This window comes from Podarcis melisellensis, assembly GCF_964234715.1.
Source record: "Podarcis melisellensis genome assembly, chromosome: 17".
Lineage (NCBI taxonomy): Eukaryota > Metazoa > Chordata > Lepidosauria > Squamata > Lacertidae > Podarcis > Podarcis melisellensis.
Genome location: NC_138534.1, coordinates 31,112,832 through 31,257,010, shown reverse-complemented (window position 1 = coordinate 31,257,010; position 144,179 = coordinate 31,112,832). Strand labels below are relative to the sequence as shown.

Here is a 144,179-nt window from a genome sequence, read left to right as displayed (position 1 = left end):
AGCAGCACACGGAAACGCCGTTTACCTTCCCACCGGAGCAGTACCTATTTATCTACTTGCACTCTGACGTGCTTTTGAACTTCTAGCTTAGCAAGAGCAGGGACCGAGCAACGGAAGCTCACCCCATTGCGGGGATTCGAACCGCCGACCTTCTGATTGGCAAGTCCTAGGCTCTGTGGTTTAACCCACAGCGCCACCCGGGTTCCATAACTAACATATATAGTAATTAATAAATAAGCAAATCATTATATGTTGTCCACCATCCTGGAATCTATTGGATGAAGGACAGCAGACATATGTTTCGAATCAACAAACAATTCAAGCATGGTCAAAAGAATAGGCTCGTATGCAGAGAATTGTCAGCTCAGAGGCCAGGTTCCGTCTGCCAGGTCTCAGGATAGCACAGTGAGTAAGACTTGGAAACACGGTTGTTTCTTTCTGCCGCAGTTGATTGTCTAGTATCTTGATCTAGCAAACTTTTGGGGAGATTTGTGTCAAATTGAGAGGAAAGATTGGTGTTGAGGTGGGGAGGCCTACAGTAAGTCCCACGGAATTAATTTCACAAAGTATTGCTCTCTCCCCTCACCACCCCCTGCAAGAACAGACTTTTCATAATTATAGCAAGAAACCTGCCAGTGCAAATGGCTTTAATTGTTTTTAAATAAGGCAGACAGCGCTGCCTCTAATTAGAAGAAAAGCTCCCTGCTTCGAAGGACCTTTATTTCCATGCTAATGTCGGCACACTGCTGCAGCTTGATGTTTGTTTTTGGAATTGGCCTTGTTTTAGGCAGAAGTTTCCAAAAGGGTCAAACGCTGGAAATTCTGTGAGCAGTTTGGATCTAGCTGAGCAAGCAAGCACCTGCAGGCTGACTCAGAAAAGCTACGATGCGAACCACAGGGAACGAAATGCTTGGAACAACAGTTGTAGGGACCCAACAGAGTATCTGACCTGGGGCGGGGACTTGGTTTTCAAAAACTCCCCTGCACATAATAATAATAATAATAATAATAATAATAATAATAATAATAATAATAACAACAACAACTAATAATAATAACAACTATAAAAACACTAATTAAAACAATACAGTATAATACAGCAAGGAAGATTAGATGACTTTCAAAGTCCAGGCTTCCCATTCAGGGCCGAGATCGCTCTGGAGAAGAAGCTGTTCTTAAGACGGCTCGTTCTTGTCTTCATCATCCTGTATCTCCGTCCCGACGGCAGGAGCTCGAAGACACAGTGACCAGGATGCAATGGATCTTTTACTATGTCCAGTGCCTTCCTATGGCACCTTGTGGCATAAATCTGCTCTAAGGTGGAGAGTGGGCAGTTTTTGTGTATTCTTTTGCATCTGAAGCAGGATGTGTCCCCCCCCCCAAAAAAAAAGAAGGAAAGAAAATTGTTTGGACATAGTAATCCAGAGGTCAGCAAACTTTTTCAGCAGGGAGCCGGTCCTCTGTCCCTCAAACCTTGTGGGGGCCCGGACTATATTTTGGGGAAGAAAAAGAAATAAAGAACGAATTCCTATGCCCCACAAATAACCCAGAGATACATTTTAAATAAAAGGACACATTCTGCTCATGTAAAAACACGCTGATTCCTGGACCGTCTGTGGCCGGATTTAGAAGGCGATTTTACCGGATCCAGCCCCCAGGCCTTAGTTTGCCTACCCATGTAGTAATCTGTGACAGATCGTGTGGAGAAATGGCAGACCTGGTTCAGAGGAAGGGTGGTACGTTGGGTACGGGCCACCCTGGGTCTCACCACTGAGGGGGTGACAAAATGCCGGGCGGCACTCACCACGGGGCCTGCAGCGCACCTGAGCCACGCGTCTCTACTGGGAGAGACACAGTGGCTTGGGCGCATGCAGGCTCCATGCTGCCCAAATAGTCCGCCCACTGCCTCCCCCCCAGCTGTAGGGCAGCTGAGTGGGAGGAGGTATGCAGACTCCAGAGGCCCCGCAGTGCACCCCGCCCCTTTGGGCAGCTTGCCCCATCCCAGGGCGTGCCACCCCAGAAGCCTGAGCGGCTTCCTCCGCTGCTGACCCGGTGTCATGAACACAGAGTCTAGTAGTGACCAAGACACTGAGTGAGAGGTTACTGGGTCACTGGCTAAGGAACCAGATCTGGTTCCTGATTCTGGTGGTGGTGATCAGGGTCCTAGTGAACCTGTGGCTGACAGGCCAGGACATTCTGAACCAGATCCCACAGCACAACTGCCATAGATCTAGAGCCAGGGCTTTTGCGGGTACCTTCCTTGTATTCAAGAAGTCAAGTGCTTCCTAAATTATCTTGCCAGCCCAAGGGTGCAAGGGAGTGCAAGAGGCGTAGGTCCTTTAAGGAATCTAGATCTCAAAAAGTGGGTGGCGCCAAGGAGATGTGGACTGGAGCCAGAGGCTGAAAAGTCCTCTGTTCACTTCCGGCCCTCTCCATGGTGCTGCAGCAACTAATGTGTCATTAACATATGAGAGTGCTGGAGGTGAAATAGTTAAACAGGTTACCCAATCAGAACCCAGGGGGTGGAGTCAGAGGGACTATAAAACCAGCTCTGGGAGGGGTGAAGGGGAAGTTTGTTGGGTGGGTGGTTGGAGTGGGAGTGAATTGGGATAGAGTCTGTGGGTAGGTTGAGTTAGTGTAGCGAAATAAGCTGAGTCAGGAACAGTTAGGAGCTAGGAAGACAAGGAAATATCTGAGAGGTGGTTTAGTGAGTGAGAGTAGGTAGCGAAAGTTATAGGTCTGGATAGGCACCCCATGATTGTAATGGACCAGTACCGTTTATGAAACCACACGCTTGTTAAACTGCAATAAATAAACAGAAGTTTATGTTCCAATTTAACCCTGACTGGACTCAGTATTGTACCAGGTAGGGCCTGGGTGGTGGCAGCGAGAAATAAAGTGGTGGCACAGGGATCAACAAACGGTGAAACGTCCAGGGACCTTGTGTGATCACTACAACTAAGAATGGAGTTTTCTGAAAATCTCAATGCCCAGCTTATCTGCATGGATTTCCGCCCCCTAATTCCCCATTCACTCCTTAATGAGAAGCAAGGTGTTTTCCCCCCATTTCAGCTAAAGATACAAACAATTGTTGCATTTCATACACATTCTTACGGTATCGTACAAATATTATTCGCTCCAGATTTCCTAAAGCAACCAGCACATTAACAGCAGCAACAAAAATGCGTGAGCAGCTGAGTGTTTGATCCAGTTGGAACTATCAAATTCTGTGTATGAATCTATTTAAAACTGATGCCTGCCTCATCCCTAATGACAGCTGACTTACTTTGCCCCGTGGGATCCTTATGAAGCCAGAAAATTTGAACACAAATGTTCTCTTGTTCCACAGTGTTCAGGAAATTAGCTAAGCCACATGTCCCAAACACCTTCTTATTGGGGTCAGAGAGTGCTTGGGGGAGGGAATTCAACTTGTGGAAGGAGGTGTTTTCCTGCCTGTCGTCCCCGTTCTTCCGTGTCTCTTGCCTCCCAAAAAGCTTTTCCCAGAGAGTTGGGACCTTCTGTATGTGGCATGAGGGACTGCAGCTTGTTGAAGGAATCGGTGGAAACTTAGAGATGCCCCTCACCTTCAGATCCAGTCTGCGTGGTGAAGATGTGTGTGCTATACCCTATCCATTTTGTTAAATTTCCCCGTCGTGGAGTATGGATGGTCACCCAATTTTCTTTTCTGATTTTTCTTTCAAACTCCAAGACTCTCTTTCCCTCCAGAGTTTGAGCTGACAAGGCCCAGAGGTACAACTCATTAACATTTCAAAAACTTGTTCTCCACAGTCTTCCTTTGATGTCTGCGGCATCTTGAGAAAGGAGTCTTTATGCCTATCCTGACATCCTTTGGCCTCTCCCGAGTTCGAATGGAAGTCCTTAGCAAACTGTTAGTAGATTGATGTGTGTGCAGCTCAGGAAATGAGGTTTGTGGACAAGCCTGAGGGTCCTGTATATCCCAACAATTGTATTTGTAGAGCTTAACTACTGAAAATTTGATCTGGCAAGTCATGTCCTGGTTTGCAACCCTAGGTGAATAGGGGTTCTCCCCTGTACCTTTCCTTGACTTTAATGTAATTAGAATTTGTTAAGTCCTGATAAATACAATCGAAAACATAAGCTCAAGGGTTTGTGTTCCTGGGTGAATAAACATTATAAGCAGAAGAGGGAAATATAATTGCTCATTATAACATACTGCCTTAGATCCAACCAACTCTCCACGGTGTGGGTTGCCACCGCCCGGGGCAGTGCAGAGCAGGGTTGAGTAGAAGGAGGGAAAGGGCTGGAGTACACATGGACATTCAACTGCCTAATGGTGTCTGTTTCACCCAGGAGACCACAGCCACAGAGATCAGAAAAGAAAAGTCATTCCGTTGTCTGTAGAGGTCACTTCGTGGTTCACACGAAATGAAAGTGCACAGCTGTATGGAGGCAACACTGGGTGTTGACATTTTGTACCCCTAACAACTGTTAGAATTCCTGCTCCATTATTGCAGTAATGGGATTGTTGTCTTTCACATGATTTGACTCCCCAGAGTGGGAAGTGACAGAGACAGGATGTTTGTGTTACTGTGTTCCATGAAGTGGGACTATTGTCCTTTTTTCCCCCTCTTTGCTGTCTGATGCTAGAGAGAGAGAGGGAGCCATGTTGCAGTGCTCCGTGTGTGTTTATATGTAAATAAAGTAGATTAGCCAAAATGCTGAGTTGCTGAGGTCTGTTACGCAAAGCTGCGAAGACTCTTCGGATCCCTAAGTGTGCTGATGTCTCTTTGCATCGGTCGCTGTGATGTTCGGGCAGAAGAAAGCTTTTGAAGCTCCCGAACGATCAACCAGGAGGGAGAGAACATGCCAGTCGGGCATGTGTCTCTGCAGGGTCCTACTTGAGTGTAGGCTGAGCTCCTGACAACAACTACCCCTCTGGCCCCTCCCAGCTACATCACTGGCTCTCCACAAATGAAAGGGCTCCTTCCTTTTGTGGAAGGAATTGGGATCTGGTGGAGGCTTCTGCTGGTATTATACAAGGAACATTTTTTCACTGATCTTCCTTCCCCCTGCGCCACCTCTTTTGCTGCCCCAGAGAGTTACCCAACCCTCTGGAACAGATTTTCGAGTAGTAAAAGGGCTGCAGGGGGAAGAGGAGATTCATTAAAATGACTCCCCATTTCAGTGGCAGCAGCATACCAGTAAGTCAAACTCCACTCATAGGATTCTCCCACCAGCAGAACCTTAATTAGGATCTGAACTTTCGTTTTCTGGGTGAGCAGTACAGCTAGAATTCTGTACATCAAGGCCAAACTAGATGTGGTACAGAATAGCTATGATAAGATTCTCCTGCTTTTCCATTTACTAATTAGAAACCCCAAGCAGGGAATTTTGGGTGGTGGATGGGGGGAGGATTCAGTTCTGCTCAAATCTTAATGCAAACCTACCCTGTTTGAGCTTCCTGAAATGATACGTGAAACGAAACACAGACATCCTTCAAGGGTGTATAATATAAATATTAGTGAACAAATAATACAAAAACACGTTATATGATGGAGGAAATGCTTATCAAATTTTGCATATTAGGAATTTTCACGAGGACTTTTTTTCTTTCTTTTTTTTAAAGGCAAACTGATGCGGATCTGATTTTGTGGGTGGCATTCAATTGAATTAAATTGTGCAAGCAAAACAATGCCTGCGTGTGCAACAGGACATCCCCCCTTCCCCCTGTGCAACATCCCTCCCCCCAAAAAAATATGTCCTAGGTATCCTCCCAACACTCTGGAGCAGGGACAGTGTGGGGTGTACACAAGGGGAGGAGACAGGGCGGGGATGTCCCATTGCACAAAGAGAAGTTGTTCTACTTGGGCAATTATTTAGCTGAATGCTATGCTGCCCTAAGATTGGAAAATTGACAGGTTCATCCAACCCTAGACTGCTTTGAAGCTTGGAACAGTGGCACTCTGGGGGAGGGAGGTCAACCCTTTCCTTCTGGAAATTTTCTAGAAACTTCTCTTTTCCAGAAACTTTTTCAGAAACTGCTGGAGGGGTCAGGGTAGAGTGGGGGTTAGGTACAGGTGTTGTACATGACAACACTGTTAATAGAGGGCACAGGGAGTGATTAACAGATGTTTCAGGGAGAGGGCAAGATGATAAGGTCCAGCTATTGTCTCTGAAAGGATCCCTTCCCCAGTTTTCAAAGCAACCCCTAGTGCTACTAATTACAAAATGAAAGAGAGCTGGTGGCGCTGTGGTCTAAACCACTGAGCCTCTTGGGCTTGCAGATCAGAAGGTCGGCGGTTCAAATCCCTGTGACGGAGTGAGCTCCCGTTGCTCTGTCCCAGCTCCTGCCAACCTAGCAGTTCAAAAGCACAGCAGTGCAAATAGATAGGTAGGTACCACAGTGGCAGGGAGGTAAATGTCGTTTCCGTGCACTCTGGTTTCCATCACAGTGTCCCGTTGTGCCAGAAGCAGTTTAGTCATGCTGGCCACATGACCTGGAAAGCTGTCTGTGGACAAAACGCCAGCTCCCTTGGCCTGAAAGTGAGATGAGCGCCACAACCCCATAGTCGCATTTGACTGGACTCAACCGTCCAGGAGTCTTTTACCTACTAAATGGAAAAACCTGAATTAGATCCTAATCTCTGAACTCCCACATCCCACCTTGTTTAGAAGAAGAAGAGTTTGGATTTGATATCCCACTTTATCTCTCCCCTTCAGGAGTCTCAAAGCGGCTAACATTCTCCTTTCCCTTCCTCCCCCACAACAAACACTCTGTGAGGTGAGTGGGGCTGAGAGACTTCAAAGAAGTGTGGCTAGCCCAAGGTCACCCAGCAGCTGCATGTGGAGGAGCAGGGAAGCCAACCCGGTTCACCAGATTACGAATCTACCGCTCTTAACCACTACACCACGCTGCCCTCAGCAAAGCAAGTATTTTAAAAGAACTGAATATGCTTGGGTTTTTTTTAACGATAGCTTGCCCTCATTGGATTATTGTGTTGAGTAATAACAGGGTGATTTGTCCACTGTTGAGTACTGAGGTGATGATTGCCTCCATAATCATTTGCATGAATGTGATGCTTCACTAACCAGTTGTCATTTTGTAAACAAAGTACATCGCAAAGGGCAGCCGCTGACTGTCTCTGAAAATGTGCAGGCTTCATTTGCATTGTGAAACCAACTCCACAGATGGCTTAAAAAAAAAAATCATGGAGGACGGGTCTATCAATTGATATTGGTTATGATATTGGTTATGATCAGTGCTTTTTCAGGGGGTACTCAAGGGTACTCAGTAACCAGACCTCTTTTTTGGTGTGACACTGAAACTACTTCAAATAGGAGTCCTGGCACCTATTTTTCTAGGGGGAAAGCACTGGTTATGACAGCTAAAATATATAACACTGATGTACACTTTAGAAGTATACTTCTAAAGGCTATTTTTTGGGGGTGGGACAACAGAAATGGCTGTCATATGCTCTACTTGAGAAGTGGACTAACTAGGTCGGGGGTGGGTGACCTTTCGTATGTGGGGCTGGGGCAACCCAGCCAGTTGGGTGGGGAATAATAATAATATTAATAATGATGATGATGATGTCAAGGGCCTCCTGGAGGCTAATCTTTCAAGGGGTGCATGCCAGAAGTGAGCAGGGCTGGAGCCAAAAATGGTTGAGAGCAGCTCTCTCTCTCTCTCTCTCTCTCTCTCTGGACTCATCTACACTCATGGTTTTTAACGCTAAAAATGACATTCTTTTAAAACGTTAATAATGCAGAGTTATCCCCGTGCTGCAGAGTGCTGGGTGCAGGGTGCTGCAGAGTTATCCCCGTCAAATAAGTAGGTAGACCTTGTAGAAAAGGAAGCAGAGAAACCAAATGCCTTTATGTTTTTCGAATGATATCAAAAATATCATTCTGAGAACGTTTAAAGAGTGAATATAGATCCAGCCTCTCTCTCTCCCTCCCTCTCCTCTCCTTACCCTGGATTTCCTTCCTACTTGCCACCCACGTGATATTACACCAAGAACTGTGGGGTGTTAGGTCTTAGGAACTGCAGACTGCCTCACCCCTGAGCTCCATGGACCTTAACTTTGATCCAGCGAGGCAGTTCTCCCTTTGTGAATGCATGTCTATAATTATGCAAGGAGGGGGGGGAGGATGGTCTCTCCTAGCTTTTAATCAATGAATCCCTGACACTTAATTATTAAGGGCTGATTCCATCAATAGCTCAGGAGAGGCAGAAGATCAGCACCACAAATTAGAATATGTGTGAAAATGAATATCATATCTTAGATGCAGGCATCGCTAATTAATGGAAGATAATGTAGATTGGTCTGCTTCCGTGAAGTGGGCATTTACAGGGCATGTGTGCCTCTGAATACCACTTGCTGGGGGAACACAAGTGAGGGAGTGCTATTGTGCCCATGTCTTGTTTTGGGATTTCCTAGAGTTTTCCAATTGGCTACTGCAAGAAGTTAGAAGACAATGCTAGACAAGATTGATGGGACTGAGGCAGCACAGCTCTTCTTAGTCTTCTGGAAGTCTATTCAAAAGCAAGTCCCATTGAGTTCAAAATGGCTTACTCCCATTAAAGTAGGTACAAAATGGCAGCCTTATTCCTCTTGCAGAACTGCCCATATCTAGTTTCAGTGGGAGACATGAAAATGTTGTGCAGTAGAAGGTCTTCTGATGGAAATAATATAATGTACAGCAGCCATGTACAACGCATCGATCGCAAGCCCCAGGTCGACCGCCGGGTTGTTTCTGGTCAATCGCAGGACCTTTCTCTGCAACCTCAGATGCAGTAGCCACTACCACCAGTCTCCACAGCAATGCAACCCTGAGCAGCGCGCAGGCGCAGGGAGACGGAGGGAGGTGCAAGGGAGCTGGGGAGAAGTCTTCGTGATGCTGCTGGAAGAGGGGAGGCGTTGCTTGGCATTGCTTTTCCGATGTGGATCAGGATCAGGAACAGCTGAATGGCCCCCTTTGATGGGGAGGGAGGGAGGGCAGGCACTATGGGAATCCACATCAGCTGTGCAGCTCCCTTTGACAGAGGAGAGGGTGGGCAGGGAATGAGAATCACGGAGCAAGGAAGGACGCAACTCGGAAGGGAAAGAGTTAAGAGAGAGAGAGATAGAAGCTGGCTCCTTACATCTGTGCAAACTAATATAAAAATATAGTTTGACTTTTCTCACTTGTTTAGTTACTTCTCAATCTAGTAAGTATTTGGATCTGTCATAACAATATCCAAACATAACTACTGTATCTGTGAAATGAAGGTTTATTTATTTATTTCATAAACTTTAATGACTTCGGAGGGTGCTAAATCACTGCCAGTTTTTGATACTTGTTGGTAGATCACAGGCAAACCTGAGGTTGGATGTGCCTGATGTACGGGAACATAATTCCCTCCCCTCCTAAGTTAAAGTTTGCATACTGCATCTAAAAAGCTATGGCCATGGAGTGGGGGGGGAGAGAGAATTACCTTTAAAGCCAAACTCCTACTGCAAGGCGAACTGATGGAGCAAGGCTAATCAATAGCATGATCAATAGTTTAAGAAACACTTTAGAAATAAGTTACATGCTTTCTGATTTCTGAGGACACAGTGGTGAGAAATCCTGCAGCTTTTCATAAATTACTTATTTCAGAGTTCGTAACAGAGTAGTTATAAGAGTAGCTGTAAACTGTTCTCGAAAGCAAAATTTTGATAATGCCCTGGGAGCTAGCATTGCCCAATCAATCCTGATTAGCAATACAGGCAACTCCCCATTTGTGCACAATCAACACATGCGCAGCCACTGACGCACATGCTGCTTTTGGCACTGCAAGGGGGTGGGGCAGAATGGGGTGGAGCAGGCTTATGCGCATCCCACAGATATGCACAGTGCCTTCGAATGTAGCCCCCTGAGTAAATATGGAGTTGCCCGTTAGATTACAGAGACACATTGTTGTTGTTGTTTAGTTGTTTAGTCGTGTCCGCCTCTTCATGACCCCATGGACCAGAGCACGCCAGACACTCCTGTCTTCCACTGCCTCCCGCAGTTTGGTCAAACTCATGTTGGTAGCTTCGAGAAAACCGTCCAACCATCTCGTCCTCTGTCGGCCCCTTCTCCTTGTGCCCTCCATCTTTCCCAACATCAGGGTCTTTTCCAGGGAGTCTTCTCTTCACATGAGGTGGCCAAAGTATTGGAGTCTCAGCTTCAGGATCTGTCCTTCCAGTGAGCACTCAGGGCTGATTTCCTTAAGAATGGATAGGTTTGATCTTCTTGCAGTCCATGGGACTCTCAAGAGTCTCTTCCAGCACCATAATTCAAAAGCATCAATTCTTCGGCAATCAGCCTTCTTTATGGTCCAGCTCTCACTTCCATACATCACTACTGGGGAAACCATAGCTTTAACTATATGAACCTTTGTTGGCAAGGTGATGTCTCTGCTTTTTAAGATGCTGTCTAGGTTTGTCATTGCTTTTCTCCCAAGAAGCAGGCGTCTTTTAATTTCATGGCTGCTGTCACCATCTGCGTTGATCATGGAGCCCAAGAAAGTAAAATCTCTCACTGCCGCCATTTCTTCCCCTTCTATTTGCCAGGAGGTGATGGGCCCAGTGGCCATGATCTTCATTTTTTTGATGTTGAGCTTCAGACCATAAAAGACACATTAGTCTGCTATAAATTTAGCATAATCCAGTAGGTTGAATGCAGACTATATCTGTTGAATGTTGGTTACATTTCTACATGGGTTAAATATTCACATCTCTAAGTGGTGCACGTAAAGACAATCCACATAAATTTACATCTATAGGACATCTATAGTCATGGTTTAACTGCAGTTCTGTTTCAGTAGGAACTAAGGTCAGGCTCCAAGGCTGTAGAAGCAGCTACAAAGGACAGGTGTTGGATGTGAATGGAAATAACCAGCAGGTTCAGAAAATCTCACATTACTACGTATCTCTTTTTTGCAGGGATGGGGCACCTGTGGCCCTGTAGCTGTGTGTGGACTCCAACTCCCATCAGCCCCAGCCAGCCCAGATAATGCATGATGGGAGTTGTAGTCCAACATCAACCAGAGGGCCACAGGTTGTCCTGCCCTGCTTGATTGCATTCCTCAGCTGGAGGTTGTACGTAGAAATGTGGAAGCGAGTGTCCCCATATAAGAACTTTAGAATGCTTTGAATAACACTCAGAACTGATGAAGGTATAATGAAGTCAAACAAGATTTAATAAGGATAAAGTTTATTGAAAATAGAGGCAAGTAATTAAGACAACAAAGAACACCCATATCAAGGAAGTCGGAAGTTGATGGAATATTTTTGCAAATTTGTGATGTACTGTATTGTTCTATTGTTTTTGTTTGTTTGTACTTCATTTTGTTTTCTTTTTTCAAGCTTTTGTTGTGTGTGTAAGTGTTGATTTTAATCCAATAAAGATTATATATATATATATATATATATATATATATATATATATATATGCAGGTTTTGGTGTCCTCGGGTGTCTTCCCGTGTAAAAGTTGGGGTGTCTAGGCGACGTTTCGACGAGGTCTCACTCGTCATCTTCAGGCTGGTGCTTTCGGCTTCTTGTTACTGGAACAGAGCAGGATCTCAGTGTTTGAGTTCCTATAAATACTGTTGAGGGGGTGTGGTGTATAGCCTCCAATGTTCTGGGCAGAGAGGAAGTTCCCAGGCTAGTGTGCCTTTTCTTCTTTTGTTCCTTAATTACTTGAGGGATATCTTGAGTGATTTCTTGAGTGATATCCTGAGTACCACTTAGGTGGGTCATTAGGTGTGGATTAGTTGCTAAAGTCTTTGTGTCTTGACCTCTTGAACTTTGTGAAGAGTTTTTCTGAGAAGATGGCTGTACTGCACTTAGTTGTGCTCTGGCTTGGCTTCGTGTATAGGGGCGAGCTGTGGTTTTGTGGCCTGTGTCAGCCAGATCTGTGTAGGGATTGCAGGGGGGTGCAGCATCCGGAGGTGCCACCATGGTTTGGCTACTGGATGGTGTCTGTAATTTATCTGTGGAGAGGGTCTGGGTTTGGGTCTGGTGTGGTTGATTGGTGATGGCGTTCTGTGTGCCTCTGGATCTGGTGTCAGTTTTTGTGGGGAGGGCTAATTTCCAGATGTCTGGCAAGCGGGATGTGTCGTCACGCTTGTTCATGTTGTGAGGGTGTTTCTCTATCTCGATGGCTTCCATGATTATTCTCTTGTGGTGATGTTCCATGTTAAAGAGCAATTTGGAATCTGCAAAATTAATTTCGTGTCCTGTTTCTTTCATGTGTTGGAAAAGAGAGGAAGTTTTTTCTTCTTTTTTGACGGCATTCTTGTGTTCTGCGATACGTGCATTTATTCGTCTGTTTGTTTGTCCAATGTACGTGGCTGGGCAGACTTTGCAGGGTATTTCATAGACCCCTTGGTTTTCCAACTGGATTTTATCCTTGGGGTTTCTGAGGATATTTCTGGATTTTATCCCCAAGGATAAAATCCAGTTGGAAAACCAAGGGGTCTATGAAATACCCTGCAAAGTCTGCCCAGCCACGTACATTGGACAAACAGACGAATAAATGCACGTATCGCAGAACACAAGAATGCCGTCAAAAAAGAAGAAAAAACTTCCTCTCTTTTCCAACACATGAAAGAAACAGGACACGAAATTAATTTTGCAGATTCCAAATTGCTCTTTAACATGGAACATCACCACAAGAGAATAATCATGGAAGCCATCGAGATAGAGAAACACCCTCACAACATGAACAAGCGTGACGACACATCCCGCTTGCCAGACATCTGGAAATTAGCCCTCCCCACAAAAACTGACACCAGATCCAGAGGCACACAGAACGCCATCACCAATCAACCACACCAGACCCAAACCCAGACCCTCTCCACAGATAAATTACAGACACCATCCAGTAGCCAAACCATGGTGGCACCTCCGGATGCTGCACCCCCCTGCAATCCCTACACAGATCTGGCTGACACAGGCCACAAAACCACAGCTCGCCCCTATACACGAAGCCAAGCCAGAGCACAACTAAGTGCAGTACAGCCATCTTCTCAGAAAAACTCTTCACAAAGTTCAAGAGGTCAAGACACAAAGACTTTAGCAACTAATCCACACCTAATGACCCACCTAAGTGGTACTCAGGATATCACTCAAGAAATCACTCAAGATATCCCTCAAGTAATTAAGGAACAAAAGAAGAAAAGGCACACTAGCCTGGGAACTTCCTCTCTGCCCAGAACATTGGAGGCTATACACCACACCCCCTCAACAGTATTTATAGGAACTCAAACACTGAGATCCTGCTCTGTTCCAGTAACAAGAAGCCGAAAGCACCAGCCTGAAGATGACGAGTGAGACCTCGTCGAAACGTCGCCTAGACACCCCAACTTTTACACGGGAAGACACCCGAGGACACCAAAACCTGCATTCCTGTACCCGTGAAAATCTACGAAAGCATATATATATATATATATACACATAAGCAGGGGAATCATGCGAAGGTAATCTAGCTCAGCTGTCAGCTCTTCTCCCCTTTGCAGAGCAGCATGCTGTATGGGGCTTAGGCAGGGCCAGATTTAGGTTTGATGTGGCCCTAAGCTACTGAAGGTAATGGGGCCCTTTATATGTCCAGCTGTCCTTTATCAACAACAAACTGTCGTTGGTTTTTTGTGTTGAACATATGCTACATGGTAATTTATTGACCTAATAGGTATCTAAAGCCATTTATCCGTCTACAAGCCCTCTTTAATATTAGATAACAGGTACAACAGCTTGACCTACATTCACCTGTGCTGCACTGCAGTCTGCAGCTACATGCTGCATGCTACATGTTGCCATGCGACCAGTCCATGCAGAATGTCGGCACCCTATACAGTGGTACCTCAGGATGCGAAAGGGCCAAAGGGTTCCACAGCCCTGTTCACATCCCGAAGCGAACGTAACCCGTGTCCGTGCATCTGCGCGTGCACAGGTCATGTTTTGGCGCTTCTGTGCATGCACGTGATGTCATTTTGACGGTCTGCGCATGCGCGCGGTGAAACCCGGAAGTAACACGCTCCCAAATTTGCCTAATTTTCATCCCGAGGTATGACTGTATACAGAAATGAACAAACCACTGATATTTTAGGGAGCAGGCTAGCAGGCAGGGCCCATTACTTACATCATAGGAGCCTACACAACACAAAACACTGTTGCTGTATTTAGGTTTTATTTTATTTGTCTTTTATCTTATATTTTGGAAATGTACATCCAGCTTTTTTCCCCTTTAATTTTTTTGAGGGGGCCCAAGAGAGTGGGGAGGGCTATAGCTTGGTTAGCTTATACAGTGGTACCTCAGGTTAAGTACTTAATTCGTTCCGGAGATCTGTTCTTAACCTGAAACTGTTAAGCACCACTTTAGCTAATGGGGCCCCCTGCTGCCGCCGCGCCGCCGGAGCACGATTTCTATTCTCATCCTGAAGCAAAGTTCTTAACCTGAAGCACTATTTCTGGGTTAGCGGTGTCTGTAACCTGAAGCGTATGTCACCTGAAGCATATGTAACTTGAGGTACCACTGTACGTAAATCTGGCACTGGTTAGGCCGTGCTTCTCTGCCGCCACTTTCTTAGCCAGATCTGGGAAATGAATCACAGAATTGTAGAGGTGGAAGGGACCCCAAATGATTTGCAGCTGAACCCCCTGTGATGCAGGAATATGAATATGTAGGCACTGTGTACACACTCTATTATTTAAAAAGTGACTTAGTCTCTTTTCTTCTGGAGGCTGTGGGAGGTCAGCGTGATATTGTTGTTCAATAAGTTTTATTTGTGAATAATATTAAATATGGAGAGAGAAGAATATTTAACCTCAAAGCCTTGGCAGCTTCCATACATCAGCATTTTAGGCCTCAGCCCAGCAAACAGCCTACTGAACAGCCTCCCTTGCTTCTTTAGATGCCTCTAATCTTCTCATCAGGGGGAAAAGAAGAGAAAGTTGGATGTTAAGAACCCACAGGCCTAATGGGATGGCATATTTGCTTGCTTGCCTCAGTCTGAATGGAAAGGTGAGTAGTATATTTTATTTATGTTTACTTATGTGGCGCTGTGGGTTAAACCACAGAGCCTAGGACTTGCTGATCAGAAGGTCGGCGGTTCGAATCCCCATGACAGGGTGAGCTCCCGTTGCTCGGTTCCTGCTCCTGCCAACTTAGCAGTTTGAAAGCACGTCAAAGTGCAAGTAGATAAATAGGTACCGTTCCGGCGGGAAGGTAAACGGCATTTTCATGCGCTGCTCTGGTTCACCAGAAGCGCCTTAGTCATGCTGGCCACATAACCCGGTAGCTGTACGCCGGCTCCCTCGGCCAATAAAAGTGAGATGAGTACCGCAACCCCAGAGTCGGCCATGACTGGACCTAATGATCAGAGGTCTCTTTACTTTTTATTATATTTATTAGATCAGCGTTTCCCAACCTTGGGCTTCCAGCTGTTTTTGGACTACAACTCCCATCATCCTTAGCTAGCAAGACCAGTGGTCAAGGATGATGGGAATTGTAGTCTAAAAGCAGCTGGAAGCCCAAGGTTGGGAGATGCCTTTTTGGGAAAAAGAGAGAGAAAAACTTGAAAACATTAAAAACAAGGATAAAACAACTTAAAACTCACAAGAAATATGAAAAGCACAGATCCAACTCCACCCCAGAAAAAGGTAAACAGAAAATTAAGGTACAAAGGCCTGGATAAATAAGGATGATTTTGCCTAGTCCCTAAAATCAGATAGTGATGGCACCAGGCATGTGCTCGTGGAAGGGCATTCCATAAACAGGGAGCCACCACCAAGAAGGCCCGTTCTCATGTTGCCACACACCGTATCAGAAAGGGACATGGAGAAAGGCTTCGTAATAAGAACGCAAGGACTATTCATGTGGGTAGAGGCAGTTCTTCAAGTACTGGTAGTCTGAGCCGAATAAGGCTTTATAGGTCAAAATCAGCACTTTGAATTGGGCCCAGGAACTAGTTGATAGCAGTGCAGTTGAGCCAGGATTGGTGCTATGTGTTCGGATTGTGTTCCATGGTGAGCAACCTCCCTGCTGAATTCTGCACCGGCTGCCATTTCCAAACAGTCTCCAAAGGCAGCCCCACATATAACATACAGTCATACCTCATCTTACGTTTGCTTCATGTTACGTTTTTTCAGGTTGCGTCCCGCGGCGACCCGGAAGTACCGGAAAGGGTTACTTCCGGGTTTAGCTGCTCACATGCTTCGTGCATGTGCACAAGTGCCAAATCGTGCTACGCACTTGCGCAAATACAGCACTTCAGGTTGCGGGCTTTTCACGTTGCGAACGGGCCTCCAGAATGGATCCTGTTCGCAACCAGAGGTACCACTGTATTGCAGTAATCTAACCTAGAGCTTACCAGAGCTTAGACAACAGTATTTAGGCTATCCATGTCCAGATAGGGGTGCAGCTGGGGCTACCAGCAAAAGCTGATGGAAGGCACTCTGCACGGCCAAAGCCATGTGAGCCTCAAGCAAAAGTACTGGAGCAACAAGTACCCCCAAGCTATGCACCTGATTCTTCAGTGTTCTCTGTATTAAGCTTCAATGAATTGGCTCTCACCCAGTCTGTTACCAAGGCTATCTATCTACATCTATCTATCTATCTATCTATCTATCTATCTATCTATCTATCTATCTATCATCATCTATCTATCATCTATCTATCATCTATCCACATACATACACACACACACACACACACACACACACACACACACACACACACCCCTATATGCAAGACCATACTTTGGTGCCTTGGCCCATACATGTTGCCATGGAAACTGCAAAGTTCTAGGTAACAGTTGATGTAACTCCTAATCCCTTTTGATGGCGGTGACTGTACAAGTCCCACACTAAGCAGAGACAGCTGCACATATCTATAGAAACCGCAGGGTGCCGGAGAAGAGTGCTAGCCAGGCCTCTCATCTTTTGTGATGGCAAGGAGGCAGTGTTAATGTACATCGTGCACCTAGCAGCGATGGCTCCATGTTTCCATGGAGACCGGAGGATTCTGTTTGCCTTTGAACAGGCCCGGATCTTTGTTCCTGGGAGGGAATTCTACAGGCTGCCAAGTCATATTGGCAATTGGAACAGAAGCCCTCCCAGGCGACGGCTGTGGGCTGCAACAATTTACTTGCACATGTTTAAGTATTCAGAACCCACCCACGGAAGTGGCAGCTCACTCCCCTTCACCTGAGCCATCAGCAAGCCAAAAATCACTGGTGTTAACACATCAATCCACGGCTTGCTGCTTCCCCAGGAATATGTTTAGTACATCCTGTTCAATGTCACTCATGCATAGATCGCATCTGTTCAGCCAATTTGCTCTTGTAAGCAACTGCAAAGTCTCCTCCGTCAGGTGTTATCAAAGTTCCCTGGGTGGGTAGCCTGCTGATTAAACACATTGGCACCTGTAAGCTGGTATAAAGGTCAGGTGATTTTATGCCAACGTGATGAGCTGAAGGAACAGACACTCCCATAAATAAGAGTGTTTACTGTTACCACTGTAGCTGCAGGTTCGGTTTGCCTTCCGATACTCGCTGTCAGCGCCATTACTGCTGTTCCTTCTGGTTTCAAGTAATTGGGAATCTGTCATGCTCAGCTAGCTTTTAGTTAAACTAATCCCTGGCCTCTGCTTGGGTCTCCTGGCGCTGCTTGCAGAAGGAAACTGGAAGGTGCTTCAGGCAGGAGAGTCAATCGTTCATTCTTAGAGATTCTTAGGGCACCATCAAGAAACTCCCATCCTTTTCCAAGCCTTTTATGAAGGCTACCTGGGCCGTGTTCAGAAAGTGGTGGTGGGGGATGAGTGTTCAGACCCCTGGGCTCTCACTTGTGGGGTGCCTCAGGGTTCTGTCCTCTCCCCCATGCTTTTCAACATTTACATGCAGCCGCTGGGAGAGATCATCAGGAGGTTTGGGCTGGGTGTTCATCAGTATGCGGATGATACCCAGCTCTACCTCTCTTTTAAATCAGAACCAGTGAAGGCGGTGAAGGTCCTTTGTGAGTGTCTGGAGGCGGTTGGAGGATGGATGGCAGCTAACAGATTGAGGTTGAATTCTGACAAGACAGAAGTACTGTTTTGGGGGGACAGGAAGCGGGCAGGTGTGGAGGATTCCCTGGTCGTGAATGGGGTAACTGTGCTCCTGAAGGACCAGGCGCGCAGCCTGGGAGTCATTTTGGACTCACAGCTGTCCATGGAGGCACAGGTCAAATCTGTGTCCAGGGCAGCTGTTTACCAGCTCCATCTGGTACGTAGGCTGAGACCCTATCTGCCTGCGGACTGTCTCGCCAGAGTGGTGCATGCTCTGGTTATCTCCCGCTTGGACTACTGCAATGCACTCTACGTGGGGCTACCTTTGAAAGTGACTCAGAAACTACAACTAATCCAGAATGCGGCAGCTAGACTGGTGACTGGGGGCGGCCGCCGAGACCATATAACACCGGTCTTGAAAGACCTACATTGGCTCCCAGTACGTTTCCGAGCACAATTCAAAGTGTTGGTGCTGACCTTTAAAGCCCTAAACGGCCTCGGTCCAGTATACCTGAAGGAGCGTCTCCACGCCCATCGTTCTGCCCAGACGCTGAGGTCCAGTGCCGAGGACCTTCTGGCGGTTCCCTCATTGCGAGAAGCAAAGCTACAGGGAACCAGGCAGAGGGCCTTCTCGGTAGTGGCGCCCGCCCTGTGGAACGCCCTTCCAGCAGATGTCAAAGCGATAAACAACTACCTGACATACAGAAGACATCTTAAGGCAGCCCTGTTCAGGGAAGTTTTTAACGTGTGATATTTTACTGTATTTTTGGTTTCTATGGAAGCCGCCCAGAGTGGCTGGGGAGACCCAGCCAGATGGGCGGGGTATAAATGATAAATTATTATTATTATTATATTATTACTGCCGTCTCACACAGGATGAAAGAGCGCTCTTTCACCATTAACTCCTCAAACACTGGTGCTAAGATTGCAGTCCTGTACTCAGGTACCTGGCGTAGGAATGGGGGAGAAGTTTTGGTTCATTTTAATGGGAACCCATTTAATTTGTTCTTCCCAAAACAACCTTTCAAAATTTGTTAGCCTTGAAATTCGTTCTTCTCTGAATTTTGCAATAGAGGTCTCTGACTAAATAATGTGTATAAAAATATGTATATTGGGGTAAAGAGTCCTCTATCTATCTGTCTATCATCTATCTATCTATCTATCTATCATCTATCTATCTATCTATCTATCTATCTATCTATCTATCTATCATCTATCTATCTATCTCTCATCTATCTATATCTATCTATCTATCATCTATCTATCTATCTATCTATCTATCATCTATCTATCTATCTATCTATCTATCATCTACCTACCTATCTGTCTATCTATCTATCTATCTATCTATCTATCATCTATCTATCTCTGGGGTGAGACCACACAAAATGCATTATATTTGGGGAAATGCCTTGCAAAAGTGAGTATATGAAGCAAAATTTCATCTTAAAATGCGTATATTAAGAGCACTAAAATGCTGGTGAATTTTCATGATTACAATTTTTTAAAATTGTAAACTGATGCAGAAATGGGGGAGAACTAAACTTAAGACTGGACCTTTGTTTTCTATACAAAATAGTTGTTTCTATAGTCAAAGGAGTATTTACTCAACAGGAATTTTTGGCATCCCCGTTATCTGTAGTTAACTGTGCACTTGAACAGATGGATAACCTAGTTTTATATAAACTACAGTCGTATCTTAGTTCTTGAACGGAATCCATTCCGGAATTCCGTTCAACTTCTGAAAATGTTCGGAAACCAAGACGTGGCTTCCGATTGGCTGCAGGAAGCTCCATTGAATGTTCAGCTTCCGAAAAAAGGTTCACAAACTGGAACACTTCTGGGTTTGTGGTGTTCGGGAGCCAAAACTTTCATGTCACACGGCGTTCAAGAACAAAGGTATGCCTGTACTTCCATTTGGTAATGCGTGCCTTGGTACTGCCATTGTTCTCTGCATGCGGCTGCCCTAGAAGGTGGTTCAGAAATGTCAGAGCCTAGTTGGAGAGGCCACTTTATTCTTTCGTGATTATATTCCAATATATCCGTTGCCTCTTTGTTTCCAGGCCTATCTGAAGAAACTGCTTTTGATCTTCAGAACATAGACTCTGCCTCCTTCAAAGAACACCACCTCCCATAAAACCCTTCTTTGGTTTCTTAGAACTGCAAGAGAAATATAGGCCTCCTGAGATCCAGGTTGGTAAACTGGGCCTTCTCCTTGGTGGTGCTGAAGGCAGCCCTGTATCAGAAAGATATAAATGTTTGAAATATTATTATGTTTTTATATTCTGCGGGAAGCTACCCAGAGTAGCTGGGGAAGCCCAGCCAGAAGGGCAGGGTGGTACAACAACAACAATGGACACCCTTCTTTTGAGAGTTTGTTGAAGAAAGGCAAACCCCTTTCCTCTGAGTGCTTTGAATAATATAAAAAATGGTTTACAATTTAAAGCATGCTGCTGTTCGATTTCATGCTTTTTTAAAGGGGTTCTATTGTTTGATTGCACAGTATTTAAAAAAACAACAACCCCAATTGAGTTTGTTTAACCTGTTTGGGCTCTTACCAATGATACGTAAGTTACGGGAATGAATAAGTGGAAATTTATTCCTGGGTAAATGTGCCTGAAAAAAATGGGGCAAAAAGTCGAATATTTCATGACCACTAAGTTTTATGGGGGGATGGTAACATTTCTTTTTGCCTGGCTGGTTATGCAAAAGCATAATTAAAGGTGAGACGTGTAGCAGCTGATTCTGTGCCCCCAAAAGGAACGCGGTGGCATGTTTGACATGGCAGACCTGTAGAACATGATGTTACAAGGCATGCCACGCTGCAACCTGCGGCTATTGAAAAGGTTTGCCACAAGGTGCCAGTTAGATTAGATCGCTCACTTTTGTAATAGCTGTCAGCTGGCGGCGGCTGTTTTTTTCCTGCGGCTGAGCTCTAAGCTTAGGAAGGTCGCCTTATGCAGAATCCCAGCTGTGCCAGGGACTATATAATAAACAGCTTCTTTATGGCACAGAATCTCATAGGTGTGATTGGCACAGGGTTTTAAAGCCCTTTCACGTAACTAGCAGTGCATGTGGGCTTAAAAATGTGCAACGTTACAAAAGGCCTCCATGTTTCTGGGAATGCAGGCATTTGACTGTCAGGGACAGATTCAAGGCTTTTCATTGTCTTGTGCATTTAGAAACAGCCTTGACAGTTTTTAACTTGATAATCCTGACACCAGCTCTATGAAGTAAGTCAACTGAGACAAACAGTTGGTTTACATATGCATATGTTCAGTATCCACTGACCGTAGCTTAAAGACATTGCGTGTGTAAATGAGTTATCACAGATGAATCTGCAAGAGATAGAGCCAGGGACAGATTTAGGTTTGATGAGGTCCTAAGCTACTGGAAGTAATGGGGCCCTTTATATGTCCAGCTGTCCTTTCTCAACAACAAATTGTCGCTGTTTTTCGTGTTGAATATATGCTGTATGGTAATTTATGGACCTAAAGCCATTTGCACATAACAAAATATGTACAGTGGTACCTCGGGTTACAGACGCTTCAGGTTACAGACTCCACTAATCCAGAAATAGCACCTCGGGTTAAGAACTTTGCTTCAGGATGAGAACAGAAGTTGTACTGCAGCAGCGGGAGGCCCCATTAGCTAAAGTGGTACTTCAGGTTAGGAACAGTTTCAGGTTAAGAACGGACCTCCAGAATGAATTAAGTTCTTAACCCGGGGTACCACTGTATTTTATCAAAGTAATTGTTGAACTGAAATACAATTAAGAAAAAGTATATTAATAGTGCTCTGGTCCATGGGGTCACGAAGAGTCGGACACGACTAAACGACTAAACAACAACAATATTAATAGTGAAATACAATTAAGAAGAAGTATATTTGGGGAGGGGGCTAGAGAGTGCACCCCTAAGCTATAGCTTATTTAGCTTATATGTAAATCCGGCATTGAATAGAGCTCTTGTACCACCCATAATCACTGAAGATGCAATAGTTTGGGGTGGGATTAATTCACATCAATTGATGGCTTGTGTGTCTGATTGAACCAAAGCTCTGTACACAATACCATTTATTCCAGTTCCAGTGTGCTGTTCTGCTCCCCCTCCCCCAATAATCTTTCACCATTTCTGAGTCTTTATGGTTTTTCTGACCATTCTTCACTTCTCGTGGTATTATTCATGTTTCTGGTTTGGTTGTGAGCTGCTTTCAGTTGCCTTGGGCAAGAAGAAGAAGAAACAGCAGCTAAGAGATTGAATAAACAAAACAAATAATGAATTTAATTAATGGCTGACAGGTCACCCATTGGTGGATCATCCCTGCTCTATATATAGACAGGAGATGCAGCTGCGAGAAGATTGCTGTTCCACCCATGTCCTGCCTCTGGGCTTCCCACAGGCATGTGGTTAGCCACTGTGAGAACAGGATGCTGGAGTCGCTGGGGCTTTGGTATGATCCAGGAGGATTTTTCCTATGAAGTTGAACCTTGTTCTCATTCACTCTCTCACACACCTGTCTAGGAGGACTGCTTTGCCCTCCGGTTCCTTTTTGCCGCCTCGTTCAGTGATTCAGCAAGGAATTAACAGCCCAGTCGAGTCCCAGTAGGGATGGTGATGAACTCTGACAGGTGACATCTGGAGCCAATAAAAAATGCAGCCTTTTATTCCGTTAAGTATTCACACCCTCCCTTCTCCCCCTTGCAGTTGTTTATCCGAACATGACAGAACAATCATCAGAGAGAAAGAGAGGGGGAGGGAGAGAAAATAAAACAAAGGCATTTAAAGTTTCCTTGTGTAAGTCCCCCTGGTAAAGCACCACATTCGTGTCTGACTTCAAAGGTGTAGTAGGGGAGGGGTAGAAGTCATTAGCAGCGCATGATGCCGCTTGGTGGAAGCGCAGCAAAGGGAAGGGAGCTCTGATTAATGTACTCCTTCTTGAAGGGTTATGGAAAGCAGATCTGGGAGACAGCTGGAAGACGGGCAGGGATGTAAGAGGGCTTAAATCTATGGCATGTGTACCCTAGAGCAAATCCCAAGTAGGGCTGGGCGATATCTGGTTTTAAGCTTTGTGGCATATCACCAGCTAAACATTGTGATATACTGACATATCACAGTGTCTGAAACAGCGATGGAGCTATGTAGCATTGGCTGTCTTTACAGTTTTCCCCACATTGTGAAGTTCCCACATTGTGGGAATGTGAATTTTGCATAGCGTGCATGCGTGTGCGCGCACACACACATGCACACATGCACACACACATCATGATTCACAATAAATTGCCAGGTCAAAAATCCTGACACCAATATCATGATATGGGCTTGAAACCAGTTTTGGGTGATATATCACCCACCCCTAACGCACACCATGATTCATGATATAGTGCCAGGTCAAAAACTATGAAACTGAAATTGGAAAAGTGAATTAGTACCAACAAAAAAGGAATGGCAGGATAAATTCTTTGAATATCTTGAACTGGCAAAAATGATGGAGAAAATCAGGAGACAGCCTAATGAAAAGTTCCAAAAGGAATGGGAAATTTATAGAGATTACTTTAAAAAAAAAACAGTGCCCCCAAATCAAAACTTGGATTTGCTTTAATTTTTGCAAAATATAATATAGAGTATAAGCATAGTATGTGGAAAACAGCAGAAATGATGAAATGATAAAAGAAGCAGTTTAACAAATAGACAAAACAGACCCACTTTGGGGAAGACTGACATCTGTCAGAGAATTTTAAAAAAATGGGGATAAAGAATATGGTGTCATAAGTCCATGTATAAGAATTTATGGATTTATGGTTGTATGTATGTTTCTTGTTTTGTTGTTGTTGTTGTCATTTTATTATTTTGGTTACTTTATTGTATGTGTTTGTTTATCAAGTAAGAAAACTAACAAAAAGCATGGGGGGGAACTATGAAACTGATATCACAATATGGACTTCAAACTGGTTTTGGACGATATAGCAATATATCGTCCAGCTCTAATCCCAAGGTCAGATTCACATAGGATGTCCACCGGTGTTCATCCCTCTGGCTTCTGATGTTTTCCATGGCAAATGCTGGACCAGTTTCTGCCTACAGCCTGCACAGCAGATGGATGTCATTGCAGTCAGTACAGCGGATACTGTCTTGCACGACTGTAGGGGTTGTACAGGATTCTTCTATGCTAGGTTGTTCCCTGTAAGCTCCTCCGAGAGCAGACTATCAGCATTCTAAATAATAAATGCTATTAAGCTGCTCTAGAGTGGCATCTACTTGCTTCTCCAAAGTCTCAAGCAGAGAATTTCATGCCCTGCCACTTGACATTCAGTTATCTGGCAAAGCTAGGGATATTTTGTTTATGCTGCTGTGTTCTCTCCAATTCTGCAACCGAGGAGATGTTACAAGAGTGCAATGCTTAAGCAGGTTTGGATTCCCTGGGAATACCAGAGGCATTATGTAATACTTGCAGTTCTTTACAAATATAGAGGTTGAGCATAATTGTGGAGATACAAAATTTAAGTACACCATTCAGCTGCCAAAGCCAACGGCTGCTTCCTCATCAGATCACCAGGAAGTTTATTAGCATGTTAAGATGCTTTCAGAGCCCAAACATCTCTCTCTCTCTCCATACTTTTCATAAGCTCTATCTCAACCTGCAGTTTGCCCTTTCTTTCCTTCGCAGATATCCAAGGTACATCCATCTTAGCTGGGGGTAGAGGAGAAAGATATGTCTTTTATCAAAATGGTTTTCACCTTCCAAAGGTGTTCCTGACCTATCAGCTGGTCATTGTTGGCCATTATTTGTATTCCTATTAGGGCAATGCTTCTATTCAACCAGGAAAAATGGCACAAAATAGTGTGCATGCTTCCAAACTCTCCAGGACTCTTAATCAGGCTGCATTATAAAAGACAACAAAGAGTGGGAAGGAAGAAAAGGCTAGGGAAGAAAGAAAAAAATTGGATGGTAATGAAGCTGTGTGTTGTCATCTAGTAAGAGTTTTAAGTAAGCGTGGGTGTTCCCGGTGTTCATGTGAGGCTCTGTTAGGTACTCTGCAGGTTTCAGTTGCACCAAGGAGAAGCACCCAGGCGTTGATATCTCATTTCTGGAAAGACAACCAAAACAAAAACAAAAACAACAAAAGCAACCTCCAGCTATCATGTCTTCATTCTTAGATGAAACACTCAGATTCCTTGGTAATTGAAAAGCAGAGATTAATTTTAGATGGTGTGCTTTTAGAAGCCAAAAGGGGTGTGTTCTTCCTGTGAGAAGTTGTAGTCAAACATAACTATGCATGTGCTAGTTAGTGCATGAATGGGTTAAGACCACAGAGTTCTGTTCCTAGACTCAGCTGCATCGACCCTCTCCTTCGTGAGGGAGGAAGTGAAACAAGGACGGACATGTCTGAACTTGCTGCAATTTCAGATAACATGTTTGAAACTGTATTTTGCACCCTGGGTTCTCTCTGATGCTGCATGGAACAATACATGAATCAGACCTTTGGATTTAGTAAGTAAAGCTTTTAAGCTTAAGAGTATGTGGTCTGTTCCTTGCTAGAGGGGTAGAGAGAAGGGGCAAGTGTTTTAAGGCAGACTAAATGGGATAGGCAAAAGACTTTAACAACCTACATACCATGCTATACTGCTGCTTAACTCGGAGACTGTGCACTATTTTGTGACACTTTTTTGGTTTGCCCCATAAAAGCAATGCAGATTTTGTTTTGTTTTTCTTATTGGCCAGCACTGCTACCTTTAACTTTTTGTACAATGTGGCATTCCCCTGTACTTCTCTAGCAAAGGAGATGCTTGCTAATTTTGCCGGGGTCCTTAATGTTGTCTCCAACCTTACCTCTTACCTTTTTTGTCCAACCCTTAATCCTAAGACATTATACAGTACATTTATCAATAGATCTAAATCTTCAGGATAAATCTTCAAACTTTCAGGATAGCTTTCACAACTTCCTAACATCCTAAATTGAACTTTGGACCTTTTTGCACAAACAAAATGCATACTCTGTCCCTGAGCTCTGGCCCTCTTAAGGTCTTCTAAGGTACAGATTCCTCTTCCCAGTAAGCCACAGTCCTGCAGGATTTGAGTTCAACCTAGTAAGAATGTGAGTCCTAAAGCAGTGAGTCACACCATTGAATAATTGAAAATCTCAAGGCCTGCCGCACATTACTCTGTCCCGCCAGCTGAGCTTTCAAAAGCAGAAGTTCCATATTAACTGTGCTCTCTGGTCCCTGGATGAGAGTCCACTCCTAGTTATCCTACTGATGTGTCACCAACCCACCCCACACACCTACCAGTAGATCAGCTTCTAGCTGCAGTGAAATTCACAACCTTGCCCAAGCTACGAGAATAATAAATTATTCCAGAACTGTGCTCGTCCATAAATATTAAATGTTTTTCAAACTGCAAGTTCTGACCTCTCTGAGAGCAGATGCCATAATGATGGCACTCTTCGCAACGTTACCTGTATTGCTCAAAAAACAGGGGATGTGAAAATACCAACTCGGGTTGACCTTGCATGATTTATGAAAGAAGTTTCCACTTGCGTTCAGTCAGGCAAGCCCATCCAGGATTAATAATGTATCTGGAGAATTTCCGTGTCTTTTCCGTGATAAACTATATGCTGGGATTTTGAAAGGGGGATGGAAGCAGTCTTGGGATAGGAGGGGTTTAGGGATCATGGGCAGGAATGTGTACATGGACTCAAGTGTGCATGGCCAGCACTCAACGCGGGTGGTGCTGTGGTCTAAACCACTGAGCTTCTTGGGCTTGCTGATCAGAAGGTTGGTGGTTCGAATCCCCATTACAGGGTGAGCTCCTGTTGCTCTGTACCAGCTCCTGCCAACCTAGTAGTTAAAAAGCACACCAGTGCAAGTAGATAAATAGGTACCACTGTGGTAGGAAGGTAAACTGTGTTTCCGTGCACCAGAAGTGGCTTAGTCATGCTGGCCACATGACCCGAAAGCTGTCTGTGGACAAACACTGGCTCCCTCGGCCTGAAAGTGAGATGAGCGTCACAACCCCATAGTCGCCTTTGACTGGACTTACCGTCCAGGGGTCCTTTAACTTTTTTACCTTATGTTCCTATACACACTGCTGAGAAGTTTAGGATATTTTGCCGGAGTGATGACATGTGCTTGTTATGTATATGTGTTGACTAAGAGATCTTATGCACACAAGAAGCTCTCACAGAGAACTAAAAAAAAAAGCTTGCTTTATTATATGAAATAGGAGCGACAGTATATATAAAAATGCTGTTTCAGACCACAAAGTTACAATCTATACAGGTAGCAAATTCTACGAAGCATACACACCTTGATTAAAGAATAAAAGGTTCCCTAACTATTTTAAGAGACTGACAGAAGTGTGGGCATGACAGTTTTGCTATAAGCCTGCCCTAGAAGTAGAGAAGGGATATAGAAGTACACCTGTTCTTAAAGCAAAGCAGAAGTGTGTTGAGTCCTGGGGAGCTCTGGGTAAGTGCTGTCCTATTGGTGCTAGAAGAGCTAGCTAACTACTAGAAAGTCTGGGGTTGAAATAATATCCTTATCTAATGTCCTCCTGGAAGGCAAGGGAGGGGCTTTGCAACAAGCAATTTCTCCCCCCCCCCCCTCCAGTGTTTCGAAGATCCAGCAGCACTGACTGCTTGGTGAGAAATAATAAGGAAAAGTGAGCATTTTAGCTATTCCCGGTCTTCTAATTGTTCTCCTGTTACCATTTTTAAACAGAGGAAAACCATCGCCTATATGTTCACAGTAGGAACACATTTATTAGGCAGCAAAACCCACAAAGACAATTGATTCTCACATTATAACGCATTATGATGCTACCCCATGTTATGTCTTGAAGGTCATGTTGGTGATTTAATTTAGGCTGCCTCCCCCCCTCCCATCCCCACTTTACATTGAAAGCTGACACCGGTCCAAGTGGGGCAGCAATTCCAGTGTGCTGCTATAATTAAGAAAGTTTAAGGCCAGGAAGGCCTCCTGAGATGGACAAGCTCCCTGAATTCTAATTAACGAAACTTTTGATACTTTGGTTACTGAAGCATATCTGTCGAAGGGTATCAGTTCCTAATCTAAAGACAGAAACTCAAGGCAAACCCACCCTCTTTCTCTCCTTTGGCAAGTCTCTTCCAATAGTTAATCATCTTCTCATTTTTAAGAGAGAGAGAGAAGAAGAAGAATGTGCCTTCTTTCTAATTTGAATCCTTTCCACTTTAAATTCCAGACATTTGTTCCAATTATGCTTTTCACTGCTAGAATAAAGAGCCCTTTAGTGCCCAATACTTTCTCCCCACGGAGGTGCTACTTTACAAACCTTAATCAAGCCACTTCTTACCCTCCTTTTCAATAAGTTAATTAAGGCTTGCTTTTCAGCCTTCAAATCAGCTTCTCTGTATGGCCCCAAATCCTGTTAAAATTGTGAAGCAGCCCCTTCCTGCAACATATTCAGACCTTGTGGTGAAGTTTGCCAGTTAGTGACTCCACTGGACGGCCCCTGTACAAAACAGGTGGGATTCTGTAAATATACACACAGGTATGTAATGATTGAGGTGGGTGAATGGCTGCAGGGTGGTGGAAGGGGGGAGGGCAAAATTAGCTGACGAAGTGACTAGACTTCCTAATAACTTTCCTGGTTTATTAAGACCTTCACTGGAAGCCTTACTTCAATTTCAAGGGAGGTCCATTTGATGGATACACAAACCAGCTCTTTTTCCATAAAAAGGTAAAAAAGGTAAAGGACCCCTGGACAGTTAAGTCCAGTCAAAGGCGACTATGGGGTTGTGGCGCTCATCTTGCTTTCTGGCCGAGGGAGCCGGCGTTTGTCCACAGACAGCTTTCCGGGTCATGTGGCCAGCATGACTAAACTGCTTCTGGAGCAATGGAACACCGTGACACGGAAACACCATTTACCTTCCTGCCACAGCGGTACCTATTTATCTACTTGCATTGGCATGCTTTCGAACTGCTAGGTTGGCAAGAACTGGGAGCTCACCCCGTTGCGGGGATTCGAACTGCCAACCTTCCGATCAGCAAGCCCAAGAGGCTCAGTGGTTTAGACCACAGCGCCACCTGTGTCTTTTTCCATAACAGCACCTAGGCTGTAGAAATTGTCCCTTGTAAAAGGAAGGAAGGAAGGAAGGAAGGAAGGAAGGAAGGAAGGAAGGAAGGAAGGAAGGAAGGAAGGAAGGAATTATCCCTTGTGGTCAACTAAGACATTTCATAAAAGCTGTTTGGGATTTGATCCGATTTTGTGCTGTATGCATATGGGATGTTAGGCGCACGCTCTTCCCATTCTGTAAGTTAATGGATGATAATGCATTTATCTGTTGTGATTTTACTGCACTGTGCTGCATTTTTAAAGGAAGGGCAACATATTATAGCTAGCAAATACTCCACCCTCTTCATTCCTACCTATGCTCCATCTTTCCTTGAAGAAAATTCCTGTGGCCCTCATTCTCTTGAGTCTCACTTCCAGTTTTCATCAGATTTTTCTGAATCGGGCTGCGTGGTCGGGGTGGGGGGATCCAAACAGTAAAAGCATTAGTAATGATCAGGGTGGACTGCAAGCAAAGTGGAAGTCCTGGCATGATTCCCCACAAGTGCAGAAAAAGGACAGAAAGTGGATACTAGGCATTGTGGGTTTTTTAAAAAAACACAGTAGGTTTGTAGCCCTCATGGTTTTAACTGTATGTTTTAAAGTGTGTGGTGAATGCCTGGTGAAATTTCACATGCCACTCCAGAAAACCTGAAATCCTACAACCTCTTCATGAAAGAAAGTCCTATTGTGGTCAATGGACTTTACTTCTATACATCTATGATTGCATACCCTCTAATATGTCTCCGATAAAAATAGGGATGCCCTATTCAATAATAATAATAATAATAATAATAATACGCTGCCCATCTGACTAGGTTGCTCCAGCCACTCTGGGCAGCTTCCAACATATATAAAAACATAATAAAACATTAAACATTTAAAAAACTTCCCTATACAGGGCTGCCTTCAGATGTCTTCTAAAAGTTGTATAGTTACTTATATCCTTGGCTCGAGGGTCGCATAACTCCAACATTTCTCTGATCAAAATAGGGACATTCTAAGGAAAAGCAGGACATTCTGGGATCAAATCAGAAACCGGGTGGCTTCTGTAAATATGGGACTGTTCCTGGACAATAGGGACACTTGGAGGGTCCGTGTTTGTGCTTTATGACTTCCAGTGGGCAGGATTTTAGTGACCCACATAGTCCTTCCTTGGCCTGCTTTGTAATTAGTAGAAACAGAGCAGATGAGTAGATTGTGCAGGAAATGAGCAGATTTCTTTAATTTGCATGGTATATTAAGGGCATAGGATCCATTTCTTCTCCTCCTTCTTTTAGTGTGTGGTCTTAATTATCTTGATACGAAATTTTAATTCTTAAGATTTCAGCAGGACTCCCATGTACATGTTAAAATGCAAGTTGGCAACTATTGCCAGTCTGCATTTACCACATTAACATCACATGTCACTAATGCTTTGCTGCAGACACACTCCCAATTTACAACACATTCTGCACTCGCTGGAAAACTCGAACTCTCTCTTCTTCCTGGAGATCATTCCATCCTTTCTCTCATTACAAGGTGTTTTCTGCTTCCTTAAAAAGATAATTATGTGCCTGATTTGACTTTTGCACTCAGATTTGACTCTTTCTGGCAAACCTGCCACTTAGTCATTCCATTTCAAGGTTCACCCCTTTGCAAGGAATTGTCTTGTCCAGCTGAGGACAAGAGAATCTGTAGCTAGAAGTCAAGAGCAGGTCTTTTCCGTTCTTAAGGAATATCATCTGACTCTGACTCTGACTCTGCCTTGCCTTGCCTTGCCTTACCTAAAGAAGGCTGCCTTCAGTTGTCTTTTAAAAGTAAAATAGTTGTTTATTGCTTTGACATCTGCTGGGAGGGTGTTCCACAGGGCAGGTGCCACTACCGAGAAGGCCCTCTGCCTGGTTCCCTGTAACCTTACTTCTTGCAATGAGAGAACCGCCAGAAGGCCCTCGGCGCTGGATCTCAGTGTCCAGGCTGAACGATGGGGGTGGAGACGCTCCTTCAGGTATACTGGACCAAGGCCGTTTAGGGCTTTAAAGGTCAGCACCAACACTTTGAATTGTGCTCGGAAACATACTGGGAGCCAATGCAGATCTCTCAGAACCAGTGTTATGTGTTCCCGGCGGCCACTCCCAGTCACCAGTCTAGCTGCCGCATTCTGGATTAATTGCAGTTTCTGGGTCACCTTCAAAGGTAGCCCCACGTAGAGCGTATTGCAGTAGTCCAAGCGGGAGATAACTAGAACATGCACCACTCTGGCAAGACAGGCTGTGGGCAGGTAGGGTCTCAGCCTACGTACCAGGTGGAGCTGGTAGACAGCTGCCCTGGACACAGAATTAACCTGTGCCTCCATGGACAGCTGTGAGTCCAAAATGACTCCCAGGCTGTGCACCTGGTCCTTCAGGGGCACAGTTACCCCATTCAGGACCAGGGAATCCCCCACACCCGCCCGCCCCCTGTCCCCCAAAAACAGTACTTCTGTCTTGTCAGGATTCAACCTCAATCTGTTAGCCAACATCCATCCATCAAGTATCAGCTGCATCCTCACTTGCCATCCTTCAGGTCATGAGTTCAAGTCTCGCTATAGGTTCAAGCTCTGCCAGGCGCCCAACAGATTTTGAGGCTGCAATTGTGAAATGCCTGTGCTCTTTCTTTTTTAAAAAAAAAAGATTTGTAAAGGAAAATCCTGAACCTGTACTACTCTAATAAGGAGAGACTTGTAAAGTTTCTCTAACGAGAGACTTGTAAAGTTTAAGTACTGGTGAGACGCAGAGTCGCAGACACAGCCAAAGGCGCAATTAAAAGAGCAGAAACCCCAAGAAAAACAGATCCTTGAAGAGATCTGAAGACGTTGCCAGGGACGCAAGTATCCTGCAAAGCAGCCATTTGCGTAAACCCCTTTTCCGAGTGACCGGACCAATTTACTTCTAAAGCAACAGCAGATGGCACTGGGCAGATGGCTTGGTTATTCCGAAGCCTCTCCTGAGAAAGAAGATAGCACTTCGCTATAAGTTTACATTATTTTGACAGCAGCCCTGGACTATGGGAGTGAACGGGATCTGAGCAAATGTGATATTTACAAGCGCTTCTGAAAAGGATGGCTAAAGACCTTTCATCCTGCTTTATTTTGTGCTGACAGCGACAGAGCTACGGTGTTACTTATTTATACTGGTAGTTGATGCTACAGCAAAGCTCAGGTCAGGAGGCAATATATTTATGGAAGGCAACCCCAACATCATTCTTGCACTTAGCAGCCACTGTGGCCTTTAAAGCATGAGAGCTCTAATATTTATACAAGTTGCTGGGGATCACAAACAGGAGGAGAGATGTTGCACTGAGGTCCTGCTTGCAGATTTCGTACAGGCATCTAGTTGGGCAGGCCCAGCTATAGCTATACTGACCCTTCCAATGCTGTTAACTCCATTGGAGGTGATGAATGGGCAGGAAGGAGCTGTGTGTTTAGCCTTGGCGATACAGTGCCCGGCCTTTAAATGTTGCAACACAGCTGTGGAATGGAAGTGCATTACTCTAGCAGGGTGTCCTACTCCAACTAATAACTGATTAAATCAGACCTGTGCAACTTCAGACTCAGAAGCCCTTATTCTGGCCTCCCCCCCCCCATTGTATTCTGGACAGCCTCCTTCTCTAGGCAAGTTTTGTAAAATTCCTGGTGGGCTCCCATTTATGGATAGGAGGCTTGGTGGACCATCTGTTGAACAGGCTTAATTCTGTCCCACTAAAAGAAGTAGGTCTGATGTTAGCAGGTGGATCATCAGGCAGATGTTGAAGAAGAAGAAGAAGAAGAAGAGGAGGAGGAGGCGGAGTTTGGATTTGCTATCCTGCTTTATCACTACCTCAAAGAGTCTCAAAGCGGCTAACAATCTCCTTTCCCTTCCTTCCCCACAACAAACACTCTGTGAGGTGAGTGGGGCTGAGAGACTTTAGAGAAGTGTGACTGGCCCAAGGTCACCCAGCAGCTGCATGTGGAGGAGCGGGGAATCGAACCTGCTTCACCAGATTACAAGTCTACTGCTCTTAACCACTACACCACACTGGCTCTCCAGTGTGTCAAGGGGCTCATCTCTTCTAACTCCTTTTCTTCCACTCCAGTCAGCTGAAGGTTTACTTGGAGGGAAATCCTGCTGAATGCAAAGGAGTTTACCCCAATGTACGTAGAGGGTTTAAGTCTTTGAGCAATGTCCCTGGCTTCTGAATTTCACCAAGCATGAGCCATACACTTTTATGCATATTGCCTTGGGGTCTACAATTTCCCGGGGTGACACTGCCAGGAAACTTTTTGGATGCATAAAGGGAATGTGTCTCTAGCAGGAGCATGGAAGTATTTTGGGATGCTTCTTCAAGGGTCTGGTGAAGCCACATCTGGAATATTGTATTTTGGTTACAGTCATTATTACCTTTCTTTAAGACTGACTCAAAGAGTGCTCAACATTCTGCACTTTTCCCAGCTATGTTCTGGCTTTGTATATTGTGCCTGTGTCTCTTCTAAATTTTTTCCCCCTGTTTCTCATTTTTGACATGTGGGTTCCGTGGTGGTAGTGTTGATAACTTTAGGTTTCTTGGACACACTTTCCCATGAGGTCCCAGGACATGTTACAACCATTTTAAAATGCAGTGTTGAATTTAGTTAGATGGGATTGTAAGCCTGTGGACAAGGTATATTGATTTTAAGAAACAGTATAGGGTGGGATGGGGGTTTGTATTGCTATAACTGCTAACAACAACCAGAAAATGAATCTAAACTGTAATGACTACTTTGCCCCTGAGAGCAAAATTCACTGCACAGTGCAGACACGGAACATCCTTCCCAGCTGACCACCACAAGAGATATTTTCCACAATACAATACTTAGCTGCTTTCATTTTCTTGAAAAGAGGTTCAGAGATCAGAGCAGGGCATCACAGTGAAAAGGGAAAGTTGGTTAGCTTTAAAAAGGCCGCCTGTGTGTACAAGCACCAACAGCTCTAAATCTGAAACAAATTTAGGTGGGAAGTCCAAATGAGGTTTTTGGCTATGAGGATCTGGAACAATCTAGAAAGAACAGCTGTAGGAGCAATGGACCTAAGTAGGTGCAATCCTGCCTGTTGCTTCTTGGTCATGCTGGAGTGCAATGAAATGTTGGGAACGGGCTAACCATTGCACGTGCTGCTTTGCTGGTATAGCAGCTATTAGGGTTGACCTTATCCTGACACAGGGAATAGGATAACACAGATGATCCCTCTAATAGCAATTTTAACGGCTCTGTTCATGATGAGCTGCCACTAACATTGGGCATGAGGATTATTTACAGCTCAATGTTAATGAAGTTTACATCCCATTGATTTCAAGTAAGTGTGTGGAGGACTGCTTCCTTTGGTAGCTTCCATCAGTCTTATCTCTGCCCAACAATATGCATTAATCCCTTGCACCCACATGCTCTCAGCTTTCTGCTGAGATATTATCCTTTTGTTGGAATACAGGCTTGTTTTACTCACCAGACTAATCGGATATCCTTTTTATTTTATTTTTTTAAAAAGCGTGATGGTGGTGGGGTTTTGCCCCATAGGCCAGGGCAACACAGGGCATATCCTCTTAGAATTTCATCACACAAATTTGATCTCGCCTGCGCCACTGGGAAATCGCTTCTTAAATGGAAAAGGCAAGCATAAATACAAGTATTTCGAGATTAGCAAGGAGCTGGTGGTCGGCGCTTAAAGGTGAACTTTCAAGTTGAAACTAAATAAATAATGGTGTTCCTCACGGATAAACGTTGCAATATATTTAATTCAATATTTTCATTAGCAGTCTAAGCAAACTGATGGGGGAAAGGCAATGATAAAAAATTTGTGCGCGACAGCATTGCAGGTAAAGGAAGGGATTAGGGGTTTATCCAGGATGAATGGAATAGTTCATGTTCCGAAATAGAAGTGGCATATAGCGTAATAGCTCAGCACATATTGCCAGACACACACACGGAAACCAAAAATAGATAGCTTTAAGACTATGTGGCCCATTCATACACATAGAGGGATGCTTCCAACTTTCAGCATTTGAATAGATGGGACTTGTTTTTGAATGGGGCTAATAAACATACAGTTGTACCTTGGATCCCAAACGCCTTGTGTGTCAAACGTTTTGGCTCCCAAATGCCACAAACCTGGAAGTGAGTGTTCCGGTTTGTGAACATTCTTTGGAACCTGAACGTCCAATGCGGCTTACACGGCTTCCGATTGGCTGCAGGAGCCAACATCAAATCCTTGATATGGATTGGTTGTGTTGCTGCATGTCTGGCGAGGGCTGTATTTGTGGGGAGTGTGCTCTTAGCCTGTGTGCACATAAACATGCACACACACACATAGACAGACACACACACACACAAACAACTTGGCTGCACCCACCGCTGGCATGTGGCCCTCATGGAGTTATCTGACCACCATTATGTTCTTGAGTTTGAAAAAGATTAGCATCCCCTTCTCTCTTGAGATTGAGCTATAGGCTGTTCTACAATTCAACTTCCCTTCGCATATGTTATGCCAACAGAGACAATATCCTAATGCCAACAGGCATAATAAACCACCCCCATGTGCTATTCTTTTTGTAGTAAAGCTCTCCAAGTCAAAACAAATTGTGCCATCTACTGGAGAAACAACAGTGGTTACACATATCACTTTAGTTTTGTGCATCAAGCACTATACTGAGCATACGCGGCAAGTTTGCCATAAGGATCAAATTAAATATTTCCATTGCATCAGAACCCTAAGAATGGGTAAGAGGGAGAACACACAGATATCCTACAAAGCAGATGTGGCAGCTGCTGAGTAGCTAAGGTCAGAAGGATAATTTTTATCAGCATCCCATGGATATTGGCCAAACCTGCCCTTCTGTTCCTCCATTGGTTTGCCAAGACAGTAGCCATTCTATTCTTTCTTATTATCACTTACGCTCCAACATGCCAGAGGTTACAGTAGGGACACTGGTGTGCTTATAACAACCCTACTCTCACATGGACTATCACTGACCAAGTGCATTGCCATTGCGTGTTGCTGACAGCGATTCTTTAGCCCCTGTGTGCAGCATTCATTTAACCTAGCCTATTTATTTAATTGCTATTCCAACCTTACTCTCAAAAGAGCCTAATGTGGCAAGAGACCACGTAGATATTTCGCTGGAGACCCAGAAGTCTGAAGAAATCTGAGGTATACGAGATGCGTGCTGTTGAGATCTAAAAATTCACCCTCAAAAATAGAGACCGCGATTTACCCTGAACACTAGAAAACAGGAAACTGCGTGGTAAATAAGGGCAACTGGACTTATTACAAACTGAAATTAGTTCTTTTTAAAAAGTGTTTTTCACGGATGCCACGAACCAGTCCGTGCTGATATTCTCGTTAAATTGGCTGGATGCTGTCCGGCTCCTTCAAGTACCTTTTCAGGGGAAGCCTTTGATAGTGATCTGTAATGTTAACAAACAGAATGCCTGGTGGCTTCATGGATTTCTAAGAGAGCCTCTTCTCCATTTCCTACAGCCTCTTCAGGTGGTTGGGCAGACTGGAAAGAGGCTAGCAGTGTGCAGACATCACTAAGATACTGTAATTGGCAAGACATTTTGAACCCCGCTCTCTCTCCCCCCACACACACTTTTTTTTTAAGCAGCAGGAACAGGCTTCTGTGCTATGAACTCCGCTCAATTGGCCTTGATCATTGCTGCTCCTGGCTATTGCTTGCAATCTGAGCTTACCCCAGCTTGAGTAACCCTACTCCCTGCCACTTTTGTTTTGAGATATCCTACCTCTCGATCTTTTGAATTATGGTGCTGGAGGAGACTCTTGAGAGTCCTATGGAATGCAAGAAGATCAAACCTCTCAATTCTTAAGGAAATCAGCCCTGAGTGCTCACTGGAAGGACAGATTCTGAAGCTGAGACTCCAATATTTTGGCCACCTCATGAGAAGAGAAGACTCCCTGGAAAAGACCCTGATGTTGGGAAAGATGGAGAGCGCAAGGAGAAGGGGACGACAGAGGATGAGATGGTTGGACAGTGTTCTCAAAGCTACTAACATGAGTTTGACCAAACTGCGGGAGGCAGTGGAAGACAGGAGTGCCTGGCGTGCTCTGGTCCATGGGGTCACGAAGAATCAGACACGACTAAACGACTAAACAACAACAACCTCTCGATCGGTCAGAGGGCTTCTTTCCAGCATTAAGTCTTTTCACTGGATTCTAGCTGCAAGCTAAACTTTCATCTCAGCTCTCTCTCTCTCTCTCCCCCCAAATCCAGCCTCTCCTTTAGAACCCTCTAGGTTTGTTTCAGTTGAGTGTCCTCTGGATTCTCATATCTTTGTATCAATAAGTGGAAGTCCTTGTGGAAAATAGTTAGGCTTTTGTGGGTTGGAGAGTGCTGTTCTTGGCTCCATCTGTTTTTCTGCACATCTGCAGAATGTGCCGTTTCATGTAAGCTCGGGATCAAAAATGTGCAAGCAGGACACAGTCCTTAAAGCCATGTCCACATATGACACGGCAAGGCAGAGATTAGGATATTGCTTGTTGTCTTTTCTGAGTCTTTAGGGAGACAGGGCATATATACTGTGTATATATATATATATATATATATATATATATATATATATATGGAACACATAGCAATATTCAAATTATTATAGGCTAAATAACAGGGCAAAAAAAATCTTTGTAATTCATTTGAAGGAAGAGAACTTGAAGCAATTACATATTTGAAATAGTTTACAGAGTAATCTCATCATGTACAGAAATCACCCTGGGGTTCCGTGAGGGATGAACGGGATAAAACAGTGATGAGTAAACAACTTTCTCAGGATATGTAAATTTTGTTGTGCATCCAGGCTGAGGCTTATCGGCCTCTCTCCACAGTATTGCCATCTGACAAGGACAATCTTCCTTGCGATGCTGTACACAAAACTATACGTTGCTTTGGATGTGCTTTGAGGAAGAAAATGGATTAACAAAACATTTTGGGTTAATGACTAGGACTATCGTTTACTGAGAGGATTGTGTTAAATTTGTGCTGTAAACTTAACAAAATTGAAAATTAAATTAGCAAAGCGTCTTATAAGAGTTCATATCTTCTTGTTCTTGGTTGTTCTTTCTCTAACCAAAGATACAACCAGCCTTTCGGGTGATTAAAAAAAAAATGCATAAGAAAAGCCTGCTGGATGAGATCAAATGTCCATTTAGTCCAGCATCCTTGTTCTCATCAGATGCCTGTCAGAAGCCAACAAGCAAGGATTGAGTGCAACATCAGTCTCTCTCCTTGTGGTTGCTAGCAGCTGGTATACAGAAACATGCTACCTCTAAGAGTGGAGGTAGAATATATAGTCATTGTGACTAGTAGACACTGATAGCCTTAACCTTTGTGAATTTGTCTAATCCCCTTTGAAAGTCATCACTAAATCTTATGGGAGTGAATACAACAACAACAACAACAACAACAACAACAACAACAACAATTTATTTGTACCCCGCCCATCTGGCTGGGTTTCCCACCACTCTGGGCGGCTTCCACAAAGACCAAAAATACACCAAGATGTCACACATTAAAAACGTCCCTGAACAGGGCTGCCTTAAGATGTCTTCTGAATGTCAGGTTTATCGCTTTGACATCTGCTGGAAGGGCGTTCCACAGGGCGGGCGCCACTACCGAGAAGGCCCTCTGCCTGGGTCCCTGTAGCTTTGCTTCTCGCAATGAGGGAACCACCAGAAGGTCCTCGGCACTGGACCTCAGCGTCCAGGCAGAACAATGGGGGTGGAGACGCTCCATAGCTTAGCTATATGCACTGCGTGGAGAAGTTCTTTCGTCTGGGCTGAATTGTCCAACATTCAGCTTCATTGGACGGCTCCAAGTTCTAGCGCTATGAGACGGAATGTCAAAACATCTTTTGTCGTCTTACCGATATTCAGTCTTCTCTCTCTGGAATCCAGTGGTCCCAAGATGTCTTTGGCCAAGCTTAAGTAGAAGGCATGATAAGAAAGGTGATTTCATTCTCACTTTAGTTACTATGCTTTGAGAAATGCTTAAAGATCTCTGTTCTCTATGATGTGGGCTTCCGCAATGGATGCCTCCTCTACTTAATTGATTCTAAAAATAATACTTGGCATTCATGAGGCAATCTTTATCATATATTAGCTTCTTAATCAAAGCAACCTTGGAGAGCACTGCAAAATGAACTTTCTCTAAGTAAGTGAGGCTCAGTGTGTCATCACAAGCAAAGCAGGGGCACAGAATTTAAATATTAGGGCTGCAGCAGTTTCTCCCCCCCCCCTTCTCTTCTTTAGAGTGAATTCACATTGCTGGTTTTTGCTTTTTGCTTTTGTTTTGCATTACTAGTAGCGTTATCTAGCAACAGCAACAACAATAAATTGACAGCATATTTTTAAATAAAAAACCCTGCAACAATAAAATAAAAAAGGGGAGTAGATAAAACATAAAACAATGATCACATTATAAGAATCAATTTTAAAAAACAGCTACATTAAAATGTGCTAAGATGAGCCATAATTTTTCTAAAAGCCAAATCTATCCAACAGCTCAAAGGCTTATCTAACTAAACAAGACATTGGGTTTTATCCAACTAAGTTTTACTTAGAGTAGAACCACTTAAATTAATGTACCTAAATTAGCCATGTTATATCATTTTAGTGGTCTGCTCCAACTGCTGTTGGATACAACCTGTTGTCTGATCAGAGAGGAGGCTAAGTAGACCTACTTAAGAATGGAGTTCCAAAGCTTGGGTGCAGCCACTGAGAAGGCCCTGTCTTGTGTCCCTGCCCACCATGGCTTAGCACATTGGTGGAACTAAAGAAGGCACTCTCCAGAAGATCTCAGGACTTGAGAAGAAAGCAGCCCTTCTGGTTGCCTGATCCCAAACTGTTTAGGGCTTTGCAGGTCATAACCACTACCGTATGCAAATCTGTGGGTGTTTATCATAAAGTGACTGAAAAAGCTGCCTTGTGAAAAGTTTGATTTGATTTTGTAAATCTATTCACACACACACACGCATCCATGAAAGCAATGAATTTTCTTCTTAACTAACTAGATAATGAATGGATTGTTGACATTTCCATTCCACCTTAAGGAACAGGCATGAGATTGTTGCGTGTCACACGTCTGTTTCCATTCCAGCACAGTGTGCTGGAAACTTCCGTTTGTGCATAGATTTTGCTTTTGCTGTTCTCTCCGAGACGACATGAGAGAGACACAATATATTTCTTTGTTCTGATTTATGTTTAATAAATCTGTAGCTGTAGCATGACTTCATACGCCTCACGCCTACTTCTGTGTGCGTAGTACACTCTGCTAATTGCGTGCCCTGGCTTCTAAAGTCTGGGTCACTGATTTACATCGGAACACGGGCCAATGGAAGGAGACGTCCAAGCTGGACTTGCCAGCTGGCCTCCCGGTCCCTCTGCATGTCGACATGGATAACAGGAGTAGATCCATTCCGCCATTGACTTAAAGAAGATGTCCACAAGCTAGATTATAGAAAGTGCATAGTACGTTTATGGGGAGGGGGGCTAATGCATTAAAAAGGTGGGCAGCTGCATAGCTGTGATTCTGTGACCTCATCCTCAACTTACAATTTATTCTTGGGGTGGGGAGACATAATGGAATACAAGAAAAGAGCATGCAAACAAAATAATGAACTAGGGCAGGCATGTCCAATAGGTAGATTGTCTGTGGTAGATCACTATTAGATCACTGGCTCCCCCAAAGATGCTCAACAAATTTGCTCCCCTAAAAAAAGCTCAACCTGAACCCCCTCCAAATGGGCGTAAAGGTAAAGGGACCCCTGACCATTAGGTCCAGTCGTGACTGACTCTGGGGTGCAGCGCTCATCTCATTTTATTGGCCGAGGGAGCCGGCGTACAGCTTCTGGGTCATGTGGCCAGCATGACTAAGCCACTTCTGGCGAACCAGAGCGGCGCGCGGAAACGTGGTTTACCTTCCCACCGGAGTGGTACTTATTTATCTACTTGCACTTAGATGTGCTTTCGAACTGCTAGGTTGGCAGGAGCAGGGACCGAGCAACGGGAGCTCACCCTGTTGCGGAGATTCGAACCGCCAACCTTCTGATCGGCAAGTCCTAGGCTCTGTGGTTTAATGGGCTTACCTCCTCCCTAAAAAAAAGCTCAACAACTTTTAACTGAACCCCCAAAAGGGGGGTAGATCACTGCCAGTTTTTAACTCTGTGAGTAGATTGCTGTCTCTTGGGAGCTGGCCACCCCTGAACTAGGGGGTGGAACTTTATTATTTCAAGGTGATATCCATCTAAATCATACTCTGAGTAGACCCTATGAAATCAATGGACTGATGCAACTTAAGGGCATTGGTTTCAGTGGGTCTGCTCTGAATGTAACTCTGGATATCACCCTGAGATCTAAAGCACTGCAGAAAATCAAAGAGAGACTTTCTTGCTCATAGTATATGGATTGCACCAGAGTTCAAGGGCTGTGTGTACCTTGTTGTAAATGGCACCAGAGATGAAACCATCCTGAATACAGTTTAAAAATGATACTGTTTTGAAAACATTGTGTTTATTGTGCAGATCATAAACTTTGACATGCAGTAATCACAATCCAGCTTTTTTTTTTAACAACATGGAAGGCCAGAGATCTATTTTTTTTACAGAAAATGACTGATTTTAATATATGTATTCCATGCCTTTCCATAATCAAAGGTTATTAGCTTTGCAGCAACATGAACTTTAGAGAACGGTGACCTGTCTCACTGCAAATAAGGCTGCTGCTGATTGTTGTAAATAATAGTAATTAGATTTACAGACTGCTCTGTGCTGTGCTCTGGCGCTAACTGATGTCCTACCGGTATGTATGAGATTATGATTTATTGAATTGGAAAGAATATTTTATGCTTATGGCATTACAGCAGCTATGATATGATCTTAAGAAATACATTGCTTACGGTGTGAGCTATACATGCAAGTTGTAGTCTGAAGTAGTTAATAGATGTGAATTGGGACACGTCAAAAGAGAATTTGGAAGCTTGCTTTGTAAAGCACCCTAGCCCTGCTTCTTAGACCATGGGGGTGCATACCAGGTACCAATGACAGCTTATAAACGCATCTGGAAAAGAATAAGAAGATGGTGTATGAAGGAGCATTGTCAATGCTTTATGCTGGCGCAGTGTGAAAGCTTCTTGATGTATGATTCCACACACGCACACACACACACACACACACACACACCCCATGTTAAGACCGCAAGAGTGGTTGGCCATTTGTCATCACATACAGTCCAAATGGAGACCAGATGCCTTTCTGAAAAGCACTCCAGAGTCCAATGCTAAGTTATTGGGTTCAATAGCATTCACCCTGACGGTAGAAGATAATGATTTCTGCCTTTCCAAGAACGGTGGGACAAAATATTCTGTCTTATACTATACAGGAAGGTGAGATGATCACAAGGCCTTGATCTACAAATGCAACAGAATAAGATGGAATAAGCAGCACCTCCTCAAACTACAGGTGCAGGATCTCATTTTTTAATGCTCCCCAACATTAAAAATTTCCTTGTGAATAGGAAATCAGCGCAGCAGGCTATCAAATATACTTTCTCCCTGGTGTGCTGCTTTTCTCTTGAAGGGAGTTTACAGAAATGTCCAATCTTTACAAAAGTGGAAAAGAGCTTATTTGATGACTCTCAAGTACTTCTCAGGAACTGCAGTCTCCAAGCTAAATTTGGAAGACTAGAGATGACTTCAAATTAAAAATGCAAACCTGAATGCTTAAGATTAGGCTCCTTAAATCTGTACCTAGGGACCTAAACTTAATATTTCATTTGAGTGATTAAAGATTAACAGACTGATCCCAAGACTTGCTGCACCAGCAAATGATATGGAAGGATCTTGTGCCTTCAACTCTGCCAGCTTGTGTTGTTGAGCTGGAATTGCAAGGACATATGCAGATGGATAATACTCGTGCAATCATTAGAATGTAGGAACTATAAACCAGGGATGAGCATTGACCACAATATTTGATTTGTATCCCTATTCAGGGCTTTGGAAAACAGCTTGTTTTGATCCATAGCTCATTTTGATCTGAGGCCAAATCCTGATCTGGCACAACGAATCTTCATTCCACCACCTTGCCACTTATTTGTGGGAAAATGTTTTAAATGGTTATAACTGTGGGTTTTATTTTGTTTTACAGAAGTGGATGGAATTTACAGGTAAAGTAGCTCCTCCAAAGTGGATAAAGTTTGCCAAATTACAGACAAATAAGTTCAGGGAAGTCGTGCTGGGAACCTTCAACATTTGTATGAGGGTGGGGGGGGTTAAGTAAAGTACCGTATTTTTTGCTCTATAAGACGCACTCCCCCCAAAAAAGTAAGGGGAAATGTGTGTGCGTCTTATGGAGCAAATGCAGGCTGCACAACTATCCCAGAAGCCAGAACAGCAAGAGGGATTGCTGCACAGTGAAAGCAGCTATCCCTCTTGTTGTTCTGGCTTCTGGGATTCAGAATATTTTTTTTCTTGTTTTCCTCCTCCAAAAACTAGGTGCATCTTATGGTCTGGTGCGTCTTATATATACGGTAACTGTCTATACCTTTTGCATTTTGGGAAAGAAACTGATTAAATTTGCAAGTAGCCGCTTCTCAGGCTCTGAATGTCAACAAATCGCAGAAGGATAGCTACAGTGGTTTTCCTGCAATGGTAGCTTTACAGTTTTTTTTGGGGGGGGGGGCGGAATTAACTTAACTGATGCTCATCCTCAGCCCCCCTAAGCTGAGGCCGTGGTTTTCAGTGTGCCCCCCTGCCAAAGAGCCCTTTTAAGGTTCCTCTGCACGACTGTTGAGCATACCCAATGCCCTTCACCTGCCAACCAAAGCTGTGACAATAAACAACAACAGCAAACAAGCAGAGCAAAGACTCATTGCTACAAGGAAGGCGAAAGCCTAACCTCAAGGATCCTAATTAGGCATTGAAACAGCAACTGAACATATCCCTAGCAAGGGTATAAAAACAAAGGAGGGAGGGTTGAAGAAGCATCCCCGGGCCAGGAATACTCCACAGAACTAGCAGGACTGCCAGGGGACAGAAAGCTACTGTTACGCCACAACAGTAATGATAATAGTAATAGTGATATTTAACACCACCTTTTTATCTTTTTACCTTTTACCTAGCCTTTTTATGAGGTATTTCCTGAGGCGTTTCTGTTTGTGCACTTTGAAATTGTGATAGGAGCAGGATAGGGAAGCTTCCTTTGACCCTTGCTTGCGCATTAACAGGAAATATATGCCGTCACAATCAGTGAGCCACACTTTTTGAGGCAGGAGGTTTTTATTTTACTTTATGAAAATAACACCAATTAGTTCTGCGCCCTGCAGGGAATACTGATGTGCTGTGAATCACATCTCTCTGTATGATTGCCTTAACCGGACGGAGAGAAAATGTTGTGTAAGGTTCTGTACTGCTAAGAAGCACGGGGGGGGGGGGGGAGGATAGAAATGGATGTGGAAACTTGCAGAAGTGTGTTTGTTTATAGTGCAAGAGAAAGCCCCGATAAAGGTGATGGAGGAGAGAGACAAGACGATAGTTGGCAGTGAAGGGTATCATGAAATATTTATTCCCCAGATCTGTAATGATATATAGAACACCAGCAGCAATAAACAACCAACAGCCCCGTTAAATCAGACCAAATGTCCATTAAGTCCAGCATCCTGTTTGCAACAGTGACCTGCTAGATGCTTCTGGGATCTCAGGAACAGGGCATGTCTGCACACCAGCCATTGATATTCAGAGCTTACACTGCTTCTACCAGCAGTTCCATTTTATTTATTTCTTTTTAAATTCATTATATCTTATTACATATATACTCCAAAACATAATACATTTTTCCTTGGGTTTATTTTTACTTCCCTTCCCGTTTTGCATGATGTCTCTTTACTCAAGGTGCACTGGACCACTGACTAGCTTTTAGGTGCACAGAGCATTGTTGAAGAAACACCACTGATTGTGCTAGACCATTTCCGGGCCCTGATCCTCTTAAGATTCATTTCCTCCTATATGAACCACCGCCCTCACACACGCATATTGGAGACCCTTTTCGGATTCCTATGTTTTTGGAAGTATTGTCAGACTTCAGGGACTCCACACACACACACACACACCCGGTTTGGCAGTAGAAAAGCAGAACAAAGCAAAAGGAGTCTCTTACCAGTTAGAAATGTTAATGATCACAGGGAGAGAACAAAGAATCCATTTCCTAGGAATGAAGGTGCTCCCAATTAAGGTTTCCACCCACTTCTTCTCTAGTCAACCTTGTCACTACCGCGTCTTGTAACCTGATCTCGCAACCACTGTTCTTTCTGTGCTGCCACCTTATCTGCTCTCCTTGACCTTGGGCTGAGCGGCTAGACGCTTTCCAGTGACACTGAGTCTATTAACTGTCTCTCTCCCAGCTCTTCTCCCCAGTTGTTCCCCACCCAGTTATTCCCAGCTTCTGCCTTCTGAACTGTGACCCTCTGCAAACCACTGTTCCAAATCTATACTACTTCCCTGCTCCTGGGAAGATTCAGGATCCTGATCAGGAGCAGGGGGAGGGGGTGGGTCCCACCATTCCTCCTCTGTGCAGACCTCCTCAGCACAGTCCCTGACAGGTGTTAGGAAGAGGGTCTTTTGTATAATGACACCTTTTCTTATGAATGCTCTCCCTAATAGTCCTCCCAGGCTACTTCTCATTCTCATTCCACTGATCGTTGGGCAGCTAGTTTAATGTATTGCTCTTTCACAGCTCATTTCAATTAATTCAACTGAACCATTTACTTTTGGTTAAATGTGTTGTTTTACCTTTTCTTAAAATCTATTTTCGTTTTTGTTTGTTAGCTTTTTGTGCCCACCCCACCGAAAAAAGGTAGATTAAGGATCTGTGAATGGGATCAAGGAATAGAATTTATTGTTACCGGTCTTGTAACACTTCACACCGTGAAGATATTTAGAGCCATCAGCTGATGAAAATGCGTATATGAACTGGCTCTAGGTGACCTGGTTCTTCTTATTACCCGTAAACTGAACAAGGCAAATAAGAGTAATGAGAGTTTTGCTTGCCAGACAACCTTCCAATAGATTCATCAAACCTTAAGTGCTTTTATGGGCCACTGTGATGTGTGAATCAGCCCCTAAGTGTTGCATAATCAAGTGAGGAGGAATCAAATGGTGTACTTGCAGGTGTAATTGTAAACCAGCCCCTCAGGTGAAGGAAATAATTTGAATTGATGGTGGAGGTGGAGGGAGGAGAATTATCAAGACAGGAATAGAACATCCCTAAAGGCCTGCCAGCAATTTCTGTTCTGCTGTGTTCAAAGAAATGGGAAGCATATGTCATATCATAGGCTCTCTGAGCTTTCGACCTTCTGACCTCCAGTTTATGCACCTTCACCCTTCATTAGCTAAAAGGAAAGGGAAGAGGCTGCCATGCTCTAGTAATACGAAGTCCGTGCATGTGCAGATCTCTGGGGAGAATTTAAAACAGGGAGCTTTCTTTAGAAAGCAACCCTTGAAATAGTCCTCTTGGGGAGTGGAATAGAACTTTTCTCTTTTGCCAAGGAGAATAGTAAACAGAAAGGATGTTCTTTCCATAAATGCTCAGAGTCATCTAGGGATAGACTTAAAAAACAACTGTTCTGTGCAAACTGCAGATCATCTGGCAAAACTGTCCTTAGGCTGTACCATTTCAGGCTTCAGAAAGAGTTGCGCGCTTGAATGTTTCCCCATTGGAGGATAAATCCTTGCCTAAAACAAAACAAAACAAAAAACACAGCATGTCAGGGAAATGGCAAGGCTACAACTATCTTCCCTGACACTGTTTTTTATGTGCAGGGAGTTTTTGTATACGACGACGTCTGAAGTGCTGCAGTCCAGAAATGATCTAACGTGTGACCAATTGCTTGTGAAAAGTAGATTTCACTCATGCCACTGTTCAGCCTTAGAAATGATTAGGAGAGAGGAGGGATTTGCTTCTGTGGCCACTTTCTCATTTGCATTGAAGCAGTTTTCAATATTGTACTTTGTTGTGGACTTTTACCATTTCTTTTAAGTCGCTTTGAGACTTTTGTGGAAAGAGACTCATAAATGGAAAGAATATTTATTTATTTATTAATAAAAACTGCTTATAGAACGCTATTTCGTAAATATATATATATATCAAAGAAGTGTACAACAAAGTACATAAAAACATACAGTAAAAACATGTTGGAAAGTTAAAAGCAGGCATGAATTAACCAGATTCATTCTTAATTGCCCGCACAGCCCTGGCGGAATAGAAGAGTTTTCAGCAGGCGTTTAAAAGCTAAAACAGTGTGTGAGACCTCCCTGACCACCTTTTTTACATTGGTATAGCATCCTCTGTAATTGCATCATGCCCCACAGGGAAAATCTGGAGATGCACCATTAGTGGTGGAGCTGCAATTACAAATCACATTTTGAGACTCTGTAGACAAAAAGAGAGGAAAATCACGTCTGAATATTTGTGGTAAGGATCCAAGGGCTGTGAGTCACATGCAAATCCTGTTAGTCAATGAAAACAAATTAGTCATTTTCCATTGACTATTCCATAGCCATGTATAAGAGAATAGTACGCCCCGCCCCAAAGGTAAAGGACTCCTGGACGGTTAAGTCCTGTCAAAGGCGGCTATGGGTTTGTGGCGCTCACCTCGCTTTCAGGCCGAGGGAGCCGGCATTTGTCCACAGACAGCTTTCCGGGTCATGTGGCCAGCATGACTAAACTGCTTCTGGTGCAACGGGACACCGTGACGGAAACCAGAGTGCACAGAAACGCCATTTACCTTCCTGCCACAGTGGTAAAGGTAAAGCGTAAAGGGACCCCTGACCATTAGGTCTTGTCGTGACCGACTCTGGGTTTGCGGCGCTCATTTCACTTCATTGGCCGAGGGAGCCAGTGTACAGCTTCCAAGTCATGTGGCCAGCATGACTAAGCTGCTTCTGGCGAACCAGAGCAGCGCACGGAAACGCCATTTACCTTCCCGCTGGAGCAGTACCTATTTATCTACTTGCACTTTGATGTGCTTTCGAACTGCTAGGTTGGCAGGAGCAGGGACCAAGCAAGGGGAGCTCACCCTATTGCAGGGATTCGAACCATCGACCTTGTGATCAACAAGCCCAAGAGGCTCAGTGGTTTAGACCACAGCACCACCTGTGTCCCTAGAATAGTATACATCAGTCTGATGGCCCTGTAATGTGGTTGCTCTTTTGTACATTGGATGCTCAGGTGGCGAATGTGATCCGTGTGGGATGCACGTTCGCAACCCGCGTCTGAGCATGCATGGGTTGCGATTCGGCACTTCTGTGCATGCCCAAAGCGCAATTTAGCGCTTCTGCACGTGCGCGACTGCCGAAACCCAGAAGTAACCCGTTCCGGTACTTCCGGGTTTTGGCAGTCCGCAACCAAAAAAACACAACGTGAAGTGGACGCAACATGAGGTATGACTGTAGTGGCTATTTGACTTGCTTCTCACCTATTGCTACTCAATGTGGGTTTGTTCACACATGCGTGTTTATCACAGGGAACCTGCACTATCAAGTAATGACTTGCATATGTGAATGGGGCCTTGACAGCTCAAACACCAATTTCAGGCCTTCTGCAGCACTTCATATCACCAGGCGCATGTGCTTTGCAGTGGGGTCTTTTGATCCATTCCACCGTCAAATGTTCAAATGAGAAATCTAGTGCTGTATTTTGGGCTCTGAACAGCTCCCCCTCATTGAAATATGAAATGGTGCCCATAACTGCCAGGAAGCCCTACCTATTGACCCCAAAGTCATTCTCTTTAACCTCGGGTATGTGTGAGCATTTGTGGCAGCTCAGCAATCAAAGACAGAGACTCTGCCTTTGCTCAAAGACATTCTGGTTTCCAGGACTGGCACTGAATAGTTTCTGAGCTATGGCTCAGATTAAGATCTTGTTGTCAACGGTCTTCTATCAACTGGAATCAGCACTTTTGAAACAGCAACCATTCCTGGTATATCTTTTTGGTTCTCAGAGTTATAGCGTTTTTCTTTTTCGAATCTGTGTTTTATACTTGCTCTCCGACTTTGAACCTAGACAAGATGCAACCTCAAACAAAAGCTTTCGCTCCGCACACAAACCGCTACCCCCATTCCTTGCTTCTACAACTCCTTAATCAATTTTCACTCAAGATAAACACACACACACACACACCAGCCTCTGCGCGGGCAGCAACAAAATCCTGCCCCCGGGACCATCACACTTCTCAGGCAATAGCGTTGCCTGGGCTTACTAAAAGAGGAATAAATTTAGTCAAACTGGACAGGCCGCTTGCTTTCTTCCAGAAACATCTGCAAATGATCAGCTTCGAAATATTGTCTGATTGCTGGACAGCTAAGAAATTCAAGTTGAAACATCTGTGTGTCAGCTATGCACCACTGCAGATCCATCTGCAAAACACATCATGTGCCAGTTGATTGACTTGGGCTAAGATGGGTAGGATATTGAGGAGAAGAAGCAAAATTCCATCGCGCAGGGAAGATTTACTCCTCCCCATACAACTGGCTTTCCTTTCAGCCCCTCTTTTCATCTCTCTGCTTTTCTTTCTTTTGTTTTCTCTTCCCCCACTCCCACCTCCCAGACATGCCACAGTTATGGTTTTGAACAGGGATAAGAAAATAAGGAGCCAATTTGGGAAAAGCCAGACATAAGAAATAAAAATGTATGGGTATCATCCTGCTCAAAACAGGAGAGGGGACAATCATTTCCCCTCCATATTTTAGACATTATTTTTCAGCTATACAGTGGTACCTCTGGATGCGAACAGGATCCGTTCTGGAGCCCCGTTCTCATCCTGAAGCGAACGTAAGACACGACTGCGCGTCTGCACGTGCGTGGGTCGCGTTTCGCCGCTTCCACGCATGCGCGAGATGTCGTTTTGAGCGTCTGCGCATGCGCGAGCAGCGAAACCCAGAAGTAACGCGCTTACTTCCGGGTCGTCGCGGAGCACAACCCAAAAATATTTAAGCTGAAGCGTATTCATCCCAAGGTATGACTGTAATTCCCAATTGAGTTACTATTGTTATAAACTAAGGCTGAGCTGAAAAGGGATGTGTATATGTGAACACTTTCTCCTGGGGCTCAGCTATACAGTGGCAAATAGAACGTTTTGAATATGTTGTAAAGTGCAATATGCAAATGTGACACTAGATGACGACAGTGAACTATGCAAAATTCAATGTATTTCTCAAAACGTTTTTTAACAAAGCATTTTCACGGTGCTTTCTATATGTGTGTAGATTCCACCTTGCTGTAAAACACACACCAGTTATTTGGCCATTTTTGACGGGGGTGGGGAGGACTGAAAGTGCTCACCATTTGAAATCACAATGCTTCATTGTCATCCCAGATGTAACATAATACTAAAACGCAATCACCCAGTGATTTGGATTAGTAGTAAGTTCAGGAAATACAAAATGAAGTTCTTCTTCACACCACATCTAATTAACCTATGGAGCTTAAGGTCACAAGATGCAGCCATGAACATTAGCATAGATTGCTTTTTAAAAGAATTAGACATCCATGAAGCTTATAACTAACTATAAGCCATGATAGTTAAACTGAACCTCCATCTTCCAGAGCAGTCTATCTCAGAATGCCAGCTGCTCTTGCTTTAGTGCGCTGTTTAGTGCATCTCGCTCTAGAGGCCGTGAACCGGCGCTGTCCGAAGACACTTCTGGGTCACGTGGCCAGCGTGACGAAGCTGCAGCTGGCGAGCCAGCACCAGCGCAGCACACAGAAACGGCGTTTACCTTCCCGCTATAAAGCGGGACCTATTTATCTACTTGCACTTAAGAGTGCTTTCGAACTGCTAGGTGGGCAGGAGCTGGGACCAAACGACGGGAGCTCACCCCGTCGCGGGGATTCGAACCGCCGACCATACGATCGGCAAGTCCTAGGCGCTGAGGTTTTACCCACAGTGCCACCCGTGCCCCGTTGGAGCTTAGCTCATGCCATATTCTTCTATATTATTCAAATACTTCTGGGGATTCCTGTCTCTTTCAGTAATAAACAATTGCCATTTGTGAAGCTGTGATCAGCACAGAACCCCAGTCCATGGCTGAATTCACGCCCATTTCCTGTTTCCCAACTGAACATAATTAGATTGTTGTCCACTTACAATGAAATTGGATAATGCAGGCCTAGTTTTGCTGCTCTAAAACACATAAGAGTGGTTCAGGGGAAAAACAAGTAAGAAGAGCAAAGGAGCCTATGAAATATTGAAAGATTAGGATAAATTATTAACTCAAATTCGAAAAAGTGACGGATCAAGTAGCTTCAAGGTGACTTTTGTTTTGCAAAAAAATATATTCAGGTGGGGCAAAAATCTGAATGACATGACAAGAGGAAGTGGATTTCTATTAGAAAGCAGGCCTATAGGTTTGCATTATTGTTGTCAAAGTATCGATTCAAAATCCTTATTCCAGAGGCTCACAATTCAGAACTTTTCTTTTTGTTCAGAATTCGTGTGTGTGTGTTTAAGAGAGAAGGGTTCCAGTTTTAGCTTTATCCTGTTCCCCTTTCTTGGGAAACACCATTGCTCTTTAAAAGGTAGCTTTGCTGCAAAAGACACTGCTGCCTGGAGCAAAGAACAAAATCTCTCCTTCCACATATAAAAACCAAGTGGAATCTTATTGCAACACAGGCTATAAGATAGCATCCTCAACTGCACCAGAGGGCAGTGAGCTGGCTTAGGGTGTGCAGGGTAGATTGGCGTGGTACACACAGCTCTGTCCATTCCACAGCCCTCAGGATTTGCCACCTATCGCTCAGTCAAGCAGCAGGATCTAGCCTGTCTCCTCTCCAAAGTCTGGATTTGCGGCAGAAAGAGACTAAAGCGCTCCCTGACAGGGAGTCCCTGTACATTCAAAACTAGCATATCAGAAAGAAGGTTCTAGGCTGGCCATTATCTAAGCTTTGGATGCATAATAATAATAATAATAATAACAACAACAACAACAACAACAACAACAACAACAACAACAACAACAATAATAATAATTTATTATTTATACCTCGCCCATCTGGCTGGGTTTCCCCAGCCACTCTGGGCAGCTTCCAACAGAATATTAAAATACAATTAAACATTAAAAGCTTTTCTAAACAGGGCTGCCTTCAGATGTCTTCTAAAAGGAGTTCAGTGGTACCTCAGTTTATGAACTTAATCTGTTCTGGAAGTCCGTTCTTAAACCGAAACCATTCTCCCCCTGCCCCCAAATTTATTATTAGATTTTCCACAATGGTAACACAAACCACAAAGCAAAATGATACACAAAAACAGAAAAAGAAGAAAGAAGAAGAAAAGGGAACAATAAACAGATAAACAATAACAACAAACTTAATTCTTCACAAATCTAACCTTTTAAACATCTTGGTTGACTTCCTCAAATCCCTCCCTTCTGAGTTTCCTTGTAATTAAAAGTAACAGCTTTCCAATATCATTATGAAACTAAAACAATTTCCAATTATAGTCCATCTTATTCACTTTTCTTAACATTCTAAATCCCATTTATTTAATTATAACTTAGTTTAATCCTAGGCCTATTTGTTTCTTTCAAGTAATTTCTAATTTTTTATATTACAATATTTATTTAAATAGTCTTTAAATTTCCTCCAGTCCTCTTGAAACTCCTCTTCTTTCTGGTTGCGGATTCTTCCAGTCAGGTCAGCTAGCTCCGAAAAGTCCATCACCTCCATCTGCCTATCTTCCACTGTTGGTAGTTCTTAAACCGAAACCATTCTTAAACTGAGGCGCGCTTTCTCTAATGAGGCCTCCCTCCGCCTTTCCACCAGTCGGCTTCCGTTCTTAGACTGAGGTAAAGTTCTCAAACCAGGACACTACTTCCGGTTTTGCGGAGTTTGAAAACCGAATCGTTCTTAAACAGGGCTGTTCGTAAACCGAGGTACCACTGTATTGTGATGGGGCAGGGTGAGGGGGTGGGGAGGATTCATATATTTGAAATGCCAACCTGGAATCTGAAACAGAGAACAGGCACAGCAGCAAACTCATCAGGCAGGCTCTTCTGCTTGTCTGTTTTAGCTCTGACTTAAACTGGTGCTCTTTGAAGGGGGCCCAGATATTCATTGTGTGGCATCGTAACGAAGCGGATCACAGCACTCCCTCCCCCCCCCCCCATGAAACCAGCCGTGCCTTTTGCTTTTGAAATTTCAGTGGGTATGGAAGCCAGATGTCAGTGTTAGTCGGCAGACCAGTGATAGGAGCAGGATCAAGGAACGTGCATTAAATAAAAACCCACCAGCATAATCAAAATCACCGGCGTTGCGAGTGGGAATATGGATGCGGGTTCTTTTCCATGTTGTAGTTTGGAGACACTTTGTTGTTGTTTAGTCATTTAGTCATGTCCGACTCTTCGTGACCCCATGGACCAGAGCACGCCAGGCACTTCTGTCTTCCACTGCCTCATGTTTGTAGCTTCGAGAACACTGTCCAACCATCTCGTCCCCTTCTCCACGTGCCCTCCATCTTTCCCAACATCAGGGTCTTCTCCAGGGAGTCTTCCCTTCTCATGAGGTGGCCAAAGTATTGGAGCCTCAGCTTCAGGATCTGTCCTTCCAGTGAGCACTCAGGGCTGATTTCCTTAAGAATGGAGAGGTTTGATCTTCTTGCAGTCCATGAGACTCTCTCTCAAGAGTCTTCTCCAGCACCATAATTCAAAAGCATCAATTCGGAGACACTAAAGTGACACTAAAGCTCCTCATTTTACAATGAACCATGCAATTGGATGGGGACTCTTGTACGATGCATCAGGATGCTCAAAACTGTAATGGTCCTAACTGCATCATTCTTTAAAGTAAAATTAATTTGGAGAGAAACTGAATAATAATTAATTCAGCAGCATTGTTTCTAGGACTGTCATCCAGTTCTTAGTTGAGTGATTAATAAAATTTTCAGAAATCCACATATAAATAAAAATAGTTCTAAAACACACACACACTTACTTGGTTTTAGATTACACCAAGGAGAACTGAAGTTGGTGTCTTGCCTCAGAGGCATATTTTGGGCAATGCAACCAGTTCTGCCACACTGGGTGCTGAGCCTAGGGGGCAGAACTGTAGGCAAGAGGCAGGGGCAGTTGAATTTTGGCCTCTCACAGGGTGCCACAATCATCATCATCATCATCATCATATTATTATTATTTATACCACGCCCATCTGGCTGGGTTTCCCCAGCCATTCTGGGTGGCTCCCAACAGAGGACTAAAAACATAATAAAACTTCAAACATTAAAAACTTCCCTAAACAGGGCCACCTTCAGTTGTCTTTTAAAAGTAAAATAGTTGTTTATTGCCTTGACATCTGCTGGGAGGGTGTTCCACAGGGCAGGTGCCACTACCGAGAAGGCCCTCTGCCTGGTTCCCTGTAACCTCACTTCTCGCAATGAGGGAACCGCCAGAAGGCCCTCGGAGCTGGACCACTGAAATTTGAAAGGCTAAAGTCCGCCCCAGATTGCCTTCACTACAACAGTGTCCCCCAAGTATAGCGCTTTGCTTTTCCCCACAGGATTTGGTGACAGGCATGCACTCACATGAGAGGAAATAAAGGAGGACACTCAGATGCCATTTGGGTGGGAGCAGCTCTCTGCCCCAGGTGACCCCAGCCATTGGGACACAGGCCTGCTCCTATAGGCATGTAGCCCCATATTAGGTTTTGCTTTGGGATAGAGTATTGGAAGAGTTGTATACGTTTGTGGTCTTGTGTATGCTGATTCAAGTCACACAAGTAAAAAGGCCCCAAAACCGTGTTGCCGTCCTTTGTTGGCCACCTGATTTCTGTACAGTGGCACCTCAGGTTACAGACGCTTCAGGTTACAGACTCCGCTAACCCAGAAATAGTACCTCAGGTTAAGAACTTTGCTTCAGGATGAGAACAGAAATCGTGCTCCGGCGGCATGGCAGCCGCAGGAGGCCCCATTAGCTAAAGTTGTGTTTCAGCTTAAGAACAGTTTCAGGTTAAGAATAGACCTCTGGAACGAATTAAGTACTTAACCCGAGGTACCACTGTATTTTATTACAAATTGCAACACAATGAATGGACCTGTCAGCAGTTGTCCATATGGCCACGAGAGGCCACTGTTGTGTCGGCCATATTGGTAGACAACAGACTTGAGGTCAGCTCATTCCCTAATGCTATTTAGACTGGACAGATGGCAAAAGATCTCCCAGTATACCCTGAGAGTAGCTTTTGATCCAGATAGATCTCCAAGGTGGGAAAATGGCAGGGGGTGGTGGTCTAGAGGGATGAATGAATTGAGGCAGAAGATTTTGTGGGGGTGCAGGAGACTTGTAGGAAGGAGATGAGGAAGATAAAGATTAACTACATAAGCTTCCTTCCATTGGTGCAACCGCTGTATACAAATCATCATATACCAAAGAAGTATCTAATGTTTCCTGAATAATGTGCTCTTTTTGCACAATAGTTCTGAACAAATCTGTCAGGCTTTTTTTCTTCCTTTCCCTCTTATATACTGTAGCTGTTAATTTTGCCATAATTGCATATTTTATTTCCATTCAACAGCCACCAGCATTTCGACTTTGCTTCCAATACTTTGTATAACAGAATATCGAAGTAACCAATGTCTACAGAGAATCACCCACATCCATGTGCTAGCTGACACATGGAAAAAAAGAACTCTAAAAAGTTAGTTAGGCACAACTTACCTTTGCAGTAGCTTTATTGATCCTTCTTCCGTAAGGCTTGTTCTTCTATATCCTTGACAATTTTACCTTTGATAATGGTTTCAATCAGTTTACCCAGAACAGACATTTCCGCACCCCATTTCCCTTTTTTTACGTCATTGTTCAGAATCACCTCCCCGCTCCTCTGACTGGCATTACACTGAGATCTCCCCTACCCCTCTCAGTTCATATTTGAAAAAAATCTAGCATCCTACTATGTTTATATTTATAAGCTGCTTTCAGGTCTATACAATAGACAGCATTCGCTGGAAATATTCCACAGAAATGTTCAGAGACTATCAACTTGGTTGCCCATTATACTGTTGTAATCTCCATTGCTACAGCAAAATGTTGGGAGATTGTTCCTGTTGCAAACCTGAACATTGTTATTCCCAGGCTGGATCTACAATGACCTGATTAACGTTATTTCCCCCCTATTGGAATGATATTAGGTCGTTCTAAAACGTCACAGGGCATACAGTACTTGTTAATTAAAATATTTTTACCTTGGGTTTTTTTTTATGTCAAATGTAAGTAATACCTGGCCACACCATTTTCCAAAACGCTGTTTCTTTTCCTGCTGGTCGCTGGTTGCTCTGTTCTGCTCTGTAGTATCAGATTTTAATCCTTCCTTCCTCCCTCCCTCCATATTCTTTGTTATCTGCCCTTCGAATACCATTGGTTGGAATGCTGTGTAAAGTAAAGTAAAGGGACCCCTGACCATTAGGTCTAGTCGCGGACAACTCTGGGGTTGAGGCGCTCATTTCGCTTTACTGGCTGAGGGAGCCGCCGTACAGCTTCCGGGTCATGTGGCCAGCATGACTAAGCCACTTCTGGTGAACCAGAGCAGCGCACGGAAACACCGTTTACCTTCCCACCGGAGCAGTACCTATTTATCTCCTTGCACTCTGACGTACTTTTGAACTGTTAGGTTGGCAGGAGCAGGGACCGAGCAATGGCAGCTTACCCCGTCGCGGGGATTTGAACCGCCAACCTTCTGATTGGCAAGTCCTAGGCTCTGTGGTTTAACCCACAGCGTGGAATAAGGCAAAACACTACATAGGGACATCTGAGCAGTGTTTCACCGATATAGCAGCATAAAACGATTAAAAATTAAGCAATAAGAAAGACAAGGTAATAGCACATCATGAACGTAAAATGTAGGACGTCATGTGTCCATCTATGTTATCAAAACCATTCCTTAATGTTAAAAACCATGGGCGTAGATCTGCCCCCAATAACCTGTGTTAGTTTTCTGAGTGCTGTTAGATCACCAACATCAGCATCTGTAATAAAAAAATTAGAGGCAGCTATGTTGGTCCACAACAAGGAAACCACCTCAAAATTCCCAGTCAGGCAATACCTTTCTTTATTAAGCAAAATGCCAAGAGCAAGCTTTTGAGTTTCCCAGAACTCTTCCTTAGGCTGGATGTTAAGCAAGGCTGTTTTGATGCTGAAGCTGCAAAGTCTGCATTGGTCACCCATCCAGAAGAATGAGGGATTAGCAATGGCTGAGCAGACCTTCCTGGAAACCCCCCAAGATATGCCAGCAAACATTTTGCGGTAACCAGAAGGAGCGGTAAGCTACAATAATCCTGTAAGCAACTTGACAAAATTTGACCGCTCCTGCCTTTATTACATTTCCCTATTTCAGCCCAGGTTTTTCGGGAAAAATTGAAATGGAATGCTCTTGACTTGAGAGAGTATCATTTGTCATTTACGGAGGTCTTCCTGTCATATCCCGTGAGGATCTGAAATAGCCTCCCTATGTTTAGGGTTACAGTAGTTCTGCCTGCAGGCCATTTTTAGAAACGTCTGGAAGTTTACTTTGTGCCAGCACAGGAAGAATGTGTCAGCATTAAACCTAAGCCAGGTCATGGTCTTCAATTCAGACAGGGTAGCTGGCCGTGATGAGTGCATTTGGAAGATTTTTTCCCATGTTCAGACTGGAGTCAGCCGCAGAAAGTTAACTCTTGTTTTTCTCTCCTGGGTGCAGAGGGAACTTTTTCTGAATCGGTTGCTCATATTCGGGACTGTGCACTCTGTGTTAAAGAAAAGATGCATCCAGGAAATTCCATTTTTGTGCCGAGAAAAAGCTCCATTCCGTGTACTCTGTAAATAAGGCAGATTTACAGAGGTGTGTGTGTTATTGTATATAATGTGCTCTGAGTTTGGTGGTAATGGAGAAAGTGAAGGAGTTCTACAGAGCACTGAAGCAATACCCCCAACGAGAGAACAGACATTTTAATTCAGCCATCTCTGGTGTCAGCTATTTTCATAGCTATGGTCCATACATTTTCAAGTCTCTCTTCAAAACCCTGAGAACTAGACATTTACTTTTTTAAATAAAAAGAAAGCTAAAAGATCTTGACCAGGGGTAGGCAACCTAAGGTCCGTGGGCCAGATCCGGCCCAATCACCTTCTAAATCTGGCCCATCAGCATGTTTTTACATGAGTAGAATCATAGAATCATAGAGTTGGAAGAGACCACAAGGGCCATCGAGTCCAACCCCCTGCCAAGCAGGAAACACCATCAGAGCACTCCTGACATATGGTTGTCAAACCTCTGCTTAAAGACCTCCAAAGAAGGAGACTCCACCACACTCCTTGGCAGCAAATTCCACTGTCGAACAGCTCTTACTGTCAGGAAGTTCTTCCTAATGTTTAGGTGGAATCTTCTTTCTTGTAGTTTGGGTCCATTGCTCCATGTCCGCTTCTCTGGAGCAGCAGAAAACAACCTTTCTCCCTCCTCTATGTGACATCCTTTTATATATTTGAACATGGCTATCATATCACCCCTTAACCTCCTCTTCTCCAGGCTAAACATGCCCAGCTCCCTTAGCCGTTCCTCATAAGGCATCGTTTCCAGGCCTTTGACCATTTTGGTTGCCCTCCTCTGGACACGTTCCAGTTTGTCAGTGTCCTTCTTGAACTGTGGTGCCCAGAACTGGACACAGTACTCCAGGTGAGGTCTGACCAGAGCAGAATACAGTGGCACTATTACTTCCCTTGATCTAGATGCTATACTCCTATTGATGCAGCCCAGAATTGCATTGGCTTTTTTAGCTGCCTTATCACACTGTTGGCTCATGTCAAGTTTGTGGTCAACCGACTCCTAGATCCTTTTCACATGTATGAATGTGTAGAATGTAGAATGTGTCCTTTTATTTAAAATGCATCTCTGGGTTATTTGTGGGGCCTGCCTGGTGTTTTTACATGAGTAGAATGTGTGCTTTTATTTAAAACGCATCTCTGGGTTTTTTGTGGGGTATAGGAATTCGTTCATATTTTTTTCCAAAATATAGTCTGGCCCTCCACATGGTCTGAGGGACGTTGGACTGGCCCATGGCTGAAAAAAGTTGCTGACCCCTGCTCTTGACCAATGCCACAGTCTTCACAGCTTTTATACACTTCCACATAGTGAATCACAATCTACACAAAGAACTGTTGATATTCCTGTTATTCATAGTTTCCCTCAGTGGCAGCAGCACCCTTAGAAATGTGGGGAATGATGGTTCAGGAGAAGGATTTCTCTCCAGCAGCCCCTAAATTGTGGACCTCTCTCCCCATGGAAGCACATGTGGAACCATCATTATTCAGCTTCCACCCTATGCTGATGTTACACCTTTTTACCCTGGCCTTTGGCAGTCAAAAGTATTTCTGAGGAACCCACCCCTTCTGTGCTGTTTTCGTTTGCGGCTGATTTAATCATTGTATAAACTATATGATTATATCTTTGTAATCCGACCTGGGAAATTATGGCGAAGTGTAGATAAGAAATCCTAAAAAATCATAAACAGAAGCTGTGAAGGAATTTCTGTCCCTCTCGTATTAGTTCTGCCATTTCATGCGCCTAGTACAATATGACTCAAAATGGTCAGTAACTAGCATGGCCAGGTACAGCTCCTGAACCTTTAAGAGTTGGTTCACACACACATTTTTAGCATCTGATTTTGTTGTTGTCGTACATCCCTCGAGTCCTCAGTGCTTGACGCTTTGCAGCAGAAATGGCTCAGTGCTTGATGTTTTGCAGAAGCGTAGAGATCTGCCTTCTGCAACCCTGGGTCACCGGATTTTGCTGGGGTACAACTTATACCTAGGCAGCTTGGCCAATGGTCAGGGGTGATGGGACTTGCAGTCCAGCAACAGTTGGGTTCCAGTAGCTAGGGAAGACTAGAATATTGATCAATCACCTGCTGCTTTTTTATATAAAAAGAACAGTTTTTATTAAAGATTTTTGTGATACAAGGCAAACAAATAAACTAGGAAAAGTACATATAGCGTCTCCACTTTCAGTTCATAGAGTCTGTTTTCACAGTTTGTTTACATTTGGTATTGAACACTCTTGTCATAGACCTGGGGGCAGGGGAAGAGAGAGGAGAGAAGGGAGGAGGGTTGAGGAGACAGTAATCTTTTCATTCCACTGCATGGTGTTTGTGTGGGGGGTTTGTGTCAGGGTCTTGAGGATAGGACCTTTGTTTGTATAGTTATTTGCTTTTATTGGCGGTGTGAGAGATTGGAGGGTCCAGGGTTTGGTTGGTTGTGTTTGTTTGGTTGGTTGGTTGGTTGCAGTATGGTTTGTTTGTATGCGGGTTTGGGGTGTGTGTGTTGTTGTTGTGTCACATTAGTCATGTTGATTTGTATGCTTTTTTTGGGGGGGATAAGGTCATTGTCCTGTTGTGCTGTGTATGTGATAAAGGAGAACCACAAAGGGATGAAGGGATTCTCCTTTGCTTGTCCCTGCGTTTGTTTAAGTTTGTTGGTTGATTTTTCTAGTGGGGGGTTTCCCATACATTTTGATACTGCTGATAAGTCCTTCCAGTGTCTAGTTACGATCTTTCTAGCTGCTGAGCATAAGTGACTTATGAGTTTCTATCGCCTATTGATGAATAGTGCATGAGAGTTTGGGACACACTTTACGTAATGCATTGGGATATGGATTCTTTTTATCATGCTTTGGAATGATACAATTCATGATGCAGTCTAACAGCCCACTGCTATGCATGGAAATGAGCCCCTCTGAGCCCAGTCTATGCAGAACTAGATGTAAGTTATTTTGCTGTAGCAGGGATGCGGGTGATGCTATGGTCTAAACCACTGAGCTTCTTGGGCTTGCTGATCAGAAAGTCGGCAGTTTGAATCCCCATGATGGAGTGAGCTTTCGTTGCTCTGTCCCAGCTCCTGCCAACCTAGCAGTTTGAAAGCACACCAGTGCAAGTAGATAAATAGGTACCGCTGTGGCGGGAAAGTAAATGGTGTTTCCTTGCGCTCTGGTTTCTGTCACAGTGTTCCATTGTGCCAGAAGCGGTTTAGTCATGCAAGCTGTCTGGGGACAAATGCCGGTTCCCTCGGCCTGAAAGCGAGATGAGCGCCGCAACCCCATAGTCGCCCTTGACTTTACTTAACCTTCCAGGGGTCCTTTACCTTTACCTTCAATTTTGCTGTGATTTATTAAAAGCAGCCACGGGACACTAATCTGGAGTCGAGGGTGGAAATCTAAGCCTTTTCCCCAACTTAAGTCACAGCTGTTTACAGGTACAATGCAGATACACCTGTACTGTGCCTCTCCCCCACCCCCCTGCCTCCAAGGCAAATAGCTTTGGTGTGTGGGGAGCAATTTCAGTATGGAGACAGCACAGAAGGGAGAACTATAGAGTGGTACCTCAGGTTAAGAACTTAATTCATTCTGGAGGTCCGTTCTTAACCTGAGGTACCACATTAGCTAATGGGGCCTCCCGCTGCTGCAATTTCTGTTCTCATCCTGAGGTAAAGTTCTTAATCTGAAGCACTATTTCTGGGTTAGCGGAGTCTGTAACCTGAAGCGTCTGTAACCCGAGGTACCACTGTACCTACTTCTGTGTTACAGCACTGATCCAAAATCCCTCTCCCTTTTCTTATTCACCAAGAAACATGGGGATGTCTAAGCAGAATTCCCAATTCACGACTAGTTTAGCCTTCAGATAACTTGAAACCACAGAGTCTAAGCAGGCCTAACTGCATAGCATCACTCTGTGGATTCAGTGATGCTTACTCCCAAGCAATCATACATAGGATTGCAGCCTAAAAGTATTACAAAAACTGGAGTGGAATATTGGCTGCATTCCTCACAGCGGTTAGTGTGCATGGTATGCAGCCAAAATTTATGTAAATCCAGTTCCACTTCTAATTAGTTCGCCTCTGCACAAAGATAATATTGCCAGGTAAGACTCTTATTAAAACTGTGGTATGGTTACTTTCAGGGATAACAAAAGCTTGTTATACAAGTATTTTTAAAGCCAGTATTTCCTTTGTTGTTTCGCATTTAGCCACTTAAAGAAAACTACAGTATTTCCTAAATCCCAGATAAGCTCTTGTTTCCTTACCTAGAATCCTATTACATGAGATGATCTTACCACAAATCTCTTAAGGCTAGTCTGCAATAAGAAAAAGGTATATTGTTTCCTTGAAGTAATTAACTCGGAGTTTAACTGTCTCATGGTAAAATTGTACTGGGTGCGAGGAGGGGGGGGGGAATGGGATATAGAGCATGGGTAGGCAAACTAAGGCTCGGAGGCTGGATCCGGCCCAATCGCCTTCTAAATCTGGCCCACGGATGGTCTGGGAATCTGCGTGTTTTTACGTGAGCAGAATGTGTGCTTTTATTTAAAATGCATCTCTGGGTTATTTGTGGGGCATAGGAATTCATTCATTCCCCCCCCCCCAAAAAAAAATATAGTCCGGCCCCCCACAAGGAAGGAGAGTAAAATGCTGCTGTTTCCAGATAAGTATTTTTTTCCCCATAATAATCATCATTAATTTGCAGAGGTACCAATGCTGTTTTCCCTTACTCTTAACCTGGGTGCAAGGCATCTCCTCATTTATGTATTTTAATGTATTTTTAATCTTTTGTTGGAAACCACCCAGAGTGGCTGGGGAAAACCAGCCAGATGGGCAGGGTATGAATAATAAATTACAGTGGTACCTCGGGTTTCACACGCTTCAGATTACATATGCTTCAGGTTACAGACTCCGCTAACCCAGAAACAGTACCTTGGGTTAAGAACTTTGCTTCAGGATGAGAATGAAAATCGTGCTCCAGCGGCATGGTGGCAGCAGGAGGCCCCTTTAGCTAAAGTGGTGCTTCAGGTTAAGAACAGTTTCAGGTTAAGAACGGACCTCCAGAATGAATTAAGTACTTAACCCGAGGTACCACTGTATTATTATTATTATTGTTGTTGTTGTTGTTGTTGTTGTTGTTGTTGTTGTTGTTGTTGTTGTTCAATTCACTCATGACCACACATTCACAATGCCCTGGAAGCCTGGAAGTGGTGGGGAAAGACCAGATAGGCCTCAGCAAAGCCTGGATGCACCTCTGGCTTGTGATCAGATCCTTACCAGAGCCCAAAGGGGACATCTTATTTGGGCTCTGGAGAGGGTCTCCTCATGAGTCAGCGATGCAGCAGGACTTTCCTGAGGTTTCTGGCTAAGAGCTGACATGTGGGGAATCAGTGGCTGCTGCGCTTTCCCACATGTCAGCTGTTATCCAGAAAGCCCCACTGATCTTGACACAGGAGAAGCACTACCCCCCCCCCATAGGTGTAAATGGCAACTATTAATTCATATTGGAAAAAGTAAAGGGAAGTACTCACAGATTCTGTTAGCCCGGGACCCAAATTTACTCCATACCCTTGGTAATAATTACCACTGATAAACTTCCTGTGCCTTAGTTGGTTTTGCCTTTTGGTTATATCTGGCAGGATACAAATGTAATAAAGATACAATAATTTTAAAAAGTTAAGTACATTTGAGTTGCTTTGATTTAGGAGAACTGAGCATGTGCTTTAGGCTACAATCCTGTACACAGCTCCTTGGGAATAAGTCCCACTAAACTGAGTAGGACATGAGTCTTGGGAAACATACACAGGCTTGTGCTGTAAAAAAATTATCTCCCTCTGTGGGGAAAAATGTTTCATTTTAGCTGGCTTGGGCCCGTGCATTTTTAAAAACTTACCTTGGGCGCCTTAATTCACGTTTGAACTAGACTCCCGGAATTCTGTGTCACTTCAAGAATAGTTTCTTATGGGGAAGGGGGGGGGAGAGATAATGTAATTCTGACTCCCTTTTTTAAATTCTAGGGCAGCATCAAAAGTGCTGTTGTCTGTAATAGAAAATGATAGCTGGCTGCCAAATCCGTAAAGTCATGAGTTTTGTATTTAACACTTTCTGTGTGCTTGAAGTTGCTAAGAATGGGCAGATACAGTTGATTGCCAGCTCCTCCCCCCACCCCCCTCCCGCTGGCTGTTACATTATCATTAAATCCTTTTATGATTTGACTGCAAAATGGTTGAAATCCAGTTCAGAATCCATGGGGGGTAAAAAGCGAAGGGTGGAAATAATCTTTGATGGGATTTAAAAGGCTATTTCAACCTAGCAGACGATTCCCTAGGCTCCTGTGTACTGCGCTGGCTGGCTAATATAAATGAATGTTAGACTGAGGAAGGAAGTGACTGGAGATCTCTCAGGTTTCTTTTCCCATCCACATGCCAATGTAATGCAAGATTTCCCCTAGTGCCAAGTCCGTTTGGTTTAATTCAACGTGGTTCTGAAAAGTTATGTTTGGTTTGCATCCACACCAAATTCTGTAATAGACATTGGACCCTCCCACTACGGAACTGCCTGGTTTTTGCCCTGTCACATATGCTCCAACCTTTATTCTTTGGTTATTCAGTACTTCTGCTTTTGGTCTAAGGATGTGAGAGGCCCCCTTCTCACCTCACTACTTGTAAGGGGTGGCCTTCTTCCTGTGCAGCATACATTACCTTTGTGACTCCTGTGCTGCTTCTTTGGACAACACGAAAAGCCCTGGACCACATGGGAGGAGCCCAAGCTGTAGAGCTTAGTCACACAAGCATCACCTCTTCCAGAAGCTTCCTAGTGTGCAGAAGAGCCATAGTAGTGTAGGATCCTCCTATATGGCCTGGGACTTCTTGTATTACCCACAGTGCCTCCAGTGTAATGTGACAACCAGTACATACTTACAACACAGAACACTGTGACAGAATAGGTAAAGGTAAAGGGACCCCTAGCCGTTAGGTCCAGTCACGGACGACTCTAGGGTTGCGGTGCTCATCTCGCTTTATTGGCCGAGGGAGCCAGCATGACTAAGCTGTTTCCGGCGAACCAGAGCAGCGCATGGAAACACCGTTTACCTTCCCGCTGGAGTGGTATCTATTTATCTACTTGCACTTTGTGCTTTCAAACTGCTGGGTTGGCGGGAGCTGGGAATGAGCAATGGGAGCTCACCCCGTTTCGGGGATTCGAACTGCCGACCTTCTGATCGGCAAGCCCTAGGCTCTGTGGTTTAACCCACAGCGCCACAGTCTCAAACATTTCTCTGATAAGAATAGGGATGTCCTATTCCATTATTATTACTCCTACTATTACTACTATGACTACTATCTGAAGAAGTGTGCATGCACACGAAAGCTTATACCAAGAACAAACTTAGTTGGTCTCTAAGGTGCTACTGGACAATTTTTTATTTTTTTATATATATTAAAATAGGGCATTCTTCATCATCATCATCATCTTCTTTTCCTCCCATCTGACTGGGTTGCCTCAGCCACTCTGGGCAGCTTCCAACATATATAAAAACATAATAAAGCAATAAACATTTTAAAACTTCCCAATGCAGGACTGCCTTCAGATGTCTTCTGAAGGCTGTATGTATAGTTATTTATCTCCTTGGCCTGGAGGTTGCATAACTCCATACCCTCCAGCATTTCTTAGAACAACAGCCCACTTACCAACCTAGTCGAGGAGGGTGTTACCTAGCAACACCCAGGTACTTAGTCTCCCTTCATCAGTCAAGGTTTCTTGGCAGTGAGTGAAGCAGTGGGTGGAAGATGTTCACCCAGAGGCGCAATGATCCGCATATCAGCTCCAAGTTCCCCTGTGGCAAGACCCTATTTTCCAGGGACAGCCCCGGATTTAAGAAGCCATCCCATTTTCTGATTTGATTCAGGAATGTCCCACTTTTCCTTAGGACGTACCTATTTTCCTCACAGAAATGTTGGAGGGGATGTCTCAATTTTCATAAGAGAAATGTTGGAGGGCATGGTAGGACATGCCTATTTTCACTGGTGAAATGTTGGAGGGTAGATATAAATCTGTGCTATTAACACGGGGCATAGAATCATTTACGCAGTAGGAGCGAGCCCACAGGATATAATAATAATAATAATAATAATAATAATAATAATAATAATAATAATAATACCTTTATTGTCAATGTACAACCTGTGTACAATGAAATTAACTGAGCCTTCCCCCCCTCAAACACTCTATCTCATTGCACACAACACACCAGCCCTGAAAGTCAGTTGCACTATATTATTTTCTGTTCAGCAGCCTAACAGCCCACGGATAGAAACTGTGTTTTAGCCTGTTGGTACGGCTGATTATACTTCTGTATCTCCTGCCCAAGGGTAGAGGATTAAAGAGGTGCTGGCCAGGGTGTGAATCGTCCCTGATAATTTTTCTCGCTCTCCTAAGGCATCAAATCCCTTGCGATGCCATCTAACGGGCTCAGGGGACAGCCCATGATATCATGTGCTGTGTTCACCACCCTCTGTAAAGACTTTCTGTCCGTGGCTGTCAAGCCAACGTACCACACTGTGGTATAATATGAGAGGACACTTTCTATTGTGGAAGGAGGTCATCAATTGTTGTTTAACATTATTCTTTTGCAAGATCCTGAGAAAATGGAGTGTCTGTTGGGCCTTCCTAACCACCTGAGTTATATTGTTTTTCCAAGTGAGGTCTTCACTAAGGTAAATTCCCAGGAATTTAAAGGAAGAGACTCTCTCTAGACAACACCCCCCCCCATATACAACGGGGATAGTTCCATTAACTCTTTTATCAAATCCTTTGAGCACTTTCCTGTGTTAATGGTTTATAGGTGAGAGGCTGTGATCCTACTTTATCCTGCTTTGATTTTGTTCACATTGCTAGTTCTGAAGAGAAGCTTTGCTTTTTGAAGAGGCTTCTGTGGGGAGTTGGGGAGGAAATGAGTTATTGAAGCTTAGCCCGACAGAACATTTAAATACACAGTTAACTTTAGCATGCAAATAATTTTGTTGACTCTAGTGATCTGTTCTGGTGAGAGGTCTAACTTATGTCTCTTCTTCCACCCATGGGAAGGAAGCCCCAACCTGACAACAGGGTAGCAGGTAACCAAGGTAGAAAAGTTAGTCATCAAAAGAGAACCCCTAGTATAGCATCGTGATAGAAGGAAAGAGATACCCCATGACTTCAGATGCTATCTCTCTTAGGGCCACATGCCATACATTTCAGCCCCGCTCCCGTGTAACCACTGAGCCTGCTGCAAAAAATAAAAAATAAATATTACTATTAAAGCACAGTGTTTGAAAAGCTTTGCTTCAGGTACAGAAATACAATTTATTTATTTTTGCATCCATCTCCCCACCTCAGTAAACAAGGTGTCAGGTGGAATGATATAATGTTTGAGCAAAGGATTATATGATATAACGTTTAAGCAAAGGATTATATCTTCAATGTGCATGCTGAGTTTCATTGTCCTACCTCTGTGCTGAAGATAACTATATAACTACCGGTACATCAGTTATCAGTTAACTATCTTGGATAACTGCGTTTTAACCCCTTTCCTGGCTCCCTTGCAAATGGGAGCAGCAGGAGATCAAATTGTAGGATGAACCTCCAGCACAGGGCTGTGTTCTGCATATACACACCCAACTTCATTGTCATTCTTCAAGGCCTATATTACATCATAACATGCATTGGATTTTCTCCCCAATTGTAAGTTCATAGCGCCTCTCCTCATATCCCACTCAGTGCGTGGACATCAGGCTCTTCCCTATGCATTTATTGGGCTATTACATTACAAACAAACACAGAACACTGAACTGTCCCTTTAGTTTCCCAGTTCTACTTTTCAAAACTTGTCTTAATTCCTTTCTCACCCATTGATGCTTCCCTCATCTTTATTGTTGTTTCCCTTAAAACCTACATGCACCAGCCGTGCTAGTCAGCGCTACTTTTTCTTTTTCTGTGAAGAAAAGTAATAGGAAATAATTTCTTTTTATCTTCTCTTTATGCACTGATGTTTGAGGCTTGGCTATGGGGTGCTGCTGTTGTTTTTGCCATTCTTGATCCAGGCAGGAGGATTAATGCAATTCAGCACTCGCTGCTCTCTGGCCATGTTCTGCCTCCGCATGCCCTTTCAGCGCCTAAGAGATTTATTTTTGTTTAGCTTTCTTTCTCCATTCACTTTGAGGTGACTATTATTAAAATGTGTTTAGAGTACACTCTTTCCTCTTTATTTTGAGCTTCTGGCTGACTACGCTTGGTAATTACATGTAACCACTTCACTTTGTAATATATTCCCCATATTTCCCTTCCAGCTGACCTAACACTTTCATACAGTAACATACTACAAAGTTCAGTCACCCCTTTTTATCTGAAGGCGTAAATGGGCCTCTGTTGCTTCTGCATCTTTGAAATCCACATCAGTCCTTCTAAGCAAACTTCTTTTCAAATGCAGATAACGTGGAGGACTCAGAACTCCCGCCCCTTGCCCCTTAGTCCAAGGGAAAGCGCTTGTCTCCACTCCTCGGCAGCGCATGTTGCTTAATATCCACTTGCCATTTAAAATAAAATTTGCAGTACCAATGTGCAAATTTGCAAGGGAACATTGTTGTACTCTAAACTGAGCTTGGTTACAGCAGGAGAAGTTTGAACTGATTTGATTACGGACCATTCCAAAGTTTGAATTCGTGGTGCATTTGAAAGTTTGTAGTTGCTCAAAGTGGAGAAAATGTCACATTTGTTTTGTAGTCCACTGCTGCTCTTAGAATAAACATGTTGGTTTGTTCTTGGGCATGCTTTGGGGGAGAAATAACAGTTCTGTACATTTTCGGCATAATGTGCTGGGTACCTATTGGCTAGCGCCTACAACATCACCAACACTATCTCTGGATTTGGGGAAGTAAAGAATTAACACACCTGTCTGGACATCTCTTTAAAAAAGAGGGACATCTATCTGGCACACATGGAACTGAAACTCAGGATTTATTTTTGCATGAATATCACAGGATATAAGCAAATCCACCTTCTGAACAGGCACAAGTTGGGGGGGAACTATTCTGCATGGCTAGGATGTGGCCGTATTATTGGAAAACAATGACCTAAGCAGGGACTGGCCAGTAGAAGTTTGTTTGGAAGAAGTTTAGGCATGGAGATTTACAGTAGTCCATAAAGACTTGCATCTGTTGATCATGCTTTCATGAGAAAGGGCTGACAATTCAGCCCTATATTTGTATGACTGGACACTTAACACCGCATACCGGTGAATGCTAATGCATATAGCAAAATTTTGTTTGGGTTGCCTACATTTTTCCAGGTTAACCTTCTACTCTACTCATAATTAGACTTACAGGAGCCATCCATCAGGCCATGGAGGACAGCTCTTCCTTGCTTTAACTAAAAGGGCACTCAGCCAAGGATGCTTGGCTTGACAGGTCAGGCAGTTCTACAGTGCTACTGCTAATGCCCAGTGAACTTGGACAGTTCCTCAAATCTGCTGTCTTGTTAAGAGGAGCGTGTCTTACAGAAATCTTCCAAGGGGTTCCGTGTATTTATGTTCACAACTTTCCAGTGGTAGAGGCCACTTCTTAACTAAAGGACAAACCAAATTGCACAGAAAGATTTGAAAGTGCTTTAACCTGGTTGCTAAACACAACGGCATATTTAATTAGATATTCACAGTTTGTGGCTGGGTTTTCATTCTTGAATACTTCGCAGACCGCTTGAATATTTTGCATCTTTTGTGGGCAAAACAAAACCAACCAACCCCCACTATGCCCTAAAGCTGGGTGGGAAGAAAGGGACATCTGTAACCGTTCACCTGGGAGCAAGTCCCCTTAGAAAATGATAGACCCTCTCCATATTCCTGCTTAAGGGAGACATCAGTTGTTTTGTGACATTAGAAGCCATTACACCAAAAGGTCTCAGACCTTTTTGCATGCCTGCAAACCAACACAGTTCATGCCTTATTGCAGCTAAAGGTTGCAGCCTTCATCATCCCTGACCCTTGGCCATGCTGGCTAGGACTGATCGTGGTTCTCCATGCATTGTTTACAGAAGTGCATACATTAGAGTGCACCAAAATGAAGGTATTGGTGAAAATAATATGCCAAAATGCATTATATTAGGGAAAACTGCTTGCAAAAATCTGTGTATTAGTCAAAACTGCATATGAAAATCTGTTTCTTAGGAGAACATGCAGATGAATTTTCATGAGGAGTTTTTTTTTTTTAATTGCAAATTGCTGCAGAACATGGAGAACTGGATTTGAGATTGGAAGTATGAGAAGCTGAGAGAACCAAAACAAGTCAGTTCCTTCCAGGTGTTTCTTGAAGGTGCAATGCGTGAACACAAGGGTTCACATGTGCATAATGTTATCATATTGGATTAGTTTGATGGTGTTGGTCTTTCCCACCAAATCAGCCACCATCCTTCCTGGTGGGATGGCAAATGTTTGTGAAAGACTTGTGCAATCATCGCTACCCACGGTTGAGTTATATACCAGCATGCCCCTATAGCTTAAAATTATACCGCATGGAAGCTGTTTCTATGCTGCTGAGAGCATGTATTATTGGGGCTTGACTCTCATAGTAATCAGTGGAGTGTACTTCTGAGTACATAAGATTAGACTTCCAGTCTCATTAATTTTGTTGGGAAAGTTAAGCAGCAGCTCAGTTTCAGTCCCAATGTACGTTTATCTGAATAGAACCAAAACGGCTCAATGAGCTTGGTTGTTTCTGATTCCAAGCTTCCATCTACAGCCTTCTAATGATTCAATTTCATAATTTCCACTTCATTTCCAATAATCTTGTTAAGCATTCATGATACACACAGTGGTTAAATTATGCTGCTTTTTCAATCCAAAAGTCCAGTTTGCCAGAACATGTTGGTGTGGGGAAAATTCATGCTTCCCCTCAATTTTGTTTGAAGAAAGCATCAATTCCTAACTTTTATGCATTCCAAAGTATTGCCTAATGGCCTGATCCCAAGACTTTCTGTACCAGCACGTAAGTGACCAGGAGAGAGCGCCTTGATTGTGGTTCCAGCTGAATGTCATAAATCATGCTAGAACATCACTGTTCCATGGAGATAAGTCTAGCATTACTTTCAGAAATGCTGACAAAAATAATATATAGGGTAGGTAATCCATGATATACACCCATCCAGATGGGCAAGGTATAATTATTATTATTATTATTATTATTATTATTATTATTATTATTATTATTATTATTATTAAATGCCTACTTTTAGAAAATAAAAGGCACATTTCTGTTAATTTTCACTAAAGTCAAAATCTTAGGGTTACAACGGGGGTGGTTCATGTCAGCTTCCTGGACTGAGAGTTGTTTCAGAAGCTGCTAACCTTCTAACTCACATTGTCCAACTCTCCAGGGGCATAGTGCAGGGGATACCAATGGGTCCATGGCCCTGAATGCAGATTTTTGAGGGGATGCGAAGCAGACGCCCATGGCAGGCACCCCCAGCCCATCTCCCACTGTCAGAGGAACCAACTCTCATGGAGAGAGACTCAGCCTTGCTTGGCTCTGGTGCGTGGGTCGCTCTGGTGGTGTCTGTGGTGAGGGCTGTGGTGCCCCGGCAGGATCCTTGACCCTCTGCACTCCAATATTCAGAAAATGGAAGCCAGTAACTCTAAAACATATATGCAACATGCATGTTTATTCATATGTAAGTTTCATTTAGTGAAGAGCACAATTCAAGAGCGCAATTTAAGAGTATGTTTCCGAGTGTGCTGGGGTAACCCATGAAATGCGGTCCAGGACTGGTCCAGAATCCGAAGGTTCCGCTGGGAGTCAGTCCGACAGGGCCGAGGCAGGACACAAGGCAGGAAACCAGGCAAGAACAGGTACAGGATCTCAGGCAGGATCTAGCAAACAGCAATGTTGCTCCCGCAACCTGGGACGGGGTCCGACACATAGCTGTCAACGTTTCCCTTTTTTTAAGGGAAATTCCCTTATTCCGAATAGGATTCCTCACAAGAAAAGGGAAAAGTTGACAGCTATGGTTCGACAGCCTTTTATCTTTGTCAGGGTAGCGCCGGTCCTGATCCCCTGGTGACTCACCTCCCTGTTTCGCCCAAAGACGAGCACTCCTCCTGCGAGTACTCAGGTCTCTCCTTTCAGACCTTAGTCTCTGCAGGTTGGGAGACATCGGTGGGTTACTAGACCCAGGGGCCACCTCAGTCTCCCCTGACCAAGCCTGTAGTGGAGCAGCTGTAAGTGATGGCCCAGCTGAAGGCAACGAGGTAATCTCCGCATCTGGAGCCAGGGCAGGCTCAGGCCCCTGACTCAGCCCAGCTGGTGTTTGTTGCAGGGGAACCTGTGCAGACTGGGACTTTTCAGGATCAGGCCCCAGACTTGGTTCATATGATGCCTGAGGCAAAGGATCTGGTGCAGACAGAGACTCCTCTGGTTCCGAGTCCGAGCCTGAGTCCCAGGCCATCACACAGAGCACAATTCAGAGTGTTGGTACTGATCTTTAAAGCTCTAAACTGCCTTGGCCCAGTATACCTGAAGGAGCGTCTCCACTCTAATCGTTCAGCCCGGACACTGAGGTCCGGCTCCGAGGGACTTCTGGAGGTTCCCTTACTGCGAGAAGTGAGGTTACAGGGAACCAGGCAGAGGGGCTTCTTGGCAGTGCCGCCCGCCCTGTGGAACGCCCTTCCACCAGATGTCCAGGAAATAAACAACCATCTTGACTTTCAGAAGACATTTGAAGGCACCCCTGTTTAGGGAAATTTTTAATGTTTTAGGTCTTATCGTGTTTTTAATATTCTGTTGAGAGCCACCCAGAGTGGTTGGGGAAACTCAGTCAAATGGGCAGGGTATAAATAAATAAATAAAAATAATTAATATTATTGGTGAAGTAAAACTGTTGCATTAGCAGCACCAAAGTGATCTCCCCAGGGCACAAGCCTGGGCAGTTGATATTGCAAAGACATTCATCAGAGCAGGGGGGGGGGACTGGAACTCCTGCCTTTGCAGAGTGTTGCTTTCTTTCTTTGCTAGAGCTGGACGCAATCATTATGCAAAATGTGCTAGAATTTGTGTGCAGCAAATGAGAGAACTAAACGGAAAGTTTCAAGGAGCTGACAACGCGATGAAGGAGGCCATTTCACTTCGAGAAGATGGAACAAGACGTGGGCTGGTATTTGGGCAGATGTGTTCGTAGAGCAAGCATTTATGAAATCTTCCAAAGCTGTGGAGGGATGACATATGGAGGAAGGATGACAAAAAGCCAAAGAGCCATGTGGATCTGGAGTCTTGTCATCTGTGCGTCAAGCGTCTTGACAGGGATTGCTAGATGTGGCAGTGAGTAAAGCGTTGATCTGTCTGAAGCAAGGCTGTCAAGAGATTTGAAAGACTTCTGCAAGATCCAAAAAAGGAGGAGAAGGTGAGTGCTGATGAAGCAGAGCCTTCTCCAGTAGTAGCATTCATCTTTGCTGACATGAGAATGGTGGTGTTAAGAACTCAATCTAGCACAGGGGTAGGCAACCTAAGGCCCATGGGTCACAAGCGGCCCACAGGGGGTCATTTAAGCAGCCCCTGAACTGAGCTGCCCACTCGGCGAGTCCCTGCATGCTGTGCTAAACCGGAAATCGCGTCTGCGCAGGCGCCGAAAATCGCAGGTGGGCGCACAGTCCACGGAGCGAGCTGCGCTAGAGTGAACCAGCCCAGGCAAGGTAAACCTTGCCAACAACTGCTAGCACTATTGTAGCTGCATTAGAGATGACAAAAAGTGCTAAGGCCACCCAGAGCTTGCATGGCTGAACTGTGGTTTGAAGCAGAGACTCCTGGCTCATATGCTTAACCATTAAGCTTTCTCCTTTCTCTGTAAATGAAAACATCAAGTTTCATCACTTTCCATCACATAAAAGCGTGCCTTTTTTCTTCCTTCCACGAACGCTTGTTGTTCTTTAGTTCTAAATCATTAAAACTATTTTTATCCTGACTCTTATTTTACGCCACATATTAACGTGTGACAAGAAGGCCTGCGATGAAGCACTTTCCTCTTTATGGCAGTGCTATTTCTTGCCATCAGGGCAGACACAATAAATCAAATTTTACAGAGCTTGCATAATGTAGTTGCAGAGGCTCGGCTGTGAACCAGGAAGCCCCGCACACCATGTGCTGCTCCTGCCTGAACTTAGGCGAGCCATTGTGTCTCGCCATCAGTCTCATACCTGCAAAATGGGAGAATTGTGGCAATCACAGCAGCAATACAATCCTAAGCAGGTGTCCTCAATATTAAGTCTCATTGTGCTCAGTGTGGCTTATTCCCTGATAGACATCTATAGGATGCCATGTTAGTCTGCCACAGCAACAATAAAACAGAAGCCCAGAGCTTATCGTCACACCCGAAAGACACATATATTATTGCATACGTTATCATGAACTGCAGCCCACTTCATTAGATGTATGGAAGCGTTGTCCTAAGTTGCAGGTAGATCTGCATGTGGTTTGCTGAGCAGGGGTGGGGTAGGTTGTAAACTGTGAGGCTGGAAGGAAATGAAATGCAGAAAGTACAAAGGTGGTGATAATTAAACAATTAGCAGTGGCAATTCACCAAATAGTTGGTGATAGCACAGGCATCCTGGCATTGGGAAGCCAATTAGCACGTGCACTGTGACAAAATTCCATTGCCCTGATGCTATCCACAAGCGCTGGCACTCATCCTCTTAACCTTTCTCCCTTCAGAAGCCCCTTTTTCCAAGCACGGCCACTTTAAGGCCAGTTACAGACAGGATGAAATGACTTTTGGATTTTGCTGTGTCTGATATGTGTGCCCATTTATTTTATTTTTTGGCAGAGGATGGCCTTATTGCCCTATGTAGAATGCAAAGAGGTCACTGCTGGTATTTGATGGCATATGTTGTATAGACGATAAGCAGGTGAATGAACCCCCGATACTGTGGATGTTATTACTTGGTCCTGAGCTGGGGTGAGGACAGAGATGCCCTCTGCGTTTGCTGCAGGATCTGATCCTGGCTATGTTGTTGCTAGTTGAGCAGCTGACTTAGGTTGAGGGAGAGGGATGTCAGTAAGCAAGTACAGTACAGACCTACCCAACAATGTCTGTGTTTTATGTTGTGTGGATGCTGCATTGTATCATTGTCTATACTGCTGATATATCTGCGTTTTATTAATGCATCACTCTTTTGCGGGAATGTTTTTTCCCCAGGAATGTTAACCAGCACCAAAGGGTGGAGCCTATGTTTTAGATATAAGTAGGTGTGTTAAACTGACCGATTCTATTCATGCTACAAACCCTACTTAATTCAAAGGACCTTCCTCTCAAAGAAGTGTGCATAGGCTTAAGCTGCGTCCCACATCCTTGGGAGCAAATCCTATTGAACTCTGTATGACTTATCTTTGGGTAAATGTGCTTAGGAAAGGACTATTGACCTTAGAGGAAATATTTTAAATACCTCCTTCTTTTAAAAAAAATCTCACTGATATTACCACACCCCCCCCTCCGTCTGCTCAGACTTGCACACCACAAAGTAGTGTCCTTTGAGATGTTGTTGGGCTGTGTACACACTGTCTCTTTAAAGCACTCTGGAAGCACATTCTTGCCCTCAAAGAATTCTGCACACTGTAGTTTACCCCTCACTGAATTCCAGTACAGTGGTACCTCAGGTTACAGACGCTTCATATACAGTAGTACTTCGGGTTACATACGCTTCAGGTTACAGACTCCGCTAACCCAGAAATAGTACCTCTGGTTAAGAACTTTGCTTCAGGATGAGAACAGAAATTGTGCTCCGGAGGCGGGGCGGCAGCGGGAGGGCCCATTAGCTAAAGTGGTACCTTAGGTTAAGAACAGTTTCATGTTAAGAACAGACCTCAGGAACGAATTAAGTTCTTAACCTGAGGTACCACTGTACCCAGCAACCTTTAACCCTTTTAAGCGGAGGGTGGATGGCCATCTGTCATGGATTGCAGGGGTGGGATTAGAATCACTAGGTGACCCCTGGAGCCCCTTCCAACTCTGATTCTGTGAACGAGGCCCCCGAAGGCCCAACGGTCAGATAATTGTTAGATCTTCAGAAACCCAGTTCAAAGGGCATCACAAAACCGCCGTTTGATAGGGGGTTCAGAAGATGTCTTCAGAAGCCCCCCCCCCCCACAACAAGCCATCTTGCCCTGTGCTCAGCTGCAAACACCCTGCCCTTACCTACCCCATACCTGATGTCAAGTGTAGGACCAGTGGCTGTAGCTTTGCCAAAGTGGCCTCGCAAGCCAAATGGGGAGGCCGACTTAGCCCATGGGCCAGAGTTCCCCTCCTGTTGGAGGCACTATACCTCTGCATGCCAGTCGTTGGACATTGACACAAGCGATGAAGGTGCTGTTGCCCACTCAGGTCCTGCTTGCGGGCTTCCTATAGGTATCTGCTTGGCCACTGTGAGAACAGGATGCTGTCCTCAAGGAGCCTTGGGCCTGATCCAGCAGGTTCTTCTCTTGTTCTTATGCTTGCATGAAGGGTGGTCTATAAATATTTATTGTCTCTAAAAAAGTTTAATAAGTATTTTAATGCAATCTTATTCCCACACACTCCCGACAGGTTGGGTTCTAAAACCACAATAACTGCATCCCATTGAGCATATCATATACAGTGGTACCTCAGGTTAAGAACTTAATTCGTTCTGGAGGTCTGTTCTTAACTTGAAACTGTTCTTAACCTGAGGTACCACTTTAGATAATGGGGCGTCCCGCTGCCGCCACGCCGCTGCTGTGCGATTTCTGTTTTCATCCTGAAGCAAAGTTCTTAACCCGAGGTACTGTTTCTGGGTTAGCAGAGTCTGGAACCTGAAGCGTCTGTAACCCGAGGTACCACTGTATTTAGTATCACTGTGTAAAAACCACATAGCAAACCACTGTTGTTTTGCCTCTGGAAGTAACGTCATTTTGTTCTGTAGCAGGCCTGCTATAGTGCAAGTTATTCCGTTTTCTCCTCCTGCATATCCTCCAACATTTTCCCAATGAAAATAGGATACCCTATTCCATTATTATTATTATTATTACCCCACCAACCTGACTGGGTTGCTTCAGCTACTCTAGGCAGCTTTCAAAATATATAAAAACATAATGAAATACTGAATATTTAAAAACTTTCCTATACACAGGGCTGCCTCCAGATGTCTTCTAAAGGTTGTGTAGTTGTGTAGTTACTTATCTCCTTGGTTTGGGGGGACGGGTCACATAACTCCATACCCTCCAACATTTCAATGTTGGAGGGGGTGGACGTGGGTGGCACTGTGGTCTAAACCACAGAGCCTCTTGGGCTTGCTGATTGGAAGGTCGGCAGTTCGAATCCCCGCAACAGGGTGAGCTCCGATTGCTCGGTCTCAGCTCCTGCCAACCTAGCAGTTCAAAAGCACGTCAGAGTGCAAGTAGGGAAGGTAAACGGCATTTCCGTGCGCTGCTCTGGTTCACCAGAAGCATCTTAATCATGCTGCCACAGGACCCAGAAAAACTGCGGACAAACACCGGCTCCCTTGGCCAGTAAAGTGAGATGAGTGCCGCAACACCAGAGTCATTTGCGACTGGACTTAACTGTCAGGGGTCCTTTACCTTTACCTTTTTAAAGGAAAAAGCAGGACAATATGGGATGGAATCAGAAACCGGGACGGCTTCTGTAAATCTGGTGCTATCCCTGGAAAATAGGGGCACTTGGAGCAGCCTTTCTCTGTGGGTCCCCAGATGTTGTTGGACTACAACTCCCATCACCCCTAGCTAGCAAGGCCAGAGCTCCAGTGGCGTAGTGTGGGTTGTCAGCACCCGGGGCAAGTAATTTGTGCCCCCTAACCCATGGATTTTAGTAGGGGCAGAGACCTGTGAGCGCGCCCCCCCAGATGTTGCGCCCGGTGCGGCCGGCCCCCCTCCACCCCCCACGCTATGCCACTGCAGAGCTCAGGAGGAATTGTAGTCCAACAACATCTGGGGACCCACAGGTTGAGAACCGCTGACTTGGAGGGTCTGCATCTGGGTGCTGCAGTTACTGGAAACCACAGAAGAGGGAGAGGACTCTTAGGCTGGGATCCCGCTTGCTTTCTCCCCTAAAGGCATCTGTTTGGCCACTGTGAGAATAGGATGCTAGGCGGGCCATTTGGTCCAGCAAGCTCTTCTGCTATTCTTTCAGTTGAAACCACTGGAGTCTCTCCCAGGCTACTTTGCACCTGGTCTGTCTCCTTTCCAGGATGGCTCTGGGTAACTGGACGTCCTACTAAGGGAATGTGCCTTACAACTTGCCAGATCAGGAGAATCCAGCAGGAGGCCGACAGGGACCCTGGCGCTTAGGTCAGAGAGGAGAGAGAAAGGGGGAGTTCGGGGTGGGGGAGCGGGGGAGAAGAGAGAGGCGGCGGCGGGAGCGAGTTTAGGGTTAGGCACCTCCTGCGGCCAATCCCGCCGAGTGCGTGCCTTCGTGCCTCCTCCATCCAGGGGCTGCCGCCGGGATTGCACAGCTCGGCGCTGAAGCAACTTTTGCAAGGAGACTTAGAGCTTCCACAAGGGAAAGAGAAAAGGACCCGTCCCTGGAGAGGGTGGGAGAGGGAATTCCTGCTTCCGCACACACCCCACCCCTCCCCTCGGCATGGCGAGCCCCCCCTCCCTCCGCCTGGCACAGGGACCCTTTAAGGGGAGGGGGCAGCGCCTGGAAGGCTTGGCTAGGGGATGACTCGGGATTGGGCCGCTGGGGCAGCCGCCTTAGGTGCACCACCGGGAGGAAAACACGGGCCGGGCTTTAAAAAACCAAAACAAACCCAACTCGGCGCAACTTCGGCGGAGGCGAGCGAGCCGATTCCCGCCGCCGTTTCCTTTTCCTCCTTGCCTGCCCGCTCCCCCCATCCGTGCTCCGGGCGTGGAGTGAACTAGGATGGTGGTGCACAGCGCCGGGGCTGGCTTGCTGCTCAACTGTCTCCTCCTCCTGCTGGCTGGAGCGAAGCAGAGCCGGGATCCCGCTGCAACCAGCTGCCAGACCCACAGGAAAGTAAGTTCACTCCCGGGGGAGGGGAGAAGTCCGGGGTGCGGGGGTTGGAGAGACTTGTCTCCTGCAAACTTGGGCAGGATGGCGCGAGGGCAGCAGAGTCGCCTCGAGACATTTTCTTTTGCTTATATTCTCCCATTTGGGGGAAGTCTCTCAAACTCGGGTGTGCAAGGCACCTTCCCTTTTCTAGGGGGCTGGAGGAGAGCAGCGCCAGAAAGTGGGGTTTGGGAGACTTAGCTGCTCCGCTGTTGTATCCACCCATCGCACTTTCGCATGCACGAGGGAAAGTTTTGCTGCTGCTGCTTTGCTGTGTGTTTTTTTCCTTTTGCAAACTTGAGTTTCACGCTGGGTGCTGGACTTGCCAGCAGGGATTTTGCAGGAGGGGAAAAGTGCTGCCGGCAAACTGGGCTGCCTCATCCCACCCCACCTTCGCTTGCAAGGCAGCCCCACCAGTGTCATGCGGCACTTTTAAATGGGTGTGTTGGGGGCATAGGCTGGGGAGGGGGCAGGAGGAGCCCAGAAGCGCCAGGAGAGCGTGTCAGAGCTACGTCCGCATGCACCCTTGCCCGGGAGTGAGGCTCACCAGTCACAGCCGGGGCTGGACTTCTGGCTCCCGGTGCATGAAATCTGCACTGCCAGTTTGCGAGCGTGTGGAAGGTGTGCTGCCAGGACTCTTTGTTGCTCCTCCTGCTTTGCAAGACACTTAACGGGGGCTCCTGCTCTGGAATCTGTTGCAGCCTCGAGAGTCATCTGCATTGAACTCAGTGGCCGGCGGGGCGGGGGGGGGGAAGACTTGCTTCTGAGTAGACCCCAACCTGCCAACGTGGGATCTCGCCTCCAGCAGCTGCGTGCGAAAGGCGGCCTCGGAGGGGGAAACGCCTTTCTTAGAAGCTGAGAGAGAGAAGTGATGTCCGCCTTGGCCGTCGTTTGGGTGGAGTGATGTCTTTAAAAAAGAAAAAAAGAAAGACATGAGGCTGGGGTGTAAATTAGCCTTTGATGGGATTTAGAGTGCCTTTAATGAGATCCAGCGGGGAGAGGAGATAAGGTTCAGTGGAGGTGCCAGCCTGCTGTTTGTTTGGGTCATCCACTCTTTGGTTTTGTTTACTTTTAACACTTCTCACTCCTTTGCCAATTCCTCCAACCCCCTCCTCCCCCCTCTCTTTCCCCATAGCATCCCCCAGGATGGAAGGCTGGCAGGCGGTTCTTGCATTCCGAATGCACCTCATCAGGGCTTCATTTGTTCTGTTTGTTTTATCTCCTGTTCCTTTTAAGGGAGACTTGTTGCTCTTGCACACCTTAAAAAAATGGGTAGGGTTTTAACTGCGCTAAAGCCTCCCACGTATATCCCACGTTTTGCAGGCTGCTGAAAAATCTTAAACTCTAGTTAAAGTAACTTTTCTTTGCCATAACTCTTAAAAACGGGTGCATTTTTCTTAGGGGGAAAACACAACCCTGTAGAAAAGAGAGAGTGCAGCCTTCACAGATTATTGGAAAAACCAACCTGTTTTGTGGATGGCCTGTATAATTCCATACCCTGGAGATGTTAATTGAGATGCAGAATATGAAGATACCTTGAGACATACTATGAAAACTCTTTGGAAAAGAAGGTTGTTCGCTCCAGTCTTTAAGCATGTTTACTCAGAGGCATCCCACTGTGGCCAGCAGAGGTTTCCCCCAAAATGTTCATGGAACTGCAGCTAAGGCTGAACTCTGTGGAATATCTTTCTGAGTAAGCTTACTCTGGCCTGACTCCTGAAGAGCTTTTAATAAGAACTGCAGGTGGAAGGAAATATTTCAGCCAACACCACAATCCCATGCATGCTTACTTGGAAGTCTGGGCCCACTGAAATGTTTACTTTTAAGTAAACATGCACAAGATCAGGCCGCCTGCCAGTTCCACAGAGTTAACATTTGTTTCTTGGAGCCCCATAGGTTAAAAATAAGTTACCTAGCTATGCACGGGATCATGGCCATTGCTGATAGGAGCAGAGGGAGAAAAGGACAGCTAAAGGAAACCAGCACAGAGAGAATTTATAGCAGAGTCCACAGAAGTATTTTGAAAATTGTTTTTGCCATTCTAATTCTAAATGCATTCAATGGAAGCAAGTTAATACTGATCTATTGCCATGCAGCCTCGACTGGGGCGTGAGACAGTTAACATGACATTAGAGCAGTGTATCATGATGCATTAGGCCCTTCCTGTGTGGGTCATCTGGAAGCACAGTTGACAATGACAGAAATAAATTGGCATTTAAAAAAACAAGCTGTAGAGACACTGGACTCAGTCCAACAAAAGTTAGTCACAAGCAGCAGCTTTATCTTATGTGCATTTATTCAGAAGTGAATCCCACTGAGTTTAGTGGGAGTTACTCTCAAGGAGGCATGCACAGGTTTGCAAAGCTGTACTGTAGTTCCCTTGAAATAAATGAGACTTGAGCTAGTCCCCAATTCCGTTCCATTGCCTTTAATAGAACTTGGTTACCATCAAATTGTGTTTTTCTTTCATCCAGTGGGTCATTATACATCCTCTAAGCATACAGATAATGGACAACCATGGTAGCAATGGATGCTACTAACATTCATGGAGTACATGCCTGATGGCTTCAGTGTGCAAATAGGTTTGCTCAGGAGGAGATTCTTCAGAAAACTTGTTCCAAAAATAATTTAAAGGCTTTAAACTGTGTCTTTAAATTGGGCCCAGAAACAAATTGGAAGCCAGTGCAACTGATAAAGCAAGGTGATCATATCCTCGGTCAGGAGCAGTTCTGCTGTTTTCTGTTTTAAATTATAGTTTCTGTACACTTCTCAAGGGCAGGCCCATATGCAGGGTGCTACAGCAGTCTAATCTGAAAGTAACCAAGGTGTGTACAACTTCTCTATAAAAGGCCATGGTTGGTGAACCAGTGGAAGCTGGGCAGAAGCAACTGTCTAGGAGCCAAGCTGAGTCCATCAGTAGTCTCAGATTGCGCACCAACTCCTTTGATGGGGAGTGCAATTCCCTCTAAAAACAGGGAATTCCTAATTTGATCTCTCATATTGCTTAAGCTCACATCCAGTCCTTCACTGGTCCCAGCCACTGATTTAGGAGCTCCCCTAGAATTGGACTGAGAGGAGAAACAGAATAGGGTATAACTAGCATCCTGATAAAAAAAATCCTTCCAGTAGCACTTTAGAGACCAACTAAGTTAGTTATTGGTAGCATCCTGATGACACTTCACCTAGAACTCTGGATGGCCTTTCCCAGTGGTTTCATGTAGATGTTGAAAAACATAGGAAAGGGGCATCCTTGCAGGACTCTTCTAGGAGGTAAGGGCATAGAGATGATGAACACAAGGCCTTCAGAACACAAGTCCTTTAGCTTTGAGACTTGCCCTTCAGGAGTTATTGGAACCAACCACAGTAAGATGGTGCCTCCAGGCTGCTGAGAAGGGTACCATGCTTAATTCTATCAAAAGCTGCTGTGAGGTTCAACATAGCCAGCAGATTTGCTTCCACTGTCTTGCTTCTAGCAAAGTTAATCTATCAGGGTGACCAGAACAGTTTCTTCCCCTGAACCAGAATGGGAATTAGACTGAAGAGAAACTAGGTAATCAGACATCCCTGGAATTGCAAGTCCAGCACATTCTGTGCCTTATTCAATAGCAGCATAGCTGAGACTGGTTGATAGCTAGTAAGTTCAGTAATATCTAGGAAATGTTTGTTTTGTACAAGCCTCACCAACACTAAAATGCTAGCTTAATACAGCAAAGGATTTGCCAACCAGTATTAACCAGCCTTCTCTAATAGCTTTTACCAACCAGAACTAATGTGGGTCTCTCCAAGAATCATGCACACATTCTCAGGGTGAACAGGATTTAAAAGTATCTGTAAAAATAACAAAGCATTGTCAACTTCTCTGTGCATTTAGATACCTGCCTCATTTTATTCAAAGACTCCCCCAGTGATTTTGAACTCAAATCTACCAAATTCTCCCCCAAACAAAACTCAATTGTGTTTGAAACATTTTTGGGAATATTTTATCCATATAGGAACAATTCATTTAAAAATGCTGTTTTTCTAAAGCAAGAGTAGCAGATTCCTATACTCCTGGTTTGCACACAAATGTGGAAGCACTTAGTTGATCAAAGGAGGTACCTGGCTACAGTCAGGGATCCTTTTTGAGTGGGGTGGGGGGAGGTTGCTGATTGTATGGTGGAAGGATTTCTAACTGACCAGAAAAGTGCCCCACCTGGCTTAAGACTCTTTAACAACACTTTCATCTGCAGAAATCAACAGGTGATGCTTTTTAGCATTATCACCTGCTAATGCCTGGGCTCAAGCTGTTGTTTAAGGGCTTAAGTTGCAATCCCTAAACCCACTAACCTGAGAGTAAGCACCACTGAATTTAATGGCACTTACTTCTGAGTAGGCAAGGGTAGGATTTAAGCCTTGGTGACATAAGCTGGTTGAAAAATTGGCAGATCTAATGTGTTTCTCAAACCCCGCTAATTCTACACTAAAGTCCTAAATTCAGTTATGGAGTGGATGAGATATCACTCAGGAACTCCGTAATACAGTGGTACCTCGGGTTACATACGCTTCAGGTTACAGACTCCGCTAACCCAGAAATAGTGCTTCAGGTTAAGAACTTTGCTTCAGGATGAGAACAGAAATTGTGCTCTGGCAGCGCTGTGGCAGCAGGAGGCCCGATTAGCTAAAGTAGTGCTTCAGGTTAAGAACAGTTTCAGGTTAAGAATGGACCTCCGGAATGAATTAAGTACTTAACCCGAGGTACCACTGTATCTTCTTGGTATTCTTCCCCTATCTGTATATCTGCCTACTTTGAACATGGATGCTTGCTCTGCAAAATCAAAGTAGCGTGAGTATCTACCTCTTTGCAGTCTTGCCTGTGATTCTTAAGGCTGCCATTTTTATTTATTGGTGTGGCTCCTCTTCCTTTAATAGAAGCTTGATTTGCAGAAATTTAAGAGGACAAGCTTTTCCTGGCATGGGCACAAGGTGTTGCAGAAAAGCTTCTTGTCTGGTTGGCATTAGGCATGGGAGCAGGACCACTGAAAACAGAAGAAATTGCCTGCTACATTGCTAATACATATTGCTCCCTTTTCAAGTATATTACATAAATGGTACTTGAGCCACTGTGTTTGAATCTGTGTGATAAGGCTTGTGGTCGCTGTTTAGCAAGACTACACTAGGGGAGGGGGAAGTACAGCTTTGGTCTTGCAGTCTAATAAATCAGAAAGTCCCAGTTTTGAATATTCCCTCTGCTACAGTCTTTCAAGATAGCCTCAGCTCCCCATCTACGATATGGAGATAATAACACTGCCCAACTTCACAGGATTGTTGTAAGGGTTACTGAGATAACGTCACCTCTGGACCAGCCGCTCTCACTTAGCCTTGGCACCTGCAACATGGAGATAAAAATACTGACCTAATTTACAGGATCGTTGTAATGATTACGGGGATGATATTACTGACTTTTGCAGGAACATTGTAACGATTATGGAATTATTATATGTCAGGTGCTTTGAACACTTGAAGGCACTATGGAATGCTAATGAGTGGAAATTAAACGCTTGCTTCATGTTTTGCATGTGGGTTTTGTTTGCGCATGCACACCCTTTGCAAACAGAGGGTGACGTTTTGGATCTGATACCTGTTTTGCTTGAAGTCTGGTAACCTGACCTCTGGACTTCCCTCTGCCATATGTAAGTCATATTTTATTACAGAAGCCGGACCTTGAAGTGAAATACTTACTATCTGAAGAGGAAAGGGTTCAGTATTCAATACCTGCGCCAACCTTTTCTACCTAAATAGATGGGACTTTAAAGTGTGCTGTACAGCAATAAAACACAGTTTCATTTGTTGAGGTTTTTACACTTTGAAAAGCAAGCTTTCCTCTTTCCTTTCATGATGATTCTCTTGGTTATTTATTGTAAGTAAATCAGGTCCATGCTTTGGTTCTGTAGTGGGGATTGGCTTCTGGCAGAGAGATTTATGTGGCTGCTTAGGTTTGCCACGGAGATAATTGTATTTTAGAAGTGCTTAACTTTGGCTGGGATTTGGCCCAGGGGTTTGGTGAGGTTCTGCATTTGTGTTCAACCTGCAGCTGTGGTTTTGAAAACTCCCCATTTAATTTCCCATAGCATAGATTAAGCAAATGCAATTGCTGTCTGAATGATAGGTGGGAGGTGAAATGTGTTCAAAGGCAGCTCATTATCTCCTGATTAAAATGTATTGCCACCTGTAGCTTTCCTTGGTGTTAAGTCGGCTTCCATGAGAATGGAAGGTAAATGCTCACATTCACTCACCTTGTGCTAAGTAGCACCAGCTTCACCTGGTTAGTTAAAAAAAGAAACCTAGACCTTAAAGGTGTATTTTACCCAGTGGTGAGCATGTTTGCTTATTTATTAAGTTTTTGTCATGCTCTTTTTCAAATGAAAGTTCCTCTCCCATTTTATGATCACATCAACTTAGTCAAGTAGGTGAGAGAGGGAGGGAGGGGCAGCCTGTCACCAGTAGGGTGGCCAGGTCAGAAAGAGAGATCCTGTGCTTTCTACACAGCTATTAAAGGTGCAGGTGTCCCACCCTGCCGTCCCGTCCCCCCATGACTGCCCTAGTTCCCAGTGAGCTTTATGGCTGAGTGCGATTTAAATTGGACTCTCTTCTTTGCCTTCTACATTTAGAAGAGTTCACTTCTTGGGGCACGGACCTAGCCTTTATGTTGCTCTGCAATGCACTGTGCACCTGCTTACTATATTTAAAGTTTAGCAGTAGCAGTGGGTGGCGCTGTGGGTAAAAGCCTCAGCGTCTAGGGCTTGCCGATCGAAAGGTCGGCGGTTCGAATCCCCGCGGCGGGGTGCGCTCCCGCTGCTCGGTCCCAGCGCCTGCCAACCTAGCAGTTCGAAAGCACCTCCAGGTGCAAGTAGATAAATAGGGACCGCTTACTAGCGGGAAGGTAAACGGCGTTTCCGTGTGCAGCTCTGGCTCGCCAGAGCAGCGATGTCACGCTGGCCACGTGACCCGGAAGTGTCTCCGGACAGCGCTGGCCCCTGGCCTCTTAAGTGAGATGGGCGCACAACCCCAGAGTCTGGCAAGACTGGCCCGTACGGGCGGGGGTACCTTTACCTTTACCTTTTAGTAGCAGCTGACCGTGCTGCTTTGCAAATATTTTAACTTATTTTAATGCAACGTTTGCATTAGTGTTCTAAGGCCAGTTTCCATAGCTCAACTAATTGTTGCAATTTGATGCGCATGAATGTAATGGTAAACCTCTAACATCACCTGTTCCCCAAAGAACAGATTCAGGTAGGCAGCTGTGTTGGTCTGAGGCAGTCGAAATATATATAATAATAATAAAAAATTGCCCAGTAGCACCTTAGAGACTAACTAAGTTTGTTCTTGGTATAAGCTTTTGTGTGCATGCACATTTCTTTAGATACACTGAAAGAGAAATCACCAGACCCTTATATATAGTGGGAGGGTGGGGTGGGGTTTTTTCAGGAGGGTAGTAGTGGTTGTCAACAGGTTTACCATAACCATTGAGTCAATCACCCATCTCCTAATACCTTCCTGACATCTGATGGGAGGGCGTTCCACAGGGCAGGCACCACTACCGAGAAGGCCCACTGCCTGATTCCCTGTATCTTTGCTTCTCGCAGCGAGGGAACCGCCAGAAGGCCCTCGCAGCTGGACCTCAGTGTCCAGGCAGAATGATAGAGGTGGGGACACTCCTTCAGGTCTGTTGGGCCGAGGTCGTACGGCTTTAAAGGTCAGCACCAACACTTTGAATTGTGCTCGGAAATGTACTGGGAGCCAATGTAGGTCTTTCAGGACCGGTGTTATATGGTCTCGGTGGCCGCTCCCAGTCACAATATTATATTGAATATTGGTCAAGTATATAAAGCCTGGTTTTGCAGAGACAGTTGTGGCAGAGGTCCCCAACAAAGGCTTGACTTAATACCCTGACATGTCTGTGGAGGTGCCTCTGCCCCACTGAAAATGCTGTGGGGCTGGTGTTGCTCCTTTCGAACTGGCCCTGTGGTTCTACCTTCAACATGATTTGCAGGTGGTGATGTTTTATGTCCATGCCCAAAAGCTCGCCCTTGCAATTCCAGCATATAATGCTGTTGTTAGAGACACAATAATAAGTCACAGGACTTCTTTTTGGCAACTCTAGGTATCAGGACCAGCCCAAGGCACTTCACTGTTTGAGTGGACCTGCACATATTTCCCATTCCACGCCCTGCCCCAGGAGAGCCCACTTTGCAGCGAAGGCAAACATTATTTAAAGTTAAAACGCAGCCAGTGACACACTCAGGCTGACTTTGTCCCTTTGTCTTGGAGGGCATCTGATGGTGTGGGGCAGAAGGATGGTGGCATCTGTGGGGGAATGAGGTTGATCTGCCAGCCTTCTTCATCCACTGTCTGAATGGGGAAGCTCACCATGAGTTGGCCCTTAAATGAATTGGACGCTTGTAGCTTGTGCTGCTGTGATAGCTGTATGGTTGCTTCCTGGTGCCTCCTGAATCTTGTGTCCTGCAGTTGCAGCGCTTGTCCAGTGGGTGAAGCTAAGCCACTTGGCTTAAGTGGAATGGAAGAGGGCAGAGCAAACTTTCTGGAAAGAATTGAGTGCCTGCTCCGAAACGAAGGGTGTGCGCAAGTGTGACCATGATTGCTGTAGGGTAGGAGCAGAAATGGGCTGCCTCTCCTACCACATTCCTAGCAAGTGACCCTCTCGTGTAGTTTTAAATAAAAAGGAGGCAATTCCTACACAAGGGACGCGGGTGGCACTGTGGGTTAAACCACAGAGCCTAGGGCTTGACGATCAGAAGGTCAGTGGTTCGAATCCCCACGACGGGGTGAGCTCCCATTGCTCGGTCCCTGCTCCTGACAACCTAGCAATTCGAAAGTACGTCAAAGTGCAAGTAGATAAATAGGTACCGTTCTGGCGGGAAGGTAAACGGCGTTTCCGTGCGCTGCTCTGGTTTGCCAGAAGCGGCTTAGTCATGCTGGCCACATGACCCGGAAGCTGTACGCCGGCTCCCTCGGCCAGTAAAGCGAGATGAGCGCCGCAACCCCAGAGCCGGCCACGACTGGACCTAATGGTCAGGGGTCCCTTTACCTTTACCTTTATGCCCTACACAAAATGTTCTTGGCTTCATAGAACTGTCAGGTAATAGGAAGTCACCAAACAGTATTTGTCGGAGTCATTTAATCAGGGTCACAACCAGAGTTGTTGGTGTGTGCTGCATTGGCGCAGACTTCTAAAGTTGGTTCGTACTAACACTATTTTGGCTAGGAATGTTCTGTTGTTGTCCTTCTTCTTCTTCTTCTTCTTCTTCTTCTTCTTCTTCTTCTTCTTCTTCTTCTTCTTCTTCATCATGGCAATATGTGTGTCCATGCTTCTACTTGGGTACTTTTTTTGAACTGAAGCTCAAAATGTAAGGTGTAAGTCTGCTATGTTTTTATGGTTTGCTGTGCTGGACAGCAGCAGTTTTCTCTCTTGCTTTGAGGTTGGAACCCAGATCCTGCCTCCTGACCAGCATCTTGCCTGCTGCGTACCTGGGACATTGCATATCATGAAGCTGGAAACAGATTCAGGGCTTCCCTTCCCTGCGGTCCATTTGGGCCTGTTATTCTGATTTGTAAAATTATCTCAAAAGGGTGTTCTGTAGCAAGAAGATGGTCCTTTCATCTGACTGAAGGGGGGAGTCACATAACCCCTCCATTCCGTTCCGTGCACGACTTGCCTTGCTCTCTGTTTGGCATCTTATACTTAAAAGTGAGCAAATCTCCATTTATATGTTTCAGTCACTTCTTTCAAATCATAACTACCTTTCTATGCCCCCTTCCCTGCAAAGATCTCAAGTACATGTCCCCCACCCCTGCTTTATCTTTGCAACAACCCTGTGAAGTAAGTCAAGCTGAAAAATAGATCACCCAGTGGGTTTCATGTGGCTGAGTAGGGATTTGAACCCTGGTCCAGCACTTTATTTATTTATTTATTTATTTATTTATTTATTTATTTATTTATTTATTTATTTATTTTGCATACGGCCCTATACCCACAGGTCTCAGGGCGGTTACAATATAAAAACACAAAATAAATGCAACAACAACAAGCAGCAACAACATAGTAATAGTAATAGTAATAGTAATAGTAATAATAAAACAAAAACAACCCTATAACCCCTTCCTCCTCAACAAATTTTCAAAGGGCGTTGGATGTCAACCAGCCAAAGGTCTGGTTAAAGAGGAACCTTTTTTCTCTGGTGCATAAAGGTGCATAATGAAGGCGCCTGGTGAACCTCACTGGGGAGAGCATTCCACAAACAGGGAGCCACTGTAGAGAAGGCCCATTCTGTTCACCACCCTACATAACACCACCATTAGAGATGAGAACCTCCTGGTTTCTGAAGAAGCTTGTAGCTAATGCTTGTTCTATTTGGAGAAGACCTATTGAAATCAATAGACCCAACTTACTTGGGTCTACTCTGAGTAAAACTTAGTTGCATACAACCCAGACTTCTCAAATAATGTGAGTTGCCTTGGACTTCTGTATTAACTTTTACCTATGGTAGCTTCCAGAGGTGTGGCTCTTCCGGCATGAGATTCAGTCCCTTGGTGACAAATTCAGGTCAAGCAAAGTCACAGTGGCTCTGGCCCTCTTCCACACCAAGCCTGCCCCATCCCCTTACCAAAAAATGGTGGAGTTTTGGGATTTTTTTTTGGTCATAGGGAGAGTGATAGGAAAATGCACTGGAAATTGTGGGGTGATACTTGCTTGGCACAACATCCTGGGTTCTCCCTGCATGCAAATCAGAATTAAGGCTCAATAAATAGCTGGTGTCTTCTGTGCAGACAAGCGAATGCTTGGTTAACAGGCCATCTGGAAGCGGCATTTTCTTTTCTGTTAAGGAAATTCCTAAATTGTCTATCCCTGGCTTTGTGGGGGCTAGTCCTTAGGTGGTAATAATAATAACAATAATAATAAATAAATAAATAAATAAATAAATAAAATTTATTTCTGCCCCGCCCATCTGGTTGGGTTTCCCCAGCCACTCTGGGCAGCTTCCAACCAAATATTAAAAACAATACAGCATCAGACATTAAAAACCTCCCTAAACAGGGCCGCCTTCATTGCCTTGACATCTGATGGGAGGGCGTTCCACAGGGCATGCGCCACTACCGAGAAGGCCCTCTGCCTGGTTCCCTGTAACCTCACTTCTCGCAGCGAGGGAACTGCCAGAAGGCCCTTGGCGCTGGACCTCAGCGTTCAGGCTGAAAGATGGGGGTGGAGACGCTCCTTCAGGTATACAGGACCAAGGCCGTTTAGGGCTCTAAATGTCAGCACCAACACCTTGAATTGTGCTCGGAAACGTAATGGGAGCCAATGAAGATCTTTCAGGACCGGTGTTATATGGTCTTGGAGGCCACTCCCAGTCACCAGTCTAGCTGCCGCATTCTGGATTAATTGTAGTTTCTGGATCACATAGCACCACGTAGAGCGCATTGCAGTAGTCCAAGCGGGAGATAACTAGAGCATGCACCACCCTGGCAAGACAGTCTGCGGGCAGGTAGGGTCTCAGCCTGCATACCAGATGGAGCTGGTAGACAGCCGCCCTGGACACAGAATTAACCTGTGCCTCCATGGACAGCTGTGAGTCCAAAATGACTCCCAGGCTGTGCACCTGGTCCCTTCAGGGGCACAGTTACCCCATTCAGGATCAGGGAGTCCTCCACACCTGCCCACCCCCTGTCCCCCAAGAACAGTATTTCTGTCTTGTCAGGATTCAACCTCAATCCGTTAGCTGCCATCCATCCTCCAGCTGCCTCCTAGAGCAATATAGCTTTCTCTCCCGCATCAGCTTCACCCTACATGACTGCCGTTTTTTCCTTTTAAAAAAAAATTCCTCTACATTTTGTGAAAAGAACCACTAATGTTTTGACTTCCCCCACTGTTGTCTTTTAGAAGAGCAGTGTGGGGAATGGCTGGCAAAGCAGCCAGCGCCCCTCCTGATACATAGGAATTTGCCCTGTGTGTTGAACCCAAGCTTTTCCAACATATTAGATAATACCGGCACGCAGTATTGCAGCTCTAATGTTTCCCACTAAACAGTTTTCAAATTATATTTGAAGGTGAAAATGATGGCAGGCTATAGGGTACTACATTCAGATATGTTCCCATTCGGATTATCAACAAGAAAAGCTTGTCGCTTCTCAAACATTCCTGTGAACCCACAACACTGAATACACTTACCAACAAATGACATGGGGAATGTTTCTTTCTAGAATGGAATGTTACTTCCTGTTTTGGACCTAGAAATGCTATTTTATCCTTTCCTTGTGGGTAGGGGGACAGCAAGAGGCGATGAACTCTTTGGATTTCCTTTTTGTAAATAGCTTGAATTAGGTTTGCATCTATTTTTAAATGCCTAAAAAATAAAACATATTAGTGAGCCAGCCAAAATAGCTTTCCCCTGAAAGGAATGAACACCTCTCGGCTGCCAAAGGCCACTCGAAGCCTGTGTACAAGCCAAAATGAATTGGGGGAAGTTATATGTAGCCCTGATTCATTTCAGTAGGACTGGTACATGAGAAGGCCAAGTAAACTATATCCACGTTTGTCCTCCAGGCTAAGGACCTGATGTAAGTAAGTAGATCCAGGCCCTTTTCACACATCAGGTTTTTAGGAGCGCACCTAAAAATATGAAATATGACTTAAGTCACTTCCAGACTGTCGCTGTTTTGCAGATGAGATTCGGCCATGCACAAGCAAATCAGAATTAAAGTGATTTTGATGTGGCACTCTTGTGCAACAATAATTTTATCCCCTAAATAGTACTTTTTTGCTGTAAGAAAGTTGCTCTAAGAGTTGTTGTGGAAATTAAAGGCTCTGGCAGCTGTCCATAGTCCATAGATGCCAATGGCTGACACTGTCTGGAGCCTGTGGGAGACCTGGCTTCTATTGGCCTCATGTTGTCCTATCTACATCCTAGTTGCTCATTGGCATGGTAAACTTGAGCCTTGGCTTCACCACTTCAATCTGCAGGTGTGTGTGTGTGGAGGGGGGTGTCACATAAAGGAAATGCCCTCCATCGAAGAAAGCAAGTTGGTCCCTACATATAGAAGAGTAACATATTGGGGAGAAAGCTAAGCTAGAACCATTCTTTCTGACATGTCAGCCTTTTATTGACTTTTTGCATGGAAGGGCACATAAGAACCCCCCACCTGTGCTCCGAAGTGGTACACGCCAGGCTTAGGCTTACCCCTGCATTGAGAAACTAGCCCCTTATCTGAGAGGGCAACTGTCCCTAGTTATTGCTAGATATCATGAGGGAAACAGCTGCCTCTTGGTTTATAAATAATCGGTGGTGAGTAAACCCGCTTACTGCAGTCTCGCAGATGTTTCTCAGGTCCCATTTTATGCCGCAGGTTGTAAGAAGGTGGTAATATTCTTGACTTTATAAAGTACAGTGGTACCTCTGGTTAAGAACTTAATTTGTTCTGGAGGTCCGTTCTTAACCTGAAACTGTTCTTAACCTGAGGTACCGCTTTAGCTAATGGGGCCTCCTGCTGCCGCTGCACGATTTCTGTTCTCATCCTGAGGTAAAGTTCTTAACCTGAGGCACTACTTCTGGGTTAGTGTAGTCTGTAACCTGAAGCGTCTGTAACCCGAGGTACCACTGTATAGAAAAGTATTTGAGGGATACCCACCTAAGCACTCTGCTTGGGTTTCGGTTTTTTTGCTCCCATTCAAACCCCTGTTTTGTTATGCAGGGTTTAGGAAAAAAAAACCCTATTATGAGGGAAGAGCAGTTCTGGTGGTGTAAGCTGACTGACCTCCCCTCCCCTCACCCCAACCACAAAATTTAGTTTTAAATTTGCAGTGCAGAGAGTCTTGACAGTCATCACCAATGCCCTGCATAGGACATTCATCTCAAACACTGGTCTTTGTCTCATCATGGGGCTTTCAATACATTAGATTTGAAAACAGAGAAGGGAGTTAATGAAATTCTGAGCGGTCCAGGGGGCAATACCTTTTCTTTTTGCGATGTCTTTTAGATAGACTTGGATCCTTATGTGTGCTCTTTGTCACATAAAGATCAGGCTTGTTTAAAACAAAGGAGTGTTGACCTTCCAACCCTCTCCAAGCCTGTGGCGGCTTTCAGGACTCTTTGTTTGCTTTTAAGTGGGTAGGTGACACTTCTCGCCTTTCTAGGTTTTCAGTTATCTTCATTCATCTTATCACCACATAAAATAGTTGTTTTGTTTTTCTTTTGTTTTTAAAAAAATCTTTGCCTTTATCTTTAGGTTAGGTTAGTCTCTTAGTATTAGATTTTTGAACTAATAAAAGCAAATATGGGATATGTGAAGCATCACAATTTTTTCATATTGGGAAATGTTGGGGACTTTAATGTTTTACAAAATCACTTGCACGTTTACTGAAATGAAACCAAAGTTCTTGCTCTTTGAAATACATTTTTTAAAAACCTTGGGGGTAGGTATTTCTGTGCTTTTACAAAAAACAAAACCAAAACCCAAACCTTTCTGTTATCAAAAGGATATATGTCTAGAGAAATGCATCGTTTTCGTATAAAATATGTGTGTATGTTGCTTTTTGCTGTGAACTTTAAATGTCCATTTTTACTTCAGCTTGCATTAGACCAGTTAGCCCATCCTTCTGCTTGCCTCAGAGATTACTTTCTCTGTTTCTGCAATCTCTTGTGTAACTGGTCATTGAGGGAATAGTTGCTGGATTCTAATATCTAGGTAAGATGCTTTTTTCTGCCACTCATTTTTTTGGGGGGGGGAAGACTAGTTTTGACACCATTTAACATTAGCACCGCACCTGCAATCACAAAGCCTAGCTCTACTGTCTCAGTGACTTTAGAGCCCAACCAAACAACTTGCCCACCAATTGAATATGACTGACCCTGATCTCCCATGTTATCTCTCCACATACTGTAGTGCCCTGTTTTCATTGTTGTGTTTCCTTCTCTTCAGCAAAGTGAGCTGAACTCCTTCCTGTGGACTATAAAAAGAGACCCGCCGTCCTACTTTTTTGGTACCATTCACGTCCCGTATACCCGGGTCTGGGATTTTATCCCTGACAACTCCAAGAGGGCCTTCCAGCAGAGCCATATTGTCTACTTTGAATTGGACCTCACCGATCCCTACACAATCTCTGCTCTTACCAGTTGCCAGCTCCTGCCACAGGGCGAAAACCTTCAGGATGTGCTCCCCAGGGACATTTACCGCCGGCTCAAGCGCCACTTGGAATACGTCAAGCTCATGATGCCTTCCTGGATGACTCCAGACCAACGAGGCAAAGGCCTGTATGCTGACTATCTCTTCAATGCTATCGCAGGGAACTGGGAGAGGAAAAGGCCGGTATGGGTCATGCTGATGGTGAATTCTCTGACTGAGGTGGACATTAAGTCACGTGGTGTACCTGTCTTGGATCTCTACCTTGCCCAGGAAGCTGAACGCCTTCGAAAGCAGACCGGGGCAGTGGAAAAAGTAGAGGAGCAATGCCACCCATTGAACGGCCTCAGTTTCTCCCAGGTAAGGGAAACCGAAGTTTTCTTCGCCTGCTGTCCTATACGTCCTACAATCTGTGCTTTGATCATTCTTAGTTGGCAATCCACATTCCCCTTTCATTGGAGGTTGGGGGGCAGAGACCACAAAGTGGGCAAAATGTCTGAATTGGCTTCTTGCATTGGAACTCTGGAATGCTCCTTAGGGAGATTCCAGAACTTTGCTTCTTGTCAAAGAAGCAAATGTCCCGGCCTTAGGAGGTCCGGACCATAGGAGCACACTCTATCTAAAGACCCTCAGCATTTGAAATTTCTGGTTGCTGAAACATGTAGATAGATGCATCTCTCCTTCAGTTGCAGAAAGCTGGGTTTTGCCTGCTTCCTCATGTTGTGTTTGACTTCCTAATTAATCATTGGCAACTGCCGCTTTCAACTTAAATAGGGTATTTGGCAAAGTGCTTAGTAACACTGATAGCAACCGGGCATGGATTTACTTAGGAAGGGCACCTTTCAGTATAGGATATCATGGAATACGTTCAAAAATGCAACATGTTGGAGTGCACATTGACTAATAGCAAACATGTTAAACCAATTAAAAATTTGTCCAGTAGCACCTTAGAGACCAACTACCGTACGTTTCTTTTGGGTATAAGCTTTGGTGTGCATGCACACTTCTTCAGATACCTGCACACAAAAGTTTATACCCAGAACAAACTTAGTTGGTATCTAAGGTGCTACTGGAGAATTGGACTGCATCAGACCAACATGGCTACCTACCTGAATGTTAAACCAGTTCAACTTGTCAAGCCTTCTTTGGGAGTTGTAGTTTTCTGTAGCCCAGTAGTGGGGAGCCTCCCACCCATATGTCTGATTAGACCCACATGTCCTCCTCTTTTGTCCCATGAGTCAGTTTCTGACAAGCTACACCCACCTGCCCTACACCCAGCTTCATATAAGACATCGAATGTGGGGCAGGTAAGGACACAGCTCCCTGCCAAAAGTGTTGTTTGTATCATTGTTGGCAGTTGGGAAGACACAGCACGACCATACTGTGCCCATTCCCTTGCTGGCTTGATTTCAAACTGTGTGGGCAAAGAAAGTGGGTCACGTCACAGGGTCGGATTAAGTCCTTTAGAGGCCCTAAGCACTTAAAAGATTTTTGTGCCCCCATATATATCGAATTCAAAATGTAAACAATGAAAAACCATAAAATAAAATTTTACTTTTCCAAATGAAACAAAACCTGCAGTAAGATGGGAAAATGGATAGTTTTCTGTATACTTCTGTTTTACATTTGAAAAAAATTTCTCCTACTTTTTCCAATTGCAAAGTCCGTGGTAAATCTGGCAATGGAAAAAGGGTAATTCTCCTTGGGTAATAATTACTCCCTTAAGAACAGAAGGAGAGTGTGCTGGATCCGACCAATGGCCTTATATCTAGTCCAGCGTCCTGTTCGCACAGTGACCAACCAGATGCCCATTATGGGAAGCAGGATTTGAGCGCAAGAGCCCTCTCCCCTCCTGTGGTTTCTGTATTCTGTATTCTGTAGCATCACCGCTTCCAACTGTGGATGCAAATCATCACCATCCTGGCCTTCAATAGCCCTCTCCTCTTCCACGAATTTGTCTAATCCTCTTTTAAAGCCATCCAAGTTGGTGGCCATTACTGTCCCCTGTGAAAAGCAAGTTCCATAGTTTTAACTATGCGCTGCGTGAAGGACTTTCTGTCATCTCTCTTTGAGTCTTGCAACATTCAGCTTTGCTGGGTGGTCCCCAAGTTCTCAGAGAGGGAGGAAAACCCTTTCTCTGTCCGCTTCCTGCACGCCGTGAGCCATTTAAAAACTGCATTCCAGGGGGTTGGACTACATGACCCTACGAGAGCCTTTCAACTCTACAATTCTGTGACTGAGAGGCTGGTGGAAAGGAAGCGCCTGGATTCCAGTGAGCCACAAACTCCTATAGGAGCAGGGGGAAAGCCACCTGTCTATGCATGAATAAGGTCCATGAATAATCATAGTTTAGAGGTCCCGGGCCCTAAGGAAGTCAGATTATCCTCCACCAGGGTCCGGGCCTTCTCAGTGATGGCTCCAACATGGTGGAATGATCTGTCCCATGAGACCAGGGCCCTGCCGGATTTAACTTCCTTCGGCAGGGTCTGTAAGACAGAGCTATTCTGCCTGGCTTTCAATTTGAACTTAGCCTGATCTTTCCCCCCCTCCTTTCCTTCCCTCCCCTTTTTATGAAGATTACTCGCTCTCGGATCCCACAGCTAATTCTCCCCTGGTCTCCTCGCTGGCCCAAACAGGACTAATTTAGCCAGCTAGCCCTGGTGATCATCCAATGTTTATTGGAAGGATTTCCCCCTTAAATTGATTTTTGAATTCTGAATTTATTGTTATTCACGTTTTATGTTGTATTTTATGCTTTTTTTGTTGTTGCATCAATTAAGTGTTTTAAATTTGTTGTTAGCCGCCCTGAGCCCAGTTTTCTGAACCGGGAAGGGCGGAGTATAAATAAAAAAATATTATTATTATTATTATCCCCCAACCGTTGGCACTCTCCTACAAATGCACACATTTTGAAAAGCCTTTCTCCCTCTTGGGTGCTTTAAGCTCATTCAACTGCCGAGCCAGACCCTGGGGCAGTGGTTACCCCTCCTCACCATTCCACCCAGGACCCCCCCCCTTGCTCCTCCTTATCACCAGCTCCTGAGCGCCACCAAGTGACGCCTTATTGGCGACAGCAACACCTCCTGGTGGAGCAGGCAGGGACAGCAAGCTCTCTAAAAGTGATTTAAAATTGTTTTAAAGGACAAGACTTGGATCCAATGGGGTTGTGTTTGTGTATGTGTTTTAAAATAATGTTTATCACATAGTCTTGTCGAAATTCAGTTTGACTCAAAGCTTGCTGCACAACTATCCTTAGAGAACCCGCCAGGGTAATGAACTATGCATGCTGCAAACCATAGAGTCTGAGTTAGTGTGTATTTCTGCACCAAGTCAAATTGTTTATGCTGATGGATTGATAAGACTTAACTAAAAATAAATAAATCCACGAACTACTGCTTTTGAAGAAACAACTGCATAGCAATCCAACCTCATTGAACCAAGTGATGAGTCATGATACAATTGAACATGGCTCATTACAGTTTTCATGCAGCATATGGATCTGTTTTGTTCAGTAAACATAAATACGCCTTTTCAATACTAGGGTTGTGTGTTTGCATGTGTTTAAACAGTACAGCATTGAAAATATTATTTTGAATAAATGAAAAGCACATTGCATTTTATATTCATGTAAACATTTCCCTTCCTGGGATAAACTAGGTCAGCAGGACTGGAGATTTGAATTATCGAGCTGGGAAAGGGGAAGAGTTCAGAAGAAATAGGGGGCATTCTTCCAGTGGCTGGTGTAGGGCACCAGCACTTTTGTTTTACTGAAAACACACACACACACACACACACACACACACACACACACACAAAACCAACAACACACACACACTCAACAATTGACACAAGGCCTTTAAAATGGGTTTGAAACCCTGCAATGCCATAATGTGTTGCACATTGTGTTGCATAACATAATGTGTTGTGTTGCATAAAATCGTTAAAAATGATCACCAAGTACTTGTAGTTATATATTAATATTTATGATGATGTTGATGATGAATTGCTTGACATTTTCAGAAGGTAAAATTAAAATTCTTTGGTTTTCCGGAACCAGTTTATGTGCTTCGTTGTCAAACGTAGACTTACCAATCACAAAAATAATAGTGGACTTATTCCTCACACCAAAAAACTTATTTTAAGACCCTTCCCTGGAGAAATTTGCATTCCCTAAAACATTTGCACTCCCTAAAATTTCACTCCCTAAAGTGACACGCCCTAGTAGCACAAGACACCTCTGAATAGAAAATCTAACAGGACATATTTGCCTCTTGGTTAGTGTCAAATCCAATTTCCCTGATCAGTTGACAGATAGTGTCACACCCTCCTGGACTCTTCCAGAGCAGTGGTTAGGCCAGTGCATAATTTTCATGACCTCTCGTGAAGATAATGTGAAATAAAAAAAAATATTGCTTTATCTGACTGCAGTTAAATTGCTGACTTTTGCCATGCTTCTTTAGAATAGATTCCACAAGTTGCTTGCGTGTGGAAAATACTATTTCTCACGAATTTGGTTTCAAACAGTGGCCTGTTATTTACTGCTTCCATGCAATTCATGATTTGGGTCATCTACTTAGTGTTTCGCTGCAGTGATTCACCACCACTACCACCACGTAATGCTTATACTTACATAGCATTATTGCCTGTAAATACTTTGTTAAGAACTGTTTGTTTGAAATAAACAACAGTTATCTTGAGTCAAGTAATACATACAATGAATGGTTTTATCGGTGGCGCAAGGTCCCAACAAAAACTAGTAAAGATTCTACAGGCCGCCGCCCCCCCCAACCCCCAAAAAGTTGTAGAGTTGGAAGGGGACCACAAGGGCCATCAGGTCTCCTGGGCCATTGAGTTGGGGGGGGTACACTTCTTATGAAAAGGATTTGTACTTCGTGAGCGTTCTCCTGCTATATTTCATTCCCTTCTCTCCCAACAATTCTACAACTACCTGTCAGCTTTTCAGCTGGTGCTGATTGCCATGTCTTGTTGAATGGGAAAACCTCCTTTAGATTTCCAGAAATGTCCTATTTACCTTTGAGCTTCCACAAAGAGGTTTATTATGAGGTCCTTACGCACTGCCTTTTTCTTGTGTTCTGTAAGTAGAGTAAGCTGGAGGTTGGATGCAAGGTTGTGATACCACTAACTGTTAAAAAGGCCCTCTTCAAAAAGTCTTAACTGTATTACATTGCCACCTTAAATGGAACAATTTGCCCAGTTACTGGATAGCGGGAGAGATTTATTCATATGATGCAACCTTGCTGAGACAATTTTTGAGATGTGGCCACATAGATTTCCATTCCACTGCACTAAATTTCACACCTGTCGGATTCCCAAGCTATCTTCAATTCTACTCCATACTCAAATTTGCTTTTGATCAATAAATTATACAGTATATGGTTGAGGCTAATCTCTTCAAACCTTTAGAGCCCTCCACACAAAGTTTCTCAAACACCACATGCATGGTAATATTGTACACAATGTATATAATATACACTATATTTCAGTTTGCAGTTGGTCTGTTTTTCGAAGACTGCAAAAAACAACAGGTATGTGGTGTACTTCAGTTGAACAATGGGGGGGAATGAAATCTATTTAGGTATTCATCAGCGGTTTGACCTAAGATATCTCTTAGGAAGCACACTTTTTGCTTTTAGTGCTTAGTTGCAGTCTCTCAGTCTTTGCACTGGATTCATTATTACATTTGCTGTGTGTGTGAAGGTCAAATGTGAACAGCCAAGTATTTGAGGAGGGGAAGAGGGGCTCGTTTCTTATAGCTGTCAATGCATTCTGAAGCTGGAGAAAATGTGATCTGCTCCGCTTCAATCCAAACCAGTCAGTGAAAGTTGAGCATGTAACAATGTTTAGGTTAGAGATGTATTGTAATCTCTACTCTGTCCTATAATGGTGTTAAGGAAGATTTATGTAACCAGCCTTGTGAATTTCTGGAAGTCGCGTTGCCCTGCTGTAACAGGATTAGCTAGATTGCTGCATGTGGCCAGATCCTGGATTATCTCTTAGCTGAAGTTGAAATACTTCAGGCTTTAGCTGTTGCAAAGTGTCTCCTAAAGGAGTTAAAAATATGCATAAATGTGCTTTTTCAAGTGCCATTTTTTGTGTGCTGCATAGTACATGGAGGTTGTTGGCATCCATCTGTCTCGAGAGACAATGGAAGAGTTGGTCTTTGGGCAGTAAAGTCAAACCTGCTGTGGCTGTAGAGACCAATACAGGAGAGACATGTTTTATTGCAGGTGGGGCAGACGAAGGCTTCTACAGGAGCACCGTGTTGTTTCTTCTCTCTGTGCTCCTTCCAGCAATCATTGCAATCTGGTACATGGAGGGATGCGTTTGTTTTTAGAGCTAACGTTGGTCACAGGGAGGTATCTAGCGAAGGAGAGTTGGAAACCAGATATCACCTAGCCCTACTTGTTGAATTGTAGGTATGTGGCACCCACAAACTCATAACAATACAAACACTACTTACATATTTCTATTAGATTATTTGGGGGACACAGTCAGTGCTTGCTCCATTGTCATAATAGTGCCATTTCTTCAAAGTGTCAAAACTGTTCCCTGTGTAGCAATCTTTTTTGTTTTCTGGCAGATCCTCTGTTTTAATCGCCGCAGCTATTCAATCCATTTGCACGACAAATTTAGAAACTGAAATTGCTGTGTTGCGTTCGGAGCTCTTAAGAGAGCCAAAGCAGAAAAAGTCTAGACAAGAGCATCATAATTATTTGAATTGGAATAGGCTGCTCTTTCAAAAAATTGGTGCTGGCTGGGCCTGACGCGTAGAGCTGCATGACATTCTAAGTGTTGTCTCAGTCCTTGCCAAATCAACCAGACCAGCATTCAAAGTACATTCTTGGTGGGCAGAGAAGGTTTACTTGCAAAATGTAGTCCTGGATTTTCTACTTTTGTGCTGCCGAATGTGGATGAGGGGAGAAGTTTATTCTTGGTTTTGAATGGACTGTGAGCCGGGGCAACTCAACGGCAGACCCATGCCGCCTCTGAAAGCGGTTTCTAATGCTGCCACGATTTCAGAACCATTAGGATCCTTTAAAGGGCTGCTTTGAGCATGTCGGGGAGGCTGTCACATTGGATTAGGAAAGACATGCCATCTGCACAGTGGCCCATAGTTCCTGCTAGCTGGAGTGTAATGTTTTCATAACTTCCAGTAATTATGAGCTTGCTTAGGGCTCCTTGATAAAGGCACTCTTGTCTCCCTCAGTTTGCCATTGGTCATGGCGTGTGATCACAAACAACTGCTCGTCAAACTTGAGGTTCTTTTCCTGATCCCTTCTCTCTCTCCCCCACCCCGTCCCGACAAATAACGTTCACAGGGATTACTTATTGTGACATCTTCAGATCTTGTGATGGCTCAAAGGGCTTGGTGATACTCTGGAACTGGGATTTCAACTCAGTACATAACAGATGCGGAGAGATGGCTTGAACAATTTTTGTCCTAAAAGGCATGGAGGTAACCGACTGATCCTATATGCTAGAAAAGCCTCTCTATTTGCTCCAAATAATTGTTTCCAAATGGCTCATTGGCTAGTTGATTCAGAAGAAAAGGAGAGTTGAATGTACTTAAATTCTGCACAGTAGAAGAGCACGGGAACTTGGTAGATATTTCCCAAACTGATGTGGTGGTCTCTTATGTTTTCATACCTAGAAGTTTCACCATTAATTATATCAGGACTTTCCCACGTTACGTTCTCATTTGTTGAGAGACCCTCCAGAAGAGGTGTAGCTATGTTAATCCATTGCATCAAGAACAATCCAGTGTCACCATAAATAGGAAAACATTCATTATAGCATACGTTTTTGGGGGCTAGAGTCCACTTCATCAGATTGCAAATAATATTTGATGCCTCTGATGCAGCAGATTCTAACCTACAAAAGCTTATGCTATAATATACTTAGCTTTTCAGCTTTTGTAACAGCAGTTCCAAAGTTTACAAAGCTGTATGGTTTTCACCACAGTTAACCACAGTTTAGGGTTCAGATGGAGTTCTAAATTATCTAAAATGAAAGTGGAACCATCCAGCCTTCTTGCTGCTTTGCTTGGAGAGGAAAGAAGAGAGAAAGCATGAAAGCACAAGGCTCACCGTGGCTCATTCTTGTAGCCCTAAACTATGGCTTAGTGTTACATGCAAACTGGATCCATGGGGCATCAGTGTATTTTTTTTCATGATTTAGTCACTCTCCTGCTGTTATTTCGGCACTTGGGATCTTCTAGCAGAACCCTCGTGTTGCTGTTGAATTTCTTTTTGTCTTGTTTGTATCATTCTTTCCACTTCAGCGTCCAAATTACAGTCTTTGTGAACTGGTTCAAATGCCAGGCTGAAACGGGGTTGTGGGCTGTGCCTACAGCTTTATATGTCCTTAGTCATAGGGAACACCTACCTAGGATCAATAAGGATACATTGGCTTTAAATTTCCTAAGTTTTAAATTTTCCCCATAACTGCAGCGTAGTTCCAAGACACTATTGAACAAATGCATAGAACCTTCTCTGGTTTTGTTTTTTAAAAAAGGTAATTTCTATTTGAAGTCCAGAGTACAAAAGTTCACGACAATATGAAGTTTACTGTATATTATTCTCCATGATAGCTGAAAATTCTATTTTGTAAGCAGTAACTGGACAAAATAAAATGGAGAAAAACTGATCAATGGTATCAGGCAGTGGTAGGTTGTGAAGATTCAACCAAGAAGAATTAAGTACCTGTTACATATTACACTCTTCTTCTGGTTTTGTTTTGGTTTTTGGATGTGCGGTGAAAGTTGGCTTGTCCATAATTATCTAGTTGGACCCTCAGAAACTTTGCAAATAAAATTATTGTTGTGAGGGGTTTTGTTTGTTTTTTGTTTGTTCTATATTGGTGCACTTTTCCTTGGCTAGTTATATTTTGAAAAACAGCTCTGAAAAAAAACGTTTAGTGCAGGTTGTAATGGTCACCAACTCCCCATCCAAAATGTCACTCTATGCTCTTTATGCTGTGAGTGCCGGAAGAGAGAGAATGTGTGCAAGCGACGTGGGTCTCCAATGCCATGGAAAAACTCCTTGACTAACTCCTTTCATGTCGTGAAATCATTGTGGGCTTGCATGTCTGACACCTCAATATCAGTTTCAAGCCACACCGGGATCTCTGCTTTCAAGCCATGTCGCTGAGTGAGCTGTTGGAGGGCTTCCAACCAAGGCCTGTGGCATCCAAATGGCAGATGAAACAAATGGCTGAATGTCAAACCCTTGCTGATTTGTTTGAGATAATTCAAACAAGAGAACAGGTCCTTTCCTGGCTTCATTTCATGTCGATCTAGATTGCAATGTGTGCTTTTCAAATAACGAATGTGTAAAGCAATTGCAAGGGAGGTGTCTAGAAATTCTGACTGGATCAAGCTGACTTCTGTGATGAATTGAATTTGGGATAGCTGCTTTTGCAAATCATTTCTTTAGATTTTCCTTCTGATTTGACACGTTTCCATTGTTTCAGTTGTCCATAAATGGATATGATAGAAAGCATAATTAGACTGAATTTGTATGCACTGTTTTATTCATAGGCAGCCTTTATGACTCAGGAATTGGTAGCTTGAGTTGAGAGTAAGTTAGGTGCACACTATATTGTCTTCTAAACAGAGAGCAGCAAGGAAGCCAACAACAGTGGACAGATAATCTTGGGGCCATTTTCCCACTCGTAGGATTTGTAGAGTTGTCATGTGAGGTCTAGTGCCATTAAGAAAAGTAAGCAACCATAGATAGCTGGAGCAACTAGGAATAACCACTTGGAAAGGTCCATACCAAGACCAGACTAGGCTGTAGCATCTGGACAATCATGGGCTAATTTTTCATATTTATTTTTGGCCCACTAAGGGAAAGGAGCTCAGGTGTTGGACAAAACTCCCAACTGCTGTCTCCTGGCTAGTAAAGCCAAGTGACTTCTCTGGAGAGCTTGGGGTGATGAAACAAGTGGGAGAAACCAGCCTGCAGACTTGATCATTAAGATGGGTACACAACTTTTTCAGAGCCACTTGTCTTGTCATCCACCAAGAGATTCAGCTGCCCTCCACCATCCTTCCTCACTCTAAAAAAGGTCCTTTGGGGTCCTTGGAGTGAGGTATATGCTAAGCAGGGTGGCCATGAAAGCGCCTGTGCTGCTGCGATAGTTTGCAGCTGATGGTACCTAAAATCCCTGGGAGCAGAGGGGTTTCAAATCAGTGTAATGTCAGCACAGGCACTTTCATGGTCACCTTGTCCAGAATGCCTTGCCCTGAGGTCCCCCATGGATCTTCCTAGAGATTGGGAGGGGAAAGCAGACATCAAGAGCCGTACGACTCGCCAGGTGGGATGGAGTGGGGATGGTCCATCAAGGAGCATCAATTTCCTCACACCTGCTGCCTAAGACAGTTGCCTTGGTTTGCCTAATGCACTGATGGCCAAACTTTGCCCTCCAGCTGTTTTGGGATTACAGTTCCCATCATCCCTGGGCACTGGTCCTGTTGGCTAGGGATGGTGGGAGTTGTAGTCCAAAAACAGCTAGAGGGTCAAGTTCCTAATGGAATGGCCAGCTGTGGACAAAAAGCACTACTGTCTTCTCTGGACTGAGTCTTGTTTATTGATCCTCATCTTGTCCATTACTACATCCAGTGCTATTTTTCTAGAAATAGAGGTGCTAGGACTTGCCATGAACGCCTCCCTTGTTCTCTTACAATGGCAATGGTGCCAACCTGAGAGGTGCCAAAACTGAGTTCCGGTGAGTTCTGGCTGAAAGTAAGCCCTGCCTACAGCCAGATGCTGATTTAGAACACCCACAACCCTACTTATACAGTGGTACCTTGGGTTACAGACGCTTCAGGTTACAGACAATTTAGGTTACAGACTCCACTAACACAGAAATAGTACCTCAGGTTAAGCACTTTGCTTTAGGATGAGAACAGAAATTTCGCGGTGGCAGCAGCGGGAGGCCTCATTAGGTAAAGTGATGCCTCAGGTTAAGAACAGTTTCAGGTTAAGAATGGACCTCCAGAACGAATTAAGTTCTTAACCCGAGGTACCACTGTATTTGATTGTGGGGGACAGATGGGTGTCGTGATAATCTGTGTATTGGTGATACTCAACCTCTCCAGATGACTTCTGGCAATGTATCTAAACGGGAAACATGTATTTTGGTTGTAGTCCTGGGATTCCTGGTGTTTTTCATGTGGGGATTTTGGTTTTAAGCAGCTTCCTCCCATTGCATGAAAGCTGCCTGAAATACTCTGTGGATAGCATGTTATGGACTGTATTCATTTATATTTTGTGATACTGTATTTTTAGGGTTTGAAGATCCATCAACTAGATTTGGTTTAATCTAGAAGGGTGAGATCTAAACCCAGGGTCTTTAGGTCCTGGTGTGTTAACTGCATGAGGGAATGGGGAGGGGAGATAAACTTTATAATTCATTTTCTATTTCAATCAGTATGTTAAAGAAAGGATCTGAAACCCCTTGCTTGCCATCTTGTTCTAGTCTTGATTGAACACAAAGGGGAGAGATACCTGACTGGGGGCCTAGAGTACCATCAATAATATTTAAAGCAAAACACAAAAGAGACACCAAATTTGCCTGCAAACACCGCCTACCAAAAAAGTAAAAAGTGCACTATTCACCCAGAGTTAAAAAGTGCAGGATTTCCATGCCTACAGTGACACCTGCAGTATATTATGGAAGCACTGCCAATCTGTAATTATGATTTCAATTGTTTTTCCCTACAGCTGTACTCCGCCGGAGACTCTCTGTCTGTAAAACATGTGTTAGTTATGCTGGGTTGAACCTAGTGGAGAATCTGTCCTGTACATAATGGTGATGGTGATATTTATGAAGTGCTTTTCCAAAGAGCTTCACATAGAAATCCTGACAGCAACCTGTAAGGTTCAGCGTTATAATTCCTATATGAGGGAGCTGCAGTGAAATGTTGCAGTACAAAATGCTCCTGTTCACTTGTAGAGTCAGCCATGCCCTTTTTTTTCTAGGAAATTCAATTCTATTCCTCTTTTCTGCACAGTTTTAATTTTTCCTGCTCCAATAGTAAGGCACCATTCCTTGACCACTGAACATATTCACTTTGGGTTCCCTCCTTCTTAAGATTGCTTTTGTTTTACCAGAATACTCTTGGGAATACCAGGGTTCTGCCATGCTTGCTGGTCCCTCCCTCTTGTCTACCATTTTGAATCCCTAACCATGGGCACTTCCATCAGAAATAGGAATTGATATTGCAGATTGAAAGAATAGTGGCATAACTACACCTGTGGGAAAGTTGAGGGTAGCAGGAGAGGATATATTGTTTATTAATATCCTTCCTAACTTGCGCTAGCAAGTTTCTTCACTTAGCAGAGTGCATCCCCCTCCTTACGCAGCAGAAAGCTGGTTGCAAACTCGTGTGAGTTTCTTAAGACAATAAGCAATTCAATCTGGCTTGTCCAGATTGAGATATGTTCTAATATTCCTGGTAAGACCCCTTTTGAATCCCTCCTAAAAGAATAAAGACACCACAGTCATATTCATAAGTAACAAAAAGTAGTTTTACTTACGATCAGGCAGAGCACAGTGTGTTCCCTGAAGGGAGGCTTAAGGCTTAAAGTTACAAACAGGCTTACCCCATATGGGAGATTACCTGGGGGACCTCTCTGGCAGCCAGCAGTTCAGTCCAGGTGATGCGGGAAGCAGACAGGATGAACAAGAAGGTCGAAAAGAGGAGAGGTGGCTGCATGACTTGGCCTTTTACCAGGTCTGGAAAGGTCACGCCCACCTACTAGTCTCATGCAAGGAAGGATGCTCCAGGCCAGGTGGAACAGGAAGTTTTGACTGGCTGGACCAAACATTCCCTTGCATGTCCACTCTAGCAAAACAAGGAATGTTGTACTTGACTGCTCCCAGTGGATTACCTCCCACATGGTCATGGTGAAAGCTGAACCGGGATGTTCCCAGCTCACATTCATGCCCTGTCCAAGCAGGTGACTTGGTGTAAAAGGATGTCAGAGAATTCTGACAAAAACAAGAGCAGAAATTGCCAATGTCTGCTTATTCCTCCTGAGAATAAAATTGTTCTTGTCTGCTGCTGTTGCTTTCAATCCATAAATGAGATGTAATTGAAACCTGAAGGTGGAACCATTGTTTTGTTTGCGCTTTGGTGTTCAGATGTCTAACTGTGCAGCATGAACCTTAAAGCAGTGTCTTTTCCACACTTCTTCCCCTGTGCTTTTGCCACTCAACCCTTCTGTGCACTGGAAGATCTAGGCACGATCTAAGGTGCACTTTTAGGACCAGGTGGTGGAGCCAACCGGACAGCGTTGCTTACCTGCACAAATCTAAATGGGTCAGTTGTAGAGAAGTGGTGGAAGTTAGCTAAGAGATGTGATGTGATCCCCTCTCCTCAACCGTTCTGGCTACTTCAGAATGCAGAATCAATGAAGGCTGAGGAAAATTGTGTTGCTTTGTTTAATAGCCATTGCTAATCTAATCTATTGGTGGTGAAATTAACAACAAAATGGCTGAACTAAAACATACAAACTCTGTTTGAACATTTTAGTGTCCTGTGTGTTAGATATTTACATGGAGTATCTGTCTACCTTTGTAAATGAACTTCTGCTGACATTATATTTCATTTTTTTTTTTTTTTGTGGGGAAGGATAATGTTTTGGAGTGCCCTTCCGAGGCTATCCGAATGGAGAAAAGTTTCATCAAAGCTGCTATTCTGTGAAGCTCTGCCTGGGGACCAGATACTGAGAGGAACCAAAGATCCTCATTTCGTCGCAATTGTTTGTTACTTTTAGGGTGGTTGCGTATGAACCACCACAAAGGAGGAAACATGTCACCAAAATACAGGGCAGATTTGCATTTGTTCATTCACATGTCTCTTTATCTGTGCTCCTTCGGTGGGAAGTGTGGGATATAAATTTAATAAATGTCAAGATGGATATTTAGAAAGAATTTAATTTAATAAAAATGCAATCTATTAATAGAGCCTGGATAGCTCAGTTGGTTAGAGTGTGGTGCTGATAATGCCAAGGTTGCAGGTTCGATCCCCATAAGGGACATCTGCATTGTCCTGTATTGCAGGGGGTTGGACTAGATGATCCTTTGGTCCCTTCCAACTCTACAATTCTTTGATTCTGTGCTTCATTATAGTGGGGAGAGGGTGACCTGTGTGCTTCATCAGTCTGCTGTCCTGGGGCTGCTAGCTGTTGACGGGCAGCTTCAAGGCCTCAGCAATCTCCTTATGGTTCTGTCTCTCTAATCTGAACTTGGACCAGAGTTTTTCATTCAGTTTAGGTATAAATTGATTATTTTAGCTTACCGTAAGCTTTCTAGGGCCAGTGGTTCTGATGCTGGCTGATATTTTCACTCTGGAAAAGATATTAGGGAAGGGGAATCTGTGGCCTTTCAGTTGTTGCTGGGCTGCAACTCCCATCACCCCTAACCATTGGTCATGCTGGTTCTACTGTGCGAACACCCTCCCCAAGGTGTTAGCTTTGCTGATCCATAGAATCATAAATGGAAAAGTTGCATGGGTAGCTGCTATAGATACCACCTTTCCACCTGTTTGTGTGCTCAAATGATAACTCCTCTTTCAAAAAGAAAATCACTCCTTAGAGTTCCAGTAATGGTGCTAAATATTGGAACTTCAATGTCAACAAGCCTGACATTTCATTCCTTAAAAAAAATCATTTAATTGAATGCTAAAGATTTTATCTGAAGTTCTCAGGCAAATAGATACTTGTGAAAGGCTATTTGACAATTAGGAATAGTTCCTTGAACACTTAGCAGACCTGTTTTGAAATAATAACACAAATGCAATTGGTTTTCCTTGCTTATTTCTCCTGCACAAAAGAAGTTATCCTTGAAAATGGGTATTTGATTTTGATTGTTAGCAATTTGGGTGAGAGTCTATTTTGTAATGTGCTGTTCAGAGTGGGCTTCGCGCTAATGTCCTTGAGCTACATCTGTACTTCATTTTAAAATGGGGGTGCGATTAAGTCAAGTTCCCTTTCCTTGCAATTGCTAATGCTGGATTTATTTGTAGTAATTGTAAGCAGAGCCTCTCCAGACTGAGAGGGCGTTAAAGTGCCTGCAGGTGTCATGGCCAAAGGTATTCTGACAGCCCCTTCACAATGCCTGCCATTTACCAGGCGGGGTAATGTTGATAGTAGCTGCCTTGGACTCTACTCCTGTCATTCAAAATTGTCTCAAGCACACACACACACACAAAAACCCCACCTCCCAGTTTATGATCATAAAGACTGAAGATTTGACATTTCTATTCCATGGGCAGGGACATACGAAGAGGGGTGCAGGAGATGTGGGCCGCCCTGGCTGTCATCCCTGAGGTGTTGACAAAATGGCACACCACGGGGGGTGGCACTGGGAGTGACATGGTGGCTCGGCCCCCACGCTGCCCATGCACTCCATGCGACTTTAAAACAGCATAAAACAGGATAGAATACAACATAAAATCAATAAAATTCAAAAATTCAGGGGTCATTTTTGGGAAAAAACCCAACCCAGTCAGTAGACATCGAATGATCACCAGGGCTAACTGGCCAAGTTGGTCCTACTAGGGCCAGCAAGGAGACCAGGGAAGAATTAAATGTGGGGTCCCAGAAAGGGTGTCTTCATAGAAGAGGGAAGGGAAAAGGGAATAGAGGATCAGGCTTATTCAGATTGAAGGCCAGGTGGAATAGCTCTGTCTTACAGGCCCTGCGGAAGGAGATCAAGTCCTGCAGGGCCCTAATCTTGTGGGACAGGGCATTCCACCAGGTCGGAGCCGTCACTGAAAAAGCCCTGGCCCTGGTGGAGGATTTGTTAGGGCCTGGGAGATTTAAGCTATTATTATTCATTCTGCACTAACTGCAGTTTCTGGTCAAACTCGAGGAAAGCCCCACATAGAATACATTGCAGTAATCTAATCTTGGAAGTCACCGGTGCCTGAACTACTGGGGTCAGCCCCTCCTGATTCAGATATTATAGCGAAATAGAGTTGTGTGACATCAGCATACGGATGTGTATACAGTTGGTTTCCAGAACTCCTGTCACACTTCAGTGTGACCAGGAAAGAAAACCCAAAGTGGGGCTGTGCAGGTGGCTCCCACCATTTGTTTTTGTTTTTGAGACAAGATAAGCAGGATGCAATCTTTAGTGCATTTGAGAAAGGGCAAAGCATGGCTCTCACACCAGATCAGGGACGTCTTTACTATTGGGCGTAGTGGCGCAGCGAGCCAGGGTGCCAAGCAGTGGAGGGCGCCAGGCAGAGAGTCTGGGGAGAGTCTGGGGAGGGGAGAGCGGGGAGGTAAGCGAGGCGAGCAGGGGCTTGGTGCCTGTGTGCCTCCAGCGCCCGTCAGAGGCGGGAAGGCTCTGGATCCTTTCCCGCAGTCCGGAGCTCTCTCTGCTGGCTCCGCGACACACCACCTCCTCGGCTGCGTGGTGTGTGCTTGCATCCCACGCTCTGCACATAATAAACATGACTCTTACCACCGCTCCCCCCCCCCATCCACTCTACCTTGAAAGATCTCCCACTCAAGGCTACGTGCTGTCAACAACTTTGGGGTCCTGGGAAACAGGGGAGGTCCTGGGAAACGGAGGAATATTTGCACCACGGCACCGGATATGCTTAAGACAGCCCTGCACCAGATATTGCTGTTACTGAGGCAGGTTTAACATCCTTCCAGTGGTGTAGCGGTGGTTGTTGGTACCCGGGGTGCATGGGGGGGGGGCAGCCCGGCCAACTGATGCAGCCATTGGAGGGCAGTGAGGAGCTCTGGACCAATCTATGATTCCCTTGAGTTGTACCCCATGACTTTTCCTTGTATAAATGAACTGGCTGCCATTGCCTCCTGTAGAGAATGTGTTGAACTTTGGGGACAGTGTTGGCAGTGGAGGAAAAAAACAATTTGCCTGCTCACCCTCTATATGCAAGGTGGGCTAACCTCTACTTGGACGTCCCCATTTTAGGGCTAAAGGGTGAGGTTAAAATGAAATAACTACATAAATAGCAGGATAACAGCTCACCTATTACTTCTGTGCTTTAATGTGCATTGGAAATTGAATCATGCATTTTTTAAAAAATTGGGTGCATAAAAATAAATATATCTCTGGAAAGCAATTTCTTGGTTCAAATTGAATGCAAGATAATCTTGCTCTTCTGCCAGTTTGGCTTAATGAGTAAACATAGACCAAGAGGGCTTAAAATCTGATGGCTTGCTGCTTATTTTGTACATGATGCTGTTATGTGCAGCTGTATTCCAGGGATTGGCTTGCAAGATTTGGGGTGAACTTGCGTACAGTGGTACCTCGGGTTACAGACACTTCAGGTTACAGATACTTCAGGTTACATACTCCGCTAAACCAGAAATAGTACCTTGGGTTAAGAACTTTGCTTCAGGATGAGAACAGAAATCATGCTCTGGCGGTGTGGCGGCAGTGGGAGGCCCCATTAGCTAAAGTGGTACTTCAGGTTAAGAACAGTTTCAAGTTAAGAATGGACCTCCAGAACGAATTAAGTTCTTAACCCGATGTACCACTGTATTTGTACAACCTCCACAGAATTATCAGAGAGAGCGTCTCTACTGTACATGTTTATGTAACAGTCTTATTTGGTTTAGCATACCTGAGTGGCAGCAAATATGAAGAGAGTGATTGACAATATGCATCCTTAAGCAACTGTATATGTGCCCTTGGGGAGCTGGTCCAGTCAGGGCCCCCAAACAATGTATGTACAGTGAGAACATGTGTATCCTAGAATCGTAGAGTTGGAAGTGACCCTGAGGATCATTTAGTCCAACCCCTTGCAATGCAGCTGTCTCGTATGCGGATCAAACCTGCAACCTTGGCATTATCAGCACCACATGCCAACCAACCGAGGAGCTACCACAATTGTTCACTCACATCTATGTAGTTACTGTGGGAAGCCCCGTTTTATCCACAGCAATCCTATATGCCGTATAAAGTGAGACGCTGCCCTTCATTCCGTTTTAGAGAGCCAAGTGCACAAAACCTTTCAGCAGGAGATAAAAATTCGATAAATATATTTGTGAATTGTAGACTGCAAATTCCGGTGTAGCATCCATATATACCCATGGCGCATGAAGTTATATATATATATTTTAAAAGGGATCCGCTCTGAAATCTTGCTTGGCCCTTTCCCCTGTATTTGTGCCCTGGGTGGGTCTTCACAGGGTCTGAGGAAAGTTCAGGTTATAGGCTTTGAGAAGGGCTTCAAAAGCAGCTGAGAGGCCGGCGTAGCACATCTAAGGAAGTGCACAGCATCTATGCAGAGAGTCCCGCTTTTCTTCTCAGTGCTTGGCACGAACCATTACCATGACAAAAGAGGATTATTGACTTTCATAGCCACCCTGCCTTTGATTCGAGGATCGCTTTGATTCAGGGCTAGCGGCCTTCGCTTGCAACATTCGGCGCCCGAGTCTCCTGCATCAGGTGAAGAAAGGCGAGTGCAGAAACGGATCCATTGTGCCAGAGTACCCACAGCGTGAGTGGCTCGAGTGAGTACGGCAGGTCGAAAGGATCCCTAGAGACTATAAAAACAGCCGAGAGGAGAGTAAGACCTTCTCTCCCTGAACTATAATTCAGGGAGCTGAATTGCTTTCCAAGCGGAGGGTGGGGAAGAAACAAACACACACACAACACACTCTGAGCTAGAGAGAGAAGATGAGGCAAACGGATCAGATGGAACAGATGTGGGAGCTTTTGTTGAAAGGCCTCAGAGGCTAGCGGGGTGGCGATAGGCTAATTTGAGGCGCATAATGCCGGGGCCCTTTCATATGCAGAGCAGTGCTTTGATCCGGCCTGGATGAAAGTGATGAAAAGTGGAGAGGATGGCTGGGGGTCTTTTGTCTTTGACAAAAAAGGCATCTGCCGAGCTCTAACCCTCTCATACCCCACCCCCTTGGCCTAGCAGGCTGCTCCAACAATGCTGGCAAAAGGGACAAGTGTCTCCCCACCCCTGCCCTGACAGCTGAAGAAATCTCAGCCAGGAGAATGAAGCCTGGAGCACTATGTTGACTACAAAGCTTAATCAATTTTTTCCACACTACCAAAAATTGGGGACAGGGAGGAGGGAGAGATTGTGCTGGAAATAGGGAGTTGGGGTGTGTGTGTGTGTGTGTTTGTGGGGGAAGGTTTCAAATAAAGTTGTTACTTTTGTTCTCCCAGTGCATCCTTTCAGAAGATGCTTTGATGTTGGTGTGAATGCGTTTTAGTAGGGATGGTGCATCCTAGTTTGGGTTGTGGGTGGGGTGGGGGGTGAGAAATATTTCTGAAAAGGCAACAAACTTGGCTTGGCTTCCTGCAAGCCAGTCTCAGGAAGGTTTTGGAATAACAAATGCATCACAGTGTAAGGGAGCAAAGGGGGGGGGAAAGGAATCTGTATTCTGTGCAGTTTATTCGGGGGATAACAATAACAACAGTTGTGTGGGGTTTTGTTGTTGTTGTTGTAAAAGTGTAGTATATATTCTGGTTAGTCAGTTCACACTTTCCAGCTGACTACTTCTTCCTTGCCTAACTTCCCTCCACTTTTCTGTTAGAGAGCAGCAGCACTACCTATATGCAGAACATCTATTGGGAATAGATTTCCCAATATCGAAAATCTGCTTTAGTGTTGCAGAATTGCTTATGCAGGACATGTGTCGATGGCCACTTTTCATCTGGGGCTATAATTAGTATACTGGATTCTTTGTAGGAGGCCCAACCATGAAATGGCATGCATGGCATATAATGTTTGTAAATTCTGTTGTATTTCCCACCGTCCCGGGACATTATAACCAGTTTCACCCCAAGTACTTCTCCGAAAGACTTGAGACTTTCTGCTTACCCAAACTAGAGTATTATACAGCTGCAAGAATGATTCTGTTAAAAGACCCAAGTTGTCACCTTGCTTTAAGGGTGGGTCCGCTGAATCAAATACCGACATTATAATGAAAAATGTGGATGGGGCAAGGAGACCAGGTTCTGTATCTTATAGTATGAAATCGGTCTTTTGAACTATTTTCTAATTTGGCAGTGTAGGGGAGGTAAGCTTGAGGGTGTTCCATGAGGAATTTGGAGTAGAAAGGATATTATATGGCTTATTGGGAACTTTAAAAAAATGTATGATGGGGAAGTTGAGTGGCACGGTGCATTTTTCACCCACAGATTTTCTGGGCTGCTTTTGAGGAAAAACTCCATTTGTACTACATCTTATTTTGGAAATTGCTGTATTAGGTCAAAGGGAACATCTAGTATGTGCAGTTACTCATGAGTTGTGTGACATGTTTGTAATTTTTGTTAAGTAGGCATTTTTGTGGCCAGTGTTTGCCATGCCCAGGCTCAGTGCAGACCTGCCGTGAGAAAAAGTGAAATATAGGGAGGGAGTGTAATGTAATGTTAAGTGAGGGACATTGGGGAAGTGTGGCTGTGGCTTCGTGTGGGACACAAGGGCACTTTGTGATAGGGGAAGGAGGTGTGTGTGAGAGAGGCAAGTACAAACCAGGCCTAAGCCATTAAATGTTTACAATTCAGGTAGGCAAAGTGGTTTAGAAGATAGGTGTGGAAGGAGGCAAGGAGATGAGGAAAACTATTTGGAGAGGTATGGGGTGGAGAAAATAATATCTGAGGTGCACAGCTGTATACGTAAACAAGGAGTTAAAAATATACATTATTTATTTTTACATTTTATGGATTTAAATACATGTCAGCACTCCTGATTCATATTGGGACCAAGGCACTAGGACAGTGTGCCATTTCCCTAAATAAATGCACCTCAGAGCTGCCAGTTGCCCATTGGGCAAAATGTAAGCAGTGTATATGGTACCTATATGGTGGCGCTGTGGTTTAAACCACTGAGCCTCTTGGGCTTGCCGATTGGAAGGTTGGCGGTTTGAATCCCTGTGACGGAGTGAGCTCCTGTTGCTCTGTCTCAGCTCCTGCCAACGTAGCAGTTTGAAAGCATGCCAGCGCAAGTAGATAAATAGGTACTGCTGTGGCAGGAAGGTAAATGGTGTTTCCATGCATTCTGGCACTTGTCACGGTGTCCTGTTGCACCAGAAGTGGTTTAGTCATGCTGGCCACATGACCCGGAAAGCTGTCTGTGGACAAACGCCATCTCCCTCGGCCGAAAGCGAGATGAGTGCCACAACCCCATAGTCACCTTTGACTGGACTTAACCGTCCAGGGGTCCTTTACCTTTTTACCTATACACAGAGGAAGCATTTTTACTGGGGAAACCGCTGAGAGGAGGGGAGTTGATATCATTTCTCCAATGCCATGCACTTGCTCCAGTTATACACACATGTGCCCATTGCACTTTTTAAACTTTAATTTATTGTATTGTATTAAAAAAAACTGCTGGAATTCTGATCTCAGATGTAGCAACACCAAGTCTGGTTTGATCCTGGAGCTGAAGTTGGTGTGGTACGTCAATCCAGTATATGTTCTTAAGTTCTACACACTAACTTCTTTCATGCTTCATGTTTAGTCAAAATTAAAACCTGCAAAGTTCTTTATTCAAACATTTTTGGGACAGCAGACTTGTGGACTTGCTCCACTCTGCTGGTAATTTCTAAAGGGTTAGTTTAATTCATTTTAAACAGAGCCAGCTTCTTGCAAAGGTCAATCTTGCATGGTTCACAAACTACTGCGGAGCAGGACCATTTTTTTTTAGAATCCTGTTCTTTCTGTGAAGAGCTCAGGGTGGTGTATCCTGTGAAAGTAGGTCAGGGTGAAATAATGTTTATTTTTGGGGGGGAGTGCAACTGTGGAAGGGAATATTATACAGATGTGGCACATGTTTTATGTGTGCAACGTGGGGAATGTGTGCTGTTTGTTGATTGGGGGAGGGATGGAGGTGGCCACACCTACTTTGGCCACACCCACTTTTGTCTTGGCCACGCCTTGGGTGTCATATGACCCCTGGAGGATCAGCTGGGAGGGATTGTGTCTTTGGGATTCCTCATCCCTAACCTCATCCCATATCTATCTATCTATCTATCTATCTATCTATCTATCTATCTATCTATCTATCTATCTATCTAATCTCTATCTATCATCTATCATCTATCTATCTATCTATCTATCTATCTATCTATCTATCTATCTATCTATCTATCATCATCTACAGTATCTATCTGCTATAATTAAGTTGTTTAGAGGTAGAATAGTGTAGTGGCCTTGTTTGACTGACCTATGAACCAGGATAGTCCCAGTTCATATTTTTACCTCACTAGGTAGCCTTAGGCAAAATGTTATTCCCTAGCCACCATCTGCAATATAAGGATAATGCTAATCTATTTAAGGAGTTGATATAATGGTTGTTAAGGTAATGTGTATGAAATGCTTGGACTCTCAAAGCACTATAGAAATGCTAAGCTGTTGCTTTCCTTATTGGAATTTTCTTTTTGAAGCGAATCATGAAAAAGGAAACTTAAGGATTTGGACTTTTGACACTGCGTTAATTTTTGGGACCCACTTCTCGATTAAGTTTGCATTTTATCCGTTCTGTCTCCTCTTTCCATTGGTCAAAACCTTTTGACAAAGGAAAAAACAACAACACCTTTTAGAATTCACAGGCTCTGGAATTTTCCCTTGTTATGAAAGCCTTTGACTGTAGGTCACTTAACTGTGTACCAAAGATAAACTCTTCACAAAGGGCACACTGTTTGACGCTGCACCTGGTATCGCAATCGCCCGACATGATAACGTTTGCTAGAACAAACTAGACTGGGAAGCTTTTAGGTTTTGCTTCTGCATAAAGGCCTTCCATTTATAACAGCTATTAGCTTTGTGTGATGCATCTGCCATAAAGGGACCACTGTTTACAAAACGTAAAAGAATATCAGTTCTTTAACTGCAACCTTATTCATTGCCTCGATAAGCCATATTGTACCCCATGTAGGTGCTATCGGGTTGCAATGGCACACACACACACATACAGTGAACTATGGCTTCATCTACATGGGATTCTGCTTCTATTCGCAGCAGAATCCTATGTGTGGTTACTCAGGGTGATATTCAACTATGTTTTACTCAAGAGTAGACCCACTGAAATGAATGGCCATGGCTAACTTAGGTGCATTAATTTCAGTGGGTCTCCTCTGAGTAAAGGTTTGTTCAGTACAGCCTTTGGACATAAATGCTGGTATGTTCAATGGAACTTACCCCCGGAATTGCCGTTTTAGAAAGGATATCTAGATTTAAGCAAGCCCCAGTGTGGAATGAGAACTGCACAATGCAACAGAAAAGTGGAGAACCATGGAAGCCTATAGGTGTAAGATAAAAATATTAACAAATTGATTAGTGGATTTCCTGGTGCGTTCTGAACATTGTATTCTTTGTGGGAAACTATTCAACGTATTAGTAACAGAAGATTCAAAATCAATATGCTGATGTAATACTGTCCCTAGCGTAGCTGCTACCAAATTAAAACTGCTTCTTCAACTTCTCATGCATTAAACTTCTACTGATAATCAAACTTGAGGTGAACAGCTAATCACCGAAATCCCCCCACTCTCTCATTAATGTAATTTTTCATGTTAAGCAAAAAGGCAGGTTGCAATCATGAGCAGAGTAATGGTGAAAGGGGACGGACTGCTTAACCCCCCCCCCCCTTTTGGACATCTACATCCTTGTCTTGGTTTTGCTTACAAGTTGCCCTTATATCCCTCTTCCCCCTCCCTACACAGGAAGACACACCAATCCCTACATACAGGTCCCAATATCTTTCCTCTGTTATAAGAGAGGCAGCTGTGGAGGGGAGAAGGAACAGTTTTTAGTGCGGGGGGGGGGGGGGAGGAGAGAATTAAATATCCCTTATTTTTCAATAGGGCTCTGCTCTGTGAACTGCCCTGAGACCCAAGGGTATAGGGCAGTATATAAATTCAAGTAACAACAACAACAACAATAACAACAACATAAATAAATAATACTCAAGTGTAGCCTTTCAAAGAAAGCAAACAAAACAAAACAAAAAACTTTCAAAGAAAAAAACCCCCTAGGGAAATCTCCCCACAACTGCAAGCAACACATAGTGTGGCCATAAGAAGTATATAGTGCACATTGTGGGAATGTTCAGGGAGGCAGGAGAGGATATATTATTAATATCCTTCCTAACTTGCCTTAGCAAGTTCCTTGACTTAGCAGAGTTTACATTCCCCCTTTAACGCACAGCAGATAGCTGGTTGCAGGCTTGAGTAAGCCTCTCACTATCATACAATTCAATACTGGTTAGTTCTCTTTTATTCCTCTTAAGAAGAATAAAGACACAACAATCTTATTTAAAGTCAATAAAAGTTTACTTATATCAGTTCATAGTTGGATCCCTGAAGGCTGACTTAGTTACAAATATATACATGTGGATCTACCCCATATGTATGGGGGAATAATCCCAGCGACTGCAAGCTAGCAGTCACTGCAGTTCATACAATGAAAGGAAGATGGAAAAAGAGAAAGTGTGGCAGCATGCCTTGTTCTTTTATTACCTGGACAGGTAAGGTCACACCCACCGCTAGTCACATGCAAAAGGAAGGATGTTCCAGCCCAGGAGGAAACAGGAAGTTTTCGACTGGCTGGACCAAACATCCACTATAGGAAAACAAGAAATGTTGTACAGTACTTGACTGCTCCCAGTAGATTACATCCCACATAAATCTTCCTCCAAAAAAGCTAGTCAGTCTTGCAACATACCAGTAAATGGCTCGTGCATCCTAATTGTTAGGTCATTAGGAGATTTATTGGTGTTAAGCCATAGTACTTCACATGTTGATAAAAATGATCTTTCTGTGAATTGGAGGTTTGGGTGGTTAAAGATACACGCAGGGTTTAGCTAAGATTTTTATCCTTTTATATATATATATATATTTCTTAGCTAATGCATTTAAGGACTTATGGGGAACTCTGCCTTTTCCTCCTTTCCCCCTTGCCTAGGTGATCTTTGCTTTGAATCAGACTCTTTTGCAGCAAGAGAATCTCCGAGCAGGCAGCCTGCAGATCCCTTATACAACAGAGGACCTTATCAAGCATTACAACTGTGGGGACCTCAACTCCATCATCTTCAATCATGACACTTCTCAAGTGAGTCTTGCCCCCGTCCCCTCATGCTTCACACATAACTGTTGACCAGCCTCTCCTGCTAGCTAGCCTGTATTCCCAACAAATAAGAGTATTTATAAGGAATACTTCTTTCTTTCTTTTTTGCAATTTTAAGTAGTGTGGATTTTTTATCTGTTTGTATTCCAGCCCACAATTCTCCTTCTACAAGTGTCTTTGCTGCTGTTTCATGATAAGTTTGCCTCTGATATGTTACAAGATGGAGGGATGGTAATAATAATGAGGGCACTGAATGTTTTTTGTTGTTGTATGAAAATAAAATTGACGCATTGGTCAATTTGGTACTTGGGGATAATACTGGCTCTTCTTTGACCCACCTGTATCAAAAAACCATTTGGAAGGGTAAGGTGAAGTTAGGGGACGGATATAAGTTCCAAAATATTGTGTGTGTGTTAGCGTCCACATTCTTGCCAGCTGACACCATTGCAAGAAGATGGAGACCAGTCCACTGTCATTCATGCTTCGGTCATGTCAAGATCGTGAATTGCTCTCATGTGCTCAGTGTGGGGCTCCCTTTGAAAGTGGTCTAATACATGGGTAGGCAAACTAAGGCCCGGGGGCCGGATCTGGTCCAATTGCCTTCTAAATCTGGCCTGTGGATGGTTTGGGAATCAGCGTGTTTTTACATGAGTAGAATGTGTCCTTTTATTTAAAATGCATCTCTGGGTTATTTGTGGGGCATAGGAATTCGTTCATTTCCCCCCAAAAAATATAGCTCGGCCCCCCACAAGGCCTGAGGGACAGTGGACCGGCCCCCAGCTGAAAAAGTTTGCTGACTCCTGGTCTAATAGATCCATCTATTACAATAACTACTACTCATCAAACAGGCATGGCTCGATATGAACATTCCATGTGTTTTGATATTAGCACTAGTTATACCAGTATGATTCCAGGACCAATCCAAGGTTCTAATTTTGTCCTACTGAAGCCCTCTGTGTCCTGAATATCCTGAGGAATGCCCTTCCTCTCCCATATGCTCTCTCAGTCCCTGAGCCTCTGCTCCAAGTGCCATCTTTTTGAGAACTGAGATTGTTCAGAACCTTTTATTTGATTGTGGCTTGAGAGCAGTGGAATGCTTTCCTCCCAAGTGGTTCAGTTATGTGCCTCTTTACGTCTCTCTTTGGAGACATGTAAAAAGTCTGTTCCCTTGGCTTCCAAGAGTGAACTGGACTATTGTATTTTTGACTGTCTCTTTCTGGCTTTGTTTTAAAATGGTTTTATTTTGTTTTGTTTTGAAAGGCATGAATGCCCCATAAATAGTTGAGAGCCTTTGATTAGCTGATGATGATTCAACATGCCAGCTGGTGGCATGGTTAGATATCTTGGTATTTGTCAGCGGTTTTGCCCCTGTGGGGCATTGTACAGGCGTAAATGGCAGGAGTTTAGCCCAGCTCAGGCCAAACCAATAAAAACCAGGGATACTAGCCACAGCATTCAAGGAAGCATTCTTGGACTAATAGACAAGACTGCATCAGCTGATACTACATGGCCCCCTATTAAAAAAAAAATACCCTGTTGCACTTTTTTGCTTGTCTGAGCATCAAATGGATTTAGTCTTGTCACCCAAAATTTCTCTTGTATTTTCTCTACCACTCTTGATTGCACAGGAGCCAGATTTGACAATATAGCTTTCCTCCCAAGTTCTGTTAATTTTTTTAATTTTAAAGTGTTTTTTTCATTGCAAATGACAGCGGACTAGCAAATTTGAACCTGCCCAATTAAAACCTCCCTAGTTAATAAAATCCAAAGTTTTCTCTATGTATTTTGTTACATTCTGCTTGCTTCTATGGAATCAGTCATAGCCACCACAGTGTAATAAAGATAATATTCAGAAATGAGCAGTTGGGTGCTGGCAAAGCGATGGATAGGTCAAAGGCAGTTTGATTTATGCCTTGACTGGCTGTCTCTGGTTGCTAATGGAAAGTCCCAATATGCTGATAAGTGATGCAGTACAGTTTAAACACTTTCTGCCATGTGGCTTCGTATAGATAATTTCCAGTCTTGCATTTTAGAGCCACTTAGCCCTGGGAAGAGCTGGCAACAGCAGGCAAATGCTGGATGTGGCTGGATGAAAGCACACAGCCAATGCAAGTTTTGCTTCCTTCTGCATGAATTGCAAAGAGGGAGCTCTGCGGTGGCAGCAAACAGTGTGTAAACCTCACCTTTTAGGTCCACTTCTTTCTTGTGCCAGAGCCTTGCATCCTGTGCATTTTCTTTCTTTCTTTAATGCTGTTTTTATCCTGCCCGTCTTTGCTTAGGGAAAATCCACGAACCCTTACAAGGAGCAGACCTAGCGACCTATGAAAAAATGCAAGGGTTGGTTGATTTGCCTGTTAGTTATTGGGTATGGGAGTACAGTGGTATATTGTTATATGTAGACCGTCTTGCAATACAGAAGCAACTGTTTGTTAGAAGCACCTACCATTGCAGCATTATAAGGCGCTGTGGTCTAAACCACTGAGACTAGGGCTTGCTGATCGGAAGGTCGGCGGTTCGAAACCCCGCGACGGGGTGAGCTCCTGTTGCTTGGTTCCAGCTCCTGTCAACCTAGCAGTTCGAAAGCACACCAGTGCAAGTAGATAAATAGGTGGCGGGAAGGTAAATGGCGTTTCTGTGCGCTGCTCTGGTTTCGCCAGAAGTGGCTTAGTCATGCTGGCCACATGACCCAGAAAAACTGTCTGCGGACAAACGTCGTCTCCCTCGGCCAGTAAAGTGAGATGAGGGCCGCAACCCCAGAGTTGTTCATGATTGGACTTAACTGTCGGAGGTCCTTTGCCTTCACTGTTTTAAGCTATAGAGCAGATGAGCGAGGACAACTCATGTTATGTCTGTGGCTCACTTAGACAACTGGCAGTGTGCTAATTCTAACCTCCCAAACCCTACACAACCTGTGCTGGATGTGCCATGTGGAATGCCTTGTTCACGGAGCTGCTGTTCTGTGTTTCTTCCTTTTTTTTCGGAAGAAAGAGCTGTTAGAGCCTTATATGTCTTGGCACCCTTTGCAATGGATCATGCTCTACAGGGAAGTCTTGTCATGTTTAAGGGACTAGGTAGATGTTTCTGACCCACATCCATTCTATAATTATATTCAGTGCCCACTTGCAGTGGTGACCAATAAACCAGAACAGGTATGAGGAAAGGTTGAAGATGATGACATTACATCATGTAATTTCCTTGCTTAAAAATATCTGGAGAGGCACAGGTTAGCCACAGCCTTATGCTCCTATAACATCTAGTTGGGCTCTACTATTCAAGTTTTATTTGTATTCCCTTTCCCTTTTAATTTGTACTTCTCCCTTTCTCACACAGGTCCCAAATTTCATCAATTCCACTCTGCCACCTCACGAACGCATCACAGCTCAGGAGATTGACAACTACTTCCGCCAGGAGCTAATCTACAAGCGGAATGAGAGGATGGGCAAGAGAGTTAAAGATCTACTAGAGGAGTATCCGGACAAAAGTTTCTTCTTTGCGTTTGGAGCAGGTACGTTTTGCTTGCTGTTGTTTTTAAAGGTCAAATGGCAGTCACATTGGCCTGGCTGGTTCTTCTTGATCAGGCATAGGCAAACTCGGCCCTCCAGATGTTTTGAGACTACAATTCCCATCATCCCTGACCACTGGTCCTGTTAGCTAGGGATGATGGGAGTTGTAGTCCCAAAACATCTGGAGGTCCGAGTTTGCCTATGTCGGTTCTTGATGCTGCTCAGACACAATATTTTTGTAACACTATGTGCTGAACCATTGGGACTTCCATTCAGAATGGCATTTTTGCATAGCACCATCCACTGTTTACTTGTACCAAAAATGTACCCATCTTCTGGATAATAATAATAAAATTTTTTATTTATAACCCGCCCTCCCCAGCTGAAGCCAGGCTCAGAGCGGCTAACAACACTAAAATAGTGCAACATTCTAAAAACATTATAAAAAAATAATTAAAATCAAAATTGATGGCAACCATAAATGGTTGTTGGAAATACAACTATTCTGTTCTTTTGGCTAACTGTGTGCTTCAAATCTGGAAGTCATTGCTTCATATCCAGCTTTTTCTTCTGATGCAAATGGAATAAGACAAGACATTTCTCCCTTCTTAACAGTGTACGGAACCATTATTTTCCATGTAGCTGTCTAGCCATTGCTGCGGCTTGCTATTTATAAACCATCTAATAGTTGTTCAAATCTTTTCCAGACCGGAAAAGAGTATTAAATATACGTGTGGAGAACTTTAAAATGATTTGTTCTTGTTTTTCCCCCCTTTCTTTTTTCTTGCTGTCATGATTAGAATGCCTTTGATAGCTTTTCGTTCCCTGTTTGGTGTTGAATCTCTATTGTGTGTGCAAATTACCAGATGCCAAGATGAGTCGACTCAACGATTTATTACACTTGTATGTGGTTTAGTAGATATCTCGCATGTCTAGTATTCTGACTGCCAACTTGTTCTCGCTATGTGAAGTTTCCATAAGAAGCTTTTCTAATTCCACAGTACCAGCAAAATGCATGTGGGTGTTAGTCTATTTTTAGTGAATGTCCTGAAGGGTCCAGTAAGATTTTAGCACGATCCATGAACGGTTATTATTAGTATGGTGGTGGTGGTAGTAGTAGTAGTAAATGCTATCTGATTAATCCTTCAAAGAGGCTCATCTAGTTCACCTTCTATCTAGAGGCTCATCTAGTTCTTCAGGGGCTTGTTACTGCATTTCTGACCCATAGGGACCTCCTTGCTCCTCTTCAAACCAGCAGATCTCCTGGAGGCCTTCTTGCTCCTATCCTCATTAGAACGAATGATTATGGCACCTGTCTTGTGTATGCTTCCCCTCATAAAACCTCCAGGCAGGGGCAAAAGTAGACTTTATTTCACCCGGGTCAAAGACCCAGTTTAGCACCCTTCCACATGCATTAGCGTACACACACACAGAGAGAGAGGCTGGGCGCCTCAGTGGTGCCCCTCTGGACGTTTCCCCCTGGCTAGCCCCCCAACCCCATAGCTATGGCTCTGCCTCCAGTCATTCTTGTACATTTTTGGTAGCGGGGGCGGGGGAAGTGTTTTTATTCATTTGAAAAGAAGTGCAAGAAATTGATTTCAGTTTGATTTAAATATATATTTGGTTTTAAACGTTTTTGTTTATAACCTTAAGTGGTCTTCATTCTTGATGGCATTATATGTTGCTTCAGGTATTTTACGGAGACATGATAAACATTGCATTTACTTACAGTGGTACCTCAGGTTACAGACGCTTCAGGTTACATACGCTTCAGGTTACAGACTCCGCTAACCCATAAATAGTACCTCCAGTTAAGAACTTTGCTTCAGGATGAGAACAGAAATCGTGCAGCGGGAGGCCCCATTAGCTAAAGTGGTGCTTCGGGTTAAGAACAGTTTCAGGACCTCCGGAACAAATTAAGTACTTAACCTGAGGTACCACTGTATTTTTAAAACAACCACTAAAGGCCTAGAAGGCCAAGACTCGCAGGATCGAGGCAGTTGGTTTAACCGTATTACTGACATTAAGGCCTAACAAGGCATGGTGCTATGCTTAGAGCATCAACTAAAGTGCTGTGATTGCAGGAGGTTTTGTTTGTTATTTTGGTTGGAAAATGTTTACATGCCAGGGAGATTCAGAATATTACATTTGCTTATTTTTTACGTAATTGCTATTGGTTTGTGTACACTGTATTTATTACAAACCTGTGTTACTTTACATGGGTAGGCATTTCCTTTTGTTTATCGAAGTTTGCTTTGTAATGGTCTGATGACTGGAGACAAATAAACTAACCTGAATCTAATTGTTAACAGGTGCTGCAGGGTGTTCCAGTTTTCATCAGGTTAAGTGGGGGTGGGTTATTAACAGTGTAAAAAAATAAAAATGCCACAGCATCCAAAGTAACGTATTTATCATCACATCTAGCTTGGCAGTGAGCAATGAAGCTTTGGGTGGGTTTTACATAGAGGGTTGCTCCATGTCTCCGAGATGAATTTATAGATGCTGATGAACCTCACTGTTCACCTTCTGATTCTCCTTTCTCACATTTCCCTTCCCTTATCTGTGCTCATTTTCTTTTTGGATCGTTCTCTCTCTTTCTCTTTTTTATTACATAGCAATCGTATGCATGTGCGTAATCAAAAGTAAGACGCACTGTATCAGTGGCGCTTACTTCAGTCCCTGGTAAATGTGCGTAGGATTCAGTTGCTCAAGGAAAATTTCCTAGGGGCTAATTCTCTTGCTCCAGAATAATTACAGGAAAGGATATTGTTTAATTAAGCAATTAATTTGAAGGAGGTAGGAAGGAACCACTTCCCCAGTAATTTAAAGGTCTTAGTTACAAGCTATCTTTTTATAGTGGCTGTCATAACTGATGCTGTTGTGTGAGCAGCAAATATAGGACTTGTTTCTGGGTGCAATTCAAAGTGCTGGTATCAAAAGGTTGTATGGTTTGGGCCTAGGAATGTGGAATGTGGGACAGGGCCTTTTTGGTCATGGCACCTAAATTCTATAGCTAATTACCTTGACTGGGCAGAGTTCTTCTTCACCTAGCCTTCTGGCTGATTTAAGGCCCCATCCTGCTGCTGTTTTTAGTTGGTTGTGGGTTTGAGGTCCTGGCTTGCTTTTATAAATTCTATTGTATTACGTTTTAAGTTCTGATTAGGAGTTGCCACATGGGGCCAACAAACAGGCTACATATATCAGTCTCCCCAGTGCTGTGTGAACTGGCCTTTTGCATCCAGTTCGAGGACATACCTGGACTATGAACTGCAAAACATTGCACCAGAATTAATCCTTGATGAGGTCAGGCTTAAAACTGATTAGATTGAGCGTGCTGTGCCAGTTTGCATATTGCTGTGTTCTTCAGGACTCTAGTGAGGAACCTCGAAGGAAACGCAGTCCAAATTCCCTGACTTTCCCCAGAATATGCAGTGCATTGGTTTTCAACCAGTGTGCCGTGGCACCCTGGGGTGCCTCAAATGATGCCGCGGGCAGCACTGGCCTCTGTCCCTCTTTCCTTCCTTCCCTCCTCTGATGCCTACATGCATCTCTGCCTCCCAAAGGCTTGCACAGCTGTTTGTTGCAGCAGCCCTGGCTACAAGCTTGCAGGCGAATGGTGCCTCTAGGGCTGGCCAGGGGTGCTGGTTGCCAGGAGCTGAGGAGTAGGCAAGGAAGCAGGCGATGCAGCCCAGCCAGACAGCCCACCAGCCCTTGCTGTTGGGAATGGATGGACAAGTCCTAGGCCCCTATGGGGCAGTGTGAGGAGGCACCTCTCTTTGGGGCAGGGGTTGGGGCAGCTCAGAGACCAGGGGTGGCAGCAGCACGACTCTCAAGGAGAGGGGAGAGGAGAGGAAAGGAGGCTGAGGGAGCATTCCACAAGGAAAGGTGTTTGAAAAAGGGTGAGAGGCTGCCAGCTCTGCAGGCAAGGGTGATGTAATGGGGCTCCTGAGCCCCACAGGGGTGCCACAGAACGAATGTACAGTGGACGCTCGGGTTGCGAATGTGATCCGTGTGGGAGACACGTTCGCAACCCGCAGCACTGCGTCTGCAGACACGCGGGTTGCTATTCAGTGCTTCTGTGCATGCGCGACTGCCCAAACCCAGAAGTAACCTGTTCTGGTACTTCCGGGTTTTGGCGCGTCCGTAACCTGAAAAAACGCAACCTGAAGCATCTGTAACCCGAGGTATGACTGTAGTTGGTCAAGGGAGCCGTGGACTCAAAAAGGTTGAAAACCTCTGATGTACAGTCATACCTCAGGATTAATACACTTCAGGTTAAATATTTTCGGGTTGCGCTCTGCGGCGACCCGGAATTAACGGAGTGTGTTACTTCTGGGTTTCTCCGCTCGCGCATGCGCAGATGCTCAAAATGACGTCATGCTCGGAAGTGGCAAAACGCGTCTTACATTCACATCCAGAGGTACCACTGTAGTGCATAGGAAAGTTGTGCCACATCCATCATGACTCAGTGGCGCGGAATAAGAGCTGGTCCATCTGCACAGACAGCAGAGTGAAGTGGTAAAACAAATGGACTGCATGTAGGAGAAGCTCTTTCTGAACGCGCTTGCTCCCCTCTATGAGAAATACCAAACCAACAAACAAAAACAAGCATGAGAGAGGTCCTACCTCAGTTCATTTCCTCCAGGGAATTTTCAAAAATGTAACACCCACCCACCCATGTAAAACTTGAAGTAAGACTTCCATTTGACACTGTTAAAACACGACCCCCGCCACAGTATGTAACCAGGAGGAATGACAGTCTTAACTCCCCCGGTCAATAGTATATACAGTCATATCTTGGGTTACAGACGCTTCAAGTTGCGTTTTTTCAGGTTGCGGACCGCCGAAACCCAGAAGTACCGGAACGGGTTACTTCCTGGTTTCGGCAGTCGCACATGCGCAGAAGCGCTAAATCGCGCTTTGTGCAGACGCAGATGTGCCAAATTGCAACCCACGCATGTGCAGACGCACTGCTGCGGGTTGCGGACGCTGCGGGTTGCGAATGTGCATCCCGCACGGATCACGTTCGCAACCCGAGCGTCCACTGTACTGTGGAACCTTGGGTTACAAACGCAAACCCGGAAGTAGTACGTTGGGTTAAGAACTTTACCTCAGGATGAGAACAGAAATTGCACGGCGGCAGTGGAAGGCCCCATTAGCTAAACGGTACTTCAGGTTAAGAACAGTTTCAGGTTAAGAACAGACCTCTGAACGAATTAAGTTCTTAACTAGAGGTACCAAGGGAGCCGGCTGTATATAACAAGCAGGAATGACAAGCCCAACTCAGCAGCTCTGTTTTGTTTAGCCATTTCTGAGAGGCAGCAACATGATAATGGTGGGATTGTTGCAGCGGCACCCCCCCCCCCCAAAAAGCAGGCTTATGCTTCATAGAGGCAGATAGCGCATTCAGAGCTCCAGAGTTCACGGAAAGGCCACTCAGCCTAGACTCCCACAAAGAGAAAAGTGCTGAGTCACAATTCACCTGACATCTCCAGAAAAAAGCAACTTGTTAACAAGCTCCATCTGAGACTTTTTGGAAACCAAATCAAGCCAGGAGAGAAGGAAGTAGAAGATTAAATTAGAAATATGTTGTTGGGAGAGCCAGGGGCTCGATCTACCCTCTCCCCCCCCCTGCAAGGAGTTTCCCCACCTGCTTCCCTGCAAGGAGTTTCCCCACCATGCACTATCTGCCTCTATGAAGCCCCCTGATTCTAAGGACGTCTACTCTTATTATGCTCCCCAAAAAAATATTTAAATCACGTGGTCCTTCACCTGTGCCTTTGCTTCTTTAAGCCACTTCCTCTTCCTCTAGTGAATGGCAACAGAGAAGGTCTGCTGAAATTCATATTTTTTGTGCTTTAGGCAACTGGGATTGCAAAGAGGAAAGAGCCTCCCTAGTTTTTCACATAAAGCAGAGAGAATGTCTAAGGGAGGCAAGAAATCGCGCTGTTCTCCTGGTTCCATCCCTGTGCCCACTAGAGTGGTAAAGGCAGTGCTCCCCCCCAAAAAAAACATTTAGGGGTACTCTCATTTTGACTCAAGAAAACCACCCTTTTATTGTTCAGAACAGGAAAAATAAATACAGTAAATGGACAAAAGTACAAAATTCACAAAATGTTTAGGGGCATGCATCCCCCTGCATCCCCACTGATAAAAGCACTGGGTAAAGGTAAAGGAGCCCATGACGGTTAGGTCCAGTCAAAGCCAACTATGGGGTTGTGGCGCTTATCTCGCTTTCAGGCCGAGGGAGCCGCCGTTTGTCCACAGACAGCTTTCCGGGTCATGTGGCCAGCATGACTAAACCGCTTCTGGTGCAATGGGACACCGTGACGGAAACCAGAGCACATGGAAATGCTGTTTACCTTCCCGCCAGAGCGGTACCTATTTATCTACTTGCTCTGGCGAGCTTTTGAACTGCAAGGTTGGCAGGAACTGGGGCAGAGCAATGGGAGCTCGCTCCGTCGTGGGGATTCGAACCGCCAACCTTCTGATAGGCAAGCCCAAGAGGCTCAGTGGTTTAGACCACAGCGCCACCCGCATCCCACCAGAGTAAAGAGATCTCAAGCAGCATCGATTTCCTTCTTCTCCCAATACTCAAGTAGTGATGACATCCTCCATACCTCCTTTCCTTCAGGATACACCAAGAATACACTGCAGCTGACAGGTGGTGGTGGACAGGGACTCCTGCAACAGCAACATTAGACAGGAAAACACAGCCTTAGCCCTGAGCTCCACAAATGCTTGTGTCTCAAGGAGAGTGGCTGCACTGCACAGAGCAGATGCTTCTGTCAAGGCCTCTGGTGCTGTTAACATGCCTTTGTGCCTTAGGTTTTCTGTGAACTCATAGGTAGAAACTAATGGTGCTGAACTTGCAACCCATGCCCTGTCTGAAATCTAGCCTTTATTTCTCCTCTCTCTTTTAATAAGTTGCTGACTAGGGACAAACTGTTCTTAATATATATATATATTTGGGGGGGGGGGAGGAACAGCTGTGCAATGTTCCAAGGAGCACAAAGAGGTGGAACAAAAAACATGCCTACGCTTAGCGTCTAAGCATCTATTTACAGTTGATAGATTTAAAATATTTATACTCTGCCCTTGACAGCAGGCATCCTAGGCAGCTAACCGTAAATGAAAACTAATATATCCTGTTCAGTTTTCTAGCCAGCCAGCAACATCTTCTTTCAATATACTCCATTCCATCCCTTCATTTCTCCCCTTCCCCAAACACTGAGCATGCTCAGTTCTCAATTTTAAATCCCTTTTAATACTGCCTAAATATTTCTAGTACTGCTGATAACTTTTGGGTCCCCCCTTGTTTATGAGGATGGTGATCTGTTGGCTGCAAAAGGAATGGCACACAGAGTTGGGTTTGCTATTTTGTGTGTATGTTTATGTGGTAAAGGTAAAGGTAAAGGGACCCCTGACCATTAGGTCCAGTCGTGGCAAACTCTGGGGTTGCGGCACTCATCTCGCTTTTCTGGCCGAGGGAGCCTGCCTACAGCTTCCGGGTCATGTAGCCACCATGAACTAAGCCGCTTCTGGTGAACCAGAGCAGCGCACGGAAACGCTGTTTACCTTCCCGCCAGAGCGGTACCTATTTATCTACTTGCACTTTGACATGCTTTCAAACTGCTAGGTTGGCAGGAGCTGGGACTGAGCAACAGGAGCTCACCCCGTTGCGGGGATTTGAACCGCCAACCTTCTGATTGGCAAGCCCAAGAGGCACAGTGGTTTAGACCACAGCGCCACCAGCGTCCCGTTTGTGTGGTAGCACATGCTCAATGTCCACGCAGTTTGCTTACTAGGTACAGCAATGGAAATGCACCTCAGACGATAGTGGGGTCAGGAAATTCTGTGGAAATTTTCTCCTAGAGGTAGTAGAACTAAATCATCATCACTCAAATGATTAGCATTTATAGAATGTTTTAGTGTTCAAACTTGTAAAGGTTACAACAGCCTCATAAATTAAGTCAGTCTTATCCAAGCATTGCAGAAGTAGGGGTGGGGACTGACAGGGATTGGCTTATTTAAGGTGACCTCCTAGGTTTATGGTGCAAGTGTGATTTCCTGATTTAGAGTTCAGTTTCTTTAATCATTGCGCTGTACCAGCTACTAGATAACTTGCTATCAAATGAGCAGATTACATTGTTTGTACTAATAATACTTTGCTTAAAAGCTGATCATACGACCGTGGAGTTGCAGGGGACCCCGAGGGATGCAGCAAATGTATTTTTACACCTATAGGACAGCATTACATTGTTAAATTCAGCCATGAGTAATGAGGCTAGAGAACATAATCCATCCTCTTATGGGGACACCAGTCACTCATCTAGCACATACCTCCGGATCATTCAGTTATTGGATTGTTTATTAAAAAGTCTCCTGTGATGCTGCTGTTGTTTAACATGGGTAATACTATTTGCTACCCTTCATTATGCTACCTCTTTGTGACAGTGATAATAAATCAGCATAGTAGGAAAACCAATTCTTTGGTATTGACTTTAAAGAGTTATTTCTACCGCTAAGCAGAGGCAAACAAAGACTTGTAGCCAAATGTGTGCTTAACAGGGAGCCTGAAGACATTCACAGTTATCCTAATGAGGATGATTTTTTTTTTTTATGCAGCTCTAAGGTTCAGTCCCCATATGCGACAGCTGTATATTCCTGCATTGCATGGGCTTGGACTAGATAAGGGGTCAGCAAACTTTTTCAGCAGGGGGCCGGTCCACTGTCCCTCAGACCTTGTGGGGGGCCGGACTCTATTTTGAAAAAAATAATAATGAACGAATTCCTATGCCCCACAAATAACCAAGAGATGCATTTTAAATAAAAGCACACATTCTACTCATGTAAAAACACACTGATTCCCGGACCATCCGCAGGCCAGATTTAGAAGACGATTGGGCCGGATTCGGCCCCTAGTTTGCCTACCCGTGGACTAGACACTAGATTCTCAGGGTCCTTTCCAACTCCACAATTCTATGATAATTTACAATTTTGCCTTGGGGACACGTCAGCCAAAATTCCAAACCTCCTTGGAGCTAAATAGGTCTGGATCTAGTCATTGAGAAATCTAGGTGCGTGGTCCTCTTTTGAAGAAAAGTGGATTTGTAATGACCAAGTATAGATTCTTGCAACTGGCAGTTGTGTGATTTGTTTTGTTTGTGACTAATAGCTGCTATAGTGGATCAAGGCTCTGAAGTGAGCGGCATTTAACTGACATAGTCCTGATTGATCTCATAACTCCTCCTGCTTGTTTGTTTTTGCTTAGTAATTGTGCAGCTGATAACTTGCCTGCCTATACATCCTGTCTAACTTGACCCAGAATGTAATAATCAATAGTGTGCCACTAGCAGTGCTGAAAGTGTGTATTAAAAAGAAGAAGCTGGCATGTTGGGTGGATTCCTTCCCCTCCCTGCTTGCCCCCTAGAGTAGAAAGTTCCCCCACAGCACTGATTCCCTCCATCCGCTGCGTTCAAATAGTGACATCATCCCAAGGATGGGAGTGTGGATGGAATCCAAGCTACAGCTGACAAGGCCATTGAGAATCCTGGAAGTATCATCATTGTTCAGGGATCACAGTCCACATTCCTAAGCTCTTGAGTGGCTTAGGGAAAAGCAGAAGGCATTACCATGGAAAACAAATACTAAAGTGAGTTATCCCACAGTTGAAGTGAAGATGCCTCTCCGGTTGTTTATGGGTCTAGTTAAGGATGTCTACATATAAAACTATTTTAGGGTGCAGAAGTCATATGCTTCCAGTTCAAATCCTAAAGAGAAACATCTCCGGGTAGCAAATGTTTGGAGAACCATGATTTTTAAAATATAAGCTGTGAAATGGCCCAAAATACACCGATATGCTGGCTTCTTTTAAAACACCAACTTTTTAGCGTGAAGCAGAAATTTTGTCTGCAAACTCCCCCCCCCCCACCTTTGGACTTTGGAAATCGATCCATTGTCAAGTCTTGAAAGCGCAAAACAGACCTTCTCTCTCTCTCTCTCTCTCTCTCTCTCTCTCTCTCTCTCTCTCTCTCTCTCTCTCTGTGTGTGTGTGTGTGTGTGTGTAAAAGAGAACCATGAAACCATAGTGTTTATTTGAACAGAGATGACCAATCTCACTCCATTTCTGTCTGGATTAGAAGTTTGTGTCTTACTTACTCTCTGGTACAGTGTCTGGCAGCGCTCATACACGCAAGAAGCTTCTCTCCCCCCCCCCTTTTTTTTTTGAGTTTGAACAGAAGAATAGAGATTCATGGCTGCCTACCCGCTGCCAGAGTAAATTGACCTCTCAAATCCATCACTTCACCTACATGGGGATAATGGGGAGCCGAGTACAAAAAGAGGAGGAGGGGGGCTTACTGATGGGACAAGAGCTCAGGGCTTTTCTCTTTGGGGGCATTCAAGTGTGTTAGGCCAAAATAGAAAACAGGTGAAAGAGGCCTGCGCTCCCTATCATGCCTCTGTGGGCAGAGCCCCCCATCAAGAAGGACTGTTTCATCTTACACTTTGGGAGGGTGAATCCCCCCTCACTCATACTTGTTTGTGCCTTCTTCTTTTTCTTTAAATAATACAAAAAATAGTGTGAGGATGGATTTCTTAATTTTTAAAATTCAACATAGAAATTGTTCTGTGACTGCTGGAGGATTGGGGTGTTGCCTGTGCTTTGGGAACAGAAGCAAAGTATTAATGCATCTCTTATTTGCTAGACTTGGGGGGAAAAGGAGGCGAACACTCCAGCCATACAAAGAGAAGGTCCTTGCCCCAGTTTAATTTTATTGTCTTATTCTGGGGGCGGAGAGAGATGGGTTACTGCAAGAGGGTATAATCCTTCGGGTGTATAGTTTGTCAAGTACTGGCACATTGTTGAGTGGGGAAATAATGAAAAATCTCATTATATGCATTTTAAGAACCCCTGGGTCAGGGAGGGGGGCGGGAATGCTTTGCACACGTGCGTTTTTTTGTGCCTGCTTCATTTTCCACTTTGTACTTTTAGTCCTACATTTTCCCACAATTGTTGAGAATGTTTCTCTTTGATCTTGAGGCCCGATCAGTTACTCCTTCTTATTGGGGGAAAGACCCCCTCTTTTTAATGACTTCCTTCTCAAAGGCACAATGCTATTTAGCTTAAAAGGTGTTTAATGCAGCATGGTCCTGTGTATCCTTACTCAGAAGCAAGTCCCGCTGCACTGCATGAGATTTTATTCCGTGTAAGTGTGCATACGATAACAGACTTAACTATGATATCAAATAATCCTGTGGCAATTTAAAGACAAAGAGGTAACTCCATACTGATGAATTTGTGGGCCTCTTTACATTAAACTATTTGTATATCGGTTCTTCCCCCCCCCCCAACAAATATAATCATGAAGTATGCCAAAGATGCTTTCTTTTTATTCTCTTTTAAGATAGATGACTAATGCAATTTTGCAACCTCAATAATTTATCTGTAACTTGAATAACTTGTGATTCCATTTTCCTGTGCAGTTTGGTTTGATCTAAAGTCAATAAGACAGGTGTTCATCTAGATTCTGCATTGGTACTAATCTGAACTGTATGCAATTTTGTTATTTGGCAGCAGAGCTTAATACTCTTCTTCCTTGGCTATAGGTCATTTCATGGGCAACAATACAGTGATCGATGTTTTAAGGAGAAAAGGATATGAAGTTGACCATACCCCTGCTGGACATGCCACCAACAGGTAAGAAACATGTCTTCAGTCTTTATCTTTGTGGGATTAATTATTTCCTGGTTTCAGGGTGATGCAACCATATTGATGAAGATAAACAGGTTGGAATCAGTGCTTGGGTTAAGGACACTGCCTTGAGCACTATGATGAAAGAAGGACAGAATATTAATCTAGAGACTAAACCAATCATTCAATTAAAATATATAACCAGTTGCCATTATTGTATATCCGGAATAAATTACGCAAATTTACGCATCCGTGGCACTCTGGTTTCTTCCATTTTCCTTAAAGGGCTATTGAAATCACTTGATTGACATATACTTAGTTACTGGCAGCAGATTGTGCCACCTCTTCACTTGAAAATATGCTGTCTGAAGTGATAGGAATATTTTTCTGAGTTCATGTATCTGTGATGATTCATTCTCACACTGAAGTCATGCCTTGGTGTTCCATTCATCAAGTTAGTATCACAGATGTGTGAGCTAGTCACAAGACACAAAGGTACAGGGGTGCCAATTTGAATAAAATAAGGGGGGGTTGCAAGTAAGCCCCACCCTGCATAAACAATCACAAGATTTGAAGTGCTGCTCTTACATTGTGTATTGTAGGATGCCTCTAATATATGGATTTTTATTGGTCTGCATCTTCCAGATTGTGAGCTTCCGTATAATAGGGCTATCTGTCAGATTAAATGCTTAATTGAGTAATCACCACCCTCCAACAAATTTAATCTTTTTAAAAAAATAATGTATGATCAGACTCAGAAAGTAGGTGCCTTGTTGAGATATTTGGGGGGAAGGGTTGAATACAGAATGAATGAATGAATGCATGAATGAATGAATGAAATATTGGAGGAAATGTGGGTAACTTAAAATTCAGTAAGTGAAAACTACTACTCATTGTGAGGAAAAGAGGTTGCCTTTTAATATTTTTTCCCCATTCCGTATTATTGTAACTCACCAGGGCAAAGTTACCTATAAAAATAACCGGTGCGCCCTTAACTTTTTTCAGTTAAAACTTTGAACTAAATAAATAAAAACACTTGACGTTACTGATTTCTCTTTCAAAGATTAATTGTAGATAAGAGCCGCTTCATTATATCTGCACCATCCCAAAGTGAACAGGAGCTTTTACTAGCTTAGAGTCGGAGTGATTACATGTTCACTAACATTTCCACAGAACAAAAGCGAATATTCCTTTTAACTTCTGCTACCTCTTTCTGCAAACTCTAATGGCTGAAGTGGCCCTGGGCTTTCTCCTCTGCCTCCTTATCTGCCTAGGACCCCAAACATTCTTCAGGGGTGAGTCACAGATCATTGACTCATCAGATCCAGTGGTGAGGACCACAAGCTAAGTGGTCAGTGAATTGTAAGCTAACACCACTCCTACTTATCCAAGCCTAGGGCTATTCCCTGCTTCATTTTCTTTTTTGGGAAAACAAATTCAGGGTCTTTCCTAAGTCCATCTGTGACCTCCTAGGAGGCTTTTGCATTCCGTCCCAAGTTTTTCAGTCTTTGATCGGTCTGTCTGAAACTTATTTTTCATTCCTATTCCTGAGTTCAGGTTCAGTGAGTACATTTGACTGAGAATTAAAGGATTCTTGTTTTACATTCCCCTCTCTTCTGTAAATGCATCTTAGCCTTGCGAGACAAAGAACCACCCTATATTTTGTCAGTATTTCCTTCCACTGTGCATTGTCCCAGTATGCATTTTAAAAGGATTGGATGTGATCCCCCCTCCCTATTTCTGATTAGCTACCCTTTGGCAATCTCAGATTACTTTCTATACAGTCTAGATTTTGATATGATAGAATCATAGAATATTAGTGTTGGAAGCGACCCAAAGGTCATTTAGTTCAATGCCCTGCAACACAGGAATCTCAGCTAAAGCATCCATGACAGATGGCCACCCAACCTCTTCTTAAAAACCTTCAAGGAAGGAGAGTCTACCACCTCTTATGGGAGTCTGTTCCACTGCTGAACAGCTCTTATTGCCTGAAAGTTCTTCCTGATGTTTAGTCGGAATCTCCTTTCTTGTAGCATTGGAGCAGCATTTTTGATATATGAGTTGGATTTTCTTCTGTATTAAAACTGGAGAGACATTTCATTATTGGAGCCCGAAGGGTTTACTTTTAGAAGGTAGCCAATTCTGTTGTGACTCTGGATTGTTCTGTCACGGCCTCATTAACAACTATGAACCCCGAAATCTGGGACCCCCTCCAAACAGGTGCCAAAGTTTTGCAATGGTTTTGCAGCACAAAGTCCACATTTTGCAGCTCCCCCCATACTGAGTAATTAATACATCAAACTATGGTTTGTAGTTAACATCCCAAACCCTGACGTAACGATTGCAGACTTTTGCCCCGGTTTGGAGGGGATCCCAGATTTCAGCAACCTCCTTTGTGAATAGTTTTCCAGGATCACAAGAGGCTCCACTAGGTTTACACTTACTTCCTCTAGCACACTAACTGTTCTCTTGGCACACCATTTGAGATACATGAGAATAACTGCATAGGTTGGAGAATAGCATGACAAAGGTCTGATCTCGCATTGCATGAAGTGCAGTTTGAAATATGGTTCTCCAGAGCACTTTTATTATCTCCATGGATACTAATTTGGAAGAATCCTGTGTGGTAGGGAAGACTTCAGCAACAAATATGGAACCCAATGCTTTGGGGGCATTGCACTATTGAGTGAAAAGTTGCAGTCTGGTCCTTAGAAATGCTTAGCAGCTGCATAATCCAATCACTTCGGTTGAATTTAAGTGTTTTCCTGACTATACGGGGATGGAACAACCACATTTATTTGTTGTGCAGCCTGCTTTATTGTCAAATGTCAAGCTTTCCTTTTTATACAAAGTTATAACTAGCACGAAGCTATTAAGACTGAGCTGCTGCTTCTTTTTTAAAGAGCAGGTAGTTTGTCCTGTTGTTGAAGTCTTGTTGGAATTTTCAGCGAGGCAAGATGTTTGCAACGATATACAGTAACCTGAAAAATACTCCTAGCCATTCAGGTTTTTATCTCTCTCTCTCTCTCTCTCTCAATATATATGGAAGACATTCATGTACCCAACCATCCTCCCTCAAATTCCTTTCAACAACATTTTATTTTTCTCTCTAGTGGGAAGCATCAGAAGGTGCTGTCTGCCCTCTCTTCATCTTCCCCGGAATACGCCTCCTACATCATCTCTCAGGAGCTCCACTCTCCCCAGCAACATCCGCAGAAAGAGGAGGAGGAAGAGGAGGAGCTGCTGCCTCATTTGCTTCTGCCAGAAAGCATTGACCTGCTGGACAAAGTGGACAGGAAATACAAAAAGAAGAGAAAGAAGCAGCAGAAGAAGCAGCGCTTGCGCCAGTTCAATGACCTCTGGGTACGCATCGAGGAAAGGTAATGAGCAGGTTGAGGTGAAGCATGATGCTCTTTGAGCAATTGAGGCTGGGGATGCCAGCTTCCTCCTACTGGCAGTGGTTTCAACTGCTGCACAGCAGCAGAATTAACCAGGTGAGGCTTTTTATTATGACCAGAGGCGCTGTTTTGTGCTCCAGATAATAATAATAATAATAATAATAATAATAATAATAATAATAATAATAATAATAATAATTTATTATTTGTACCCCGCCCATCTGGCTGGGTTTCCCCAGCCACTCTGGGCGGCTTCCAACAGAAATGAAAAATACACTAAAATGTCACATATTAAAAACTTCCCTGAACAGGGCTGCCTTCAGATGTCTTCTGAATGTCAGGTAGTTGTCCATCGCCTTGACATCCGGTGGGAGGGCATTCCACAGGGCGGGCGCCACCACCGAGAAGGCCCTCTGCCTGGTTCCCTGCAACTTGGCCTCTCGCAGGGAGGGAACCGCCAGAAGGCCCTTGGAGCTGGACCTCAGTGTCCGGGCAGAACGATGGGGGAGGAGACGCTCCTTCAGATATACTGGACCGAGGCCATTTAGGGCTTTAAAGGTCAGCACCAACACTTTGAATTGTGCTCGGAAACGTACTGGGAGCCAATGTAGGTCTTTCAAGACCGGTGTTATATGGTCTCGGCGGCCGCTCCCAGTCACCAGTCTAGCTGCCGCATTCTGGATTAGTTGTAGTTTCCGAGTCACCTTCAAAGGTAGCCCCACATAGAGCGCATTGCAGTAGTCCAAGCGGGAGATAACCAGAGCATGTACCACTCTGGCAAGACAGTCCGCAGGCAGATAGGGTCTCAGCCTACGTACCAGATGGAGCTGGTAAACAGCTGCCCTGGATACAGATTTGACCTGTGCCTCCATGGACAGCTGTGAGTCCAAAATGACTCCCAGGCTGCGCACCTGGTCCTTCAGGGGCACAGTCACCCCATTCAGGACCAGGGAATCCTCCACACCTGCCCGCCTCCTGTCCCCCAAAAACAGTACTTCTGTCTTGTCAGGATTCAACCTCAATCTGTTAGCCGCCATCCATCCTCCAACCGCTTCCAGACACTCACACAGGACCTTTACCGCCTTCACTGGTTCTGATTTAAAAGAGAGGTAGAGCTGGGTATCATCTGCATACTGATGAACACCCAGCCCAAACCTCCTGATGATCCCTCCCAGCGGCTGCATGTAGATGTTGAAAAGCATGGGGGAGAGGACAGAACCCTGAGGCACCCCACAAGTGAGCGGCCAGGGGTCTGAACACTCATCCCCCACCACCACTTTCTGAACACGGCCCAGGAGGAAGGAGCGGAACCACTGTATGACAGTGCCCCCAGCTCCCAGCCCCTCAAGACGGTCCAGAAGGATGTCATGGTCGATGGGGCTGGCCTACATCACATGTGTGATGTCATACGTGTGATTTGCAACGCATGTGCATCGTCGGGAGGAGACTGAGCGGGGAGCCCAGCGTGGCGTGGTTCAAACGCTGAGTGTGAGAGAGGAAGCCGCACCGCTCTGGGCTCCCCTTTTGATCTCTTCCCTACGATGTGATGGCGCATGTATGATGTCACACAAAAGTGACGCAGATGGTTGGGAGGAGGCCGAGCATGTTGCACATAAGATTTTGCACTTGGCCTCCTCTGCCCCCTCAACATTGATGGGTCCCAGCCCCCTGCCAGCAAATATTGAGGGGCCGAAGACCCCTCTGCCATGATGAGTTGGCGCACCTGATTATGACCTAAGTCATAATCTGTAGGGGTAGCTAACCTGGTGCCCTGCAGGTCTGGTTGGACTACATCTCCCATATTTCCTGAGTGTTGGCGATGCTGGCTGGGGCTGACAGAAATTGGCATCCAGCAACTGGAGGGCATCAGATTGGCTACGTCTTCTACACTGCTTCGTCTTCATGATTGTGTATAGCTGGTGTAACACAGTGTGTGTGACCTGTGAGGCAATAAGTCCCTGGTTCAAATCTAGTTGTAGGCCTGAACTACTTAAACATGCCACTAGCTCACAGTTCCTAAACGGGCAAGTTATGTTATTGAGGCAGAAGGGAAAATAAGGGACACTTCCACACCCACAAGAAACAACGAAAGGGAGCTCTTTAATACTGAAATTGAAAATATGATAATAAGCAGAAGATCATAAAAGCTTGGGGCAGTACATACAAATATCCTGTGACAGGTAGATGTTAACAGAAATAAATCCAGGAAAATGAGTGTCTGGTTATCTTTCACAGGGAGTAAATAAGAATATAATCAGAAGCTCTCTATTGTTGTGGTTATAATTATTACTATTATTAGCAGCAGTAGCTATCAGTCACTGTAGAAATATAAGGAACAAGGCAACTGCCCCCCTCCCACAATCCCTGTTTAACATCCTAGCACAAGTCAACCCTCTACACAAATTTCTGAAAATATAGGAAGAGATCCTTGACAGCTTATATTATAAACCGCCACTCTTTTGTGTTTGGGGCTGGGGCTTTAATAACCGGGAGCAATGAACAAAGAAGGGCAGAGCTGCCAATTTCATGCAGTTATGAAGTTGGTCTCACTGCGTTGCTTTTGGCCTGGGCTCTTATATGGTTTTTTTCTTTGCTGTCACTACTGCTCTGCTGTTAAATTGCCAGCTGGCTCCTTTCCACTGGTGTGTGAATGTCCTGTGGGGGCTTTTAGTTACAGAGAGGTAAGTGTTTTAAAGGGGTACTAATTGCTTTCAAATTCCCAAAGCCTTTCCCCCACCCCATTCCACTCTTCTTCTTCTTTTTTGGCTTAATACACTTGGCCAATTGAAAGCTGAAACAGAGCATGGCAGCCGGATGGCATGAGCAGTCTGGCATAATTGAAATTAACATGCTTTATATTTTATTGGTTTGGCACACGTGCTCACTTCAGTTTTTGTCTGGAATTTGACAACAATTTGTATCTTAAGAGTTTTAAGACGGGGTAGGCAGGAGGTAATTCAAGCTGATGCCAGCTTTTCGCTTCAGCCTGTAGAACACAGGTCAGCAAACTTTTTCAGCAGGGGGCCGGTCCACTGCCCCTCAGACCTTGCAGGGGGCCGGACTATATTTTGAAAAAAAATAATGAACGAATTTGTATGCCCCACAAATAACCCAGAGATGCATTTTAAATAAAAGCACACATTCTACTCATGTAAAAACACCAGGCAGGCCCCACAAATAACCGAGAGATGCATTTTAAATAAAAGGGCACATTCTACTCATGTAAAAACACGCTGATTCCCGGACCGTCCGTGGGCTGGACTGAAAAGGTGATTGGGCCAGATCCGGCCCCCGGGCCTTAGTTTGCCTACCCATGCTGTAGAAGGAGATGCTCACACTTCTTTGTATGAGTGGCTGCTCCTATGGCTCTTTCCGTTGGCTCACCTGAGCTTTGTGGACATCTGGTTTTAATTTTGCTGGCCTCTTCAGATTTGGCTTTCCTTGCTATCCTTCATCCATATATGCTATCTTTATTGTATCTATATTCTCACCAAGTGGAAGGCTCAAAGTGTGCACAAACAAACAAACAAACAAACAAACAGGGAAAGGGTTTTCAGGTTGGTGAGACAGAGAACTTCAAACATTAAGGTCGTGCTGGTCGATGTAGATTAGCTCTGGCCAACTATGTGCTACTTGAGGAAACAGCTGTGGCTCAGAAAGGACCAAAAGAAAAATAAGTGGGTATGGTAAGGTACACAGTACCAGCATAAGATCTGGCAGCACTTTAGGAGTAGCATTTAAGAAGCATTTTTAAAAAAAGGATTCTCCAAAATCCCGTTAACGTGCTATTGGGAAAGTGCTCAATATATTGGAAGAAGAGGTATAGGTTTGGAGTGGAGCCCATTGCAGTAACCCAAGAGGGAGATGGCACTGTATTTTAATCCTAAATAAGGAATTAGTCCTGGAAATAAAGAGCAGGTCACAAGCCTAGTTGTAAGGGGCACTTAGATAATGCATGTGAAGTGTTATGGAAATACTAGATATTGGGATGGAGCTACAGTTATGAGAAACCTGGGCTTGCTATTATAAGCAACAGTGCATGTGAAGTTTTCCCTGCTGTGTAATGTATAGTGAAACCCTGGGTCCTACCCTGTAAGGCTTATGCATTTTCCTGCACCCACTCTTTGTTGTTGGCTGGGACTAGTGAGGGCAGGTAAATGCACAGGTGGTGACATCAGCAGATGGGGTATACTTTACTATATATTACAAAAGGGAGCAGGGAGAACTCAATTTTAAGCTGCCGTATTTGACAGAATCCCTATACTGTATTTCTTGTAATGCGTACCATGTAATTCTATCTTATGGTGCAAATGCACCTTTTGGCATGTGTTTATTTTGCTGCTGATTGTGTGTGAATGACATCGTTGTTCTTTCTCTTTTTTCCTTGTAGTACCACTGATCCGCCTCCTCGGATTCGTATAATTAATGGGTACATTACCGTCGAGCCGCAACCACGGGGCCACGGACGATCCAGTCACATCCAGACAGACACCAACTGCTCCAGTGGGCTATTTCTGTTCTTCTCCACCATGATATTGACTTTCGTGTTGCCCTCAGTGATTATACTGATGTTGGCGTGAACCTTCCATGTAGAACTGCATATTTTTATCTTTTTTCAAAGGATCTGGGGTGAAACGAGAAAAGAACAACTTTTCTGAAGGGCAGATCATCTATATGGATTTTTTATTTTTATTTTTTGCCTCATCCTTTTCCTGAATCTGGACCATTAACATGATTAACTGGTTTGACCGTGCCCAATACAGGAGAAGATGTTTTTGATGAAAGCCATTATTTATCCTTCTCTTGCAGAAGAATTCTTTCATGTTATCCCATGATGATTTTGGGGAATGTATATGTAACATAGCTGTTATTTAGCTGTATGAAACTGACTTGAAAACAATTTGGGGATTTGTTTGTTGTTTCTATGTGGTCGCTATAACGAGCTTTGAGCTTCTCAAAGCAATATGAACTTGGACTTGAAGGTATTAATTTGGCCATACTTGTACTGTTTGGAATGAAGTGTTTTCTGCTCTTTGCAGATCCACACAACCATCTGTTTCAGTGTTATCACTGCCTTTTCTGCCCCCAACCTCTGTACTCTTGGTACTTGTCACTTTTTACTGGACCCATTCCTGTGTTTTTAACGATAGCTGAACACACACACACAGTCTTTAGGAGGTGATTCTTTTCACAAGAGTTACCTTTTTAATGTCAGGAAAAGCTTTGCCTCTTAAATATTGGTGTGTCTGACAGCTCAAAAGCTTGCTCCTCTCTCCCGCGTAATTTGAACCATTTCTGAAATAAGCAAGTGTTTATTTTTCCTGCCCTTTCCAAAGGGTTGCTAGATCCTAGCCTGGAGCTGGTGACTATCCCTTAAAAGATTTTACATGGGATGCAGATGCTGTGCCTCTTTTGTCTTGTTCCTCTACTGGTCATCTTGCCTATTATGCTTTCTACCTCCGTGATCTGCCTAACCTTAATTTTGCCTTGAAGCAGCTATGGACAGAGGCAGGTTCAGGAGCCAAGTGGATGAACCGGGTACTGGCAAAGCCTTAGAAATCCTAATACAACAGCGATAATAAATAATTACACCTTGTTTCGTCTCCAGTATATATTTATTTCTCAAAGTGATAAGAACTTGGGTGGGTGGGTGGAATCAGAAATGCACACAGTCACCTCGCTGCTTGCCGCTGGAACCAGGCTGTTTTGAATGGAGCAGGGAGGGGGAACCAGTTTTGTCCAGTGTGCAAGAAAGGCCTCTTTTGGTAGATGGAGGGAGTGGAGTTTGCCTGTTTTATCTGCAAGCTGCCTTGAGTCCCTGTCAGAGAAAAACACAGGGTATTCATCACCTGGCATCTTAAGCATGGATATGAACCGAACAGAAAACTGGGTGCTGAAATTAAAGAACCAAGTGTGCTCCTGACTGCTCCTTGACTGTGGGACTTGCAAATGGCACTTTTTCATTTTGAGGCTTGCATTTGGTGCTGTTTACACCTGGTGCTGAGTGCAAGCTGCATTGGGACTGGCATTGGGACTGGCACCTGAGGAATTCTAATGAATCTCATTTGTGCGTATAGAACCAAGATCTGTAGTCATTCTGGAATACTTAGTTCTCATTATTGATTTTTTCCTGTCTTACAATTATTTATGAAGAGGCTTATGAAATAATTGGTTTAAGGAATCTACAGAACTTTCAAATTAAATCAACCTACTTGATAAGAGGACAAAGATGGAATACCCTCCCCCCCCCCAAAGATACGGATTTGTTTTGAAAAAAATATTCCTAGCAGAAAATG

General features: G+C 44.3%; 1 protein-coding gene and 1 long non-coding RNA gene across 6 annotated transcripts in view; both read left to right on the top strand.

Moving 5' to 3' along the window:
* The window catches only part of LOC309360416, a 66,873-nt gene extending 46,646 nt beyond the window's left edge, over positions 1-20,227 (top strand). The window contains exons 2-4 of the long non-coding RNA XR_014164124.1: positions 3,790-3,926; positions 14,904-15,013; positions 20,098-20,227. This is a non-coding gene — a long non-coding RNA (uncharacterized lncRNA). The remainder of the gene's footprint in view (positions 1-3,789; positions 3,927-14,903; positions 15,014-20,097) is intronic.
* A 50,805-nt stretch (positions 20,228-71,032) lies between these two features.
* On the top strand, positions 71,033-143,479 carry TRABD2A (TraB domain containing 2A). Of its 5 annotated transcripts, none has more exons than XM_081894381.1 (7): positions 71,033-71,149; positions 93,986-94,546; positions 119,126-119,272; positions 122,618-122,792; positions 134,401-134,491; positions 137,599-137,865; positions 142,274-143,479. In XM_081894381.1, the coding sequence occupies exons 1-7, from the start codon at positions 71,141-71,143 to the stop codon at positions 142,461-142,463; spliced, it is 1,440 nt and encodes a 479-aa protein (XP_081750507.1). In that variant the 5' UTR covers positions 71,033-71,140; the 3' UTR covers positions 142,464-143,479. The 5 variants fall into 5 exon arrangements, with proteins under 5 accessions (XP_081750507.1, XP_081750508.1, XP_081750509.1 ...); XM_081894383.1 differs by lacking the exon at positions 71,033-71,149 and adding an exon at positions 78,354-78,982 and having other exon boundaries at positions 137,599-137,848; positions 142,274-142,411; XM_081894379.1 differs by lacking the exon at positions 71,033-71,149 and adding an exon at positions 78,357-78,982.
* The last annotated feature ends 700 nt before the right edge of the window (positions 143,480-144,179 follow it).

Bases quoted from the DNA above. Each gene is read 5' to 3' on its own strand.
- TRABD2A (XM_081894379.1), top strand. From the start codon at position 78,869: ATGGTGGTGCACAGCGCCGGGGCTGGCTTGCTGCTCAACTGTCTCCTC. The intron at 119,273-122,617 runs GTGAGTCTTGCC...TTTCTCACACAG, and splicing joins TCAATCATGACACTTCTCAA to GTCCCAAATTTCATCAATTC. The intron at 122,793-134,400 runs GTACGTTTTGCT...CCTTGGCTATAG, and splicing joins CTTCTTTGCGTTTGGAGCAG to GTCATTTCATGGGCAACAAT.